Raw genomic sequence first — 144,179 nt, 5'->3', positions numbered from 1 at the left:
TCCATGAGAGGTAGGGAACCTGTATAGATTTGTAGATAATTGCAAATGGAACTTTAACACTGTGATAGGAAATAGCCAATATACATTGTATCTGGTTTCTAACCTTAGAATCTGCTGAAAGAATTGCAAGATTGAACAAAAAGGAAACTATTTTCTCGAACAGTGACTGAAAGATTGCTCCTGAGGAAGGGACTAGAATTCCCGTAACACGTAGAGCTCACCATTAGATTTGGGAATATTGTGGAATTTTGATCTACGTCAAATATACAATATGAATTGAATTTTGATTGACAAATTGAATTACTTTGTATATGAGTTTTTTAAAAATATATACTTCTTTAAGAAAAAAGATTATCTACTATATTGAATAATTCGAGTATGAATGTTACAAGTGGTCCCTCTGTTTTCAAGAATCTACATAAAGGAACGGACACTGGTCCAGATGAACTTATGCTTACTTATTATTGAACAGTAAACAAAACCCAGAGCATGCAGGGAACGCGAGTGTTCCACAGACCGTGGATACAGTTTCTCTGTTTTCGACTAATGCAACCTAGTGTCAGGGTTCTTTACAGTCCCCTGCATCTCACTATCTACCCTAAACTTATTATATCGATTCATACAATTTGGTGTGCCACTGTATTACTTTCCTATTGTTCTTAAGGCAACCAGTTAAATTAACCTTAGAATTGGGACCACTTTTTTCAATATTGCACATCCCCATGTAATTTAGCAACTAGTCCTTTGGCAACCACAAACTGACAGTCACTTGTTAGGTGGCACATGGGGGACCGCCAGTCACTATCTTTTTTTGTTTGTTGCAGGACTATATATTGCAATTGAACCAACTCCACAGGGAAAACTGACAACAGTCCTGGCACACCAAGGACCTATTGGTGAGCGCGGGGACATATGATCCCCATCCAATTAACAGGGACACTCCAATATTAACCCTAACAGTAGGCATACAGGTATCTTTTCCAGGCAGAGACGACTAGCTCTGCTAAACCAGTGAGAGAGAGCTTATCTAATGAACAATCAGGCACGGCGCATGGGTAAGTGCCACATTTAGTAAACGTTGATATTACAATGATGCACTCTTAAATTAAATAGTCAGACTTATCCGATCCAGGATATTCCCATCTATCCAACAGACTAACAACAATAAACTCCTATGGTGAGTGTTCAACCGTACTTTAAAGCACCAATCTTAGTATTAATGCACATGGCAAATCATGTTACACCTGCTCGTACACTAAGAATTTTTCAAACAACAAGCTAGCTCACGCCCCGCAAGCTACAATTAATTCAGCACAGTTACTGATGGGATTCGCAAACCATTATTTCGCATGACACCATTTTGGGTGCTTCACCTAATCAGTGAGAGTAATACAATAATTCAATTGCAAGTGCGTCTGATCATGAGGACGCAGCTCAACAGTGATTCTATGATTCTCACTTAGTTCATTTGTTAATTCATTTAGAGAGTATTTAATTCTGCTGACCTTTCTTAGTTTGGTTTGGTCTACCCCTTTCTCACTATGTTGTCTTGCTGCACCAAATACTGAATTTGGTACACATGTTCCATTTTGGCATTAATATTGGTAATTGATACAACTGGTATGATAATGGCTTGATAACAGCCTTGATAAAGACCCAATGTTGAAACACGTGTTGGATGGCTGCTCACAACGTGCTTTAGCACGTTTATTAAGTCCCCGGACCACAATACACATTTTGGACTGATATATTTGTTGTAGCGCGAATAACAAGTATAATTGTTTAAACTGTTCACTACATGGAGGTCAAGAGCATAACCTCACTATACCAGTCACGCAGCACGCTTTTTAATACCCAACAGGACCAGAGCGCACCCAGATCCAGTCGTCATCAAATGTGTTACCTGGCTACATAGATAGACCTGTACTGTTTTCCTTGTACATAATTGCCAATTAGCCACCTTGTGACGGATGACTAATATAGCATCACCCAAGTGGTAGAAGATGGACAGACATCCCCTATAGAGGTGGTGACCTGTTTATAGGGTCTCACCAACCAGCCGCACAGGTTTCTACTGTATGTAATGAAGTCGCCGATGACACAATGTACCCTCTTAAAGTGCTGCTCCTGCACATTTTGGCAGAGTGCTCTGCGTCGGCAGAGTTATTTGTTGGTGCTTTCCATGTATGTCTGGAAATAAACTTGGTTATCCTTGCAAGAGGTGAATTGGGCCTTTTAGTGGGTTGCATCATTTTTTCTGGTGTAGGCATCTAAGGGCTTTCCTACAAGGGCAAGACCTGAGGGAGAACTCTTCTGATCGTCGCAGTACAAACCAACAATTCATTATTTGGTTGGTAGGCGCGACGATGCTGCTTTTACCAAAACCTCCTCAGTTCGGAGATGAGACTTGCTTCTGCCGACTGATTCCAAACTTATGAGGCCTTAATGGGCAAGGTTTCTGCCAAAACTCCTGCCTCGGATGGCAGTGATTTGTAAATGAAGGATGAGGTCTATCAAACGCTCTTGCAGACGAAGGGCTCTCAATCTTCTGCCTCCAGCGTAGCCTTGGCATCAGGACCCATATGGTCCCCTGAGGGATACTTTGGATCTAGCTTTTAGTCTGTATGTGCAGTGGTAGCCTCTGGAGTCTTTGGTGCCAAAGGGCGTTCTTTATCGGTTCCCGTAGTGAGAGAATCAATTCCCAGAACAGGTACCTTACGTAATCTTTCATGACTGGGCCACCAGAGCTGAAAATTAAGTTGGTTTATTACTTCATCACACTCCGATTCCACGGTTCCATGTAATAATGTCGCCACAAAAATCTCGCCATGCAAAAATATCGCCGAAAAATGCCCCTGTCCCCATATATATGGTCACCCATATAATATCACTGCAGCCTTTTCACGGCGATATTATTTACGGCGACCATATATATGGGGATAATATTACCTGATACCGATTCCACCAAGACGTATTTGTCAGAAAAAAGGGTGCACACATCCAGGATCATATTAGTGAATGGTTATACATTATCCATTCCGTCGGCTCCAGCTTATTGTAATTGAATTAGTGTCAGAGGCAGCCACAGGGTAGCTGCGGCACGGCTTGACAAGCCCTTAGGTCCTTTCCTCTATTCTCTGGCTTTCAAGCTCATCACTCTGTTCTGCTCCTTGCAGTCTTCGTGGTTGAGTCACTCTGTGCCTGTGGAGACGTGGCAAGACATCCCCCTCTGTGCCAGTGGAGACATGGACCGAGACCAGTTAGTCTTTGCCACCTAGAGGGTGAGTGGAGAGTAGAGAAGCACGAGCAAGCAAGCAAGGCGTTTGGGAGCAAAAGACCCGCCTGCCTGTCTCCTCACAAGCCTTAAGGCCTTGGGTTGTTTTTTCTGCTTCCACTGCTCAATTTGATCCCCACTCTCCCCACTGTCTCCCCGTGCAGCCAGTGGCAAAACACTGAGTGCACACCACACCCTGTAGTTGACTGCAGGAGGCAGATTTTTTTTTATGGAAAACATCTGTGAGGGACTAAGGGAGCTCGAGCCCGTATGAGACCAGTATTGCACGCTGCATCTTGCAATTGGGTTGTGCCCGCGTTTGGATTCATCTCGACATATTACACAGTCGTCGGACCAGGGAAGGGTCTTCCTTTAATCCTCTCGCTTTACATATTTCTCCCCTGGTAAGGGTAAGCACAGTGGTGGAAGGGCTCTGCTGTTAGGAGGGCTCTGCTGTTAGGAGCTGTCTGGAGGGCTCTGGGGCAAGGGGACCCGACTGGAAAACCAATGGAGCACCTAGATTGTGCCTTTTCCGAAGGAGGAACGGAGGCCGGGAAATACAGCAATGCAAGTGTTGGTGCTTCTATTGGAGTCGCGAAGTGGTTGGGTTATCACAGGAGCCACACAACCCGGAGTCCTGTCCTATCCTTGACGGTTCAGCCTGCTATCCGGTTTCATGACACTATTGACATTATTGCCCCAACACCTTTGTGTGACTGCACGCCCTTGTTATCTTGAGGCCTAGTGGACTAAGGGGGGAGGAGATGGACTGACTGCCTCCCGAGCTGCACGCCGTATCCACACTGGCCATATCCGACGGGGCTATCCCGACATTCATCGACTTGAGACTTCGAGACCAAGTGGCAACAGGGCGGAGGAGATGGACTCTGGCCTCCTCCCGAGTGGTCGGGCATGCCCTGTCCACTGGAACAGTTCCTGGCGCTTTTACTTGCCCCCCACTTGCTCTTAAAGAACACTATTGTTCCATTGCTATTGCCCTACACCTCCCAGGGGCCCAGCAGTGGCTTAGCGATCTCTCTGTCCAGAGCCTACGCTGCCACCCCCGTGCAACTGATCCATTGCTATTGCCCTACACCTCCCAGGGGCCCAGCAGTGGCTTAGCGATCGCTCTGTCCAGAACCTACGCTGCCACCCCCGTGCGACTGTTCCATTGCTATTGCCCTACACCTCCCAGGGGCCCAGCAGTGGCTTAGCGATCTCTCTGTCCAGAGCCTACGCTGCCACCCCCGTGCGACTGATCCATTGCTATTGCCCTACACCTCCCAGGGGCCCAGCAGTGGCTTAGCGATCTCTCTGTCCAGAGCCTACGCTGCCAACCCCATGCGACTGTTCCATTGCTATTGCCTTACACCTCCCAGGCGCCCAGCAGTGGCTTAGCGATCTCTCTGTCCAGAGCCTACGCTGCCAACCCCATGCAACTGATCCATCGCTATTGCCCTACACCTCCCAGGGGCCCAGCAGTGGTTTAGCGATCTCTCTGTCCAGAGCCTACGCTGCCACCCCCGTGTGACTGATCAATTGCTAACAAAGTTAAATTGTGAATTATTAACTTTAACTTTTTAAGGCGATTTGGATAATTTTATATGTTCTTTTGATTTTTGTACTCCATGGCACATATTGAAAATGTTATATTATATTGTCATGTATCGTTAAACCTGTGATAAATTGTGCACACGCAATACTAGGCTATGGGACTACCATGGGTAAATGGAAAGCTGAGTGTGATACCAGGGGGAAGGGGCCAACCAAAAAATCCCAAGGCTTTTTAAACCCATAAACGAAGTTAATCTATTAATTACAGAAATTAAGGGATTTCTCGATGACATTGAGCGGCCTGAAGGAGGTCTGTGCGCTTGATTAAAAAAAAAAAAGAGGTCAGGGGCCTCTTTTAATCCAGCCTCGAATTTCATGGAGGACAATCCTGGGGATTTGATCAGTTTAGTGAAATTCCGCCAAATAAGGAGATGGGGTGGCCGGCTCCAACCTGCATATTTCAAGGTTGGACCAAATGGCATCCTTTGAAATTCCCCTTAATGCCAAACAGGAGGGCAGCCGGAAATGTGTGCTTTGTGCGAAACAATTAGGCAGGGATTTAGGGACATCTCAGTTAAAGCATTGTGCAGTCCCACCTGCCAGCCTCCATAAAAGAAGGTGTGGCTATGGTCACCCCCAGTGGAGGACCTGGAGTGAACACTGAGTGCAGAGGGTGACCGGCTCCAACCACTAGCACACCTCAGCAGGCCCTCATTGAGCTTTCCAACTAGTTTTGACGCTATTGTCCCCACAAGTTTAACGACAGAACGGGAAACATTGCTACCCCTCCCTTGAGAAATGGTCAGGAGGCTCCATGGAAAATGGTGACGCATTGTGGAAGAGGCGGGGGGGGGAGACATAGGGCAACTCTATTGGACAAAGAGTCCTTGAAAAGGGGGCAATGGCCCTCTACTCTCAGGGACATGAGTACCCAAACAGACTTCCATGACCCAGCCCCGGATTCCCCTAACCGACCCCATGTCCATAGTTTTATGGACACTTTAGTGACCAACTTGGCTAAACAGTGTGTCCCCATCCCGGAGGAAGCCCTGTCCACAACTTTCAGCAAACAACTGAACTCCATCGTAGAAGAAATAACAGTGCTTCGGGGAGTGATTGCGACCTCTGGTGACAACGTGGAGGGCACCAGGCTTACCAAGGACGACAGTCTACTTCCCACCAAGGGGTTTAACAAGAGGGGTCCTGTTGGAGGGTGCCAGGAGCAACCCAATATAGGGACCACCCCTGGTGGAGCAGGAGGAACGCTCTTTAACCGTCCCAAAGGCCCAACAAGACCTCTCGCCTTGGGCAGGGACATGGCCGTTGGTGAGCGTTGGAAACCACCCCTGGGAGAGGGAGGGTGTGTGGCGTTCGCGGGTGCCTGAGGCCCACGTTCACCACTCTAGGATGTTTCCCTTGCCTCATGAGGCTCATCCACCTAGTACCCTAACTTGTGGGCCTGATCCCTCCCACCCCTTTCTCAGGCCCGAACTTGCTTCCCCTGGGGGGCTCTGGAGGGCAGGTCCATCGTTGCCCGAATACCAGTGCGCCAAAAGGTGAGCAAATCCCCAAGGTCTAGTTGACCAATGTCCCATGGTTGACAGGTGTCAGATTCCGTATTAACAATCTGAATTTCAAACTCGTCAGTCCCACTTCCCTCCTCTGACTCCTCACCTGATAAGCTTGAGTCTGTAGAGTATTGCTGAGCCTCACGATAATGGTAGCCGGCGGAGGCGGTATCCCAACCGCGGTGGGAAGCCACAGCGGTCACTAGTGAACAGTGGCCTCTGCGGCTCCGTCACCGCAGGCGGGTGACAATAGGGGAAAAAGCCAAAGGCGTACAAAAAACCCCTCTTGATGGTCCAAGTAGTAGGCAGCGGTGGTGAAGTCGTAATCCAGGAAGCGCTGGGAGCTTGTGGTCCAATGAAGGAGGATCGCGGAAAGCAGCGGAGTCCGGAAGGGACCCAGAGAGCCGTAGCTGGGAAACAAGCGGAGAGGAAATGAGCGAGGAAGGGAAAAATGGAGGAATAGTGGAGGCAGGGAAAATGGGAAACGACAGGGGTCGTAATGAGCAGGGAGATCAGTAAGAAAACACAACACAGGGTACAGCAACCAAGAGCAAGAAAACACACAGTTGCAACGCGCCTTTTGCCAGGAAGACGCGGAGTAAGTCTTCCGGCAATGGCTACGTCACAACGTAGAGAAACGTGCAGAGTAGACCGTTACCAGAGAAAGAGAAAAAGCCCATGTATTCTCTAATGTCCACTCCATCGGAACCGCCGCCACAATCTCCATGCGGGGGATCGCATGACAGCATGTCCCCGTCTGAAAGAGACTCCCCCCGGTTTTCCGGGACGAGAGGTGTTAAATCTGCAGAGAAGTCTAGGGGCATGCACATGAGCCACCGGTTCCCATGAGTCTTCCGACCTAGGGTAACCTTTCCATCCAATTAAATATTCTAGCCGCCCTCTATGGTATCTAGAGTCAAAGATGTTGGAAACCTCATATTCTCCGTCTTCAGAAGTGGCTTCTGAGATATCCTGCAAATGGGCGTGGTTCGATATGGAGAGTCCATGAGATGAAATAAATGGTTTGAGTAGTGAAGAGTGAAACACCGGGTGGATACGTCTAAGATTGTGTGGGAGTTGAAGCTTGTAGGAGACAGGGTTCATTGTGGCAAGAATAGTAAATGGTCCCAGATATCTGGGAGAAAGCTTAGAGGGATGTGCCCAACGAGGGAGGTATTTGGTAGATAACCAAACTCTTTCTCCGGCCTTCCAATCTGGGCCCTGCTGGCGATGAGCATCCGCTTGTTTTTTATTAGCTCTGGCCGTATCCTGCAGACTGGAACAAGCTGTGGTATGAGCTTCTTGAATGGCAGAAAGAATGGTTTCTATGGCTGGAAGATGTGACTGAATGGGAGTTATTGGAAGTATGCTTCGTGGGTGTAAACCATAATTTCAATAGAATGGAGACATCTTAATGGCAGAGTGTTTGGCATTATTATAAGCGAATTCTGCAGTGGGTATAAGCTCTACCCAGTTGTCTTGTTGTTGGTTACAGAAACATCTTAGGTATTGTTCTAGGGTGGCATTTGTCCTCTCAGTCTGGCCATTTGTCTGAGGATGAAACCCCGACGAGAGAGCTCTTTCAATACCAAAGTGTTGGCATATGGCCTTACAGAATTTTGAGACGTACTGGGGCCCCCTGTCTGACACAATCTTGTCAGGCAGCCCATGCAAGTGAAAACGTCTCGCAGAAATACCTAGGCCATCCCCTCTGCGGAAGGGATCTTGGATAGTGGAGAAAAATGCGCCATCTTGGAGAAAGTATCAACTGTCACCAGGATACAGATGCATGCGTCAGATGGAGGGAGATCAACTATAAAATCTGTAGTGACAACACTCCAGGGTCGCACCGGTGCTGTGGATTGTTCCAGAAGTCCTATGGGTTTGCCGGTATGATATTTGGCTTGAGCACAAATAGGACACTTCTGAACGTACCCTGTTACATCCTTACACATTTGAGACCAAAAACAGGACCGTCGAACGAGGTCTAACGTTCCTGACACTCCTCTGTGTCCAGCCGTACAAGTATCATGACAAAGAGTGATGATCTTCTTTCGGAGGTCATTGGAAGGCAGGTAGAGTTGGCGTCCCCGAAACCAGAGTCCATCCTTTAACTGGAAACCCTTGGGAATAACTGTTTGTTCCATAGCGGTAGCTTGTCGGACTTGTTTTAGGAAAGTTTAATCGTGGCTATATGGACATGATCGGGGAACATGCGTTCAGAATGTGAAAATGGGGACGTGTCTTCCTCCCTTCTAGACAAAGCATCCGCCAGAATGTTCTGACTACCCGGTACATAGGGAATGTGGAAGTCAAAGCTGAGCAAAGTAATGTGCCCACCGAGCTTGTCTGGAATTTACGCACTCCATTGATTCTAGGACCTTTAGATTTTTGTGGTCTGTGCGAATAGTAAAAGGGTGACTACCTCCTTGGAGAAGATGTCTCCAGACCTCACAAGCTTGTTTCATTGCCAATAGTTCCTTTTCTAAAACCGAGTAGTTTTTTCTGGCTTGTCGTTAAGGTTTTAGAAAGATAGGCTATGGGATGTTCTACGCCTTCGAAAGTTTGAAGAACTGCTCCAATTGCTGCTGCCGAGGCGTCTGTTTCGATGATGAAGGGTTGTGATTGGAGAGGATGACTAAGAATGGGTGCCGAACAGAAGAGAGTCTTTAGAAATGTGAAACTGTCTTCTGCCGTAGCCGACCATAGAAATGGAGATGAGCTCTTCTTTAGGAGTGAAGTAAGGGGGAAGTACCACTTCGGAGAAGTTCTGAATAAAGCGACGGTAGTAATTTGCCAATCCTAAGAATCTTTGGACTTCTTTCACGGAGTTCAGTGATGGCCATTTCAAGATTGCGGTTACTTTCCGGTCATCCATAGCTACCCCTTCACTGGAGAGGATATATCCTAAATAGGGTATGGTGTTCACTCCAAAAACGCATTTTTCCAGCTTTGCCTTTAGATGATGTTCTTGCAAACGACTCAAAACATCAGAGACATGGGTAATGTGTTGATCATAATCTTTGGAGAAGATAAGGATATCATCCAAACATATTACCACCGATACAAGAATAAGCGGTCCATGAACCTTTGGAAGATGGCTGGTGTGTTGACTAATCCAAAGGGCATGACCCGGTTTTCATACAAACCGAATGGAGTGCAAAATGCGGTCTTCCACTCATCTCCCTCACAAACTCTGAGGAGATGATATGCACTTCGCAAATCCAGTTTGGTAAAGATTTTGGCTCCTTGTACTACCTCCAAAATGTCAGAAATAAGAGGCATTGGATACCTGTCTCGTATGGTGACCTTGTCGAGACCACGAAAGTCTATACAAGGTCTTAAATCGGTAGAATCCCTTTTGGGAATGAAAAGCAATGGTGCCCCTGCGGGGGATTTAGAGGGTTGGATGAGACCATTCTGTAGATGATTGTCCAAATAAACTTGAAGTGCTTTCTTTTCAGTGTTGGAGAGAGAGAACATGCGCCCAAATGGTACCGGGGCTCCGGGGACCAGGTCAATGGGGCAGTCTTCTGGTCGATGAGGTGGAAGTTCCAATGTGGGTTGTTCTTGAAACACCTGCTGATAACAATGATATTCTGTTGGTAGGGCATGAATCCCAACGGACATTGATGCGGTTGAGTTGGTAGTTTGTATATTCACTGTACCCGTAGGTAAACCACAATGCTTTTGGCAATACTCTGACTCAAAAGCAAGATGGTTGTTGGTCCAATCTATTCTGGGGTTGTGACGGCGAAGTCAGGTTATTCCCAGAATAATCGGAAAATGGGCGGCCCGGATAATGTCAAAGGTAATTGTCTCTGTATGTTGAAAGATCTGGAGGTGTAATGCCCCTGTAGAGTGTGTAATGAGCCCCGAAGATAAAGGAGTACCATCAACACCTTCCACCTTCTGATTTTCAGGCTTCTCCAGGCGTGTGATCCCTTTGTCGGTGGCCCAATGGACATCCATAAAATTGCCGGCTGCACCGCAATCGAGTAGAGCCAAAACTTCCTCCCATCTCCCTTGAATAAGCAGTTTAACGCCTATCACCATGAGACGAGAATCTTCATCCTTGTCTTGGGTAGGTGAGGATATTGCAAGTGAAACGTAGGGACGAGTGGTTGTTTGAAAACCTCAGAAGTTGGTCCCTCTCAACTCCGAGGATGTTCGTTTCCCAACTTGCGTACTGCTAATTCTTCAGTTTGTAATCAAGTGTTTGTCGGATGCGCAATATGCACATACTCCTCTCTCTCGACGGCAACATCTTTCTTCACTGGTGAGAGGTCCTCGGGTGATTCTGATCTGCATCGGCTCCTCTTTGGGGTGAGTAGAGGAGGAGGGAAGGACATTGGGTTGGATACCCTCGAGAAATGGCAGAGATTTGTATCTTCGTCTTTCATTCTTTCTTTCCGGCAAACGGTATTCAACCTGGAGAACCGCAGAGAACAATTCCGAGAGGCTTGGGGGCCTTGACATACGAACAAGCTCATCTTTGATTTCTTCTTTCAGACCCCTTCTGAAAATTGCGTATTGAGCCTTCTCTGGCCAGTCGGCCAAGGCAGCCAACGTCTTGAAATGAGATATGTAAGTCAAAACATCCATAGAACCCTGGTGTGCATCAAGAATCTCCTCAGAAGCTGTAAACGAGATTTCTGGACGTTCAAAGGTCTGTTTGATAAGGGTGCAAAAAGCTTCATAATCCTGAAGAGCGGGTGCATCACTTATGGCTAGTGGAGTAACCCACGACAAAGCGTTACCCACCATGTTTGACACCATAAACCCTACTCTAGCCTTGCTTGTGGCAAAGAGAACGGGTCTGTATGTGAAATACAGTTTACAGGAATCGAGGAATTCACTGACCTTCCTTGAGGACCCGTCAAACTTGCCAGATGATAAAGGCATCGTGGGCAATTCGGGTATCTGTGGATTTTCTCTAGTGGTCATTAATTGTTTGAGCACTACGTTCTCAGCCTTTAGATTCTGAATGTCTTAAGAGACAAGTTGTAGAGCTTGATTCTCTGTTTTCAATGCTTGGACGTCTTGAGAAAGCTTTTGTATGGCCCCAACTAGTTCCTGGATCTGTTCGGGAGTAGCCATTGGGCGTTGCAAGCTGTCAGATTCCGTATTAACAATCTGAATTTCAAACTCGTCAGTCCCACTTCCCTCCTCTGACTCCTCACCTGATGAGCTTGAGTCTGTAGAGTATTGCTGAGCCTCACGATAATGGTAGCCGGCAGAGGCGGTATCCCAACCGCGGTGGGAAGCCACAGCGGTCACTAGTGAACAGCAACCTCTGCGGTTCCGTCACCGCAGGTGGGTGAAAGTAGGGGAAAAAGCCAAAGACATACAAAAAACCCCTCTTGATAGTCCAAGTAGTAGGCAGCGGAGGTGAAGTAATCCAGGAAGCGTCGGGAGCTTGTGGTCCAATGAAGGAGGATTGCGGAAAGCAGCGGAGTCCGGAAGGGACCCAGAGAGCTGTAGCTGGGAAACAAGCAGAGAGGAAATGAGCGAGGAAGGGGAAAATAGAGGAATAGTGGAGGCAGGGAAAATGGGAAATGACAGGGGTCGTAATGAGCAGGGAGATCAGTAAGAAAACACAACACAGCGTACAGCAACCAAGAGCGAGGAAACACAGTTGCAACGCGCCGTTTGCCAGGAAGACGCGGAGTAAGTCTTCCGGCAATGGCTATGTCACAACGTAGAGAAACGTGCAAAGACTAGACCGTTACCAGAGAAAAAGAAAAAGCCTGTGTATTCTCTAATGTCCACTCCATCGGAACCGCCGCCGCAATCTCCATGCGGGGGATCGCATGACAACAGGAGGAGCATTTGGGGATGCTGAATCACTTAGAAACAAAAGCCTATACCGGTAAAGGTAGACTAGGGGGTGTCTCTCTGCAATCATGGGGGACCTCTTAGTGGTAGGAGTTCCTTCCCAAACTTCCACATGGACATTGAGGTCCAGTTTGTGGGATCCAGCCAAGGGCATCCTAAGCATCGACTTGTGTACCATCCCTCCAAGGGGGTAAACATCTTGGTACACTCACAGCAATTCTTTGAATCCAGTCTCGGGCACAAGGGTCCTCTCTCAGAGCCCCCCCCCCCCCTCTCCACCCCCCTTGCCCCCACCCCCCACCTGCTTGGCCTGCCCGATGGGAAAAGGTGGCTGGAGTAGAAGCCATCCCCCCAGCAAAGTAGGTCCGATTTCCAATTCCACGATTGTTTCTGATTTGTTAGATGGATTACTGGTGGGCAACCCACAGGAGTTGCCAGCAACACCCCCTAAAAATCCTTTCGTGGAACATAGCTGGTCTATATCGAATGCCTATTGACCCAGCATGGTGTAACTTTATTAGAGAGCATCAGGTTATTCTGTTGCAGGAAACATGGGCATTAGAGACAGACGCCTTTGGGGGTTATGCGACTACCACAATCCCGGCTACAAACAGCCCCCGGGGTAGGCCAATGGGAGGGCTTCAGATCTGGCATGAAGTCAGGCTTTCCAGGGACGTGTTATCTATCAAAACTGTCTTTCCTGAACTACAACGGTTATCTGTGATTGTGGGGGTTGGAAGGGGGGGGGGGGCGATTCTTGCTCTAACTTATAGAATAGGCCGAATGTGAAGTCTGGCTTCGAGACCATATTAAAGCTACAAGATCTGCAACCTTGATACTCCTCTGAATTAGAAAAGCCAGTTTATACTGGTAGGAAGGGATTTCAACCTCCAGATGGAACCCCTGGTAAGAACAAAAGATATTTTGGAAGATCAGGACCTTGAATGCTCGATCCCACCATTTTCAACACCCCCCACTCCCTTAAGTCTCCGTAAAGCTGCAGAGTCAGCATGCCTAATTGCTAGTCTGAACCTTACAGCATGCAACGGCAGGCTGCCAGGTGACCAACCAGCAGCTGGGACGTTAAGTGGTCCAAAGGGAGCCTCGCCATTGACTATATATTTAGCTCGGCTAGTCATTGACCTGGAACCGGTCTATCTTTGACAAGATGGAGGGCGACCACAAACCCCTGTCCATTTCCTGTTGTATTGGGACTGGTGGAACTTGGGGGGCTGAGCTAAATCAACATCTAGTGGTCGAGGGGCATGCCAGAAAAATCGCTGGATCGAGAGAGACCTAAAGCTTGAGGTTTACGCAGCGATAGTAGTTAATTTGGGTGAAATGTGCAATCCCAGTGCCCCAGAATCAATGATAATCACCGAGACCTTGGGTAAAAACCTGGTACCCTTTGTGTCCACAATAAATACAAACACCAAACGCAGGGCTGTGAAGAAAAGAAAAACCTGATACAATGCTGAATGCGACATAGCGAAAAAAGATTTAGTGCTGTATGCCAGATCCTCAAAATCTTATGGATGAAGGGTCCCTGCAACAATTGAGGGCTAACCATGAAGCCCTCTTACGCGCATCAAGAAATGCACATGCAAAAGCTTCTTGGGCTTCTGGAGGCGATGGAAGAAGGGGCTATGGTGCGGTTTGGGAAGCTGGTCTCTCCCTGCAAGTTGGGTGGCAAACAGTCCCTGCAATGCTGCATTTCAGGCACGGCCTGGAGAAGGCCCTTTCCTAACCTCTGTTCAAGTCAGAGAAGGCAGGCTGCACAGCATTGCGTGGAGGAGCCAGCCACACAGTCTCTAGAGGCAGTTTTGGTTGTAACACACAAGGAGGTGGAAGAGGCCTTTGTTTCCCCCAAAAAAAAAAAAAAAAAAAAAAAAAAAGGAGGACAGCAGCAGGGCCTGAAAATTATCGCCCCATCTCACTACTAGATTGCACCTGGAAAAACTGTTCCTGGGAAACATTTTAAAAAATGGGTAGATGACACAGGACCTATTAGCAATGCCCAAGCTGGATTTCGAACTGGCCGGGGCACAGTGGATCATTGTTTTCTACCGTTCCTGTTAATCCAGACATATACAAAATTGCAAAACATGAAGCTGTATGTTATCTTCTTGGACATTAAAACGGCGTTCGATTCCGTGCCAAGAGCCCTATTGTAGCAAACCTTGAAAAACGTAAAATTCCAAAAGAATTGCTTGATGCTGTTGCATTATTATATGTCCACAATCAGGCTAGTGTGCAATACGGTTTGGGAGGGGACTTAACCGGTCAGTTTGATGTGTGGAAAGGAGTCCATCAGGGATGTGTCCTAGCCCCACTCATTTTCTTATTATACATCCAGGAAATCGTGGATGCATTGGAGGCAGGTGCCTTGGATGCTCCTAAAATTGGGTCAAAAAAATTGCCCACCTTATTTTATGCGGATGATGCAGCATTTCTTGCTACTAGCCCAGCTGGCCTGAAAGTGGCCCTCAACACCTTTTTGACAAAATGTAAGGAGCTTGGCTTCGAGCTCAATAGCTCTAAAACTTAAGCTATGCTTTTTAAACAGCCCTTTTCCAAGCCATGACAGGTGACCATAGAAGTCAATGGCCTTACACTAGACCAAGTTGGGTACTTCGACTACCTGGGGATTCGGTTTAACAAGGTGAAAGGGGGGTGAGGGGGATGGGGTGTTGGTCTGACCAATAGACCAAATCCAAAGTCAACCTAAGTAAATATAGTGGGGCAATTTGGTCTTTTTAAAAAATTCTAACCTTGGTAATGAGGCAATCACACAGCCCTGGCACTATTTGACACGAGCACTGCCTGTGTCTTTTTACAGCGCCGAGATTTGGGGTTTCGCCACTACAAAATCATTATCCCCAGTGGAGAATATTTTCTTAAAGAAATTGCTGCTCTTGCCTAAGACTGTCACATCTAGATTACTGTGTTATACTCCTTCTTAAGACTGTCACATCCAGCTGGAGCGCTGAAAGTTTACCGAGTTGTATTTTACCTCCTAATACTGTGTCACTTCTAGATCGTACCCTGAATGCTTACCGAGTAGTATTCTACCGCTTAGTACTGTGTCACATAGCTATAGTGCACTCAAAGTTTACTGTAAACATTAAGGATTAGTATTCTGTGACTGGGCCACATCTCGATAGTGCACTCCATGATTCCTGTGTTATACTCTGCCTCCTAAGCCTGTGCCACATCTAGGTATTGTGCCCAAGAGATAGTGTTGCATTCCACCCTCTTAGCCTATTCTCAAATCTAGATAGTGCACTAAAAGTTTACTGCGTTTCATTCTACCTAGTAAGACTGCGTCACATCTAGATGGCGACCCGGTCTTGCAAATATCCACCTCTCACACCTGTCCAGATTCCTAGAACCCTGCACCCCCTCCCTCCCATCCTCACTCAGTCAGTCAGTCAGTCCCCATCCGCACACTAGCTCTCACCTTCTCAAGCCCCCCCCACCACTCCCTCCCTGAGCACACCCGTAGAATTCCCCCCGTTCACCTCAATTCAGCATAACGCCACTCGCCCAATCTCCTACCACCAGCCCGCATCCAACTCTAAAATCAGAGCAGCACTCTGGCGTGCCAATCACCTCCCTCCTCAGAAGCCCCCTCCCCCCTCCCCTTACCACCCAAACTCATTGCTCCCCACCCTCCCACTGACCGCTTCTGTGAACTCCCCAGTACACCACAACACCCCACCCACTTTCAAACTCGAAATCAGAGCCACACTCTGCCAAGCCAACCACCTCCCTCCCCTGAACCCCATTCCCCCTCCCTTCCCACCCAAACTCATCACTCCCTCCCCTCCCCACCCTCCCGAGACCTTCCTAATACCCCTGACCATGACACCCCACCCCCTATCAAACTCCCAAGCCAGAGGAGCCCGCTGGTGCCCCAAACACCTCAAACCCTCACTTTCTTCAACCCCTACCTCCCACCCAAAAGCAATCATCCTTCCCCTCCTTTCCCCCCATATATCAGAGTCCCCATTCCTAACCCATCATAGAAATGCGCAGCCCCCCCACCCACAACCTCCTCCCCATTAACCACTCCTCAACACCCGTCAACAACCCCCCACCATATCCCTTCCCCTCTCTAAAAGCAGCACATCTGGCCCTCAAAAGAACAGTAGCTGCATCTCCTTCACCCTCCACCCCCCTACCCTCTCTCACCCCTACTGTACAGAAACCTGGTCGGCCACCATGACTGTCTACTCCTCTCCATCTCCACCCAGTCTCCCAATCTCTCCCTCCCCATCCCTGCTACACTCCCACCTGCCCTCGCCCTGCTTCCATCCACTCTCTTGACTTCCCGCTCTGCACACCGGACCCCCCAATCCTTCAAGACTCACCGAGACTCCCCCAAATCCCCCCTAACCCAATGACCATCTGTCCACTCGCACGCACCCCCTAATCTCTACCCACACCCCTCACATATCCTCCACCGCCCACTCTACCCAGCCCCCATGGACTCATCTCCACCCCTCGTCTCCCTGCCCCACTGACCTTGAGCAGCCCCCCACCACACCTCACCCCACCCCTCTCCCCTCCCCTCCCCTCCCCTCCCATCCCATACTCACACCCCAACAACCTCCATGACCACACCCCACTATAAAGTCAAGTGCATCCGTTTTAATGCCCGCTCTGTATCAAAAAACAGACAGCATCTTCAACCTCCTCTCCTCTGACAATCCTGACCTAGTCTTGATCACTGAAACCTGGTTCTCAGACAACTTTGGACCTGTTGAGCATGACGCATCACCCCCCTCCCCCCACCTCAACTACTCCCTCATCCCTCTCAACAGACTCAAGAGGCGGCGGCATGGAAATCCTTTTCAAATCTCACTTCTCTGTCTCGCTCGTTGATTCTCAGACATGCATTCCATCATGTGAATCCCCCCTTGTTAAACTCTCACTACCTCAGACTTTCTCCCACAGCTTCCCAATTATTTACAGACCTCCTGGTTATGACGGACATTTCACACCCAACCTCTGTGACTCTCTAGCCACCATTAAAGTAAAATCACCCCTCCCTGACTCTCCTAGGAGGCTTCAATATCTGGTTGGACATCCCCACCAACCCCATGACCCAGTCACTGGTCAGCAATCTTGATGCACTCAACCTCTCCCTTCACATGAACCGTCAAACTCATTCTAAAGGGCATACCCTTGATGCGAACTTCATATCCCATGCATGACCCGATACATCAAGCCCCCCCCATCCCCTTAGCATTCATCTGGTCTGACCACTTTGTTGTCCCTTTCTCCATCCTCTCCCCTGCCCCTGCCCTGCCCCTATGCCCCTGCCCCTATCCCCCCCCCCCCCCCCAACCTGCCTTCCCCTGCCCCACAAATGCTGGAACAAACTAAAGATCATCCCTGACCTAGCTGAAGCCCTGCTTCTTAGAACCCTCTCTACAATACCCCACCACCCCAACAGATCTTTAACCTTTAACTCATGGCACAATGATTCACTAATTCAGATCACCCCCTCATGCCCCTCTTCCTCACGCCTCGGACCATTTCCCAAACGGTTTACTCCTGAACTGAGGAATGCCAAAAAATGAAATTCACTGAAACGTAAATGGCAAGCAGAAAAACACACAGTCTCAGCAGATCCATTTTCGCCATGCACCATCGCAACTACAAAGCAGAAATCCAGAAAGCCAAACAAGCCCACTACAACAATCAGATTCTCAAATGTGGAAACCACAGTAAAGAACTCCACAGAATCATATCTGAATTCATCAAACCCACTTGCACCTCTTCTCAATCTACCCCATGAAAATCACTCTGCGACTCTCTCCACCCACTTCTACACCATTGCTCTTGACAGAACGACTTCCCTTAAACTGTCCCTCTCCCCGCCCCATAGACCGACCAATCAACCAACCAACCAACAAACAAACACCCCCGCTCGCCCCTGCCGTCGCAACCCCTACCTAGGACTCCTTCAATCCAATCTCCAGGGAAGAATTTGACCTATCTGCTCGCAAACCTTCTGGTTCCCCTCACCCCCGCCCCAGACCCCTGCCCCGCCTCAGTACTCAAAGAAATATTCTCGTCCTCGTGCGCAGGAGAGCATGCAAGAACCATCCTAAATGACTCTCTCAGCTCTTGAATCATTCTGGATGCCTTCAAAATTGCACATGTCAAGCCTCTTATTAAAAAACCATCCCTTAACCCAAAAGTTACTGTTCCACCCGAACACCAGATTCCTTGCAAAACACATCGCCCGAACAGCATACTCCCCAACTAAACACCTTTTTCGAATCCAACAACCTCCTTGACCCTGCCCAATCGGGCTTCAGACCGCGACATGGTACCGAAAACCACTCTGGCCTCAATCTGGGACGATCTTAAGAACACTGCAGACTCTGCAGGATGTGCTGCACGAATTCTCCTCGACCTGTCTGCAGCATTTGACACGATAAACAACTCAATCCTCCTTGACCACCTCCACTCCCTAGGAATCCGGGGAACCTCTCTCAAATGGATCGCCTCCTACCTCAACAGGAAACAAATAACCCTCCTCTCCTCTTTTGTCTCGGCTGCTCGCCCAGTTAATACTGGAGTACTGCAAGGCACATGTCTATCAGCTCTCCTATTTAACCTCTATATGTCCACCCTCCCCAGATTCATCAGCCTGCACAATATCCTGTGCAACAACTACGCCCACGATACACTCCAACTCTCAACCAAACCTCACAGCCTGCCTCCTAGATATCGACTGTTGAACGACTATAAACCACCACCACTTAAACCCCACTAAACCCGAAATCATGGTGTGCAGCACCCCTGAGCTTCTAACCTCGTCCACTTCCTTGGCCCCCCCTTCCTTGGGACAACCCCACCCCTCCGTCATAGTAAAAAACCTTGGCTGCACTATGGACTCTGGCCTAATCCTCTCCCGACAGATCAACAACGTATCTAAATCTCGTCACTATCACCTCAAAAGTCTCAGGTGCATTTTCCCTACCTCTCCTTTCCAAACAGACTTGCCGCTGTTATGTCTATTGTAATATCGAGACTGGACTATGCCAACTCTCTTTATCTAGGAGTTCCAGAATACCACCTTAATAAACTCCAAAGAGTTCAAAATTGCCGCCAGCACAGAGTAGACGTGCCGACAATTCTCCTCCGATCCTAAGCTGAAGAAGACATCCCACCACCCCGCCAGCACCCCATCACCCCGTATCCGTTCAAAAAGAAGCCCCGGGGACAGTGACAGCTGAGGAACCATTGCGGGCAGCACAGAATACAATGTGCGTCTCCCCCCCCACCTCCCCGAGGGTTTTCCAGCCCACAGCGCTGCCCTAGTCATGAGCGCAAGCCTGATTTAAGGGAGAGAGAGAAGGAGACCGCCGGCACACACCAGGCAGAAGAGGAAAGCACCCACCCGGCATCGGCAGAGAGGATCCCAATCGGTGAGTGTACAGGCTGCTGCGGACCAGTGGCGGAGGTGTCATCAGCATTGGGAACCCCACAGGCGCTGGTGGCGGGGAGCAGCGGGGCAAGCCCCACGGCCCACAAAACGAGAGGAGGAGCACACGCGGAGTGGAGCTGCGCATAACAGGCCAGTGGCAGAGAGCAGCAGTCCGGGCACACAGCAGCCAGGAGAGGTGCAGCCCATAAAGAGGACGGAGGGGGGGCCACAGCGGAAAGCGTGCCCCGCAGGTGCAGATCCCGGGACCGGCGGTAGAAAGGTAAAGGGCAAGCCTTTAGCCACAAGAGGGAGCGGGCCTCCTCCCACTCATCCCCCGGAGAGGGGTGAAGAAGCAGTAGGGCCGGGGGGGCCTTGGGAGAAAGGAGTGCAGGACCCCCAGGGGGGGGGTCACAAAGAGAACACCCAGCAAGTGAGGGGGTGGCACCGGGGGGGGGGGGGCAGGAGAAGTGACTGCCCCTGCCAAAGAGGGGCTTTTGATGAATGCCCCTTCTGGATGCAACGGCCTGTGCCTTTTTCAACAGATCTCCACTGCTGAAAGACCGGAGACACGGTTGTGTTTGACTGCAGTAACAAACATTTCTGTTATTGATCCCCTGAACAGTGAGTGCCTTGTCCATATTTGCACGCATGCTGAGCCCTGTGCTGTTGGGTTTGTCCATTCTTGAAGTGGCCTGAATGATTTCAGCAGAGTCCGACCCGATGTCTCCATACAGCAAGCATTTATTCGCATTGGATTTATATTTCTTCCCAGTCTCTGTTGGGATCCATTCTTCTGTTAGCTCCTCCGGGACCACTCTACCCTGCCCCTAATTCTTGCTTAAATTAATCCTTCCCATGTGCAGAGGAGACGGCGGCTCCGGTTAAGGGGGAAGACAGAGCCGGTTGGAGGCATATAGCGGACTGGAGGGGGCAGCTCAGGAGACCCGGATGGAGTAGCCGAAACAGGAGAGAGGCGACAGGGCAGCAAAAGATAGATAAACTGAGGTGGACGGTAGGAAGAACCCTCCAGTGAAGGGGAGGACCGGAGGAAGGCGAGAAAGCCTCAGACATCCAGTGGCGTGGCAAGGGAATAGCCGGGTACGGAGGCCGGGGGGACCATGACCACGAAGGCCAAAAGGAAGAGAGGGGGGGGGGGGGGGGGAGGGGCCGCTCAAGTGACACCCCAGGCACCCTCCACACCATGTTGCCCATACAAGACACCAGGGATGGGGCCAGGTGCAGCCAGGAAGGGGAGGTGGAAGGCAGCACCACAGGGGGCACGGAAGGTTTGGCCCCGATGACAAGGCAGGACTTCCTGGGCAAAATGCACGCCTTACAGAATAGCTTGGCAAAGACGTTCCAAGACCAATTTCAACTTATGCAATCCGACCTGAACGAGGCCCTAGTGGGAAATCAGACGGGAGATGCGACAGCTGGGGGAGAGGACAGATCTCCTAGAAAAGGGCCTTCAAGAAGTGGACAAGGAAAGGACTACCAACAGTGAAGCTATAGAGACTCGATGTGGCTACATAGAACTTGGAAATTCAGATGGAGGATATGGAGAACAGATCCTGAAGGATTAACATAAGGGTGAAAATGCTGCTGGAATCGGTATCAGATAAAGAATTGAAATCTGCAATTCAGATGGTCTTTGCAGAAATCCTGGAAGAAGGGGCCGCAGACAAGTTCGAACTGGACTGAGTGCACAGGGTAGGGAGAATGGTCAAAGGCCAGGCAGCAAGACCGAGAGACATATTGCCTGCCTTCACTAGATACGCTCAAAATGAAGCCGTCCTCCAAGAGGCAAGAAAGCAGGAACCCATTATGTACAAAGGCCAACAGATAGCACTGCACCAAGACTTAGCGAGCAGCACGCTTATAAAGATAAGACAAATGGGTGCAGTGCTAAAGGTCCTAAATGAGCGAGCTATCCGATACAAATGGACCTTCCCGTTTGGTATTTGAATGGGAAGTGAGCCAGAAAAGCATCACCTCAGTGCAGGAAGGAGTGGATATCCTACAAATATATCTTGAAAAGACTCCTGCAGGGACTGGAGCACAACCAACAGGCAGTCAGCCCAGGCCAAGACCCTGGGAGGGGACAACGGTCGGGGAGAAAAGAAGAAGGGGAGCGAAGGGGAGCAGATTACCACAAAGAGAACAGGGAAGAGGAGACAGGAGTACAAGAAAAACCCCTACACTAAAATGGCGGTAAAGGGGTGGTGGGCCTCTAAAGGGAACAATGAAGCTTAGGGGGCATGGGGGAATGCCCGAGAAAGGAGTTGAAGGGAAGCAGGAAGGGCAAGCTCTTCTTGGGGGGGGGGGGAGACAAGGCAACTCACAAAGGGGAGAGTGAAAGGGGGTCACCTACAACAAGCATGTGACATGACTTGACGCATAACCATTCAAGTGGCTAACAATGTTACAGGGCTTAATACCCCACTTAGGATGTTTTGGGGCTACAGAAAATGCACCTCTTGCACAAGGATCAGGGGGCGGTTAAAATTGCAGGGGTTCGATCAAATCTTGCACGCCTCCAGCCAGAGCAAAGTAGGGGGGAGTGGCTTTAGCTATTAAAAATACAGTTGACTTTAGAGTCAGTGAAGTCATACGAGACAAGGAGGGGAGGTACATTAAAGCCAGGGGGGAAAGTGGGGGGGGAGAGGGGTATCAGGATCTCCCGTACACCATGGCAGTTGTGTATGCTACACACTCTGGCCAGGAGCAGTTTCTGCAGTGTGTCTTGGGTGTACTAGAAGAAAAAGCGTGGGGCCACAAAATTTTGATGGGTGACCTTAACGTCGCCTGGGCTAGGGAGCGGGAAAGGATTGGGGGCCAAGTAAGAGGGGGCGGGGCAGTGATGTCAGCAGAACTGAAGGACAAAATCGAAAGGGCAGGCCTACGGAATGCATGGCTGGTGAGGGGGGATGAGGAGGGCTACACTTTCTTATCGGGAGTCCGTGGATCAGTCGAGAAATGACTATATCTGGGTCTCAGCGGGCCTTGTTGGTGGTGATTCGGGAGGTGAACACGGGCCACATAGGGATTGCAGACCACAAGACAGTATCCATCATTCTTGAGCTGGGACACAAGGAAAGGGGGGTGTGGGGATGGAAATATCCAAAGTCCCTACTTAGGGACCGAGTAATCAGAGGGGAAAAGGTCCAGAAGATCAGGAACTTCTTCGCAACCCACAAGAAAGGGGATATGAGGGAAGACATAAGATGGGACGCGTTCAAGGCCACGCTCAGTGGGGGGGGGTGGGGGGAGGGAATTGATAGCAGCATCCGGTCAGAGGGCAAAGCAATTTAAGGCGTTGGAAGTGCAACTCGAGGCAGCAAGGCAAAAGGCGGGAACAACCCCAACTAGGTCCTCCATGAGGGAGTACAGAAGGGCACTAGGGCTAGAAGTCCACCTCACTAAAAAGGCTGAAGGGGCTCTGCTCACTGTTCGCCAAAAGTACTATACCATAGCAAACAAAGCAGATGGACTGTTAGCGCGCCTACTGAGGAGGGGGGGGGGGGGCGAGATCAAAGAATGCGATTACAGCCCTGAAAACAGAAACAGGGGAGTGGGCCACACGCTCAGGGGATAGCCAGGAAACATGGCCGAGTACTAGGATTCACTCTATGCATCACAAAACCCCCAGGCACATCTACAGAAGAGTTCTTAGAAAGGGTACAGCTGCAGAGAATTGGGAGGGAGACACGAGATGCCCTTAATCAGGAAATTACTGAGGACGAAATAAGAAGATTGATCAGAACCCTACTGCCGAACAAGGCCCCGGGTCCGGATGGTTAAACCACAGCCTTCTATACAACGTTCATAACAGAGCTAATCCTGCACTAACTCTCTTTTTAACACTTTCAGGCTAACAGGCAGATTAGCTCCATCCATGGAGGAGGCCAAGTTCACTCTTATACTTAAACCCAATAAAGATCCGGAGGAGAGAACATCCTATAGGCCTATCGCGCTGATTAACCTGTTTGCCAAGATCTTTGTAAAGATCTTGGCATCAATGTTTGAGAACTACCTGCCGGATCTGATCCACCCAGATCAGGCGGGTTTTGTCAGAGGCAGACAGACGGCAGATAACATCAGGCGTGTGGCCGACCTAGTGGAAAAGGCACCGAAAATGGACACTCCCGCTGTCCTTTTAGCGTTGGATGCAGAAAAAGCATTTGACCGCGTGGAGTGGTCCTTTCTGTTCCACGTGTTGCAAAAAATTGGCTTTAGAGGGGAATTCCTGACAATGATCCAAGCCAACTACCAGGCCCAGTCAACAAGAATGGTGGTGAATGGAACAACATCGAGACCCATTAGGCTTCAAAGAGGTACAAAACAAGGTTGTCAGTTTTCTCCAATGCTTTATGCGATTTATTTGCAGCCCCTCCTCCAAGGCATACGGGAGGCAAATGGGATACAGGGCATTCCTTCCAGGGATGGCAGGGGGGGGGGGGGGGGAGAGAACAGAAGGTGGCAGCGTTTGCCGATGATATGCTGCTCACCCTAGCAGCACCAACCGAATCCATCCAGGTGAGTACAACCCTGTTAGAGGAGTTTGGGGAGGTCTCGGCCCTAAAGGTCAACATCAGCAAATCCGAAATCTTGAACCTAACGCTCAAGGCAGGGGAACACAACAACCTGAAGGCAAGCACCCCCTTCCTTTGGAGCCCGGGGGGTTATCAGGAACCTGGGGATCACGGCGACCCTCCCGGGCTGGTACGCGGCCAACTAAACTACAGCCCCCCACACCCCCATTTCTGAGGGATATCAAACGAGACTTCCAGAGATGGCGAAATCTCAGGGTTTTGTGGCTTGGACGGGTTGCAGCGATCAAGATGGTTGCGCTCCCACGATTCCTCAGGCAATACCATCAGGCTTTTTTTTAGGGAACTGGGAGCAATGACCAATGAGTTCCTATGGGAAGGGAAGAGAGCGAGGGTCAGTAGGTATCTGTTAAATGGCGCCCAGACAGGAGGGAGGACTAATGCTACCGAACTACCGGCAGTATTACGAGGCTACGCAGTTACGTGTAATTAGAGAATGGCTGCAGGGAGGGGAAGGCACGCAAGATAAGCAATGGGTGAAGATGGACAGAGCAGTAGCACACCATAATTTGGGAGACGTCCTATGGTTACCGAAACAATACAGGCCAAAGTATCTGTATGAGAGTATCATAACAAAACTTACGGCGGATAAATTGGTGGGATCCAAGGGGATAACAACATTCCCATCACCTTTCATGCCTATCTTTAACAATAGGGATTTCACACCGGGATGGAAAAGGAGGCATTTAAGCAATGGCAGGACAGGGTTAGTAGGAGGTTGAGTGTCATGTTCCGAGGGGAGGAAATACTTTTCTTTGAGGATTGCAAAAGGGAACTCACGGTGCAGGAAAGGGAAAGACTAAGGTACGTGCAAATAAGGCATTGGGTGCTACACATCGGGAACAGGGAAGCAGCGACCAGGGAAACAACGAAATTTGAAAAATTTCTCATATCTAATGACTGGGCTAATATCCAATTTTTACAAGATACTGGACAACGCAAATGCCAGACAACAGTATATGTGGAGGTGGGAGCGGGTCCTGGGGAGGGAAATCGGAAGGGAAGAATGGGAGGTTGTGGAGGATTCCCAGGTTGGCAAAAGCTTCCCAATTACAAGAAGCATGGCACAAGATCTTACTCGGCTGGCACTACACACCGCCCCGCCTACACAGAATATATCCGGGAACCTCTGTGAACTGCAGGAGGGGTTGTGGGATGGTGGGCACAGCGGAACATATCTGGTGGAAATGTCCGAAAATTGAACCATTCTGGAGGGAGGTGCAGAGGGCGCAGGAGCAGGCCTACGGGCCAGGGGACAGCAGACCACCAGAACAGATCCTCTTGGGAATTAGAGGGGGCACGGGTGTGGGGGAACCTAGAACAAGGGGAAAAGCAAGAGTAATCTTAACGCTAGCGGCTATGATGTTAATAGCACAAAAGGTGGAAACGACCAGAGGTTCCCATGATGCAGGACTGGCTTTGAAAGATTTGGGAAATAGTAGCCCTCGAGTGGGCAACATATGCCATGGACAACAATGTGCAAAACTTTGCAAAGGACTGGGGGGGGGGGGGGGGGAACGCTGGCCTTCCTTAAAGATGACTTTAGGGTGATATGGTTACTGCAGCGTTTAAGGCTGTTAGATCTACAATGAACTTCAGTGATCGGTCCATGAGAGCGGAAGTTGCCTCAGGGGGGAGTGGGGAAGGATCGTGGGGGGGGGGGGGGGGGGGGGAATTGGTTAAACATGTAAGAGTTAAAAAAATAAAAAAAAAATACAAAGTGCAAAACGTTGCCGCTAAAATGCTCCTCGCCCTGTGTCCGAGAAAGCACACCTCTCCAGCTCTCAGAACCATCCACTGGCTCGCAGTGGGACGAAGGGCCCCTTTCAAGACCCTGTGCATCACTCATCATGCAGTGCACAAGACCAGCCCTCTATACCTGCAAAAACCTTACATCCAACCCCGCACCCCAAGATCAAGCTCTGCCCTCCTTCTAGTGATCCCAACCACTAACTCCATCAAGATCGGTGGATCCTCTTTCTCAGCACTGGCACCGACTCTGTGGAACTCCCTTCCACTACACATCCGACTCCCCCAAGACTATTTGACATTCCGCAAATTACTAAAAACATGGCCCTTTCCATAACACCAACAACATCCCTTAAGATATGTCTGAACTCACAACAACCCAATGACTAAATACACAATGGGACTCTCTACCATGTCTTCAATGAACACACCCTCCGACTCTGCTATAGATAACTGCTTATGAACACTGAAAAATGACCTCTAATCCTACGCACAGAATGGGATGGATGGAATGATTGAGGGAGTGGATGGGTGGAGTGGATGGAGGGGATGGGATGAATGGAACGGATGGACGCATGTGAAATGAATGGAAGGTATCTATATGGAATGGATGAAACGGAGTGAATGGATGAAATTAATAGAACAGATGGGTGGATGGATGAGTGAGGTGGATGAATGAGTGGGGTGGATGGGAGGGAAGGATGTTTGTTTTATTACTTGTATTGCGCTCCAGACCCTCAGGTATCCGGGCGCACAGCAAAAGATAACTCACAGCTTGGGTACACGTCAGTTCACATACATCATATGTTCACAACAAAGCATCTTATTACAACTACATCTAACAATTTAAAAACACAACATTTAGATACAGATTATGTTATAGGTACTTGTATAGCGCACCGACACCAACAGAATTGGTCCCCAGGCGCTCTGGCGGATCTGTAAACCGGAAAGACGGGAGCAGGAGAGTGGGAGAAGTGATGTGCTGTTGGCAGCTTCAGCTCGGTATACGCCAAGTGCTGGGCTTTGGTGCTAGTATCGGATTGGGCGAGACTGCGAGTGCTGTAGGTGATGTTTATGTGTTGATGCAGTGTGGTAAAGTGTGTGCGGATGGCTGTGAGAGATATGGTTGTGTGGTTTAAGTATGCAGAAGATTGAGGTTTGGGTTAGTGGGGTCTGTGTCCTGATTCAGGTACTTCTGATTCCGTTAGAGTGTAGCCCTGTGGGTTGGGTTGATGCGGTTCCTCATGAGCCGATCGCTTTGTTGGTGCTGCCCTGACCCCACTGCATCACAGTGAGTATTGTTTGGATTGATAGGTGCGTCTGAACCTTTCTTTGGATGTGGGACTGGGTTGGTAATATCCCTATTATCTTGTTATCTAGCGCGACACTAGTTGAGGTTTTGAATGGTTCTGGGTCGGAGTGGTGTTGATGAGGCGTTCTAGTACTTTCGTCTTGGTGAGTCTGTGTATTCAGTCGTTCGTTTCCTTCTGTCATGACTGTCTTTCCGTTGGTTCTTTGGATTCTGTGGGGTGAGCATCCTTGGTATCCTATAGTATATGTAGAGAAGTTCCAACTTTACTTATTTTGGTGATTGTTCAAAAGGAAGATCTTCAACAATGATGCAAGATGCAGCCCCTGGTAATTGAGAAATGCAAGACTCTTCAGGACAGGGTGGAAGGAGAGTTCCACAAACAGCCGCCACACACAGACGGCAGGCATACTTACATAATTATACAGGCAAGGGCAGTGTAGGGTGCGTCAGTAATTGGAAGGTCAGTTTGAGGGCAGCTCAGTTGTCAGCGTCTTTGAGCCAGGTTATAAAGTTTTGACATATCTGGTAAGATTGATCCAAGCACAGGAGAGGAGCTAATGAATTCCGTAGTAAAGACGCTTTAACCTGAAAGCTACGTCCCCAGACTCTAGAAAGTTCAAATCTTGGGACTACTAGGCTATTGGTACTAGATCTGGTTTGTCTGGAAAGAAAAAATGAATTTGATGAGTCTCTAAGAGATAACAAGGTGCAGTGTTTAGGCATTTGTAAGTGAATGAAGACACTTTTAACCAAATTTTGTTCATGAGTTGAAAGCCAATTGTTGGATTTTCTAATTTCAGAGATGTGGTCTCTCCTAGAAATACCAAGTGCTGCTCCAAGAGCATTATTCTGGAGAAGTGGATTCTCTTGATAGTTGCCTTACTGGCAACAAAGTAAAGAGCATTGCAATAATCCAACTTCGACAGAATAAGTGCTCTGGCCATTATTAGATAGGAAAGGTTTACCTGCTCTGATTAGTTTAAAGGTTTATGCAGTGGCAAATGCCATCGCGTTAACCTGCTTGTTGAAGGTAAGGGTAGAATCCAGATAGACACCCAAAGTCTTCACCTCATTGGCAGAGACAATGTTATTATCAATGTTGAAACTGGAGTAGTTATGTCCCAAGTAGTAGGGCATGCCCAGGATGATAATCTCCGTCTTATCATCATTCAGGCATAGTCCATGGGTGGCCATCCATGCCTGGATGATGAGATACACACTATTCACCAAGGCCAAATACTTGTCATAATCTCCAGTAAGTGGTAAGAGAATCGGAGTATCATCTGCATAGTTAGTGTAGGTGATACCAAGAAGGTCCAGATCATTGAAAAGGGGCTTCGTGAAAATGTTGTATAGCGTAGGAGAAACAAAGGAACCTTGGGGTACTCCACAGGTGATAGGTATAGGGTCTGTGGCTGCTGTAGGGGAGAAGACTCATCGTCCTGTTAAGAAAGGATTGGATCCATTTTATAGCTTCTTCGGAGAAATGAGCAGCCAAGTCCAGGTGTCTGCATAGGGGTTTATGGTCCACAAGGTCAAATGCAGCCGGTAAGTCCTTTAGGTCAATTAAGGTAGTTTCAGTTCCTTGCGGAGGTCGAAAGCCAGATTAGCGAGTTCCTAGCACGTGGTGGAGTTCCAAATATTTTTGAATTTGGGAGTAGGCCATCTTGTCTATAATCTTCAGGAGAAAAGGGACAGTTGTAATTGGGCGGTAGTTAGTGGATATGGCAGGGTAGAGAGTATTTTTTTATTTTAAGCAAATGTAGCACCCAGGATTCTTTCAGGTTGCTTGGTAAAGAACCTGTGGAAAAAGCATTAATAAGTTTGAGATAAAGGGAGCCAGGTCTCTTGCTGCATCCTTTATCAATTGGGCTGGGCATTGGTCTCCCTTGCAGTAAGATGGTTTGAGCGATAGGATAGATTTTTCAGTCTCGATGGAGACTTTAGAACATTTAAATGGGGCAGGGCTTGTATTGTTGGCGGGTATAGGCTTTTGTGGGATAGATTAGTTGTGACACTTTTCGTTTTAGCAATTTTAGTTTGTAGCATCAAAACTTTGTTAGTAAGCGCATGTTGAATGTTGGAACACCAAGATTTATCTTTTACGCAGTTATCTATTATTGGGATAGGGGCTTCTAATTCTTTCAAGACGATGAATAACTCTTTAGTGCTGGAATTAGCTTGAGTTATTCTAGTGTTGTAATTTTCCCATTTGGCCAGTAATATTTCACTTTTGTAGAGAGCGGTTATGTTAGAGGTTAGTTTTGTGCTCTTCCGATGGCCGTAATATCCAGGCTACCTCACATTGTCTTTTTTCTAAACGAAGTGTTTTTATGTGTGGTGTGTACCATGAGTTAAGGTGGGCTTTAGGATTGCCTTGTCTCATTTTAAGAGGTGCAATTATGTCAAGAGAGTATGACCTAATTTTATTGTACTTGTTCACCAGGGCATCCGGCCCATGGTGTATCGCGAGTTGAGTTTAGGGAGAATCAAAGGGCGGTGGTTATCTGGCGTAGTTATTTTTTAGTTCTTGTTAATGTGGACAAAGCCAATTGGGAAGGAATGGTGGTCGGTCTTTCTGTTACAAGTGAGAAAGCCACGAGGTAGTGGCCAGTCCAAATTTGGGGAGAGACCGACAAGATGGGGGCATAACAATTATAATCTGCCACCCAATCCAGAATTTTTCCTTTGTTTGTAGAGTGGGTCACTCTTTGGGTCAGGCCAAGGTCAGTCAGGATGTTGGCTACGCTATTTGCCTATGAGTCTTTAGGGTCATTAAAGCCTCAGTTGAAATCCCCTATTAAAATAACTTGAGAAGAATTCTTTTGGATGGAATGGAATAGATGCAATGGAATGGAATAGATGGAAACAGACGGGATGGAATGAATGGACACATATGGAACGAAGGGATGGAATGGATGGCGGGGAATGATTGGAGGGTATGTATAGGGAATAGATGAAGGCAACAGATGGAATGGATGGAACATATGTACATGGAATATATAGATGGAATGTATTGTGTGGATGGGTGGGTGTAATGGAAGAAATGGATGAAATGCTATGTACATGGGGTCAATGGATGAACGGATGGAATAGATGGATGAAACGGATGGAATGGACGAAATGGATAGAGGGGATGGAATGGATGAAATCAGATGAGGTGGATGTGATGGAGGGGGTGGATGTGATGGAGGGGATGGATAAGATGGATGAATGGAGTCAACGGCATGGACGCATGTGGAATAAATGGATGGAGGGCATGGATGCATGCAGAATTATTGGAATGTTTGTATATGGAACTGACGGATGGGATGGAATGAATGGATGAAAATAACCAGGTTACTCACCGTAGTGACCACCTTACTCCTAAGTCCCCTTTCCTCCATACTTATGGACATCTCCCCGTCCTGTGGGACGGGAATGGAGCACTTTGTAAAAAGCATCAATGTGTCCTTCCTCTCTTTCTTGCGCAGGTCCCGGCACGCTGCCATAACCCCGCCCACCTTGGCTCCGCCCCGCGCATCCACCATCAGTCCTTTTCTATCGCCAGGTCAAAGACCTATTAGCAATAACAGAGGAACCTTATTAGAGGGGACGGTGGGCGGGCGTATGGAGGAAAGGAGACTATGGACTAGGAGTAAGGTGGTCACTACGGAGAGTAACCTGGTTATACTCCTACGTCCCGTCCCCTTTCCTCCATACTTATGGGAGATTCCCAAGCACTCCTAACAGGAACTACGGGCGGATGGAAAAAGGTTCTTCAGCACAGCCTGACCAAACTGAGCATCAGCTCTTGAGCTCATGTCAAGACAATAATGCTTACAAAAAGCAGATGGAGGGGCCCAAGTAGTTGCCCCAGCAATGGACTCCCAGGGGACATATCTGAAAAGCAATCGTGGCTGCTTTGCCCCACACCAGGTGTGCATGAATACCTTTAGGAGGTTTCAGCCCTTGGACGGTGAAAGACTCTGTAATGCAGGTGGCGATCCACCGGGAAATAGTTGCCTTAGGCGCCTGCTTACCCTGAGGGTTACCAAAAGGCACAAATAGTTGAGAACTCCTAAGCTCGGATGTTCTGTCCAGATAGAACTTAAGAGCCCTTCTGACATCGAGACAATGCAGAACCCTTTCTGCCTCTGAGGTAGGGTTCGGAAAAAGGACCGGAAGGGAGATAGACTGGTTCAGATGGAATTCAGTTACCACCTTCGGCAGGAAAGCAGGATTCGTCCGTAGGACTTCCTTATCCTTGTGAAGAACCAAGAAGGGATGCTCCACCGACAAGGCCTGGAGCTCACTCACCCGCCTTGCTGATGTAACGGCGACCAAAAAGGACACTTTCCAGAATAGGTACTTGAGGTCCACCGTGGCCATGGGTTCAAAAGGCTTATGGCACAACGCCGTGAGAACTACATTTAGATCCCACGGCGGGTGCGGAGTACAAACTGGAGGGTAGAGGCGTGTCAAGCCTGCAAAATGCCTCTTAAGCACTGGATTACACAGAGAGTAAGAACATTGGTCCGTAGAAAGATAAGCAGAGACCGCTGAAAGCCAAGTTCTGCATGACTGAACGTGAACACCCGACTCTGCTAGGAAGGATATGAAGGACAGCACCGTGTCAACCGTAGCCTCCCTTGGGTCCAACCGCTTTCCCAAACACCCATGACAGAACCTGAGCCATTTACTTCTGTAATGGGATCTAGTCGAGGGTTTCCTGGCTGCCTGGATAATACGCATGTTATCCGCAGGCTAGTTAAGATGTTCTAAAGACTTTAACTCAGGCACCATGCCGCCAAGCTGAGCGATTGTGGGGAGGGGTGCCACAGCGGCTGTTCCCCTTGATGAAGATCGGGGGTCACTGGTAACCTGATTGGTGGACACATTGACAGGTGTTGAAGTTCTAAGAACCAAAACCTGGCCGGCCACCACTGGGCTATGAGTAGAAGGGAACAATTCACTGAGTTCTTCAGCTTCCAAATTGCCCGATGGACTAGAAGCAGAGACGGGAAGGCGTGAACTCTTACGTTGTGCCATGGAATCTCGAGAGCATCCACCAGAGAGGAGGCTCCCAGCCCCCCTCTGGAGGCATACTGAGGAAGCTTCTTGTTTGCCGCCGTAGCAAAGAGGTCCACCTCCAGTGTGCCCCAACGCAAAAAAATCCATGAGAGGACCTCTGCCTTCAACTCCCACTCGTAGCCGACTACTGTCGCCAGCTGAGGGCATCCTGACATTCAGCTGGCCTGGGATGTGCACTGCAAGCAGCTAAACACCATGAAGCACGGCCCACTCCCAAATCTGGATGGACAGGTCCACGTGGTGGTGGTGGTGGGGGGGGTGGGGGGGTTCGGGAGACTTGGTTCCCCCCTGTTTGTTGATGTAATACATCGACACCACATTGTCCGTGCGTATGCGGACCACCTTGTTGGCAATGATCGGTCTGAACGCCCTGAGCGCTAGAAAGATCACCAGAAGCTCTAGATGATATGTGGAGGAGCTTGTCCTGAGGCGACCAAAGATCCGAGACCTGAAGAAGATCAAACGTCGCACACAACCCCAGGAGGGAGGAGTCCGTCGTGATAGTCACCGTAGGGGCAGGGTCCTGAAACCCTGCACCCGACAGGTTGCTGAGAGATGACCACCACTCCAGGTCCCCTCTCATGGAAGCCAGAATCATCAGCTTGGAATCCGGGTCCACAGCCTGACGCCAAGAACTCCGAAGAGCCATTTGGGTCCGCCTCATTTCGAGACGAGCAAGAGGAAGAGCCAACACGGACGAGGCCATGAGGCCCAGAAGACTCTGGAACCACCAGGCCGACATGCTCTCCGACTGCGCAAACATCTGACACGTGGCTAACAGATCCGCCATCCTGTCCCCGGTCAGGTACACTGTGCAGTCGATCGTGTTCCAGCGAAAACCCAGGAAAATCAAGTCCTGCGAGACCGTCATGAAAGATTTCCGCCAGTTCACCGACAGCCCAAGATGGAACAGGAGCTGAAGGCGAGACTGAAGATTGCCCGCTGCTGTCAACAGACAAGGGCTGCGTAAGAGCCAGTCGTCCAAATATGGATACACATGGATACCCTGCAGACGAAGATAGTCCGCACCCACCATCATCATCATCTTCGTGAAGACACGCGGCGCCGAGCTGAGGCCAAAAGGAAGCACTCGAAACTGAAAGTGCTCCTCTCCCAAAGAGAAACAGAGATATCTCCTGTGTGGATTCCAAATCAGGATATGCATGTACGCATCCTGAAGAGCCACCACACTGAGCCAATCGCCCATCTGCAAGGAGGACCGTATCTGGCTGGGCATGATCATCTTGAATTTCTCTTGGGGTAGGAAAAGATTGAACTGGGAAAGGTCTAGGATGGTGCGCAGGCCAGCATGGTTGGGTTTGGGCACCATAAACACCCAGGAGCAGAAGCCCTCCACTCGCTTCCCGAGGGGAACAGGTTCCACAGCTCTGAGGTCCAGAAGTTTCTGAACCTCAGCTTTGAGGGAGGGTGAGCCCGACAGCTGAAAAGGAGGGTTGAGGGGTAGGGTGGGGTAGGGGGGTAGGGATAAGCGGAAGCCCGCCCGAGCGACTGACAAGACCCATCTGTCTTCGGTGATGGTCTGCCACGCCTCCCAATGAGACAATGCGTCCTCCCACCCGGGTCTCGTGCGAGCGCAGAGAACCCTCATTTAGTAGGTTTTTCGGTGGTGTTACCACCTGAACCTGAGGAGGAGACTGAGGAGCGGGAGAAAAACCGAGTCCGTTGTTGCCTACGGCGGTTATTCCCCAAAGGGGTATCTATCCACTGTGCGAGATTTCCGGTCGAGGAAGCCCCTAAAGCCAGAGGAGGGTCGGCTTTGGGACAACGGTCTCTGGGTTTTGAAAGAGGTCTTAACAAGGACCGACAAGGACTTAGCTGTCTGAGTGCTATCCTTCATCTTGGTGAGCTCTACATCTGTTGTAGAATGAAAGAGCCAAAAACACAAAAAGGAGGTAGAAGGGAAAGGAAACCCGTAATTGACCACCCTCATACAGGTCAACAACCTTTAATACTTAACAGCGAGATCAAACAGGCATCTTGTTTGTTTTCCACATAGGTAAACATAGGATCAACCACTTGGTTGTAAACAACCAAATTCCATTAAATTAGCAGGCAGTTTTTAGAAAAAATATAAATACTTTTTATTGATAAGAGGAAAGTCAATCATAAAAATATATATGCAAAGACAATCAACAATGATAAAAATAGAGGAAAAATATATCAGTGCAACAACATGAAAGAGCGCCTTACCATCGAACGGAAGGCCCAACACCTTGTCCTGGACTTCTTTTGAGAATTTAGTGGCATGCAGCCACACCTGCCGTGAAGTATCAACCCCCAGCATAAGGCCCCGAGCCGAAGTGTCTATGTGATGAGCCGCAGCCTCCAGGAGATCCTGGGCCAAGACCCTGGCGTCAGATAAACCACCTTTAAAGTCCTCCAACTTCTCGACCGGGATGAATTCCTCAAACTGCGACAGACCTTTCCACATCCGCATATTCGCCCCCGTTAACAGCAGTTCGGCATTGCCCTGCCTGAGCTGCAAGGCCGAGGCAGCAAAGAATTTTCTCCCAAGGGAGTCAAGGAGCTTGTCCTTTCCCAGAACCTGAGTAGCCGTCGTGGAAGAGGATGCTGCAGGCCTGGACTGCAAAGTGGCCGCAGCCACCACTGTGGAGGAGAGGGAGGGAGGGGCCAGGGGGGTGGGGGGGTGGGGGGGTGGGGGGGTGGTGGGCAGGTGGCAGACAAGATGACGACAGGGCCACCTCTTCCGAAGAATGCAGCCTGTATCTCATGTCAATTTTCTTATTGATGAAAAGTCCAGATTGTGGCTTTTCCCATACCCTGCGGACCTCAGCCAGAACGTCCTTCTGCAAGAACAGGCCGGTACGCTCCAAAAGGAGACAGGGTGAACGCCCCAGAAAGCATGCCCTCCTGCGGAGCGGGTGCCTCGGGCACCGGAACATCTAAGAAGCACATCATGTCCAGTACCCGGTCATGAAAAGCTCTAATAGAGCAGGGCAGGTCCTCGTTGTCCTGATCGCCTTGCGTGTCATCCGACAGGTCAGGATCCTGCTGAGCCGCGTCGGGCGCTGCCTTGTCCACGGGGGACAATGGGGGCAAAGGCAGAAGAGTCGGGGAAGGCACCGTAGGCAAGGGAGGCGCCGGTGGAACCACCGGAGGAACGGGTGGGGCCGGAGGCGCAGGCGGACATATCTCCCTAAAAAGCCCTTTGAAATATTCCCTCATGGGGTCGGTACGTATGAGCGTTTGAAATCTACCGAAAAAGGCATCCTCCGGGGACTGCTTTGGAACCTGAGGAGGCCTCTCATGAGGTGGACAAGTCCAGGGACGTAACAGGGACGGGTCCACATAAATCAAAGGCGCCGACCTCGCAGGCAATTAAACATTGTGCGGAAGAGGCATCCGGGCGTTCAAATTGGCCGATAAGGATGTGCACAAGGGACTATGTTCACCCAAGGAACCAAGCCCTACACCTGAGGCCGATGGCGTAGTTGTAGGATAGCACCCAAAACGGCCGCCGAAGTCATTGCGGAAACAGGCGCCATTTTGTCATCGTCTAAGGGGAACTGCGGCACGCGAGGACGTGAGGCAGGGGTCCCCGTCGATGGATCAGGGGTCTTAATTTTAGCCTCAACATAAGGAACCTCGGCAAAGCCGGTACTATGAGACCTGGAATGTTTCTGCGACACACCAACCGCCAAATTAGCCTTCCCAGGAAGGACCTCAGCACTACCGGTAAAAGAAGAACTTTCCTTCTTTGCACCCTCAACAGATCTGGTGTCGCTGCAAGAGCGGGAATGGTGAGAAACAGCCTTCACCGGCAAGGCTTGTCAGGCCTCTCAGAAATGTTGGTAGCTTTAGCCTCTGAAAGGGGGACCTCGAACATCCATTCAGTGACAGCAAGCCCCACCAAGGCCTCCGGGTGCACCCCGGTCTTACTCTTGAGGGAAGCCGACAGGCCTCAGAGCAAGCTCTGGTATCCCACGACTCAATAGAACTGGGGCTACAAACAGCCCCCACAGGAGGGGCCTCGGAGTGTACTCTGGTGTTCACAGGCCCCTTATGGAGACCCTCGGAGAAAACTTCGGTAGAATTATTAGGCCCGACAGGCACCTCAGGGCGAACCCCGGTAACAGAGCGATCCACGCCCCTCCCGGCTCGAGAGGAACCCAGAAAGGTATTCCCCGGCCGGGGTGCTCTGAAAATTAAAGAACTTACCGGGCGTTTTTTCTTCCCGTCGATGAACACCTGAAAATGCGAAGGAGGAGTCCGTCCGAACACCTCCTCCCACCGCTCCAACCGACGTTGAAGTGCCTGGACCGAAAGGGAGTCACAGTAAAAACAGGAGTCCCAACGGTGTTCCGGACCCAAACACTCTAAACAAAGAGGATGGGGATCCGCCCTCACGAAGCGACAGTGACACGATGAACAGTCTGGAAAATCCAGTTTAAAAGACAGACAGACTAGTAAACGAACGCTAGCGAGAGCCAGAGAGGGCAAAAGGGAAGAAAATCTTCCAAGGATGCAAGTGCGTCCGGCCCCGATCGTGCGGAGAAAAGGACTGATGGTCGATACGCAGGGCGGGGCCAAGGTGGTCAGGGTTACGGCCGCGTGCTGATCCCCGTGCAGTAAAGAGAGGAGGGACACATTTTTGAAAAAAATGTGGATGCTTTTTACAAAGTGCTCCGGTCCCGTCCCACAGGACGGAGAGATGTCCCGTAAGTATAGAGGAAAGGGGACGGGACGTAGGAGTACACCTACCCTCCATCTTCTGTGTGCCCCCCCCCCCCCATGCACGTGTCTGTGTACCTTGTTTTCCTATTCCCGATGCGGTTGTTGTACATCCCTACGTCCTACCCGGTCGCTGTAATCCCAGGCCCCTGCTATCCTCTCCCGTGATGTCCCTATGTATCCCAATGTATCACCCCAACCCTCTTGTCATATGTGCCCACCGTGCATATGTGTCACTGTTGTACTCTTGCTTTTTTATCCCCACGCCGTTATATATCTGCATGCCCCCATCCTGTCACCATAAGACCAACCCACTGTCCGTGTGGTGTTCCCTGCCATCCTGTCCACGTGCCTGGTCTTGGGCGCTTTAAGATGAACCATCACTCTTATCACATCACTATGCCTACTCTCTTCTATACACCATCACACAACTAGAACACATCTATACCACCGATTAATTGGGCCTAGCTGTTCACATATGAACACTACCGCATGAACACCTCATCACCCTAACAAAACGCAACTATCCCATGACACTCCGGCCTATCTGCTCACAGAAGCGTCCTTCAGGCCTAATGCAGCCAAACCCAGTCTGGATGTCCAAACACCAGACTGCAAACAAATTCAACTATTATCCTTAACACCACACCTAACGCTAGGATGCAGCTACCATACGACAATTAAACCAGCTGCACACATATCTGGTGCACCCACGCACGCTAGGACACCATCCATCTCTACTGACCTGAACTGCGGTTCCTGAGGGTGTTCAACCTACCAGCGCTTTGAGGTCATACCAATGATTATAGAGTGCTATACAAATGCCAAGTAACATAACATAACACTGGCTTTTGTCATAACCCATTATCAGTGAATGAATAAACCACTTGTGTATAGTCTAGTAGCAAAAGGCTTCTCCCTTTCTTTTTCGAGCACTGTCAGTATATTGAAGGTCCTTAAAACACACTGTGCTCACGTTTGAATACCAATGCTAAGGATTTGCTGGTTTTGGTGCTACCCAGCGTGAAATCCATGCAGATGCATGCAACCACTACAAGCCACCCTTTCCTTCATGAACTATGAACAATCAAATACAGTGGGGACCATTTTGTTGAACAGGTCTGAGAACCAGGATCACGTGGCAACCTTCCATCCTCAAGTATTTGGAGCACCTTAGTTACAAGCGGAAGGGGTGGAAAGGTGTAAAAGGTTTGTCCAACCCACAGAAGCAGAAAATGATCTGAGGGTTTCCAGGCCTTTCCCACTTCAATGATGCACACAAGGGACATTTCTTGTTTATTTCTCAAAGAGGTCTGTCAGCAGTGAGCCCCATTTGTGGAATATTGGAACTAAGGCCTTCACTTTCAACTCCTGTTCATGTGTGGGGGATAGGGGGTACGTGCAAGACGACTCAGTGTGTCTGCCCTGATATTTTCTTCCCCACGAAGATGAACAGGCTATTGGTGAAATGACATGATTCAGATACCAAGGAAAGAGATCAGAGTGCAGGGTCTTTTTCCCCTTGCCTGTTCAGGTAGAACACTGTGGTAGTGTGGTCTGTGTAAATAAAAAGACATGCAGGAATATCTTCGTGGCCAGAAAATGCGCCTTTAGCTCTTGAATGTTTGTGATGGTCTTAAATTCCACCCCCACAAACTTGTGTACCTCCCAGCTGTTCCAGCATCACCCCCCTACCCCTATCTTGCTAGGGATCTTGGATGGAACTGGAGGCAAAAATGGAACCCCTGGGTGAGGTTCATTTCTTGCATCCACCATTGCAGCTCGCTGTGTAGGCCCTGTGGAACGGTCATGAGGTGCGATTGAGTTTCCTGGAACCATGGCGAGCCCAGATGTAGATGAATTGTTGGAGTTGGCAATTACCAGTATGCATGATGCAGGGAGTCCCAATAGCCTCTGGAATTTGACTGCTGGCTGCACCGAGCTTCTGTAGAACTCCAGGCAAAGTGACGTTATGCTGTGCAGTTTGTCGGTTGGGAATACCAGGCTTACTGCACAGTCCCATATAATTCCAATTAACTGCAGACATCTGGTCAGTGTTGACTTGTCCATGTTTATAGTCGGGCCCAGTGCAAAAGCCTGTTGCACCACCAGCGCAACAGACTTGCACCCGAGAAGGTGTGCAACATTGCATTATTAGCCAGTCGTCCAGATAGGAGGTGGATTATGCACCCTCTGCATACGAGGATGCAACATAAAAGCATCCATCACCTTTGTAAAGACCCTTGGGACAGCACTTAGACCGAAGGGAAGCACTTTGTACTGGAAATGCAGAGTCAGAATGGAGAATGATGTGGAGGCCAGAACGTTATGTGCATATACGCATCCTGCAGATCTAGAGTGCATATCCAATCCCCTCCCACCAGGGTCAAGAGCATATAATTTGGCATGACCATCTTGAATCTTTAGTTCAGGAGACGAACGTTTAAGCTCGACAGGTCAAGAATGGTTTTCCAACCCACTTTGTCCTTTGGAAGGGCAAAGGAACAAGAGCATCCTTGTACAGGGCTCTCCAGATGGATCTTCTCTATGAATCCAGTTTTTGCTATTGCCGCACCAAATTTGATGCAAATTGTTGGGGAGGGAACAGGGAGTCAGTAGCCACATCTCACCACTCAGAGGTCCACTGGGCCTGGGGGCGGAGATTGATTGCCTTCAATGACGTTAGGAGTCGTATTCTCCCCTGATCCCCTTTACTAGGGTTATTACTAGGGTTATTTAATGCTGGGCCGTCTGCACATCAATCCTTTTGTCAGGTTGTGCAGAATCTGTACCTAGAAAGGGTTTTCCTGTCCTGGCCCTCTTAGGCGGTGCACCACCTGTGTCCTGCGGTCTCTGCTCTGGTTTTGTGCAAGGAAACCACTGCGTCCTCTGCTGTAAAGACTATGCGCTTGTTCTCGCCACCGGTCTCAAATGGTAGAAAGACGCTTCGCAGTTATGGAGTGCACTTGTTCCTTTGCTAATATTTGTTGAAGGATGAAAAAGGTTGATCCAATCAAATGGAAGAGCTTATACTTTTTCCTGCACATCTGGCATCAATTTTGTGCTTGAGCCAAGCACCCCTCCTGAGGTTCACCCCATGGCACATACCCTGCTGCAGCAGGGTCAACGTGTCCCGCAACTGCCTCCAGCAGATAATGCCACCATTTTTGCTTCCTTCAGACCGGTTAGGAATTCTTTCCCGTTCCCAGTCAGACCCTCTGCAAACTCCTCCATGTCACACCAAAGTGTATAATTACAGGCCACCAGTATTTGGTCTGCGCTTGCTTATTGTAAATGCAAGGAGCTATTCGATCTTTTTGCCTATTGCATCAATAGCCTACTCTTCCTTTCCCGCCAGTGTGAGCAAGGCAACTGCTGTGGATGTTGGCGCCTTTCCTTGTGTCAGTGCTTATGCAAACTACAGCAGTGTGCGCCATGGGGTTTGTCGACAGTGACTCACTTGGCATCTGAGGTAACGCAAGTCTTCTCTTGCTTACTTGCCTGATGTTGCAGCATTTTTCCCAAATCATCTTTGCCTCATTTGAAATATCCTGTTGTAAATGCATCCCAATGTGCTCTGCTTTTTTCGGTAGGACCTCCGAGAGCACACCAGTTTCTCTTGATGTGGTAAATTCAGAAACTCTACAATGTCCCAGAATCTGTCTTGAAGCATCCTATTTGAAGAGTGTAGTCTTTCTTGGTTGTCTTCATCAGTGTCCTCACGAGACACCAGGTTAGTATGCGTCCCACTTTGCCCCACCCGTATCTGAGAAGGTGGTGATGTAGACAGTTGCTCTGCTCCATTTGCGCTGGCCTTGGCCAACAGCATTACCGAGATTAGGTCCTTCAAAAGTTCCTGCATGGCCCTGATGTGTGGCTTTTTTTAAGTGTGCCATTAAGGGCTTCAGAGTGGACGAGGAGGTTCATTTGCATGACGCCAGTAAAACAAAAAGGGTGTTGCAGCAATGTTTGGGTTGTAAATCTCCCCCTCTCTCCCCCCCACGTGGATTCTGTAGGGGGGGGGGGGGTGCTGGATGCCAATATGTTGAGCCCATGTACACCTTCCTAATTGGGGCTGTACACATCACATGTGATTTGAAGGAATGGGTCTGTGGAACGTGCGTCCCTCTGCTCTCCACTCGAGTGGTGAACATGGAGGTTAGTACCAGTAGCAGCAGGGTCCTGTGCTTGCGTTGCTGTATAAATTCCCTTTAAGCGCTCATCCTTCAGGGTTTTCCCCAGCGAGGCAGACATGCCTTTTTCAGGATTCTCCCTACCACCATCTTTATTCTGATATGGAGGCCCTTCTCACCTGGAGGTTGTGGGTGATCACGTGTCCGGTCGACCACTCTTGGTAGGACCGTACCGCAACTGGCGTTAGACCTTTTCCTTCACGTGCTGCGTCAGTGTGGGCTTGAGGTACCCTCACGGTGCTTTTCCGTGTTCAGCAGTGCACTTGTTACCGTAACGGGGTGCCATCTGCGACTACGTGTCTGCAGGGATCTCCTGAACATTGTGCAGGGTAAGGCGAAAGCTCCTTCTGTGGCCTCAGCCTGGTCCCGGTGTGGGACGCTATAGGGCGAGGGTATGTACCCATTTTCTTCTTTCAAAGTCCTACTCCTCGCTGTCCAGTTAGTGTTTCTCCCACCGTGCACGGATTGGCAGCTGCACCGGCAGAATCTGTTGGGAATGTGCCGTGGAGGCAAAGAAATGTTTTGTAGTGCAATCAGCACAGCTGCTCAGTGAATGCTCCAAACCCATCCGACGTGGTGAAAGGATGGCCACTGGGGAGGGGCACACGGAGGGGCTACGGTACAGGGATGGCAGTGCGTGACAAATGATTCCAAGGCTGCTTCACAACACGCTCTGGTCCCCATCGCCAATGACGTCCCACAAGTCTGGAGGAAAGGGGCTAGGACACAAGAGTACTGTAATATTCATGCAATAGAGCAGGGAACAGGGGGCGTCTCCTAGGACCTATGAGATTAGGTGGGTTCAATCAGATTACGATTATCCCATTTTAAAAAAAAATATTAAAAAAATATCACAACAGAAGAATTGTGGCTACTTTTTTAATGTTTTACTATTGACGCGTAAAATGGTTTACGGTTTTCAAATATACATTTCTCTAGATTTACTAGCGACATTCATTAGAATATGTTTTAAATTTTACTCTGGGGTCATTACACAAAACCACTAACAAACTCCAGCAAGTGGGCACGCAACCCTTATTAAGGGGTGTTTCTGAGACGTACTGCCTAAAAATAGGCAAATACACCCATAAAGTAAAAAAAAAAAAAGGGAGTAAAGATACTCCCAACACAAAATAGGACACACACAAGATAGTCCACCCCGCTTTCACCACAACAGTTCCATGGATAGGGTTGTTTCCAGTAGAAAATCTAGTGCCACTGGAAGAAACTACTATTGTTATGGCCTGAGCTAAAGATACATACATGTATAAACATTTTTATTCTTATAAAAAAACTCCCGTTAGGTACAGGACTTTTTGTATTACCTAAACAATTATTTCATTCCAACCTATAAAAAAAAATAAAGTAAGAAAGAAAAATCCTGAGTAAAATACACCCACACCAGAATCATCTGGAGCAAGTGCGGACAAGCTTCTGCATCAAATTCAAAAAAGTGAGACAATTGTTGATAAATACCTTATTTTTATTAATATACACAGTATATTTTAATAGATTAAGATACCCTCCACATAAAACACTATTTCACAGGACAGCAGTGCTCTCGAAACTCAAGATTTCAAGCTAAAAGCGAATGCTTCAACATTTTGTGCAGTCTGAATCAGATGTTGCATACAAGAGTGCATTATAAAGGTTTCACCTCCAAACGATATGCAATGCATTACATTACAGAACTGTATGGCATCTTGTAAGGCTCTGAGCGTTTACAAAACAATGCTCCAGTCCTGTCCAATCCCTTGCACAGGTAAGACATCCCATACGATTGGGAGCTGAGGGGATGGGACCTTGGAGTAATGGCACATTATCTGCTGGTGTTATTAGGTAAAAGGTGACTTAATTAGGGCATGGAAAGATGGTTCTTCCTTAAAATGCATAAATCATTTGCGATACATACTCATTCACAGCCACACACGCACAGAACAAATGAAACTTGTTTAAAGCGACTCCTAACCCTGCATCGCATACAAACATAAGACTCGTACAAACTTGGCAGACCACTTTTGAAATGTAATAAACTTGCATGTTAAGATTTCTGGTTCGAATTAAATTCAGTAAAGGCCACAAGGAAGTTTTATTGCCGATGCCATACTTTCAATATTGAAGAGACTCACTTTCAAATCAAGACCAACAACATAACATGCATAGCAATAATGCAGTATGGAGCTACTGGACGACCGCTTCTAGTTTAGAGCAGCCTGGCTGGTTTAAACGACTACGATCATGAGAAGCTTGATCGTAAGACAACCGGTGCAATACAAATGCAAACCACCGATATTACACCTGTGATGGCCCCACGTGTCAAATTGTGAAATGTGTTTTTCTTTTTAAAATTATGCAGTATGCACAAGTCATTACATGCCTTTTTAGAAACAGGTGAAAGATCTGCGTTGATCATCGGAATAATACTGAACAAATACTCAATCGTTTTGGGTTGGGAACAGACGTTGAAGGGTTTCCCCATCATTTTGACATTATTATAGTTGGTGGCGACACTCAAAAACATAGGTCACACATAGATTTGTCACACAGACACACACATCACAATCAACTCCTGCTGATTGAATGATTTCCTACACACAGTAATTAGGTCTAGCCCTCAACTATTGCAGCCCCTACATTATTTGGTATTTTGATAGTCATCTGTTTTTCAGCTGTGGTTAATGGGCACTTAGTGTTTACTATGTCCAAAATAATACATTTTAAGCAAATAATGATGTATAACCGGTTTGACCAATTGACCAGAGCATATTCATGAGGAAATAACATAAGCGGTAGCACACTAATTAGAACCAACTGGAGACCATCACGGCAGCTGTGCATCAGAAAAGACCAGATCAGACAAAACTAGACCAACTTTAATACTGCGTCTGTCCTCTACTAGGTTGTTTGACCATAAATGCTGCTCAAGGAGTCCATGCTAGAAAAAACAGCATCTCCACTGCACCGGCCACCCAAAAAGGTGATAAGGTGACTTTGCAGAACAGAATGAGCGAGAGCCAATTGTAGCTCCAGGTTACCATACAATGACTTCATCTAACAGTTTGAATAGAAATGCACAGTATGAGACACTGCTATATGGGCAGACCGTACTGAAAAGCAAGAAACGATACTGCCCAGGCGCAACAGGCTGGTGCCTGGAGCCATGCCTTTTATGATCTAACTAGACAATACACTACCCAATGTATGCAGACTTGTGCATTGTTGTATGAAGATTCTGCAGGCCAAAGTGTGAGGAAGGAAGATAAACTAGTCCATTGTGGATATTTAGGCCACAAACTGAATTTACCCAACTAGGAGATGTTAAAATCACATATGTTTGAACCAAACGATGTGTGAAGATATAGACTTCAATACTACTTTTGGCCTAAAAGCAAAGCATAACTGGAGAGAGAGACAATATTGCAATGAACGTGACCAGGGAGGCAGACTGAAGCCTTCACAGCTCAGATGTGCACCCAGTCAGCTGTCCTCCTAGGAGGCCAGGACATCTACAGATCATTATTCTACCCAAGGGGCTAAAACATTTCCACAAAAAAAGAGAAGCAACTCTATGGCAAACGAGGACAAAGTCGAAAAAGGCATCTCTGTTGTACCAAAGAAACTCTTGAAGACTTGTCAGAATGCTTGATTAGACAAGCTTTCTTAAGGCTCTCAATGAGGGCAGATGCACCAAAGCAATGATTGCACACACTGCCCGAGATCTATGCTAGAGATGTCAATTAACATTCTATGTACCACGAGAGGGCTAGACAATTTACAATATTGTGTTCATCAAACAGTAAAAGCTAAAAAGGGCAATGCAATGAAGCACACAAATTCCATATTTGCCAATGATACAAAAGTGGACATAGCACAAGGAAACCTGGAGACCCAGCAGTGAAAACAGGTCAAGTAGAGGCAGCTGAAGGTGGCTGTGGATAAGTGGATCCCGAGGTAAGAACGCCAGAGGAATGTAAATAAAATGTACAAACTGAAAAAAAATATCTTTTGCAAGGTAAGTACAATCTGTGCTGGTTCTTAAAAGGAAAAAAAAAAGATTGCAAAAAAATATATTATTTGGCGATATCGGAGTCATAGTCCAAATTAGAGACTCCTTCCCTAATCTCCAATACATAAAACAAATAGCTTGTTCCCTTTCAAGATTGCTACACTTGCCTCATCTGCCAGTGCGTGTTTCGAGAAACAGGCTCTTCTTCAGGGTATACTTTTATGAGCTGTTGGCAAAGGTGAACACCATAAATTAACAGGTTTGAGGTCATTCGCATCAATTCACTACAAGTACGTAAATCTAGCAGTTATATTACACAATATAAGTATTATCAGTTGGGACATGTTTGCAGCCCATTTATCTTTTGATTTTTTTGTTTTGTATCTAATAATTATGCCATGTTAAATGTACATTTTAAGAGCGCAATTTTGTTTATATACTAAATGATAGTGAATTAATTCCAATTAGCTCAAATTGGTTTATTTACGGTGTTGACCTTTATTAAAAGAGGAAATGCTATTTTGATGATAATACTCAGTTGACTGGGCGCAGTTCAAGCTGTTCAAAGGTTTTTTTTGTCTTGCAAATTAAACTGGCCACTCCCATCCTTAACAAATGAGGAAATAGATCTGGGGCGGGCACAGACAAACATCAATACAAGTACACAATGTCTTGCCATGGCCTGAAAAACAAAGGCACACAGCAACAAATAAAGCATGACCAGAGAAGTCATTGCCCATGCTATTAACATTAAGACACAAAGTTAGATGGGGCTCATACTAGAACGTACATTCTTTTTTAAAACGTGACCCAAAAAAAAAAAAAAGAATAAATATGCCCACCAAAGAACGAAATGGTGGTTTTTCTAAGTCTCAAACGTGCGTTTCCTTTTTCTTCGGGCTTAACACTGGGAAATTGAGAAGATTCGGACCACTATAAAAACGAGTAGGTCCAGGAATCCGTTCCCATCTCTGCCCTGCAGTGCTCAATGCCTGATCGTTGAGGTTTTCTTGTAGACACTAAACCAGGTTTATGATGGGAGAAGCCACTTTTTAGTGAGATGATTGTAGTGAATATAAGGCACACCTAAGCATATTAAGGATGGGTACATTTAAAATAAAAATCTAACAGACAAGCTCACATTGTATACATACTATTGGAACCGCAGAAAGTACTGCATCGGGATTAAACAAACCAAGTAGGACTGCCTCCTTATCAATGCATTTCGGGGACTAAGTGCTTGAGAAAAGACAGCAGGCTTATGTTCATCTTGCAAAAGAGATGCAATACATCGCAATTAAGGTCATTCAATGCTCTTCCAAGGCTCGAATGGAAAGCCAGTTCATTTTGCTCGAGGTGCTGGTTCATTGTGCAGGCTGCAGCTCTCGAGAAGCAAAAGACTAAACCACCGCTGCCCACCACTCTTGCTAAAATGGGACCCACATCGGCCAATCACATTTTAATGAATGCAGCAAGAGGAGGCCGGTGTGTCCACTGTTTACCACCACGCGGCTTATTGCAAATCCCATAAACACAAAAGAATAAATGAAGGAAAGGCAGCCATGATCCAACTAAAAAGAAAAGGAGGTCCCATTCCCCTTTGGATCGGTTTTTTCAAAGGCAATAAGCTGACTTGGCAAAAAGCAAAAGCGGCCATCAGAGCCTCGTGTGGAACATATAGCAAGGGTTTCCCCATGTCCCCCTCAAGCAAACATGTCCAGCTTCCTCACTACAACAGGTCATCCTTGTAACATGACTTGAGGCTGAGCAAAAGAGGCCAGTGAAGATTTGTACAACTAGACTATGTTTGATCTTTCAAAGGAAAATAAATATATAAGATTTGTGGTCTGAGACATTTTCTTTTTTGTGAGCCCATCCACTTTAATTGTTCACAAAAATAAAAGTTATTTTCTGTTGGCTTCCACGCACTTCTATTGTTGCGGCCAGTTCTGTTCCCCAGCAGTTCTACACAAATCAAAACAAGAGGGAAATCTGCTCTTTTTGCGCATTTACCCACTGCTTCAGTGTTTGTAGCTCATGCTAGGGTCTTGCTTTTCAACAGTGCTCCACAATTGCTGTATTGCCGGATGGTTGTCCATCTCTTTCGCCAATTTATTTTACCCTAGGAGAACCTTCTGCATACGGCGTGCCGCCGCGCTGGCCTCGTCCTCCGAATCAGACTCACTCTGGGAGGTGTAGCTGGAGCTGCAAGGGGAGGAGCACTCAGGAGAGCACAAGTAATGCATCAAAGGGAGGCGGTACTTCCCGCAGAAATCCACAAACTTGATCTGTCTGACGCAACTGTCGAAGTAGACTCCTGCGGGAAAGGAAGGGAGAGGAACATTAGAAGAATTTCCATTTAATTTACACATTGTGTCTGCATTCCCTTGCTCATGTTGTAGAGCTAGTGAGGGCATTTGTACAGGATACAATTACAAAACATGTGGTACTCGCCCACCTTCACATCAGCATCCATTTTCTAAGCTTCTCCATAAAAGTTGGCATATGGTGACTCAAGACATTTTAGAAGAATCAGAAAAAACATTTAACTCATTCAAGCCGCAGGCAGCTTTGAGCGTTGTGGGTTCTTCTCACCTCCCTCAAAACATCCCACTCCTCCCGCAGAAAAGAAATATACTCAAGTCAGCAATATAACATGCACTGCTCCCTAAGCAGCCAAAGGGTCACTGCCACAAACCTTGTTGTCCATCCTGCAATGGTTATGCCAGCCACAGTAGCAAGTGTAGGTATCCCTATTAACTCCACAGGACCAGTTCCTAAACACAATAGACTTCGAGCATTCATTCTTAATTCAGCTGTCTTGCTCCCCCCTCAATGAAACATTTATAATACACCCCCCCCCCCCCCCCACACCATTCAAAATGGTCTAAATGTAATGGGCAACATAGCTCTAACCCTTTAAACCAAACAATGTGGCTTTTACATTCAGAAGGCGCAGTCACAAAGAATACTGAACTAAAACCGCAACAAGTTAACAGATTTCAAATGATCAGTGCATAAAATAAAACTAGCAACCCATGGTAAGTAAAACAGTCAAAGGACCATAATCCAGGTTTATGTTGAGACAGAGCCAATTAGCAGCTAGTCTTCCAGAGACGTCTTATATTCAATAGGTGAATGATGAACATCTTAATACACAAAGGTACACCATGAAAAAGACCTAAATCACTGGCTGCCGATCAGACGACAAAGAGCAGGTTTATGTTCACACACCATGCAATGTTTTATTCTGTATGAAATTCATGCGCAGCAGATGTTCTTGCGATCAAAACATTTCTAGTCTTGCTAGTGGTATTTAACCACTCTGCACATAGCAACATACCTGTACTACAGATTGGTTACTCTTGGAGATACAATGCCCAACAAAAGCTTACAAATGATTGACGCACTGAGCATGGTTTCTAATCTATCACACAGCTGCCCCAGGATTTACAGCAAAAATATACACTGTAGAAAAAAATAAAGCATTCCACATTGGACTGCATCCTCAAAGCACTAGGTTATTCCCGCCCACCACACACTTCCCCCCTTCCCTTAACAATACCAACCTTTAAATGATTACCCTTATAAAACCATAAAATAAATTATATGGAAGCCCCAAAGCTCTCCTGTAAAAATCAAATATTTCTTTCCATGAACATTAAGTCACAATTCAGTCTAAAATTGACAGCGGGCATGCCCAACACACCTGCCTTCTAGACTATCCTTTTACAGCCCTGAAAACAGTTTTTAGCATAGCAAACTGGTTGTATCAGTGAGTATACAAATCTGATCGCATAACCCTATCCTGGTAGACAAACCACCAGAGCTGAAACCGAGCTTACCCCCAGCCAATTTCATGTATATTGGTTATCACTGGCTGTAAAAAGGTTTAGCAGACCAGTGGATGAGCATGAGTTGGGAAGGTCAAAAATCTCTGGGAGGAATTGGGATACCAACCGATCAACGAAGTATCAAGGATCAGGCTCAAAATATTCATTTTGCAACAGGGTGAAGGACAACTGAACATTTCCTTAGTCATGGGCAAGTACACAACAGCTTTCAGATCCACTGATCGAGGAGGGCCTAAAGATCTGCCCCTTCATAATGATCATCATTTTCCTGAGGTGCAGGACCAGAGATAGCACATCCTGCATCATCAGTAAGGGGGCAGAGGTTGGTAGGGCTAGAAAGCCAATATTCATGATAACAGAACCACTTGCACAGGCAAGACGTGGGTTAGTCCTGAATGTAGCCTTAAACAGCATGAAATCGCCTCCTCATGTTCTGAAATCAGGAGCAAGATCAGCCCAGTAATCAATCCAGACTAGCATTCACAGATGTCCAGAGGCAGTTTTCAGATTGGGAAACATACTTTTGCTTAGCAGTAGGGTACTCGCCAATCATCAGCATGGTTAAGCTACCAAAACTCCAGGAGAGAGCCCTCATTTTTAAAATTGCAGTAAACCATTTAGCCCATACACAGAGGTTAAGAAATAAAGTAGGCAGAAACATGTCCTGGTTAAAATGAAAGTGCTCACTTTCCACGAAAACCCAGAGAATGTCGTCAATGTTTCACATAGGTCCCACTTGACAAAAGTTTGACTCATGTGGCCAATTTGTAAGTAAACTACAACTTCCCATTACGGTAGAATGCAAAATGTGAATACAAGGGACGTCTACAAACACTGAGCACCCATGTTGGTTCAGAGTGACTCAGGGGTGGTGGAATTTAAATAATTAGATTTGTGCATGGACCTAGCTTTGGGAAGCAACATAGTGCTAGACAAGTCATGGGGGGGGGGGGGGGGGGGAACAAAGTGAGGGAAGCAGATACAAAGTATCAGGGATTTTCCAGGAGACAAATCCAAAATCTTTTTTGTTATCAGTGAGTAACAAGAGCAGATAATCAGACTGGGTTTTCGTGGAAAGTGAGTCCAGTTTTTGGTAGCTGTTTTGGGACAGTACCTGAATTTAACAGAGCTGCTGTTAAGAAAGCACGAACATGTGTGAATTTTCTGCATCGAGCTAAAGTACAGAGCAAGACCAGTGACTGAGCTCTTCCCACCAACCTCCGACACTGTGAGAAAGCATTGCTGTCATATACTTCACTCCCTTCTACTTGGGTCTTGTGCTTTTCAAAACGTCATCTTCTCCCATGTCCAATTACTGAGTCCCACTGCCAAAACTGTAGCACATTTCAAAGCCTCATTATGAATCTCCTGACTAATGTAGTATAGTCCAAACAGGCTTAGAGCTTTTGTCAAGCAATGTATTTCAGGCAAGCCTCGCATGGAACTGCCAGTGTCCTAACCCTATTTGCCTTTCATTGTCAATAACCTGTGGGGAAAGGCAACTCAGTGGGGTCAATAAGCCAGCTGCAAAGATAGTGTAACCTGTTAGTTCAGATCCTGTTGCTATGCGAGTTAATGAGATATGCATGCATTTAAGATGCAGGAAACATTCAATTGTAACAGAGTTTACTTAACTATCAACTTATCAAAAGAACTACTAAAGGTTCAGTGATTTAGAACACACATTTCATCCGGGATGCTTTACTTGTAATGGCTGATGCAACTCATTAGGGTTGATATACCTGCGATTGCTCAGAACACAACTGTTCAGGGTGGCTATGCTTGTAATGGCACTGAACACACCAATCATCAGGACTGCTATACCCGTGATGGCTCAGAACAGACATCTCATTTATGCTGCTGTACTTGTAATGGCTCAGAAAAAGCACATCCAAGGAGGACTGCTGTACTTGTAATGGCTCAGAAAAAGCACATCCAAGGAGGACTGCTGTATGTGTAATGGCTCAGAACACAACTCATCAGGGCTGCTATACCTGCGATGGCTCAAAAGTAGAACACACATCCCATGAGGACCACTATACTTGTAATGGCTTAGCAAAAGCACGTCCCATGAAGACCGCTAAACCTGTAATAGCACAGAACACATATATAATATGGGCTCTTGTACTTGTAATGGCATACATTGTTTGTATTCAAGCAAGTGCTGCATCTGGTCAGACAAACCTGCAACTCTAGAATTCCCAGCCTAATGGCCAAAAGGTGGTGTGCAAACATCTAAAAAGGAGCACCCAATGGTATAGCTGCACTAGATGTTTAGATATTTATTGCTACTATGTTATGTTAACGGTACTTATACAGCGCACCGTCACCAACGGAATTGGTCCCTGGGCGCTCGAGGATCTGTAAATGAGAAGGTGGGATGGGTTAGTAAGGTGAAGAGGGTGTAGGATAGTCGGTGGAGTGGTGTTCTGTTGGCAGCTTCAACTCGGTAGACACCGGGTGCTGAGCTTTGGATCGGTGTCGGTCCGCGTGTGCCGTTGGTGCGGCTTGTGTTGTTGCAGTGTGGTGAGGTGTGTGCAGCTGGCTGTGCGAGAGATGGTTGTGTGTCTAAGTTTGGCACTTGCTGCCCTACACAATTCAGTCTGAGTGTGGCACTCACCAACCCTAACAGTACCATCCAGATACCACACAGGCCAATGTTCATAATTCTATCAAATTGCAGGACATGCCAACATTCTCAATTCCTTTTAAGTGTAGTACTTGGCAATCTTCATAATTCTGTGCAGGTGTGGCACATGCCAACATTCACAATCCCGTCTAGATAAGGCGCAGGCCAAAGTAGGGAATTATGTCCGAGTATGGTGCATGCTAATCTTCACAATCCTGTCTAGATACGGTGCAGGCTAATGTTCTCAACTTTATGCAGATGGATGAAATTGGTTAGTTTGCATAGCTGTCCTTGCAAGTATGGGATTCCATCTAGGTGTGGTACATGCTGACATTCACATTTCTGTCTAGATGTGGCACAAGTAAAAGTTAAGAATCCTGAGTGTGGCACATGCTAACAATCACACTTCTATCTAGATGCGGCGCATGCTAAACCCTACAGGTGTGGTACTAGCTAAAGTTGGCAATTAAGTCAATATACATCACAAGGCAACATTTACAATCCATTTACAGTGGTCACAAGTCTTCCTAAGTATGTATTGTCTAAGTCTATGGCAGTCCACGCTATTGAATGTAAGGTAGAGTGACAGGGGCTTTCTGGAGTAAAGTAATTGCTCTACACCCCACCCATGCCACAATCAGTTTTGTTGGTGTCTGCTGGCTTCCTTGGCTTCCCCGGCTGACACCTGCAGACATATTGGAGTCGACAATGTAGGCGCTGCCCTTTGCCTCGGGCCCTTAGCCGCAGGGGCTGCTCGGCAGAGGGCTGCCCAGGTCAATTCCAGTATAAGGAGGGGTTAGCCAATGGGAGTCTGGGGGTGGGCGCGGGAGGCGATGCTAGAGGGAAAAGTTGGGAAGGAGCCTTGCGGACATCACGGGCCGCACAGTGAAAAACAAAACAAAAAAAAATCAAAATCGGCAAATTTGAAATGCATGGGCAGCCGGGGCGCAGTGCTTACCCGAGGGCCATGGTGGAAAATGTTTTACTGTGTTAAAAGACGAAGAGAAAAACAGTAGAGGAAGAGCAACTCTGAACATAAGCAATACAGAAGAACAAAGGGGTGGTGGAGGAGGGGGCCGAAGGGACAGAGAACATACTAGACAATCCAACAAAGGAATTCGAGCAACAAGAAGAGTGATCAATGAGCTACATGTTAGGGCAACAAAGAAAGTCAGAAGGCAAACAGAAATAAGAGGACAAACACACAATAGGAGTGAAGGAAAAGAAGCAGAGCAAAAGACATTTGAGAGAAAAATAAAACACGTATCAACAGCAGGTGGGGAGAGATGGAAATAGAAAAGCAAGACTAGAGATGAACAGGCCAATAACAGACAGTGCAAGAAAGATAATCAAAAAGGAGTAGCAACCACAACCGAGAAAATGAAAAACAGATATTTTGCATTTTTTAAAGCACTCACACAGCCTGCGGGCATCGAGGCGCTGTTACAGGAATTGTTTGTTTAAGTTGCGTAATTGTTTTTTTTGTCTTGGTTGCGTATTTATAACGCGCTTAAACACCCAGAGGTTTCTAAGCACGGGCCCGGGAATCGAACCTGTGTTGCTTCGTGTTGTCTTGCTTCCAAGGCGCGCACGTTGCCGCTGAGCTATCCTACCGGGACATAGCCAGATATAGCCAGAGTAATGACACGAAAGAGGAAGGGGAGTTATATCAGCCGATACAGCAAGATATAGAAGGGGAAAAAGCAACAATAGAACACAGAGATGGAAGATCTACAGTGACAGAGAAACAGACTGCAAAATGTGGCATCGCAACACAAGGGTGAGAGGCAGAGCGTCAGAAAGTGAGAGGCAGGGTAAACTAAGTAGCAAAGAGAAGGCGAGATGAATCAAAAACATGGAGTGGCTGTCAAGCAGATAGTGCCAGGCAGCAACAGTAGGCCCAAGAGGCAGAGCAGTAATGCTGGTAAAGTGAGGAAATCACACAATGTGACTAGCTGGCATCTATAGTAACTCTTAACAGAGTTTGTGCCCAAGTATCATGAAGATGAAACTGGGTAGTATGCATCTACAAGGTTCTTGTGTGGGGGAAATGTTTTCCACAGGTGCAATAAATTATTTAGAACCACTTTGAAATACAGCCGTTTTCAAACAAAGTTTTAATTTTACACAAATTGGATAGTTGTCAGACATTTTTTTTACTCTTGTGAAGGAGGAAAATCACTTAACTCTTGAAAATGGATTTACTCCAATTCTAAAAAATTGGGAGTAAAATACCCACTCCAAAATCCTATCTGGAGCACTGCGTGAGGTTCTTGATGCTGAACCAGAGTCAACCACTGGAAGAAACATTCCGAAGAAGCAAATCTGCAGCTACCTCAAGCAACAGCCAAGCCGACAATGACCATTGCAGCTCCAGCCCTTTCTTCTGTGCAGCAGGGAAGATCCAGACCAGACATCCTCCCTTGGACTGGTGGGCCCAACCAGTCTCGAGACCAGCTACAGTTTGAGCCATCACACGAAGTGCTGAGACCTTCCAGGCCTGCAATACCCAAATACCCTGGGACCTCTGGCACTGCTGCGATGCATAATTTAGTCTAGCGCGGCTCCTGCTGCAAACTTGTGTGCATTTGTCTGGGCCTACAGAGACTCTATCCTGATTGTAGCAGTCCCCTCAGAAGTCAAGGACCGAAAGAAGAAAATCTGCTGGGTGACAACTGTCACTGCTACAAAGCCTGTGTCGAGCCTCCACATCCAAATGCCTGGAAGATAGTCTGCTGGGCATCCCTGTGACCAGAGTCCGATAGTCTGCTTGCACCAAATGGACATCAGGCCAGCAAGGCCAGATGCTCAAACCAGAGCTGCTGAGGTCTTACCTGGGGGACCAGCCGGCGACATTGATGCTCTTCATCGTGGAAAGTACTGTCCAACTCCTGGGTACTTAACTAGTCAGTGTTTGTGTTGCTAGTCGCTCCTGCTGAACTTGTGTTACGTTGGGATGTATGGCCCAACCACATTCTCCCAGGCCCGGACATACAAAGGCTGAAATCCTTCAGGTCGCTTTGATATCCCTCCCCCCCCCACCCCCACAACTTGGATGAGCTCCTCTTCAGAGGTCGTGTCCATATCCACGATGGCCACCAGCCCCTCCCCCACCCTTTCCAACAAGGACTTCGTGGGGTTCTTCTCGATGGGCCTGAAAGACGACTCCCTCCGCGGTGGCAGTGAGACTGGTACCTGAGGGCGCCTCCACTGGTGTAGCCTCCACAGGCTGAGCCAGGGGCGCGGTGACATCCTCAATCGAGGTCCTAGCAGGGTGAATTAAGGCCAAAGTCACCTTCTGTACGCCTGGGGCCTTCACCTTGGGGGGGGTCCGAGCCTCGCTCCCCCTCTGCTGGAATCTTCGAGATCGACCAGGGCCTCTCCAGACGCTTCGCCGGGTTCTCGGACTTCCTCTTACCCGAGCCAGAGCGTTGGCTCGTGGTCGATGGCGCTGGGGAGGATGCGCCCTGCCTGGCAGCCAAGGAGCCAGACCGTTCGGCGCTCCCGGTGCCCGCAGACTCGCAGTGCTTAGCCTTTTGTTGGGCCCCAGTCACCGGGGCACCCTCTGGCGGGCTCTTACCTTCCAGCCAGTTGGCGAGACGGAGGTAGCGATCCTTCATGGTCCGCTCCGACATGTTCCCACAAAACGCCAGGCCTTTTCCTTGTGCGTCTTGTCCTCATGGAGACAGTAGAGGCATAACGAATGCTCGTCCTCCTTGAAAACGTTCTGAAGCTGGCATCCAGGGCAGGTCCTGAACAGCTTCCCGGGCGTCGAGCTCCCTTTCTCCTGGGCCATGGTAGGCCTCGGAACTTCTGGAATCCTCCAAAAGCGTAACTCGACGAAATCTTCACCCTTGAGGGGTGTAGAAACTCCGAAACGGATCCCCGTTGATCGGAAGTAAAAACGGTGGAGCTTGAGGCTCTACTTAACCGAAAAAATGAGAAAAATCTGAAAAAAAGCGCGAAAACGCAGCAAAAGCTTGAGAGCTACAGCACGAGGACTCCCAACACTTGAACGTGCGGTAAAAATCTGAGGATGGCTGCCAGGGGCGGGGCTTAGGGAGAGGGCAGTCATTGGCTGGGGGCAGTATGATCCAGAGACCAGTGATTGGTTACTACTGAGAAAGACAGATCAGAAACGAAACTGATACTGATTTTTTCTATACCGAGGATTCCCGGCCTGACGACGGGGAATATTCATGAGCATGTGAATCCATGCCAGACCCCATGCTGGAGAAAACAGATAGTTTGCATTGGGACCCCTGCTCCTGCTTTCCCACTTTCACTCTGGCCGGCCTCCCTTGAGCTCACGCCTGTTATGTCTTTAAGTAAAGGCACGCATGCGCGAGCCTCGTTCCCGGGCGCGCATGCGAGGTATGAATAAAGATGGTCCGTGCAGCAGTTGCCGCCGGGACCTCATGAGCAGTAGACGTGCGTCAGTGTATCTTTGTGCGATTGCCTGCATGTGTGCGAGTGAGGCGGCACGGGCTTAGCCACCACATTGGCGACGAGGGCGGCTGCAACGAAGGGGGCACTTGATACGCGCGAGCGTGTCAATCACGCATCTTCTCTTCCTACGCAGTCCGGACCCAACACGAGTGATGGTGGCCATCTTTGATTTTCGGCGCGTGGCGCAGTAGCAGCCTGAGAGGGTGCTCGTGCGCTGCCCACGTGCTAGGGAAGTCATTATCTTCAATTTTTGGAACCTTTGTGGTCCTCCAATCAGGAGGGCCGCATTCCTGTTCGTGGGGACGAATCCTTCACGGCATGGTGTTAAAGAGGCTGCCCAGACCGTAACATACAGCCAGTGGCCAGTACTGGGGCTGACACTCACCACTTTGTCGCAATTTACGCGCCCAGGTATGTCTGCATCTGTGAAGTCAGGTTTGCGGCCTCCATTGTAAAGGGAGGTGCCTGTCCGACCTGTGAAGATGGCCGACAGCGACGGCGAAGCGCCTACACCGACTAGAGTGTCATGACAACATGGATCACTACCGCCCATGCAGGAGTTTGACACCTCCGGCCCACCCTCCAAACTAGGCCCCAAATGGCTCCTATGGATAAAGAATTTTTTTAGAGCAACAGGGGAGGACGATGATGACGCGAAAGTTGCGACGTTGCTGTATTCGGCAGGTACGGACATTCTGCGGATATATGAATCCTTGAACCTGCAAGTAGTGACTTATGCAGCTGTCAAAACTGTGCTCCACTCGGTAGGGTAGACTGGGACTTCCTGATGGGAGTTATTCGCAAGACTGGTATGGGCCCTAAACTTAGGAAAGGAATCCAGGCAGTTTACTCGAGGCCCACAGCTTCGGTATTTGTAAATGGGACATGTTCTAGGTGGTTCCGATTGAAGCGAGGAACTAGACAGGGATGTCCATCATCGGCCATCTTGTTTGCCCTATCACCTGGCGCATAAAATACGATCAGACCCCAGCATAGAAGGGATGCACCTATGTAACACTGAACACAAACTGGCACTATATGCCGACGACACACTCCTTCATGTGGTCAATCCTTCCAGATCCATCCCACGAGATATCTCTCCTTGAGGAATATGGCCAGTTATCAGGGTTTAAGGTCAATCGATATAAATCCATACTCTTCCCCCTCCAGGGCACACCAGAGGCGAATGAAACGAAATATTCCTCCCTTGGATTGACGTTAGAACATGACGCTATGCAATATTTGGGGATTCAAATTACAAAACGAATAGACACCCTATACGAGGCAAATTTCCCAAAACTCCTTGCGAGATTCCATGCAGACCTAGCCAGGTGGGACAAACTAACCATCTCGTGGCTTGGCAGACTTAAAGCTATAAAAATGACATGTCTCCCGAGGTTCCTCTATCCCTTTCAGATGCTCCCCATTAAAATTCCGGAACGATACTTCGCAGAGGTTCGAAAAGCAACCCTAAAGTTTTTGTGGCAGGGGAAGAAAGCCAGAATCGCCTACCGCATATTGACATTGCCCAAAGACAAAGGAGGGGTAGGCCTTCCAGACCTTAAGAAGTACTATGTTGCGGCTCAACTCGGAGTGCTCATCCCTCACTTACGCAACCATAAAGAGCCTCAGTGGATAGCGATGGACAACCACTATCTAGACCATGGGTGCACAACATACGGCCCGCGGGCCAGTTGCGGCCCACCATGCTCTTTTGTCCGGCCCGCGAGGCACAAACACTTTCCTAATGGAGGGCGGCCGGCAAGCAGCATCGGCCGCCCTCCATTAGGAAAGCCTTTGTTGTCTTCCGGGCCGGACAAAATACTGGCCCTCATTGGCTCAGCACACGCACCACGTCGCTCCTACGAGCCACGTAGTGCGTGTGTGCTGCACCAATGGAGTGCCAGCACTACGGCTGGCATGGTCCATAAGGCTTGATGGCGGTAGGCATTTCAGCCTTGGACCACGCCAGCCGTAGTATGATTCCAGCGACTTCCAGTTTACCTGCCTTCCAGCACGTCTCCGGTAAGTGGTCCGTTTGTGTTTGGGGTCTGTTTTGCTGTACGTTTGTGTGTATGTTGAGATGAGGGGGGGAGGGGGGTGTCGGATGTGTACGAATGTTTGGATTTGAATGTTTTTGTGTGTATGTTGAGATGCGGGTGTGGGGTGGTGTCGGATGTGTACGAGTGTTTGGATTTGAATGTTTTTTGTGTGTATGTTGAGATGCGGGGGTGGAGGGGGTGGAGGGTGTGCTTGAATGTTTGTTTTGGAGTGTAAGTGCGGTGTATGTTGAGATGCAGGGTCTGCATGTGTGCATGCTTGCTAGTTTGTATGCTGATTTGGGGGGTGGGGGTGCTGTCTGTATGGGTGCATGTTTGTGTGCTCAGTTGGGGGGTTCGGGTCTGTATGGGTGCATGTTTTTGTGTGTGCTGAGTTGGGGGGTGGGGGTGTGTATAGGTGCATGTTTGTGTGTGCTGAGTTGGGGGGTTCGGGTCTGTATGGGTGTGGGGGGTGCCATGGGGCATAGTGTTTGGTTGGGGGTGGGGGCCCTGGGGTCTAGTGTTTGGTTGGGGCCAGGGGGCCATGGGGCATAGTGTTTGGTTGGGGGTGGGGGCCCTGGGGTCTAGTGTTTGGTTGGGGGCCATGGGGCATAGTGTTTGGTTGGGGGTGGGGGCCCTGGGGTCTAGTGTTTGGTTGGGGGTCAGGGGGCCATGGGGCATAGTGTTTGGTTGGGGGTGGGAGCCATGGGGCATAGTATCGGACCCCAAGCGAGAACTCAATAATAAAGCTAAAAACAGGCACAGTTAGGAGATGTACATCCTTTGCTTTTTGAGGAAACCTGACTCAACGAAGGCCATACTCCTCTTGGGCAACCCAAACAGCAAAATATAGCACTCCAAAATAGCGGAATGTCCAATCTAGGGTCAATAAAATATATATAAGTTAAACAGACGAGATACAATAATAGAAATAAATTATAACAATGGAAAATGTGTAGTACAAAATGTAAGTTTGAAATGCAAATAAAAATCGTTACCCCTCAAAAACATTTTTTCCATGTGTTTAATACAAATTGTGGGTTTAAAAAGCCTCCTGCCACGCCCCGCCTACCGCCCAGCCCACATTTACTTTTCGGCCCACTATAGTCCTCATGTAAGGTACTTTCGGCCCTCTGTCAAAATCAATTGTGCACCCCTGATCTGGGCTCAGCGACATTCTCGGAGTGGCTATGGTCCCCAAGAAAAAGTCTTGAGGAAGACAAGGGGGTATCTGCTTTTTGCCACCTTATGGGAAATATGGAGAGAGGGTCCAGAGATGAGAGAAATCACGACGTGGCCATCCCCCTTGAGTCACCTGTGGTCCCCAGGCATTAATAACTACATCCCCAATGTTGAAAGATTCCAGGCGTGGTATGAGGCGGGGCTAGAGAGGGTAGGACAGCTCCTCCGATGTGATTCCTTCATCACTCTCCCGGAACTAACAGAGGCCCTTAATATAGGCGTGCTATCCACCTTCCATTACCTACAGATCAAAGGGGTCCTAACAAAGGCGGCATCGAAGGCAAAACCAAGTAGAGAACTCGCCCCCTTCGAAAAGCTCTTGGACTCCAAAACCGACAGGAAAGGCCCGATTTCCGCCATGTATAAATTAAAAGCGGGTGGAGGGAACACACTTAATCTCAGGACGCGTTGGGAGAAAGACATGGGGCTAGAAATCGATGACATGTGGGAGAATATGTGCCGCATGGCAACGGGCACATCCATATCGTGCCAATACAAGCTCCATTCCATTAAACTTTTGCATCGCTGGCATTATGACCCCTATAGACTATCCAAAATGTACCAGTCACTCCCCCCCCACACCCCTCTGTTGGCGTGAATGTGGACAAGTTGCGGACTATTGGCACATGTGGTGGGGATGTCCTAAGATTAAGATCTATTGGGATGAGGTCTTGGGGTGGATTACACACCTGGACGGGATTCAGAGGACAGCGGACCCTCATCTAGTCCTTTTCGGTCTAGAGAAAATAAACGATGAGTGGAAGAGAGTACAAGGTTTGGCCCCCCCCATCTCTTGCAGCCCGAGCCTTAATAGCCACCAAGTGGAAATCAGCTATGACCCCAACCGAGACTGAATGGATAAACATTGTAATGAACATATGCACCATGGAAAAGATCACAGCCTCACTCCACGGCAGAGCAACACAGTGTGAGACCCTGTGGTCCGATTTTTTTATCCAAACACACATCAGACATCCACCCTAGTGGAGACAAGGTCCAGTGTCCGTGTGGCTCAAATGGGTACCTCCCCTCCTGATGCTGCCCCCCTCCGCCCTCCGCCTTGATCCTGTTCCCATACTGCCGAACAGACATCCAAATCAACATTAGGATAAGAAGCTCTCCCTATGGAGAGCCCCAGCACACATGACATCGAAAAAGTTTAAGCTGTGAAAAAGACCATGACCATACAAGCACGACTCCTTGGTAACACGACTTCCTAGTCCATGGGGGGTGGGGGATGGGGGGGAACGTGTAAGAGAATGAAGAAAACGAGGAATCCAAGTAAAACATTTTCACTGTTATTCAGTTTGGTTCATGGTTACGAAATTGTGCAATGTACTTTGGTTTTATTTCCACCTGTTTAATGCCTATGTATCCATATGTAACTTTCTTTTGTTTCTTTCCCATCGAGAGAATTGTGTTAAAACCCAAATAAAATAAAAAAATTAAAAAAAACTGCGCTCCACAACCATTTCATTCCGCTGCCAAACGTCGAATTCAAAAGATTTATCAGGTGTGGGGAGAAACAGCACGACTAATCCCTGGACCAGTTTTGCGCACGTCTGCGTCTACTAGTGAGCACCTGCAGGTGGGACAATGAGGAGGTAATGATTCGTAACCAAGTGATTCAGGGTTGTAGCTCCAGCAAATTACAAAGGCAGATTCTACGGGAGCCAGGCATGACGTTGACACAGATACTGGACAATGGCAGGGTGTATGAGCTTGCAGAGAGCAGAGGTGCGAAAATGGACGCTGCGGTACGCCTGGGTAAAAATGAAGAAGCGTTTGCGGTGGGGAGACAGACCCCGTCCAAAACACGCTGGAGCCAGAAGCGTCAAGAAGCAACACCCGCGCCGGGTGGCCCAGCAGTGTGCCAATCCTGTGGGTATGATGTGCCACACACAGAGGACTGTCCAGCGAAGACCAGAGTCTGCGGGAGATGCAACACACCGGGACACTACGCGAGGATGTCCAGTGACAACGCACAGAGGACCCGCAAGTGGAGGTGGTTTCAGGAGACAACGAAGCATCGCCACGCTAGTACAGGACGTTCAGAAGCTAAATATGGCAGAAGAGGAGGAGGAGATCTCGAACCTGGCCACGGGAACCAACCCACGTGTGGCATTGACATTAAAGGTGCCCGCTGTGGGGGGTGGGGGGGGGGGGGGGGGGGGGGGTGTGTGTGTGTGTGTGTGTGTGTGTGTGTGTGTGTGTGTGTGTGTGTGTGTGTGTGTGTGTGTGTGTGTGTGTGTGTGTGTCAGCACTACAAAGCCATCCCGGGCCCGCCGCCACTAGACTAATCAAAAGCCAAAATATTCACTTTTGGGGCCAACACAACCCTGCCAATAAAGGTGTGTTCGTGGCGCCTGTGACACATGGGATCAAGGCACATTTCTTTGTCGCCGACGTCAGCCCACACTCATTGCCTTGTACATTTTGCACTGGTAGTATACCAGGTAGACGTTGACCAACTTAACAGGTTCTCAAGCAGCATTTTCCAGGGAGTGGGCAAACTAAAGGCGGCCCCAGCGCGCCTGCATATTGATGAAACAATATGACCCACGGCACTCACACACCGGAGAATACCTTTCCACCTCAGGTCACAAGTTGAGAAGGAACTCCAATCGCTCATCGAGATGGACATTATCGAGAGAGTGGAAGGGCCAACTCCCTGGGTCTCGCCTATTGTCGTAGCGCTAAAACCGAAACAGCTAGGTGCCGTCCGCATCTGTGTGGACATGCGAATCCCGAACGCTACCATCAAACGGGAACGCCATATCACGCCGACACTGGACTACATTGTGGGCGAACTGCAGGGGGCCAAAGTCTTCTCAAAGCTTGATCTGTGGTCTGGGTATCAACAGCTAGAACTTCACCCGGACTCAGGGTATAACAACATTTACTACTCATGAAGGACTCTACCAGTTCAAACGTCTCAGCTTCGGGGTGTCCTCCGCTGCAGAAGTTTTCCAGAATGCCATAAGAGGGGCGCTAGCAGGACTGAAAGGCGTGCTCAACATGAGTGATGACATTTTAGTATTTGCAGCATCCCAGGCAGAACACATGAAGCGTTTGGAGTTGACTCTGCAGAGGTTGAAAGAGCTGGGCCTCACCCTGCACCGTGGGAAGTGCGAGTTCTTTAGGGATCGCATCGGATTCTTCGGGTTCATGTTTCACGCGAATGGAGGGTCACCTGACCCAGAGAAGATCAGAGACATCCGAGAGGCTGCGGCGTCCCAATCCCCCACTGAGGTACGCAGTTTCCTCAGGGTGGTCAATTACTGTGGACGGTTCATAAAAGGCCTTGCATCCCTATCTGAGCCACTCCGTGCCCTGACCAAGAACGATGTACCATGGACTTGGGAAAAGAAAGAACAAGAGGCATTTCAGGACATGAAGAAAGCACTCTCTGACCAAGACACTATAGCCTATTTCGAACCCACTGCAAAGTCGGAGATAGTTGTGGATGCCAGCCCAGTAGGGCTGGGAGATGTACTCATGCAAGCAGATGCCAGAGGACACATGCGCCCCATTGCCTATGCGAGCAAAGCCCTAACAGACACCGAAAGACGCTATTCACAAATCGAGAGGGAGGCGCTAACCATCTTGTGGGGATGCCGGCATTTTCACCTCTATATTCTGGGGAAACCTGCAAAAGTGGCGACAGACCATAAACCACTGATAATTTTGGCAGGAGTGTTGAAGCCCCCACCCCGTATCGAACGATGGAGGCTTGCTCTCATTGAGTATGGGGTCAAACTGGTGTACAGGCCAGGTGCAAACAACCCAGCCGACTAGCTGCTCCGCCATCCGAACTGTGAAAGGGGACATGGTCCAGGTGAGCTGGTGGAGTGTCAGGAGTTTGTCCACAATATTGGCGAAGGAGCAATGCCGGTAGCGCTGTCGAGGGAGGTTGTGGCCAGAGAATAGACAACCGACGAAATATTCAAGATCATACAGGCAGCCATACGTAGCAGAGAATGGAAGGAGGTGCTCAATAACAACACCAGGCGAGAGGACAGAGCACAGAGAGATCTCCAAGCCCTGTGGAAGATACGAGATGAACTTTCAATCTCGGATGATGGACTACTACTGCGAGGGCGACAGATTGTTATCCCACAATCGTTGATAGCCCGGGTCCTAGAGGTAGCACACACGGTCACCAGGGTGTTGCCAAGACGAAGGCGTGGCTGAGACCAAAAGTGTGTTTTCCGGACCTAGAAAGCCTGGTGGAGGGACACGTGCGGAGGTGCCTACCATGTCAAGCCGCGAACCCAGTGGAGAGAGCTCTGCCGATTAACTCCATGGAAAGGAGTGAAAGTCCTTGGGGCACAGTCCATGCCAACTTCAGGTCGACCGGGAGGGGCATGTATTTCTTGGCCGTAGTGGACCAGTGGTCAAGGTACCCGGAAGTGGAGCTGGTGGACGCACAGCAAGTGACCACACCATCTTGGCACTTGAAAAGATGTTCGCAACTCATGGTTTCCCAAAGGTCCTGTGCTCTGACAATGGGCCACCATTCACGGGGAATCAATTTGCACAATACATGAATGAGGGGGATTCAGCACAGAAAGGTATCGCCACTCTGGCCCCGGGCCAACGGGGAAGCGGAAAGACACATGAGAACATTGAATAAAGTTTTCCGAATCTCAGCTAAAGGAGGAGGCGAGCTGAAGAAGAACCTGTTTGAGTTCCTACGGGAATACAGAACGACACCTCACCAGTCGAAAGGGGTCGCCCCGGCTGAGGCCTTGTTTGGACGATGCCCTAGGGGGCTCATTCCGGAAGTAGAAGGCCACGAGCCAGGGGTGATTGACGACAAGGTTCGACAGGCGAGAGCAGCCCGCAACGAGGAGAGCGTGAGGAGAGGCCTACAGGAGAAGGAGGTAGCCGTAGGAGATTCAGTACTCGTCAGGAATCGCCGACCGGAGGGCAAATTGTCAGTCACGTATGAGCCACAACCCTGGACAGTCACCCACGTAAAATGGACTATGGTAACAGCTGCCAGCGAAAGAGGGACAGTCACCCGCAACAAGTCCTTTTTCAAGAAGGTAGAGGTACGCCACCGGGAAGGAGAGCGCATGCGCAGTATGAATAAAGTGCAGCAGTTGCCGCCGGGACCTCATGCGCAGTAGACGTGTGTCAGTGCGATTGCCTGCATGCGTGCGAGTGAGGCGGTCCAAGGCACGGGCTTTGCCACCACAACACCCACCCACAAGGCCAAAAACCTGACTCAACTCTCTTTCTCCTCTCAAATTTCTGACATCTAACTTCACCTCCTCAGGGGCACTACCTTTTCTCACTGTCCTCCAATCTCTCACTGTCTCCTAAGCCCTGCTTCTTTCTTGGCTGGACTACCGCAACAGCCTCTTCCTCAACCTCCCTGCTACTCATTCAGAACAGAACTGCAAGTTATCCTTGGCCTCAAGCCCAGGGACTGCATCTCTCCAGCGCTGAAATCCCTTCACAGGCTCACGTGGCAGCAAGGATCACATTCATGACCCTCTGCATTGTCCACAAGGCTTTCTGGTGCCTGGGACCTACTTACCTGCAATGTTGCCTACCTAAATACTGTCCCTCTCGAGCCCTATACTCATCTATCACCAACCTTCTGCAAGTGAGCCGGTTCTCCAAGCAGAGATTTGGAGGAAGATACTTATCTTCAGCAGGCGCCTCCCTATGGAATAGCCTCCCTGCCACCCTCTGTCTTGAGCCCGATTATCTTAAGTTCCGGAAACTCCTCAAGACCTTCCTCTTCTCCTCCTTCTGCTCTACCCCCCCCCCCACTACCCTGCTAACCTAGCCCTCTGCTCCTTCCATCTCTCCCTCCTCTTCCATACAGCTTGCTGACTGGCCACCTAGTGTACGTCAGAGTCTCAGAGGTCCCTGGCACCCCACCAGTCTTATTTGCACTTGCCTCAGGGCCCTGCATCCTATCCCCCTCACTGCACTGCTGAATAAATCCAAGAGCTTCGCTCCCTCAGCACTTTAACCATTCTTTACCGAATGGGTGCACTTGGACTCTCTGCCCCCTCCCCAGACCATCTTGCACTTACACAATCTGAATGCATCTCTGCCTGAAGATCATTTGTATGTTCTCCTCTGTCTTCACCCCTTAATTGTGCACTTGAAAAAAAATGCATTTCGTGGGCTAACTTTATGCTGTTTAATAGATTTGCCATGGATTAAGTGAAAGTGAAAGTGATCTAGCTTGAAATCATTTTCCACAAATGACGACCCGTTTGTTAAACTAGCTCACCTAGATATGATTGGATAAGGCCATTGTGGTAAGAGAATGACCATATGCCTCTCTGCGCACTGTTACAAGTAGCTCAAGAGGGGCATGATGTGATGGAGGTGGGAGAATTAAGTGTGAATGGTGGTCCTAATAGGATGCGATTGAGCTTCAATAAACTGGAGAGGGCTAAAGAAATTTTGCAGGAAGAGCTCAATGGTCATTGCATCAGCGTGGAATTTAGGGTCATCGACAAAGTGCCTTAGAATGATATACAGGGACAGTATTTATCAACTTCTTAAAAGGCAGTGGCTTGAAACACTAAATAAGCTTTTATGCTGTTGCTTTCTATTCCCGATGCCACAAGTGCTTTTAAACGGGCATGCTACATGGAAACAGACTATTCAGTTCTATGCGACTTTCATTTTAATGGTTTTTTATCCTTCCGGATTTACGTGTTCCAGGTATAGTACAGGTCTGTATTTATGATGCTGTGTTATGATGTTTATGGATTCTTTGCTAATCCAAATAAACTAATCGGACACTTCAAGTGTGAGAGGAGACGGTTGCAGTAAAATGCATCACTGAATGCACAGTTGGGACAGACATGATCAGGCCTTAAAACCACTAAGCACCACTAAGGTATGAGGTTCTGGGGGTGCGGTCAGCAGTACGTCGCCTGGTCAAATCACTACCCTGAAGAATAGCTTAAAGGTGTATGACAAATGTTATTTAATATGCAGTCGCCTCCTGCAGTAAAGACTTCTAATTATGGATGGATGTGTAACTAACGTGTACATTAACTGTAAAGATTGCAATTACCCGATTGTCTGCAACTACGCCTTGATACCTCAGCGTCTGAGCGTATAACAAAAGTAATAAATAAATAAAATTGATACTTTAAAAAAAAAACTATTTGCTTGACAACTATACAGATTGCAACTTTTCCATTGTTACTGTATTATCACAAGTGCTTAAGCTATTCCCGGTCTGGGTACATTTCATGATCGACATCAGGAGCTATGTGCCTCACCCACCTTTTCCCACCATATTCGTTTCCTCCATAACCCCGATGCCCTAGCTAGGCAGGGGAGGTTAATTCTGGTTCTCTGTTCTCAGCAGGTAGCTTTTAAAGTCTCCGCAAAGGGCCCTTGGTCTTGACGTCACTGGCAGCAACATGACAAACAAATCTTCATTGCCATTTGCCCATATAACAACCTTTTTCCTTTCTTCCAATGTTGAAGCTGTGTGTCCAATCAAGTTCCTCAAGGCAGCCCAAGTTAAGAAAATGGCTCTATATTTGGGTACACTTCCCCACAATCCAAACAAACATCCCTTAGGGGGTAACATACACTGGGGTCTATGATATGAGAACCTACATAATGTGCGGCAGTCCCATAACATGTGTACATAGCCCGCATCTGGGGCGTAGGACTGTATTAATGTTAAGAGGTGTTGCAGGCATACAGTGTAGTCCGATTCATATTTTCAATTGCATTTAAGACCTGGCTAGTGAGACTACACATCTTGGTCCTCTCATTATCAGCGATTACAGTGTCAGTCTAAATGATCTCTCCCTTTGGCCGCTGCGTCATGTTGCTACAATTCTATGACATTGCTACGAGTTTGCTATATATGCTACACATGTATGATCTACTGGTTGAAGGAGTCAAGTGTGCCACTTCCTCTTAAACGCCCCCCTCAATCTGGAATACTGCAGTATTTCGATGGTCATACCCCTAGGTTTGCTCTTCCAGTTCTGCATTAGCAGAAAACGCCCATCCAGGCACATATCCCTGCAATGGTGTTGTATAGCCTAGTCCGTTCCAGTGGGTCTGTACCGCTATGTCCCATGTGGGTCAGAGGTCGGGGAACTTCCACAATGGCTGGTGTTTATACTATACTAGGGAGTCAATGTGCCAGTCTTGGTGTACATTTTACCCCACGATAGTAGTGTTATTTAAACAGGGTCCAATTATATGTTCCTCCTGTCAGCGTTTTCAAATCAGTCCTTGAGGCTGCAATTTGATCCAGGGCAGCGAATCCCCTCCCATTCCAAACGTGTGCCTGTGCTGCTATCAAATACATCTAAAAGGGACGGACACACACACACACACGGACACCCCCCCCCCCCCCGTTATATGGTTACGCAGTTTTCCTTACATTATATGAATACGGTGCAAGAGTGCTGAGACAAGTCCGTATGCAATGTGGTGAAAAAGGTCTGACCCAGCCATAATGGCATATTTAAAAATAGATTTGGTAATTTGGGCAAAATCATCTTGGCCATTCTTGCTGCCAGTGACAATGGCATGTACTTGCATTTTCTTGGTTTAGCCTCAAGGTGTCACGCATATGCCCCGTAGTTATGTTCATAGGGGAGTTCCTTGTTCCTGGAAATAGTAACTCCCAGGTATTTCACGCTGTCATGCACCCACTTTAGCTCGTATTTATACTGGTGCTTAGTAGCGTTTCCCCTCAAGGTAAACATCTCGGACTTCATGTAGTTTACCTTAAATCTTGAAAACTCGACGAATTTGGCAACATCCATAATCGGGTCTAGTTTATCTTGTGGGTTTCTTATAAAGAGAAGTGTCTCGTCCACCTACAGCGAGACAATTTCCGAGTGCCAGCTTTATGTTTCACAAGGCATGTGTGTCGCGTTCTATTCAGATCAGCTGGAGGTTCTATTGCTATTGCACAAAAAAGGGGGTTTGGGGGGGATGAGAAGCAGCCTTGGCGTGTTCCCCTCCCCAGTGCAATGGGCTCAGACAATGTCCCGTTTACTACTACTCTGGCAGTACATTCTGTGTACAATACTTTTACAAATGGTATGATCCGTGTGCCAAAACCACCCATGGCCAAAACTTAACAAAAAGATCCAGAAGACCATGTCAAATTGCTTTTGGGCATTTAGTGAGACCACCATTGTGGTCACTTCCAGGGAGATCTGTGACATAGCGCTGTTGACCATCCGGGATTGAAGCATGCTTTGTGGTGGTATACTATATGGGGCATCAAGGGGCGTAACCAACTGTTGGCTATAAACTTGGCATATATTTTGGTGTCAAAATTGATTAGGAGAGCGGCCTATAGGATCTGCAGCTTTCCCAGGTTTGAGGTGCAGCATTATACTTGCTTCTTAGAGCGAGGCTGGGAGTTTTGTAGACTGCAAAGACTCATCCTAAGCCTTCAGCAAGTAAAGGGCTAGGATGGCGTCATATGCCCTATACAATTCTGCACTGAAGCAGTCAGGCCCAAGGGCCTTGTTTCTGGGCAAAGCTTCGATTGATTTTTGGATTTACTCAATAGCAATAGGGAGGATGATCTGGTCTCTGGATATCCCAGATAAGCTACTAAATGAGTTTCCAATAACCAGGTTATTTACTTAGTCTATGCTCTCGTTGACCTGTGCTTGGTATAGGTTGCTGTTAAGTCTCTAAATATGGCGATAATCTTTGTCAGTGTGGCGTATATTCCCTGCCTCATCCTGAATGATGGTATAAAGTTTCTCTGCCCTTTCTAGTGGCATCAGTCTAGACAGTCCCCAGCCCGGTTGATCCCCCCTCACCATATTTCCTGGCAGCCATTGGCCTAGAAAAATATTAAATTTCCCAGTCAGTCAAGAGTTTTCCCAAAACGAGTGTAGTGCCGTTGTAAAGTCTGCTAATCTGCTTTTACTTGGGGGCATGGCATATTTGTTTTCTAATGTTCCAAGTTTGGTTTTGCATGCCGTAATGTTTCACCTCATGGTTTCCAGCACTCCCATTTCTGTGGAGATCGGTATGTCTCGGATGTAAGCCTTAAAGGCTTGCTAGACGGTCCCTACTGATGCAACCCGGTTGTCGTGTGTGAAATAATTGTGGCACCTGATGTCTGCTATGAATACAGTATCTTGCAACGCTACTCAGTTGAATCTCCACATTACATGGTTTCCACAGGATGTGGAATCCATTCTGGCTTTCCACATTGTGAAAAATCTGGAGATAAATCCCATTGAGCACATGTTCATCAAAGAGTTCAGAAGATGCTTAAAAAGACTCTTGGCACCACACTGACAGTGTGCCAAAAAAGCATACAACATTTTACCTTCAAGAAAGGTAAGCACTTCCATCTGTAACACTGTTCATGAGCAAAGTAGCAGTGAGCTGAATAACACCGTTACAGTGAGCTTAACAAGAGCATGTTGTGATGATTGAGCAGGATATGATCAAGGTGGGGAAGCGGAAAAGAAGTGAAAAGATTGACAAGCAGAAGATGCTGATGTGCATACTCAGTAGGTCTACCGCGTGCCAGGAAAGTACGTGGAACAAGTTACTTACCTGTAACTGTTGTTCTCCAGCATGGGTCTGGCATGGATTCACATGCTCATGAATATTCCCCGTCGTCAGGCTGGGAATCCTCGGTAAAGAAAAAACCAGTATCAGTTTCGTTTCTGATCTGTCTTTCGTAGCAATAACCAATCACTGGTCTCTGCGTCATACTGACCACAGCCAATGACTGCCCTCTACCTAAGCACCGCCTCTGGCAGCCATCTTCAGATTTGGAAGCACGTGAAGTGGCAGTATGACCAAGTGAAGAGCCGCAGAGGGGTAGGCGGGAGGGTTCGCATGTGAATCCATGCCAGACCCATGCTGGAGAACAACAGTTACAGGTAAGTAACTTGATCCTTCTCCAGCATGGGGTCTGGCATGGATTCACATGCTCATGAATAAAGAATACATAGCAGTACACACATGCACAACCACGGGAGGTGGCAAAGGCTCAACATTAAGCATCACATCAACTCAACATTAAGCATCTTACCTCCTCACCAGGCTCACCTTAGGCGAACAGGTTGCGCAGCACTGCTTGGCCGACCCTGGACTCCTCCCTGGAATCCCGGTCGACGCAGTAGAATTTCGTGAAGGTGTGCGTCGACCTCCACGTAGCAGCCCTGCATATGTCCAGCAGGGGCACACCAGATAGGAACGCCGTGGTAGCTGCGATCGCTCTGGTGGAATGGGCTCTCGGACGGCTAGGCAGCGGTCGGTTTGCCAACCGGTGACAGCACATGATACAGCCGGAGAGCCATCTGGAGATGGAAGCCTTTGAGAGAGCCTTCCCCTGATTGACAGGTCCAAAGTTCACAAAGAGTTGTGACGTCTTCCGAAAACCCTTCGTGCGGTCCACGTAGAACTTCAGCGCTCTAGCTACATCCAGCGAGTGCAAAGTCCTCTCAGCCGGCGACGAAGGCGACGGGAAAAACACAGGTAACACCAAGGGTTCGTTGAGATGGAAGTCCGACGGTACCTTGGGCATGAAGGAGGGGTGCGTCCTGAGCACTACCCTCGTGTCGTGGAAAGTCAAGTACGGGGCCTTGCAGGAAAGGGCCTGGATCTCTCCCACTCGTCGTGCGGAGGTGATGGCCACAAGAAAAGCTGTTTTCCACGATAGAAACTTCAACGGGGCCGAGTGCAGAGGCTCGAACGGAGGTCCCATGAGCCTGGTCAGCACCACGTTGAGCTCCCACGCCGGGGCCGGAGCCTTCACCGGCGGGAACGATCTGAACAGTCCCTTCATGAACTCTTTCACCAGACGATGAGACCACAAGGACGTCCGGCCCGTGGTTCTGGTGTATCGGGAGATCGCAGCAAGATGAATCTTGATGGACGCGTGTGCCAGACCAGCTTTGGCCAGCGTCAGCAGGTACGGCAGTACTTGGGGAGCCGTAATCCGTAGAGGGTTAATCTTCTGTGCGTGGCACCAGACAGAGAACCTCTTCCATTTGTGTCCGTAGCATTTAAGAGTCGAGGACGCCCTGGCCTTTGCAAGAACCTCTCTGCAATCGGCCGGTATGTCGTATCCTCCAAACTCTAGCGCTGCAGGAGCCAGGCCTGCAAGTTCAGCGACTTCGGGTCGTGGTGGAGGATGGCGCCTCCTTCCCTGGAGAGTAGATCCGCGTCCGCCGGCAGCTTGATCGGCGGGGACGCTGACAAGTCCAGAAGGTCCGGGAACCATATCTGCCTCGGCCACGCAGGTGCGACGAGGATCATCCTGCACCGTGACCTCTTGAGCTGGTTGATGAGCCGGATTAGCAGAGGCAAGGGAGGGAACGCGTAGAGGAACAGGCCCTCCCAGGGGAACGAGAAAGCATCGCCCATGCTCCTCGTCTGGGGAAACCTGCTGGCGAACCTCCGGCACTTGGTGTTCGTCGCCGTCGCGAACAGGTCGATCTGGGGTGTGCCCCACCGTCGGAAGAGGCGATCCACCAGATCCTGCCGTAGCTCCCACTCGTGGCACGAGCGCAGCTCCCTGCTGAGTGAGTCGGCGATGGTGTTTTTTTATCCCTGCCAGATGAAACGGCACCAGAAAAATCCCTTGGGCGACGGCCCAATGCCACAGGTCCTGCGCCTCCTTGGACAGCACTGGGGACCTGGTTCCGCCCTGTTTCCTGATGTAAAACATGGTGGTGGTGTTGTCGGTGAAGATCCTCACCACCTTGCCCTTGAGGGACGGAAGGAAGGACCTGAGGGCCCAAAACACTGCACGGAGCTCCAGGACGTTGATATGTAGGGACTTCTCCGTCGGGAGCCAGAGTCCCCTTGCGTGCAGATTTTCGGTGTGCGCTCCCCACCCTTCCAGGGAGGCATCCGTGGTCACAGTCTCCTGGTGGGCTGGGGTCTGGAAGTCCATGCCCGCCGTCAGATGCGCGCGGGTGCCCCACCACCGTATCGCTCGTCGGAAACTCTCGTCGAGCTTGATCCTTTCCTCGAAGCTGCCCGTCGTCTGGATCCAGCGCGCATCCAGGAATTCTTGCAACGGGCGCATCCGGAGCCTGCACATGGGAATGAGGTAGATGCAGGAAGACATCATCGAGAGGAGGGACTTGATGGACCTCACTTTGGCCGCGTCGGCCACCAACATCCGTTGCACCTTGCCCAAGATGGTCCTGGTCCTCTCCTCCGACGGGGAGGCCAGAAGGGACACTGTGTCGAGCCTCGCTCCCAGAAACAGTGCGACTTGCGCGGGCACCAGGTGGGATTTGGCGTAGTTCACGGAGAATCCCAGGTCCGTGAGGAGTTGGACGGTCCTTGCCGTGTGGACCACGGCGAGCTCCCTCGTCTTGGCGCGGATGAGCCAGTCGTCCAGGTAGGGGTAGACGTGAATCCCCTCGCGGCGCAGCTGCGCCGCCACCGGTGCAAGGCACTTGGTGAATACCCTGGGTGCCGACCGTAGTCCGAAGGGAAGGGCTTTGAACTGGTAATGACGCCCTTGGACCACGAATCTGAGGAATTTGCGGTGCCCCTTTAGGATGGGAATGTGGAAGTAGGCATCCTCCAAATCCAACGACGATAGGAAGTCTCCTTCCTCCAGCTGACCCAGGACGTGCTGGAGGGTGACCATCCGGAACTTCTGCGCCTTGATGAACTTGTTCAGACGTCGCAGGTCTAGGATGGGGCGCCATCCTCCCGTCTTCTTCTTCACGAGGAAGTATCTCGAGTAGACTCCGGAGCCCCGAAGCCTCTTTGGGACGAGTTCGATGGCACCCTTTCTGAGCATCGCCTTTACCTCCAGGAGAAGTTGAGGGACGTGAAGTTCTTTCCTGGCCACGGGGGGGGACGCGCGGGCACCTTCTTTGAAACTCTAGCGCGTGGCCCCGGGCCAGGGCGTCCAGCACCCAACGGTCGGTGGAGATGGACTCCCACACGCTGACGAAGCCCGCCAGCCGGCCTCCCACCGGGGTGCTTCGGTGGGGGCCCGACCCCACGGCCGGTTCAATCCTGCTTGGACGCGGCCTTGCCGCCTTGACCTCCTTGGCGACGACGGCGGGGTCCGCTAGACTTGCCTCGTCCTCTGTAGGCCTCTTGCGACGACGAGCGGGCCGCTTGACGGTAGGAAGCGAAACCGCCGCCGGAACCTTTGGAGGCGCCCTTGCCTCCGCCGCTCCGAAAGGGCGTCCGTCGTTGCAGGACTCCAAGGGCCCGGGCCGTCTCCGTATCCGCCTTGATGGCCTGAAGGGAATCGTCCACTGTCTTCCCAAACAGGTTGTTCCCGTCGAAGGGCATGTCCAGGACTCTGGTCTGGACGTCCTGCCGGAAGTCCGTAGCTTTGAGCCATCCACGACGTCGAAGGCAAACGCCGTTGCCCAGCTGGCGGAACCCAGTGTCGGCGATGTCTGTCGCCACGGTGATGGCGTGGTCCGAGGCCACCTCACCTTCCTGCAGGATCTCAAGGGCCTCCGCCCTCTTGTCGTCCGGCAGAAAATCCAGCAGGGGAGCCATCTTGTACCAGAGCTCCCTGTCGTAGCGGGCCACGATAGCCAAGGCGTTGGCCGCTTTAATCGTCGTCGCTGCCGACGAGATGACTCTACGCCCCATAGTATCCAATTTCTTTCCCTCGCCGTCCGGCGGGGAAGTCGATGTGGAGGCCGCACCCCCCCCGCTTTCTTCCTGGCTGCCGCGGAGACGACGGAGTCCGGGGTAGGCTGCGCCCGGAGGCATAGGGGGGCCGTGTCCGGGACCCGGTACTTTTTCTCGTACCGGTCTCTTCTAGCTGGCGTCGTGGAAGGGTTCTTGAGGAGGGAAAGGCCCTCATCCCAAATGTCGTCCAACAGAGGCACTGCGAGGACCGTCTTCCTTTTGGCCTCGCGCCGCTGATAAAGGAAGCCTTCCTTTTTCTTCTCCTCAGGGCAGAGTTGGAAAAGCTCGGAAGCCCTGGAGATCATGGAGTGGAAAGATCCGATCTCGTCGGGCGGAGAGGCCCTGGTGGGAGGCGACGACGGAAAATCCTCGTCGTCCGTACCCGTCGCTGCCGTGTCAGTCCCCGTATCATCCCCTCGGGTGGACGGGGAGGAGGGCTGGAAGGGGCGCGACGGTTGAAAAGGAGGTGGTGGATGGATCCTTCTTTTCTTGGTAGGGGGAACACCAGAAGGTCCCGGTTCTGGATCCCCCGACGGGAGAGGTTCCTCCGTCGGTAACGGTAGCCTCGTCCTTATCTCGGAGCATAAGGACTGTATGGCCAACAAAATGGCTGCCGAGTTGTCTTGCGGCGCTGGCAGAGGGGAATCCGACGGGCGAGCAGGGGCCCCGTCGGTATCCTCGACGATGTCGTCGTCGTCACATGCGTCGGGGTCCATTCCGACGGGCTGGCCTTCTTCCACGCCTAGGCCGTGGCTTAAGACCTCGATCAGCTCCTCTTCTGAGGTTGAGGCCAACTCTACGACGACGCCCTGCCCCCCCTTCTTCTTCCCCACGGAGGGTTTCACGGGGGTCCTATCGATGGGCACAAAGGAAGACTCCCTCCGAGGAGGCAGGGAGATTCTGGGCCCTGAGGTCGCCACCACTGGTGCAGCCACCACAGGCTGAGCCAGGGCCGCCGCGACCGTTTCGATAGAGGGCTTGGTCGGATGGATCAAGGCCTTCACCACCTTAGGTGCGCTCACCGCCTTATCCTTGAGGGAGGGGGCACTGCCACGCTCCTCCTCTGCCTTAGAGCTCGACCGGGGCCTCTCCAGGAGCTTCGCCGGGTGCTCGGCCTTCCTCTTACCCGACCCAGAGCGTTGGCTCGTGGTTGATGGTGCCGGGGAGGGTGCGCCCTGCCTGGCGCCCGTAGAGCCCGACCGTTCGGCGCTCCCGGTGCCAGCGGACTCGCGGTGCTTGGCCTTATGTTGGGCCCCCGTCGCCGGGGCGCCCTCAAAGGTCTTAGAAGACCGCTCTGATTTCTTCTTCTTCTCGCCAGACGGGCTCTTACCCTCCAGCCAGTTGGCGAGACGTTGATGGCGGTCCTTCATGGTCCGTTCCGACATGTTGCCGCAAAACGCACAGTCCTTCTCCACGTGCGTCTTGTCCTCATGAAGGCAGTAAAGGCAGAAAGAGTGCTCGTCCTCCTTGAAGACGTTCTGCAGCTGGCATCCAGGGCAGACCCTGAACAGCTTTCCGGGCGTCGAGCTTCCCTTCTCCTGGGCCATCTCCGAGACCGGGCCTGAGAAGCTTCTGGAGTCCTCCGAAGTGTAGCTCGACGAAATCTTCACCCTTGAGGGGCACAGATGAATCCGACACGGGTCCCCGTTGATCGGATGTAGAATCGGTGGAGCTTGAGGCTCTTTTGACCGAAAGAATCGAAGTTTTTTGTAAAAAGCGCGAAAAAATAGCACTAACGCTCGAGAGCAATAGCACGAGGATCCCAACACATGAACGTGCGGTAAAAATCTGAAGATGGCTGCCAGAGGCGGTGCTTAGGTAGAGGGCAGTCATTGGCTGTGGTCAGTATGACGCAGAGACCAGTGATTGGTTATTGCTACGAAAGACAGATCAGAAACGAAACTGATACTGGTTTTTTCTTTACCGAGGATTCCCAGCCTGACGACGGGGAATATTCATGAGCATGTGAATCCATGCCAGACCCCATGCTGGAGAATTAGATGCATACCAAAGCGCAGAGTAATGTGCCATGATCAGCACTGCTTGTGTGTGCTGGAGTGAGCTCCTTAAAAATAGGCACAAGCAGGATGGAGCTACACACAAGCAATGCAGTAGGGGAAAAGACCTCCAACCAAATTCTTTTCTTTTTCTCATTTGGTGTGCGGGAATCCCTTACTCTGAACCCCCAAACACCACCCCACCTCCTGCCCCCCCCCCCCACCACCGGGGTTATCTTCTGCACTGCCTAATTGCTATTTTCCATGTTAACATGGTCTGAAAATAGTGCAGACAGCTGAAATGAGACGTTTATATGGCAGGAAGGAAGGAGTCAGTCAAACACAATGTGAGCTACTGGGCGAGGGACAGCTCCCAACAGTTGGGTGCAGGAGTGCCCCAATAGGACAATAGCATATTCAGTGAGGTAGCAGTTATGGCTCCAGAAGGAGCTTTGACCTAGAAGTAAGACGTGTGGGTTCAAAAGTATCAATACATGTGATGTTTGGACAGAAGATTGATTTGGGTTTAAAGTTACTGGGGCACGCAAGATCGGTTGATATCCTAAATTGTTCTTCAAATGTCACATCGTCCAAGGTAGACACCCTCTCCCGTTCTGATTCAGTTTGCTGTTCCATACTCGCAAGACACATAAGACTGATCATGTCTTTGTAAGGGGAGATATTGCTCTGGGCGATTTCTCTTTATTCCTAGGTCCTTCATTGACCTCGGTCGCATAGAATTTGGTTCATTTTAACTTTCTCAGGAATTTAAAGAGGTTAACCCTGATTGATGTGTAGCCGTAAAGATGAGTAGGGCTAAAGGATAGACCTAACCATAGTACCAAGATTGTGAGTACCCTGGTGCAAATGTTAAAAATAATTAGTTGTAGGTCTTCCTGCCTCTCGGAAACCAATGTGTTATACTAGTCCATGTTACGCAAGTGGTGCGATTTGGAACCGATTGATGAAGAATATTGGTGCCTAAAGAACCCATTCCCAGTCACACCTTTAATCTATTTCAATCCCAAAATACACAAAAGCCTTGTTGACCCTCCAGGTCGTCCAATAGTCTCTTCTATGGGGAGTCTTCTTGAAAATACCTCCAAATTCCTGGATCATTTCCTACAACCATTTATCACTAGTCTCAGCTCAGATATACGAGACACTTTATATTTGCTTACTAAATTGAATAATATCAATTGGGAACCTGAATACATTCTAGTCTCTTTAGATGTAGTTCGTTATACACTTCAATCAAACAGAGCTGGGATTAAAGCGTGCACATTCTTTTTAGAATCCAGATCCATTGTCATCGACAGCGTAACGAAATGCTGCTCAAATGCTCCAGTTCTGTCTAGAACATAACTATTTTTTACACAAGGCCTCCATATATAAACAAATTCAAGGGACGGTGATGGGGTCTTGTATGGCCCCAACGTATGCCAATCTTTATATGGGGTGGTGGGAGACACAAGTAGCGTGGCAAGAGGAAATGGAAGAGTTTACAAAACACAGTTGTGTGGCACCGTTTTAGAGATGACCTTTTTATAATATGGGATGATACTGCTGCACAACTATGTTAAGATTCTGAACGCCAATGATTTAAACCTAGAATTAACATCTGTGCTGAATAGAAAAGAATGTTTTTTTTGGATGTTCGGTTTATAGTTGAACATAACATACTCATATCCAAGTTATTTAGGAAGAAAACCAGTTCAAATTCCACGTTACACACCAGGAGCCACCACCCCACCTCGTCGAAAAATGCGATTCCCTATGGAGAGTTCCTGAGAGCTAAAAGAGCTTGCGGTAATGAATCAAGACTACCAGGCAGAAGCCAATCACATAGGCCTTAGATTTGTTGAAAGACTATAATAAGAAGGTGGTGGCAGGCTGTTTTGATAAAGCCGAAACATTAAAAGACCTGAACTATTCAAAGCTTGTAAAATCAAAAAGATAAGAATTATCACTGGTTATAACCATCAAGCCAATATCATGAGAAAGCACTGGAATTTTCTCTTAACAGATCCCGATCTAAAGCAGGTGTTGGCAAAAGCCCCTAATGTCACATATCGTAGGGCCCCCACCTTAAAAACCATACTTTCTCTGAGTATGGTGGTTACTGAAACCAAGTCTTCTAGCCAATTCATGAAACAAGGTCTTGCAGGTTTCCGCAAATGTGCGGACTGTAAAAAGTGTGATTTTGTATCTAAAAAGCATTTTCTTTGCTCCAATATTATGAGCTGGAGATACAACCACAAAATGACATGCATCATAAAATTTGTGGTGTATGCCATTACATGTATGTGTGACCTCCATTATATTGGTTCAACCATAGGAGCATTGAAGTTACGTAACCTGCAGCACTATAGAGCAATACAAAATGGTGATATTACTAAACCACTGACAGGACATTTTCTGGAAAAACATGGAGGAAATGGCATTTATGGGTCTTCCACATGTCCCGTTACATAAGAGACTGGGAAATAGAGAACTGAAGCTAAGACAACTTGAGGCGTCTCTAATCTGCACATTTGACACACTGAGACCCCATGGGCTCAATATTGATCCTGAACTATTTGTATTTTTACAGTGAACTCCATGTATGATACGTTAGGGGTGACTCTATGGACCATCTAAGTAACAACTATTAGTTTGCCTGCTCAATTAGTAGAACAGTTTCTGGTGCACTGGCACTTTCATGTTGTTAGATGATTATGGTGCTGTGAATTAGATTAACATCATTTCACAGTTGTCGTTCAGTGTGATAACTAGTAATGATGCACTAGCACTTCATCATTAGTTCATGTATACAGAATGCCTACTGTTACTTTTATGCCTTTTTTGCACATCATCATTGCATTGACCATAGAGGCGATGCAGCGATATATTTGATAATTAATGCATGAGTTTATGTTAATGACTTTTTTCCTCTGGTATACAACTGGGCTCGGATGCATTTTTTGCCAGCTATACGTGAGGCCATGATTGCACTAGCACTTATGATATTGACCATGCTGCTTTGATGAATATGCTGATGTTAGTTGTTGTATTAATCAATCACATTGCACTTGTACATCAGAAGGTTATGAAACTCAGGAAAATAACGTAGACGGTTGTTCTAATTACACTTTGGTTTTTTGCTATTGTCTAAACTGGGTAAAATTGTGGAAAAGAACAGAATTCTGCTTCTATGCCCAGTAATATAGCCAATAGTCACAGCACACGGCCATTCAGTGCAGCATTAGGTTACACGGAAATGCTTGTTAATTCGTGATTGTGAGTTGTTTGCAACGCGTTACGTCTCACGGCTTCATAAACACTCCAAGCCTTGGGGCACAATGGTTAGAACATGTTCATCATGTATGAGGAGTTTTAACCAGGTTACAACATGGCGCATTAGCGCTGATAACGAATACATTTTTTACAAACGTCTTTTTAAAGGTAAGACAATACGACATTGAGCAGAACGCTCATCTCCTAGCCATTTATGGGTACTTTATTAACATGGTGGTCTAATTCACATTAATATGAATATGACCTAATGTGGTCACATGACCGGTAACAAAGAGGAAGGGGGGAACCTAATGCTCGAGCCGTTTCTCTTCTGGTTTTATTTAAAATGGTGTTTTACGAACGTGGATTCAAATCAGCCTGAGGAAGCTTGGTGTTTACAAGCGGAAAGCGTGGCGAATTTCCACCATAAACGGGCGAGTATTCTTTAGACCTGTATGCCACAAGGGGAGGCCTATTATTCAGCGTCTACCCTCATTATGCTAAAAATGCATTTTCTTTGGTTGCATGTCTTTTGATGACTAAATAGACCATTTTTTCTAGAAGCTGGTATGGTCGTGTGCGCAAGGGATACTCTGACATGTTGATGGGCATGGGGGCGGCGGGGTTTAGTGCTACAACCCTCCAACTTGCTTTTCTGCAAGGTCCCTCCCAAGACCAACATAAAAAAGTGCTACTGGCACCCTAAACATGCTGGAATGCCAACAGCTACAGTGCCCTTCCTTTCACAGGCAGAAACCTCGTTAAATCCCCTTCCTTCCTTCGTTCTGCTTTTAACTTGGTTTTCCAGGCTATTACTACCTGGGAAAGCTTGCTAAATTGCAGGTCGGATATGCGACAGGGATACTAGGTAGGTAGCTATTCATACACAGTTTAATTCATTGAGCAAGCTAGGAATTCAGGGAAACATGCAGATGACCACGTTGTTTGTGAGGGTAGGATGCCAATTGAAACTGGCACTTTACTTCCTCCAAAACAAGTGAAAGCAAAATCATTGTTATTCTGTGCCCTAGTTTCAGGGACCTCTTCACTGCAGTGGACACAGACCCCCAACAGGGTAGAACATTAAAGATGGATCACAATAGTTCTGACTAATTAACAATGCCAAGACCACAAAGTACACTCCAGTAAAGCTTTACAGAAGCAAAGCCTGCTAAGCAAATGCTGATTCGGCAGGAGACGGCCACCTCCGCAGCAGAAGCATTTCAGTATTCTGAAAGATACGAATGCTTCAGTTATCTGTGTACGTAAAGAGGAATTAGTAAAAAAGGAAGTCTTGCTATCTGTTGGTCGGTTTTTGGAATTTTACGGTGGGATGGAGATTTGTAGTAGTTTATTAAGGACTTGCTTTTATGGATCTCAATAGGATTATATTTGATTGTTTGATTCATTTGTGCATCTTGTAATCTGATTTGCAAATCCCTGAAGTTATGGATAAATTTGTCACCTTTTTTATTTGTATGGCTTATTCTAAAATTATAGATAAAATGATCCCAAAAAACAAACAAACAAACAAAAAAAAAAACACAAAGGAAGACTTGCCAATGTTATTCTCTTGTCCAGTGAGAAAGCATCAAGAGAAGCTTCCATAAAATGCCGGAGCATGCAACACTCGCCAAAAACGTCACTGGAAAATAAGTCATGCTTGTGCCAGGGGAGCTGAGTCTGCAGGGGGGTTCTCAGTTCCCTCATTAACAGATACTAACAAGAGAGCCGAGCTAACCATGAATGACTGCTGACATTTAAGAGACCCACTTTACAATGAAAATCAATGGTGCTATCGACAGTGAATATATCCCAATGGTTAAGAATAAAGGTGCATGGATTGGCGGTTTCCCTCACCTCAATGCATTGTAAATTCACAGAGGAGTTCTGTTGATGGCTACAAGTCACCTCATACCCACTTCAGGATGATCATTGCTCCTCTAGTCAGTAAGCTGATGCGATGGTCTGATCAAACATGGGTTATATCGAATCTGTGTGATCACTGCGCCGCCCACGCATCTGTGCTGAAGAAAATGTCGACACCAATTACGGCGCGGCGATCAAATAGCACTTTACCCCCATACCCCTAGACCCACATCCCACTTACCTTTACGGCAGCACACACTTGTGCGCCGACTCCCCGCTATCCCTGCAACGTCGGTTCCTCCCACTTACGTGGGTTGCAGTTGACACTGCAGGGTGTTTTTATTTTTAACTTAAATTTCTTGTCCCCCACTTAGCATTGTAAGCGGGGGACACCCCTGCAACCCTCGACTTTCGTTACTGCCCCCGCCCCCCCCCCCCCCCCAAGGAGAGCAGGAGACACCCCCACAACCCCTGCTCGGGCATAGTAATGAGTCGTTTTTTATGCGCCACTTAAGTCGCAGTGACGGCGGGGGCGCACAAATGAGGGCGACATTTTTGCATATTCCAGTTATATCAACACACAAATCGGACCAAACAGCACAGTTCCCACCATGGCAGCAGTCCCACTTGGAGCAGAGGGTAAGCCCTGTTTAAACCTGCATTATTAATTTTTTTTTTTAACTCTTCCAAAAGCACATGAGTTATTTGTTGGCTTTGCCTCAATTTCTTTATATATGAAGCCTGGCAGCCCTCAGGGTGGCTAAGCGACAGTGTACTTGCCAAATAAACCAAAATGTCTAGGTCCAGAGCCCTTAAAAGCAGCTGCATAACTTTCCAGCTGCTGTGTGCAATGTTTCTAGCGAGCAAATAAAGAATTCCATTAAGGTTCATTTTTGTAAGGCAAAGAATATTTTTTGGGATGGGTTTCTATTGACGTCTATTGCCTTGCTTCTAGATTGAAGACAAACCCCAGGGTGCCCAGAAGGCGGGCATGGAGGAGCGGAAAGCAAAGGAGAAGGGTGTGCAGCAACATAAATACCGTATACTCCAGAAACTTTAAAGGCAACCAGACCTGGATCAAAATGGATGGTTAGAAGGAGGTTACGTTTTTAATCAGGAATTAGCAGAATATGGACTAGAGACTGCCAGGTGCTATAATGAGACACGGTTTTAATTTAGTTATTTTTCTCTGAAACCGGTTGATCTACCATGACCCATTAAAATTGTTATTTATAAGTAAATGTTTACTTTCTGCTGCACTGGACAGCACTCTTGGATCTTTGGAGTATGGTTTTAGCTCGAGATCCAGGGAATTATTTACCATTGGATAGAGAAAATAGGAAAGCCGCCTCTGTGTGCCTTCGGCATAACCTGATTAAGCCTATACTGATACCAGACCAGTAGTTTAAAGGTCATGAATAGCAGTCATATGCATTCATGCTTAGTCAATACAAAAGCACACATTCTAGTCGGATTATTTTATTTCATTTTAGTTTTCTGTACATGCTACAACTGTCCAGATTGCTAAAACACAGTCCGTAACCATACCCTTTTGACATAGCAGCAGGCTGGCCCACATTCTGGCCTACGAGCTGCACGTGTCTAGTGGAAATTCATAAATGTTTTAATGGTAGTGACATGTGAACTCCAATGTCGATCAACATCGTGAATGAACTTCCCCGTTTCAGCTTGCTGCAGAAGGAAAATGGTTATCCTGGCAGCAACGACCAATGCAAGACTAGATGAGCACGCACCTCCTAACTCCGCTTGTATAAGCAGGAATGGGGTGCTTTACTATTGATCAGTTTGTTAAGAATAATCAAAATGGAAGGTTTTATTTTCACTACACAATATTTCTTTAAAATTATCTCTTACCCCAATGCACAAGGGAAACAGACAACAGTGAATATTGCGGTAAGACAGGACCAAAACCACTAGAACACTTACTCAGTGACAGGAACTTAGTTACTCACCTGCACACTTAGGGTTTGGACATTTACTGGCTAGGTTCAGGTAATGCAGAAGGTTGTCCGGGAGATCATGCGGTGCATAGGAAATGTTGCGGCTCTTGATTGTGCGTCCAGCCAATTCTAAGAGACTGGGCGGAGCATATATTAGGTCTCTTACAAAACGTACTACCAGGGGGTTTCCACGAAGACTTAGCTCTTGCAAGTGCACCAAACTGAGGATCTCCCGGGGCAAGTAGGTCAGCAAGTTATTGTGCAGACTTAGGGATCGGAGGGAATGCACCCTGAGAAGAAAGAAGAGTACAACATGAATTAAACAGAAGGAAAAAGGCAACAAAAACACAAGAATAGCATTACAAGCCAGAAAGTGTCAAACGTTTCGATGGGCTTGGAATATAATTGCTCCATTAAAAACAATGCATCTTCTTCAGCAAACACTGAGGTATTAAAGACCAAATGCTCTGCAGGGAATACATGTTAATAGGCATTGCATTTTCAAGAAAACAATCCCATGCCACTCACTACATGCTGTCCACACCCCATGCCTCCAGTATAAAGTTTGTCAAGCAATCATTCACCATTAACTCTCCCACACAACCCTTCGCGTGCCACTGCCACAAAGAGCAACGATAAACCACATCAAGAATAGGTTTATAGGAAATGAATATACACTCTTAAAAAAGGTTTCAGGACAACCATTATCCTAGACAGTCCCCACTCTATTCTCGGAGTTGTACATGGTTCACAAAGGGCATCCATTTTATCTCATAGCGTGATAGCCGGGACATGTTGAATCGGTCAACCACTAGCATTGCTTTGGGCAACCTTCCAAACCATCGTCTTTCAGCCTGCCATGCCATTACAAAAGACAATATGCAACCCTAGCCTTGCCAGACAACAAAAATGTTAGTCCAGCCCAAATTTCACTACTTGCAATGTTGGACCTCTCTGCGGCTTTCAACACTGTTGACTATTCTATACTGCTCAACCGCTTGAAGGAAATTGGCAATGTTTCCGATCACACCTTGAAATGGTTTGCCTCTTTCCGGTCTTATCGCTAGCAGCAGCTGAAAATTGGGGGGGGGGTGGCTTTCCTTCAGATCCCACCTACATTGGATTTGGGGTACCTCAGGGTTCCTCCCTTTCGCCTTTACTTTACTTACGGCCGTTTATGAATATTCTGAGAAAGCCTCAGATCAATTTTCATTCATACGTCGATGATACCCAGGTCTTCATCAAAATGGGGGATGTAGAACAGACATTTCTTAGGATTAATCGCTGTTTAGAGGAGGTTAGCCAATGGCTGTCACCAAACCAGATGCAATTAAATCCAGCCAAGACTGAGGTTGCCTTGTTTGGACCGCAGCACCTTCTCAGGGTAGGAAATTGCCCCCAGGATTTCCACTGCTTGGGGGCTGATCTTAAATTTGCCCCCAAGATAAAACATCTTGGTTGCATTTGGCAAAATAACCTTGGAAGTGAAAGCCATGTTAGTGCCAAGGTTCAGGCAGTCTTCTACTCCTTACGTATGCTACGACAGGTCTTGCCATATGTTCCGAGCAGTGACCATGCCATGGAGTTGGGGTCACTAGTAAACTCATATCTGGAATGTTGCAAGTCTTCTTGCTGGAATTCCTGCTAACAACTCCAGAGACTGCAAAGGGCACAGAATGCAGCTGTTAGATTAACTTGTGGCCTGAAAAAAATACGATCATGTCTCTGGTGCACGCTGCTCTCTTCACTGGTTGGCAGTGGAAGACAGGATTACATTTAAGATTGTCTGCCTCATATATAAGAGCCATAAGGGGCTTACCCCAGCCTATTTTGGCAAATAAACTTAGTCAACATCAACCATCCAGGCCTCTGCATTCAGGGGCTGAACTGTTGCATATTACCAGTTGTCGATGTGTGAAGATGGGTGATGGCATCCCCCCCCCCGAGAAATCAAGCCCCTAGAATCGGTCCAAGTTCCGTAGAGCTCTGAAAACCTTCCTTTTTAAATGTGACCCAAAAACTCCAATTTCTGCGCAAATATTTTAGAATAGTCTGCTTTGCCCAGAGCCTGGATCTTTTCCCTGGTCTTGGAATTCTGAAAGGCATTTGTGAGAACTCACTTCTTGTTGGAACTTTAATAAGGAAGGGTGCAGTTCATAACTTTGTCACACTACAGCAGAGATGCTTGCCAAATAAAGCAGAGCGGGTTTTGACGGAACAGAGCTGAAGATCAGGCTGGGGGGATCATCAATGCTGTACCTCCACAAAACACACTAAGGCTAGGCCAAGTTAAGAGAATAAAGTGTTGCAAAAAGGGGGGGGGCTTGCAGCAAACGTTACACTGGAAAGTGTTCAAATATCTTTTTTCAGTCTAAAAAGAAACGGACCCATAGAGCAGCCTCATATTATAGATCAGAAACAGCGGTCACATTGTCGCATCCTCCCCCAAATCCTTGGATAGTATGGAAAGCAACACACATGCGAGTTCTGCATTACTTTGTGTTGGGAAAAGAGGGTCTGCTTTTATTCCCAATGGTTAAAAAAGTAAGAAGTGTCCAGAGATCCAGCAAAAAAAGGCAATTCTAAAGTATCTTGCCACTGAAGAGATCAGAAGACAAGCCAAGAGTTAGTCATTATTTACGACTATTTCAGGATGGAGAAGACTGGGAACAAAACAAACTTTTTTTTTTTTTTTTATATAAAAGCATTCATGGTCCTTGTCCCCATCCATTAAACAAGAGTATAGTTCTGACGGGACAGACACTAGATTAATTACACCACACACAAACACGCACATCTCCTTCTCAGTCCTAGCCATTCGCCTCTGGCACGCTATCCCATTACACTGTCCCATGGCCACGTAGCCTTCGCCATCGTTGTTCAGATTGTTTTTCCCTCACTACAAGCCCTCTTAACACCACCCATAATCATATCCAAGCATTTAAGAACAAACTTTGAGTGTACTCCACTCCAAAATAAATTCATTTTTCTTTTTTAACAAAATGGTGTGTATACCGTTGAAGGAGAATAGCTCTTTTCATTCAGGCAAATACAAGTTTAAAGCAAACATGGGCTTTGGAAGAGGACAATGGCCGGATGGGAAATCAACCTTGCATGGCGCAGACACATGGGGAAGGGCAGAGCAAGGAACCCATGCCAGGGAGGAAGACAATGACTTACTGCGCCAGTTGTGGGGGGACACTCTGAATCTTGTTATCGCACAGTACAAGGTAGCTCAGATGTGAGAGGTTAGCCAGCTCAGGTGGGATGGACGAGATGAAATTGCCTCCGAGGTAGAGAAATTCCAAACTGTAATAGAGAAACGCATTCAGTAGTGAAACAAAACAAAAAACAAACAAAAAAAAGATGGTCGGTCCCAAAGTTTCTCTAGAAACGCATGCATCTTATGTACCTCCTCCTTACTAAAATATCAGAATTACAGCCATCAGTGAAGTTTTGTACTGCCCATTGTGGCTAGATGACTGATGGATTCTCTCACTTTGGCAAATCGATTTCATCTGCATATAAATTCATAGATGTATAAAAAAAGCGCACAGGTGTGCTCCAGTAATCCCAATGGGAACCAGGGAGAAAAACCAATCCAGAAATACACGCAACCAAGGGACATCCAAATTGCTAAAGTCAAACATTCAGCCTAGATCATTAAACGACTGCTTGCGCTGAAGCAGTAAACCAAATTAAAAAAAAAAAAAAATATATATATATATATACACATATATATATATATATTTTTTTTTAAATTCGTACTAAACAAGTGGAGAACTCGCACGCCAATTATGTGCCTACTTCGTAAACATGAGGCCATAGAACCAGATTACCTTTTAATCTGCTTCTGCATTTTATTAATATTTGTCTCACATGATGTGAAATATGTAGCATTAGATACCACTTGGCCATCACATCTTCCCAATTTGAATATGCCACTATTCAACAACTCCTTCCTACTCCGCTCACTGTTCTGGCTCTCCAAAAACACCCTGGTCCTCAACTCCTTCCCCGAAGAGTCACCATGAGTCACTTCCTACCGACATGGTCATGTTGGGGGACTTTAGCCTTGCTAAACCCTCCGCAGCCACCCGCATTGGATTGCACTGCCTCCTAGACCACACCCACAACAACTTGCCTACTCACTGATGAACTCTTGAGCTGGTCCGTCCCTCCTCCTCAGACCTCTCCATTGGGTGCTTTCCCTCGGATTACTCCAGTTCTCTTTAACCTGGGTCCCCTCAACCCTCTATTCCTCCACTCACCTCTTCAACAACCAAACAAGATTCCTGCGCCCTTCCCTTGATACGAGCTACCTCTCCAGTTTCTCCCCTATTCATGCCTCCTGCATGGACTGCTTTTTCACCATGCTCTTATGGCATCTTGGACCAATATTCTATCCAGCCTGCACATTCACACCTTCCCATTCCGGCCCTCCACCATAGATCACTTCTGAGACCCAGACGCCCCTCCCCCTAACACATTTGCCATGGCCTGCGAAACTGGGGCAAATCATTGAATCCACATGCTCCCAACCTATAAAAATGCCTTTGCTGCCCTCCACCATGAACTGGACTGCCAAATCATCATACTTCACCAACCAGATATCCTCCCTTTGCAGTCACCCCTGTAACTTGCATCTACCCTCCAGGCTTTGCTAACAACTCCCAAGCCAATATCCATCACCTCCACCCTTGCTGCAAATTACTTTGCTTGCTACTTTTCCTCTTAAATTCCTGACATTTAGCAATTCTCCCTCCCTGACCCTTCTGTTCACCACCTTCTCCCACCTACCCCTTCTACTCTAAACTACTTCTCAGTTACCAAATTAACACCCATCCAGCAACAGCAATCAATCTTGCACCCTCATTGACCAGTTTGCTCCTGCAAGCGGTCACATCACCTACTCCTAGCTCTCAGAGCCCTTTAACCTTTCTCCCAGAGCTGCTCTCTTCTCTCTGCCACCTTCAATTCTAAAGATATCCTGCCCCTCTTAAAGAAAGCCTCTAACCCAAACATCCCCAGCGAACTACCACCAAGTTTCCATCTTTACCCATTATTTAGGTCTTTGAATAGGTTGATCACCAAGTACCTTGACGAGAATGGCTATGTAGCGCCACTACAATCGGTCTTCTGCAGTAAATACTCAACTAGACAGAACTCATGTAGGTCTCCAACTATCTTTCTGATGCTCACCACTCGAAACTATTCTATACTCCTTTGTTTGGACTTATCTGCTACTTTTGACCATACAGCCACGTGCATACCATTGAAAGAGGACCACCATGAAAAAGGGAAGGCAGCGCCCCTCTTCCCTTTCCATGTCTGCCAGATGGAGCCAGGAAGAAGGAGCAGCTGCGGCACCCCTCGCTGCAGCCGAAATAAGGTGAGTGAGGGTGGAAAGATTATTCTTATTTTTTTTTTATTTTTTTTTTAAAGGTGGTACAGTGAGTGGGAAGATGGAAGCGGGGAGCCGGCCGTTAGGCGGGCTGGAATGCGGGCTTTCTTCGGCAGTTCAAGCCCGCATTCCTAGCCACCTGATTGGCTGGCTTCCCCTGCCTGGGTGCTAATACGCGTTAGTGCCTGACCGATTTTGATGCAGTAGCAGTGAGAATAAGCGAGGCCACATCACAGCAACGGACATAGAGGCAGTTATGATGTAGCAGCAAAGACAGATAAAAACTAAAAGTAGCAGCAAGATGGAAGAATTGACAGAAAAGCAATGTAATAGAAATAAAAAGGAAAGCAATTTAAAGAGAATGTAAAAGGTGAAGTCCTTTAAAGGAAATTAGCAAAACAGGATGCAACAGAAACAGTCAGCAATAGAGTACAAAACAGAGCAACAAAGCAATAAAAAGGGATTCAACATGTGCATTTTTGAGTGCATTCCCCAGTTTGGAAGAAAAAAAGTTCTGCAAATTTTCAGTAACTCCATTCATGAGACTGGACTTGGATAGCTCCTGGATCATGAGTAACTCCAAGTCATAGGAAAAACCCGACGCCCAGGGGATACTTTCAGCTCCTGCTCTATGAATACCAATTTCGAAGCATGGAAATGTGCTGTTCGCAAAGTTGCGGAGTGTGCAGCAGAGTGTGGTCGGCTGTGCCCGAGGTGAGAATTTGAGGCGCTACATATTTTCATCTTATTGGAATAATGAAGGTTAATGTTGTTAAATATTGTTATGGTGGACTAGAACAATTTCGTGAAATAACTCCTGAAGCATAATAATATGTATCCACCTGTATGTTCACATCCAATGCCAAAATTAATAAGTCAAGTTTAAAAAAATAAAAAGTGAACCTACATCAAGTGCAAGTGATGGCGTAAATGCCTGGGAAAGTAGCCCGAGACAAAAACTCTGAACTAAGGAAATAAAACCTTACTTTAAAATCCCTGAAACAAAATCAGAGACACACACTGAAGTAAATGCTGCTGTACAGTGTAATGAAAGGGATGTTGAAATAAGAGGTGGCGAGATTAAAGCAACAGCCATAAGCATGGGCACGGGAGGGGGGAAAAAAATGTTTCCACTAGAGGAAAATGTGGTATGCCGAGATTTGGGGAGGGTTGGAAGAGTCAGAGATACAGCAGCGAAAGCATCAGAAAAAGACCAGGACCCCATTGAAAAGGCTATTCGTTCTAGCGCAGTGTTTGATAATATAGACAGCAACTCCCTCTTCAATCTCTGCTACTCCATCCAAAGTACATTACAGTCCTGCCCATTGCAAGAGTATCTCATGTGGAGCTAGAAACTATATCAATGCCAATTGCCACGCCTTGTTCTCACCCCTTCACTACCGATTATTCAAGTGCAGTCACAAAGAATGTCGGCAACACCAGTGTTAGATCCAGATTCAGACAAGGGAGGAAAACTGGGGCAATCGGGCAATTAAATGTGTAAATTACACAATAGTAAATGGAGCACCTCAGGCTAGAAAGTTTAGGGGTTCTCAAATTTGCAGTAAAAATACTTTAGAAACTATGTGGCACACTACACGAGGATGTGAAACAGCAAGGAGCAACTATTGCACATCTCACCTGCCTCCTGAAAGCAAATAAAGAAACAAGAGATGGCACATTGTTGAGCAACGTGGGTGCTGGGGAAGTGGATGAGAAAAGGACTCCCAGTATTCCTACAACATTGGCAGAAGCTGGGAGGGAAGTCTGAGAAGTTAGACTCTTCCGCATTTTCAGCCACCTCTATAGACGCATCGAAAGGAAGCACAGCGAGAAGGGCAGCTAAAGCTAGTGCTCCCAATTCCAATCCATCGCAATTCACAAGGTGAGCTGTTAAATTCGACAATTAAACACCTCTGCGTGGCCAAAGTCAAGAAAGACGGGGAGGAGAGAGTCCAGGCAGAAAAGAAAGATTCAGTAAAGTCCAGGGATGCTTACAAGTTGGCTCGTAAAATAAAAAAAATACAGCGCCAATAGAAAGATTTGGGCACAGATGCAAATTCGATCTCCAGACTCACTGTTGAACAGCATGAATGGGTCATACCCATGGCAAATATGGCTAAACGACAATCAAAGGCAGTTTTGAAGGTTTTCAGAGGACGCAGTACAGAAGGATGAAGCTAAGTCACTAGATCCCAAGATATTTACGTTTGGAATAGATCCAACCAAACAGGATCTATCGCAATGAACTGCTACGCATTTTGCATAAAATCCGCTCGTTAAGAGTCCTCAATTCTAGTGATTTTATGAAACCAATGGACCTAAAATATGCTACCATCCCCCCACCCCCCAATTCATTGTGCTCTACCTGAAATTGCCTACTTGATACAGGCACATGTTCCCACATTGACTAACCTGGGGTATGCACTAGATAAGGACGTGCTTAATACCCCCGAGGTATTAAGACAAGGGTAAACGAAGGAGAAACCAAAAGATTGGAAAGGTAACAAGCCTTTCCTTCCGTTGAGCACAACTGAAGATGAAATGGGATGGGAATGGTTGAAGTGTTTCCTGCCCATGAAATGCATGGAGACAAAATGAACCCTTAAGATAGCATTTTGGAATACCAGGGTCCACACGCACATCTTGTCGAATACTGGATCCCTGGGTACTCTGCTTAACCACAATGCCCTTCTATGACAAGAAACGTGGTTGGTCTCACTTGGATGGCTATAAACTAGATAACCTTTTTTTTGCTTGAACTTGAACGTGAACAGCCCTATGGGGCGCGGTTATAGGGGTTAGCCATGATAAAAATCACAAATAACTTGAGAAATTTCGCAGCAGCGATTCAACTGAATGAAAGAATCGTGCATGAAGCTACTTTTTTATAAATGTGCATGTCCATCCAGGCAGAGTAAAAATTGAGGAAGTATTCACCACTATTGATGCGAACTGTACCGAATGGGTGGGTACATCAGAGCATGATGAAATTTGAGTTGGTGGTGATCTAAATGCTCAACGTAAAGATGAGAAAGGGTGCCCTGTGTATACAAATGTATACAGTAGTGTTCTGCTGCAAAAAAAAAAATCTGGTAACGCACAGGAAAGCAGTGGTATAATTGTTCCTATATACAAGAAGGGCGACAGGCCTATAGTTGTTCGGAATAAACCCATCGCCCTACTTGATGTAGTGGGTAAGAATTTTGGAGCATTGATAGATCACTCAGAGGGGAGCCAGGAGTCTGATCATTTTGACAAAAGCGGGCTGGGTTTGATAAGGGTACGAGAACTGCCTTACATTTATTTCTGATCAATATCTTAAAATCTAAAGCAAAGAGGAAGAACAATTCAGAAACATATCTTGCATAAATCAATCTAGCCCAGGCATTTGAAACCATCAACAGACAGGCGCTCCGGACAAAACTAAAGGCCGGTGTGCGTCCCCAGGACACACGAAATGCCCTGAAGGCACTCTATACTGATACATCTTTGCGGGTGAGATTGGACAATAGAGGAAACCTGTTGGATACTATTCAAACATCAAAGGTGAAGCAAGGCTGCACCTTGGCACCGGCAATGTTCCATTTATTTATATCAGATATATAGAGAAAGCATTTGGCGATACCAGATGTTTCCCTCCACGTATGGTAGGAGAAGTAATCAACCGTCTTTTATATGCGGATGACCTAATCTTATTAGATCACACACAGGTGGGCCTGCAAAGACAGCTGGATGCATTGGCCGCCTACATGGATTCGAACGGACTAAAAATCAACGTGCAGAAATCAAGAATATGGTCCCTTGGTGGTAAAGGAGGGAAGCAAAGGGGAAAGCAGAAAGCATGGTTCCTAAATGGCGAGAAGATTTTGGAAGTTAAGCCGCTGACATACCTGGGCATGTGCCTAAACGACAGCGTAGTCGCTGCCCAAAGAGAAGCTTCGCTGCAAAGCAAGGCAAGGAACCTGGCGGCACAGGCATGCCCGATACAGGCGAGGCACTGTAAATTCTCTTTAAAATCTCTAATAGAATTTTACAGAATGAAAGTTGCCCCAATTTTGACCTACGGTGCAGTGTTCATTGGCCTTATCGGTAGCAGCTTGGCCTAAACTAGAAGGAATATTTTGGCAGAGAGTTCTCTACCAAAAGGCATGGCAATTCAGGTTGTAAGGCAGGAGTTGGGCCTTACCTCACTACATCATGTGGAAAATGCTGTTATACCAAAAATGTATCACAGCAAATAAGGATGCAGGCTTCAAAGTCTTAAAACATTACAACTCAATACAGAACATTTACTGAGGGCATGGAAGGAAACATGCACGGCGGCATTACATAAATTGAATATGTCTGAAGATAACTTGCAGAGGAATCCAGCGTTGGTAAAACTAAAATTATTCGACCTGGATTGGATCGAGACAACAGAGAGCAAGACAAACCTGAAATTATATGGAAAGCACATCACTAACTTAAGATCGAGGGGTATTCTACCAACTTATCGAGATTTCCATGTCGCTTGCGGCGTCAGTTTATGCGTTTCCGTTTAAACTTGATGTCGACAAGAGAAGTAACAGAAGTGAGAAAAAGGAAACCATTGCAAAACAATGTCTGCAGATTGCGTAAAGCCAGTACGGAGACATTATACCACTTCACTAACTTTGACCTGTCCGTTCTTGAAAGGAATAAGATCTAGAGGGATGGGAAGATTTATTTACTTGTTCCCAACAAATTCGGCTGAAAATTGGTGGAGAACCCCATTACAAGGGGATCAGGTCACTAACTCTTGCATTATTGGGTTACCTGAAGGCAGTATTCTCAGCAATTGAGGAAAAGTTAGAAAATAACCCATCCTAGTGAGACAAATTGGTGGAATGGAATGCGACATTGACCAGGTTATGGTGGCAAAGCTGGGATACATGGCCCTTGTTAAGTATTTTCTTTGCTTGTTCTCCATTTTTGGATTCTAAATATTAAATGTGGACATTTGTGTACTTTTTCTTTTGATTTAAATACTGAAATGTAGCAAAAAGGTTCATTTTCAAACCACATGCTAAAAAAACAACAACAACAACAAAAAACAAACCTGTGGTTGTCTTTTCTGAAAGATTGGGATTTGACCCTTATAAATGGCAGTCAAAGGAGAATGGCTAGGTAAAGAAACATGGAGAAACTGGCCAAATTGGGCGTTATTTGGTAGTAATGTTGTCTTGGAAAGGTTAATGGAATTAGTTATTGTGCCAAACACCAATATTGATCATGCGATTCTCTCCTTAAATGTGAACAGCATGTTAAATTTGGGGGGGTACATTTCAGATCCCATCCTGATGGGGTGTGGAGTTCCGCACAGATTGTCATTATCACCCCTACTCTTTAACATATATATGCAGCCTTTGAGATTATATGAGCCATGGGGTGGTCATCATTCCTACCCCAATGACACCCAGATACACATCAAAATTGGAAACATTGAGGAGACTTTCTCCAAAATCGAACAGTGCTTGGGGGACATAAGTGGATGGCTAAAAACCAGCTCCAGTTGAATGCTTCAAAGACGGAGCTTACACTGTTGTGGCCGAAACACCTTACCACCACTGTTACAGAGACTTTTACCCAAGTATTCTGGGCAAACAATTAACTTCTCCCTGAATATAAAAAAAATGTGGGTTGTTATTGGCAAGGCAATCTTGGGAATGAGGCGCACTTTAGCGCCAAGGTCCAGGCAGTTTTCTTTTCATTGCGAATGCTCCGACAAGTTCTACTGTTTGGTTGCGACAAGGACCATGCAATGGTGGTGGGTGCTTCAAATACCCACATGAACTACTCGAATAGTCTCTTGTCGAGCATCCCTGTTACACAAATGTACGGGCTTCATAAAGCCCAGAATGCGGCCGTCAGGCTGGTCGGATGTTTAAGTAAATCAGCCCATGTATTCCCCCCCTTTCGGAGACCAGATCAAAAACTTAAAGGGACGTGCCTACATTTTAAATGTTGTAATGGGCTTGCCCCCGATTATCTGAGAGTAAAAATATCTATCAACCGGATATGAGGCTTCGGTCTAAACACCAGCAGCTGTTGATTATTCCTCGGTCGAAATGTGCGTCCACGGGAGATAGAAAGTTTGCAGTCTTCGGCCCCAGACTTTGGAATAGCCTTCCTAAAGAGATCAGGGACTGAGACGCTCCTTCAGTTTCAGAAACCCTCAAAACCTTCCTCTTTAAATAGAGATTGTGGGTCGCCATTTTTACCTTGTATCATTTCATCTGTGTGTGCACTGCTTTTTATTCCACTTGGTCCGAGTAATTGATAACTGCACCTTTATTACGATCAAGGTCATTCGGTGGGATCAGAATAGCAAGTATGTTATATGTAATGACTTCGTGATACAGGGGTATGAAAAGAAGGTTTGAATTGCAAGCTCTGGAGAATAAACTCGCAATAAATTTAAGCAAGACAAAGATCATTCTGGTAGTGGGGGAAAAAGGTCCAGGTTAGAATTGACCATAGACCAGGAAAGTATTGATTATGTCAATAGCTATACCCATCTGGGACTCGAAATCAGTAACAAGGGCAGATAAACATACAATAGAGGCCAAAGACAGAAAAGCATGTCAGTTTACCCATCTCGTCAGTAGATTTGTCAGACAGGTGGCAGGATTTACTGTGGAGGGTATCCTTACATTATACAAACAGTGCCATTGGGCGTCTGTGCTTTATGGATTAGAGGCACTATGAGTGATGTTGTTTGATGAATCGTTTGGAAGGATTTTTTGGGCGCAGAGTACTAAAATTGCCTCCCTCTGTGCCCATGGAGTTCGAGGTTAGCGTTAGGCCTGATCTCCTTAAGTACACAGCTGTTAAAAAAATAATGATGTTAAAAGAGGGTGCTAGATATATATCTCAAGTCAATGACTGCCCCAATATGCCCTCCGCGTAAAGCAATGGGGGGGGGGGGGGGCAGTTACGAAACAATATAGAAATCGAGACAGACTTTAAAGACTTGAACATGGAATTCTTCAGGTGCATAGAGTGGGCACCACATTTTGAATATGGTTATGTGGTTATGATATGATAGGTTATTTATAACCCGTTTAATACCCAGAGGTTTCTAAGCAAGGACCCGGGGATCGAACCTGTGGGTGCTCCGTGTCGTCTTGCTTCCAAGGCGAGCACGTTGCCCCGGAGCTATCCTCCAGAGATCAACTTGACGCACTAAAGAAATCCTTCCAGAGAAAGACCAACCTGAGGTACTGGAACAACAATGATACACACTTGTCAAATCTGAAGAGTTACAAAAGTGCGTCAATAGTAACCCACAGGCATTTGAAAACTCAAATGTACCTACTGCAGTGCCATAGAGCAGAGGTTTTAAATCTGATGCTTCCATTAGGTATTAATGAGTTTCCCTGCCATCTATGCAGGGTTCACAGTTAAACAGACCCTGGGAGTTGAGGCTCTGTCGTATCTGAAAGTCCCCAAACAAGTAAACCGCTAAACACGTCTTCACCCAATGCAAACAGTTAGCATCGGTGTATATGTGCATCTATGAAAAATGTGTACGCACATAGGAGTCGATAAAGACAGTGGACTTCTGGAACTATTGCCTAAGCTCCGAGTGTCGTTTCCGTGCATGTTGCACACTATCGCATCTGGATGTAGGCAGTAAAATAGCTCATCTAGGAATTTTATAATGATGAATTGGACTGGAATTGTAATGAAAAGAAGCTGGAATTATGATGGAAATAAAATGTGCAATAAAGTTTAAATTGAATGTAGAATGTTACGAACTAAAAAATCAATAAATAAAAAATAAAACTATGCTTTACCTTTAGCATGGCGTTTTGTCATAAATTCCGTTCTTGATCACTGATCAAATAAAAGATGTTTATGCAACCATTTAATTATCTAGGTTGAAATCTTTTGAGTTTAGCTAACGGGATCTCCAATGGACACAAGCATTACATAGCAAGTCTTTTATGGGCATTCTCATGAAAGGTTGCCAGTCAATTCGTCGAAAAAAATTGGTCGACCAGACAAATGGTCGAAGCAAATTGGGCGAAAACCATTTCGTCGAAATGTTTTTTTTTTCTATGTTAACCCTTTTTTTTTTTTTTTGGGGGGGTCCCCCCCAACCCCCTTTTTTTCTCTAAAAACCCCTTTTTTAACTAAACGAAAACCCAAAAAATAAATATATAAATAAAAAAAAATTGACGGAATTGCGTCAACCAAATTGCAGTCGACCAGTTTTTTTTCGACGAGTTGACTGGACACCCTCATGAAATGGCTCTTATGCAACAGTTGCAATGGTAATAAAAGCTGCACGTCTAAAAGTGTTTTAGGCTAGAAGGTTACATAACGAGAGTCCACCACACGCTACCGACAAGTGAAGGTGTGCACTTTCGTGAAATAGCCTAAAATCAGAAGCTCCCCAACTGCTTAGTCACACACAGAGATGGCGTTTTGCTATTGCAACCAAAAAGTCGAAGCCAACTCTACATTCCTGTGTGTGCTGGGGAGCTAACATTTCCAACTTCACATATGAATAGGCCACTTGGCTGAAGGGAGATTTTTCGGCACATGTACATGCACTACCAAGAGGAAGACCCGACCACCAAAACCTGGTTGGAAAATTCCTGGCTAAGCAACGGGGGCTATTCTGTATAATCCATCTAGGCCTGCTCAGTTGCCATGCACGTATGCATGCATTTATGAATTCGGTTTTCTATTGCGCAACCCTAGCTGGGATGCTGTGAAACCAGGAGATATTAACAATATGATCAAATAATATAGATACGAATAGACGATTAAGGGTAAATCCAGCAACTAGGATGTGGGCAGAGGATACAGGATGGCCTGCCATTGAAGGTACATTTTGGTGGGTTCCCAACAGTCTGACATTCCGGACTGCATTCATAACTCCTGTGGTTTGCATTAGCGATTCCTTCCATAACCCATTTTATATGACAGAGGGAGCAATTGTGTTCCCTTTTAGACACTGAGAAGACCCTGAAAGGTTCAATAAGTAATCAGTGCACATCAACTGCTAGCCAATAGGGTGCCTTAACTGTAGACCGCTTTGAAGTGCCCCAATAGGGCAGAACATTCATAGCTTTCCATAGAGCGGTTTTAGTGGCAGTTACTTAGCAAGCCTTTAAGACAATAAGTCTCGCCAGTGCTTCCCAGGAGACCCCACAAACTGTGTTAGAGGGACAGTAAAGCCACTGCTGCTAATTTGTCACCAGCGTTGTCAGAAAAGAACCAGGCTTTGCCTTGTCGTGCACTCACTTTGCCCCTCTACTGCGCATACCTTTTTGTGCAGTTCGTTGTGAAAGGGAAAGTAGGCACCATCGCAGGTCAGAACTTGTAAAAGGGACTTAGGCAAAGGTGGGTTGGTGCAGTTTTCTGCTACTTGCACAACATTTTACTGGTTTCCTTTGAAACTCGCTACTCAAGTGGGGCGTGTGACTGGGCGCCTTATTTGTAACTTGCTTTTAACCGAAAAAAAGCAAGTTCACGTATATTTTAATTCATCGTTTTCTATTTTATACTTTCCTTGTAGCTGGATTCACCAGCCGGAGGGTGCCCGGCTTACTCCCATAGCCACCAGGGTCTTGTGCCTGGTTGGAGGAAGTCTTTTCTTACCTCCATACATCGAGCACCAGGGAGTCCTTCACCGTTTACACAGTGGGAGGCACCCGGCTGACACCATATGATACTACACTTCCCCAGAAGTGCAGCGTGTAGTTGCCATAATCTTAAAAGCCACCCCCCGAACTCCGCACCCCGCCAGACAAATCTCTCCTGCTAAATCATAACACTAATTCTGTAATCCATGGCTGCATTAGGATCTCCAATCAGTTATCTATTCACATTCTTACAGCCCATCGCCTTCCTGGGTCACATGGTTTATTCTGCAAACAGTTCCTTGAACTGGCTGCTAATTTAGATCTGAAATTCCCACATCTCGTAGTTTGGGGGGGGGGGGGATTTCAATTTCAGCTCTATTGGTACACTGCATATTGCAGAACAGAAATTTCTGGATTCCATGAACGATCTGAATTTGAACAGCTAGTTCTTGGGCCAACACATACTCACGGCAACACCGTGGACCCAATTTTCTCCTCCCTCTTTTGGTTACCGCATTTGGACAGTTTACCATTCTCTGGTCTGACCATTAAGCAGTGCCTTTTCTGCTGCCGACTCCTACCCCCTGAGCACATCCTATCCACCAACAGCTACTTAAGCGCCGTTGGCATCAAGTAACACACAAAAGATCTCGAAAATACAAAATAATGGGGTTAAGATGTAGATCTGGCAAATGTTGCACAGACGTTCAGGGCTCAATTACAGATGTGCAGGGGTAAACCCTGCACTTCAGAACCATGGTTCGATGACGCCAAAAACCCTACACCAAAACAAATGCCAGTCAGAAAGCAGATGGTTAGCCTCCTACTCACTGTCGGACAGACTCCTGTTCACACCGAGTTCCAAAGCCCATCAAGCAATTTGTCTGGCTAAAACTAAATACTACACTAGTCAAGTGGAAGGGGTACTAAACAAACCAAAATAACTTCCTGTTGGTGTGCTCCCTGCCACTAATAGGAGATTCTAGGGACGTTATCATTCTGTCGCAACCAATGTGTGATGCCTTAGCTGACTTCTTTATTACCACAGTCGGCAATATGCAAGCATCCATTGCCACAACCAGGCTGCCACAGACCGAGACCAACAGTCCACTACTGTCAACAGCACAGAGAACGGGTCAGTCTTTCAGTATTTACGCCACCAATGATCATTAGGGCCACAAAGGGTCTTAAATCTGCTTCCCCATCTGATGCGATGCCACTAGCTACTTTGCAGGGGGGGGGGGGGGGGAAATCATCGATCACTCTGCCCCTTGGCCAGATCTTGTTCGACTGGTCACTTACCAGCTGACCTTAAGCAATCTCAGGTAATACCATCGCTTAAGAAACCCTCCCTTGACCCAGCAATCCTGGCCAATTTCTGTCCAATCTTACAGCTTCCTTTTCTGATTAAACTTCTGGAATCCCTAATCCCCTAATCTCTCCACTTCTTACAGGGTTCTTAGAGAAGTCCCATTTCTTAGACCGGTTTCAATTGGAATTTCGTCCAGGCCGGGGCATGGAAAGTGTACTGGTTTCTGTTATGATTGACCTGACCATATAAGTCAGCCAGCGGGGTGGGGTGGAGGAGGAGTAGGGGTGCGGGGATCTGATTCCATTAGGCCAATCAGCAGCGTTCGATACTGTGCATCGTCCCACTCTGCTGCTCCGCCTCGCTCAGGCGGGCCTTTATGGTCAGGTGCTTGCCTGGTTTTCATCTGCTAGGTCCCAGGTTCTTTCTTTGGGGTCTTTTCTTTCCTGTGCTCAAACTTGTGGCATCCCCCAAGGCTCTAACCTGGCCCCTTCACTTTTTAATATCTACATTCGGCCTCTTTTGCTCCTCGTCCGTTCACACAGCTTCCGATCATGCTTAGGACACCCACATCATAGTTGGCTGGATTTGGACAAGCCAAACACGGCATCTCAGCTACGGGTGTCTGGCGGCAGTGAGCAACTGGATGGGGAGCAACTGGCTGACGCTGAACAGGGGGGGGGGGGGGGGGGGGGGGCGGTGGGGGTAAACAGGTTTTGGTGATGGGCCCTTCTACCTTCGCGCAGGGTATCTGTTCCTCATCATCTTCCACCTCCTGGCCCTCCGAGCTTGGCTCCTGCCCTACACCTGTCCCGATAGTCAGGAACCTGGGGATCCTATTCGCAGAGTCCCTGCCACAGCTCAAGTTAGCTCGACATGCAAATCAGGCCAATTCCATCGAAGAGTATTAAAGAAGGTTTTGCCCTTCCTTCCAGCAAACCATCTCCCTTTGGTGGTGTTGTCGCTAGTATTGAGCAAGCTAGACTATTGCAACTCGTTTCTAGCCCAGCCAGCCTAGATCGTCCATCAGCTCCAGAATTCAGCAGCTTGTGTGGCCACTACGCTGCTTATGGGATGCATAGATCCCCAGGCTTGCAGGCATTTCACTGGCTACCGATTCAGAAACAGATGTTTAAATCCCTTTGTATTGTCCAGCGTGCCCTTTATGGTGTGGGACCGGAATTTCTCCAGGAGAAGTTTCAACACTACCTGCCGGGCCACTCACTAAGATCTGAAAAAGCCTGACTGTTGATCATCCCTCGGTTTCGCCTTGCCCGTATGGGCGGCCTCTCAGTCGCAGCGGCTAAGCTGTGGAACGCCTTATCCTTCCCGAGTCAGCCTACTCCAGACCATTTTGGTTTTCACCCATCTGCTAAAAATGTACCTGTTCCAAGTCATCTATCCCTGATGCCCTTGAGCGCCACGATGCAAGAGAGTGGGCAGAAGGGTGGGTGGGGGGCAGGAACAAACGGATGGGCAACAAAGGTAAAGATGTATCCATACTTCAGTGGCCTAGGGACAAGGGCAGCGAGTATCTTCACAAGGGAATCCTGCAGAAAAGCAAGGGTATATGTGGTGCAGACACTTCAAATGGGCACCAACAGGAAAGAGCCACGGCGGGGTCCAAAAGGAGCTCAGAGCAAAGAGGAGCGCAGGAGCCATATATCCACTGCGTTGGATTTTCCCACATCTGTAAGAGCGCATTCCAAGCACACTGCACCCCTGCATAGTTTGTCATATGGTGCAAGAGTTGCTGCATCATCGCCATTGCAGTAAATGGAGCAGACTGTAAAATATAATAAAATTGTACTACATTGCACTGGGAGTGGTCATAGTGCACAACTGACCCTGATCAGCACATGTTCACGATAGCTGCTGTTGTACTGAGGTTTCTTAGAGGTCCTTAGCCATAGGCCAGTGACAGACTCCTGGTAAGTAAGAAATGGTGCCTGGTTAGACTGCCAGTCTACTAAATCGGGGTGGAGTAGCTGGAGCCATTTTTCACAGATTAGGGGAAATCAGTATGTCCAGTCTGTACAAATTCTTACAATACAACTGAAAACATAAATGTGCGAGTTCAATTGCGGTTTTAGATAAACAAGCACTGCAAATGTTGATACATGATGGAAATGAGCCCCAGGCGAAAAATGTATGTTCAAATAATACAGCTGATGCACTGCAAAGAAATAAATATTGGATAAGCAGGAGCTAAAGCAGGTCCTGGCTGCATCCAGCACATCCCCGCGCCACTCTCACCCGTCACACCCGATGAGGTCGCCAGACAAGTCTGGTCTAGGATGGCCTCACCCAAACAAGAGGATTCTTGCGCCTCCAAAACCATCAAGGACAACATTGACTCCCTCACCCTAACCTTGGCTGACTTTTGTAACGTCTCCTTTTCCACTGGAGTTTCCCAGCTGCTCTCAAGCAATCCCTTGTGCACCCTCTGCTCAAGAAACGTTCTGCTGACCACTCCATTCCGTCAAACTACCGCCCGATCTCCATCACTCCTTTCCTGGGCAAACTCCTGCAGAAGTTGGTCATCTCTCAGCTAAACCTCCACACTGAATCAATCGGTTGTTTCCACGACCATCAGTCTGGCTTTAGAGCATCCAGGGGCACAGAAACTGCTCTTCTGGCCACCTGTGAAGACCTGCTCTCAAATCTTGAAACCAACACTCCCTCTGTCCTCATTCCACTAAATCGCTCCTTTGCCTTTGACACGGTTAACCACAACATCCTGATCCCACGTCTTGGGGAAATCACAGGGCTGGCATAATAGGTAAGAAGGCAAGAAATCATAAGATGCCCATGCCAATATAAACATCCCTTTCCACGCTGTTATGCCACTTGGAGGAATAGAACGAAGGAAGGTCCCTTTAAACGAAACGAAGCAAAATGAAGACTGCAGAACACTATGTAGCAAAGGCAGCAGACGTCAATCAAAAAGAACGATTAGGAAATAGTTCCTAATCGCGGTTCAGCGTTGGCAGAGCAAAGGTTACAACTGTACTATTGCTGCACTCGATACCCCCGAACTTTGCATCAGGAAAAGACACCAATACCAACATGCGAGTATCTCATTACTACATCAACTGTTGGCACGCTTTCTAATTCATAAAATTGTACATCTCACTGCCGAATGGTTTGGAAAATAAATGTTAAATTGAAGCAGGTGCGGTGCAAATTCCTCCGAGAAGGACGCTTCTCTCCAGGTCCTATTTCCCACTACAACCCACCAGCCAAATGCTTTGCACCCCAGACCAACGAAAGCCGCATGCATAGGGCTGCAAGAGAACGCATAGTTGCACCCAGCCCACTCCCGCCGCCCCCCGTCCCACTACAAAGCAGGCCTTAATATCGAAGCTGCAAGAAAAAAAGATGCCAACATCCATTTCAAAGCGTGGAAAGAACTTCAGAGAAAGGTTCTTATCTTGGCGAGTGTGGTAGTGGACAGGGCACGCTAAAGAGAAAGAAAGGAACCCACCCCACACCCTCCCACCCCCCTGTGCCTGCCATTTCGTGGACACGCCATGGCCAGACGCGCATGGATAGTGCCAGGCAAGACAATATCCATTGGCACGGCTCTTTTGGCAGTGTAAGGACCGCTGCCCTTCCTGCAGGCAGGGCTCTCTCGCTCCCAGATTCCCAGCAGTGGGTGGACTGGGACGCCTGCCATGCAATTTATAACTGTGCTCAGTGTTTTAATCTTCCTTCCAAAATCTTGCGTTCGGCTCTTCAGCAGCACAGCGGAGGGGGCAATTATTGACCATCTCATGCTGCTATGGAAAATAAAGTACGACTCCCCCCACAAGCCCTCCCACACTGCACCAACACAAACGTTTCTGTAGCTGGAGGAAAGTGAGCATTCATCTACCCAGATCAAGCATCCTGAACACAAGCGATTCATTATTCAAACAAAACATTATCGGACCACTTATCAATAGGCCGCAGACACCTACAAACACGCGGCTAGCTAAGCAGAGAAAATAAGTATGGTGAAACGAGGCGCGCCAATAAACGGGCCTAGCTTCCTTGCCCAGGCCCAGAGTGCTGGGCAGGACTCCTTTAACAGTTCCTGGATGCAAGAATCAGAAGATCGAACAGGAGGCCTGGACTGAGACACGTCGAGGGGATTTGCCCTAGTCTCGGAGAGCGTCCCAGTGGGTCACTACCGTTCATAGAAGTATTCATAGTGGTAGGATAGCGTCTGGGGCGGGAATGATGGGAAACAGCATACAAAATGTACCGTTAAGGCTCCGATTCGCCTCTACACTCTCAGACAAAACTGTAATGTTTTATAGAACAATGTAATTTTGAAAGACCAGTCAAATGCCCAAACCCCACGAACGATTCTTTCAGTCGTTAGCCATTTTCTGCTAATGAGATCTTTTCATGCTAGTAAGTGATGCCTTAGCTCAGGAGAACCGGTCCCACACGTCCCTCCCTACCCATCCCATCAATTTTCCTCGTTTCAGGATCTGCTGAGCATTTGTATATATTACAGAACGCAGAAGGTTTCAATGTGTAGCTTCTCAGAGACTAATCCTCCAATATTCTTCATGGACAGATTATCCCAAACAGGAAGGAGCATGGCTTGCACAAAGGTCAGCTCCTTCTGGGGGGCAACCACAAGGTACTGGCGCAATGGGAGTCCAACGAAGTGCACATATGTCCACAGTAAGGGCGATTTGGGGTGGGGGTAATCTAGCGGACAGTATTTAACATTACAGCATTTGCCCAAAGAGCTCATTACCAAAACAGGACATGGACCACAGATTCAAAGCAGCAAAGCCAGACCGCACAACTCAGCTGCAGGGAAATATGGTAAACAAGCAATACAGCCCAGGTTAATTGGCTTGAGCAGGAAACCGAGGGGAGCATTAGTCCCTGGAAGACTTACACAGGGATTAATTGTCAAGAATAAGGACAGGTCCAAGCAAGACAAAATGGCGGGAAACAGTTCCTGTACAAACAGACCTGCACAAGGTACAAGTCAGCAATGGAGTCACTGCAGCTTGCCCCATAGAAGCCCACCACCAATTCTCATATTCATGAATATATTATTGGCAGGCAGTAGCCCAATAGTTGAGGTGAAACCTATTTGCGAACCTTTGATTACTAGTAATTTTTCGCACCGACATATGTGGCTGAAAATGTTAATTAAAAAACAAAACAAAAAAATACCTGGCAGGCCGTTCATCCTTCCTTACAGCACTCCAAACCCCCACTCGATGGATTTACACCAAATACAAAACAATGTGGGCACAAAGCTGTGCAGATATGCCTTTAGGCGGTTTGGTGTAAACAAGTCTGGTAGTTTAATGCGATAGTGACGGGGTTTCGAAAACGAAAAGCAGCCTTTTTTTGACATTCGATACAAGCTGTTCCCACGATGTTTGGAGGGGAAGTGGAAGTTTGAAATCCGGGAAGGTGTGGGGAGGGTGAAAGAGGACCCAATTGGGGAGTAGGATACTTTGGGGAGGGCTAGAGAGGCGTTTTTCAACAGGTTTGTCTTACTGTGTGAATCGCGTGGGATTACAAGACAAAGATCGATTCAAGGTGGACTTCAATTGCATCATGGGAAGAAACATGCAAAAAATGATTAGGATGAGATGGTCACAGGGCACCGTTAGGACTGATTTCCTACACTCTGGCCTGTCGGACTGATGAATAGTATGCCAACCTAGCTTAGTGACAAGGACAACCTTGGGAGCTGTTGCCAAACCAATTGGTCAAGGGTTGATCCTGGTAAGTGCGAGTACACACAGTAAAGAGTCAAGGAACACACTTAGACAAGCAGTTATATGGCCATAACCACATATTTGTATAACACTGAGAAAAATTACTGCTAGTATGAAATATCACAAGAGACTACATAAAAGATACTTATGTACAATCACTGGAGTAGGGGAAAATACATAACAAATCCCTGCAAAGGAAGTGAAGTATTAGTATGCATCACTACAGGTCCACAGAGATGCAGCACTAAGTCCATCCCTAGGATGATTGTGGCCATGTGGCCAAAGTACCACACAGTTTTGTGAGGCGGAGAAAAAAGTTAGTGGAGGGCGTCTGGGGTCCAATGAAGAGTTCCATGGGGTAGGTTGTTCTAGTGAATAAAAGTGTCCCCAATTTTTGGGCGATTGCGAACAATCAATGGCAAAGCCAAACTGTTACGAAAGTTTTGAGAAGTTACCAAACTTTTAAAAGGGAGAGCGGTTCAAGTAAGTACTGTTAGAACTCATCCCCTACTACAATTCATCTTAGGACCTGGCAGGTTTCCAAAAGAGTCCAAGTTCGCTTCTCCCTCCATCAGCTCTGGTCCATGATGCCCTGGGGTTGCAGGTTTGAGCACTTCTCCAGTCGGAAACAAATGCTGGTGCAAGGTCATCAGGATGGAAAATGCAGAAGAAGTTGATGCAGGGCCTCTCTCAGCACAGTACTGGATGTAAAAAAACTATATTAGACAACTGCCATCGATGCACCGGGGGTGGGTCGGGGGGGGGGGTGTGGGGGTTTGGCACTTGTCGCAGTTGGACTTACTATCCCGGGTCCCCTTGATGCTAGAACCACAAAATATGTCAGGGTAGCAAAAGCTGTAAATCCCCAATGGTCCAGCATTCAACGTGGAACGGCGACGCCTGCAGCATGGTAGGCCAAACTCTGAGCTGGGCAGCCTCTGGGTGATCCAACGGCACTTCAGAGGGGTCTTCGCAAGACTCCGAGTCAACATTGAGAATGGATGTTCCCTCCACTCCAAGGGTCGAAGCGACTTTTGAAGATCACCTACAAGACAGCAGCCGAAGTTGGGCACCAGCTCCACGGTCTCCTTACACATCTTGCCACTGAACAGGATACTAGGCTCCCTCCAGGATCTCTCTGGAATGGGTGATGGGGTCCTCTTATCCAGAAGGCCGGTAAGAGTCGAAACGCCCACAAACCAAAGATCTGGCTCACACACACACCCCAGCAGTGGTCCCATCAGGACCACTGGTGGCAGAGCTCATGCATACCATTCAGACACACTGAAACCAGTTTGTGGATTGCGACCAGACAGTCCCAACCCACTATCTGGCAGCTAATACATATGGCCCTGCAGTAGCGCGGAAAAAAGCCTCAGCTTTCCCGGCCACCGAAAGTCAATGTAAGGATTTTCCTGACCTCACAGGTCAGGAAGAAGGGTTAGTGACAAGATGGCCAAGGGACAAACGAAAATCATCATGGTACAGCCATGTCTGGATACTAGCCACAGTAGATGGCCAAAGGTGGTAAAGGCTAAAACAAAATACACACACAAAATAAATTATGAATAGCAAAAAGTAGCTGCTGTTTGTGTGTCAGGTTTGTTTTGCTTAATGTTTGTGTGTATGTTGAGATGCGGGGGTGCGGGGGGGGGGGGGTGTCGGATGTGTATGAATGTATTTGAATGTATTGTGTGTATGTTGAGATGCGGGGTTGGGGGGGTGTCGGATGTGTATGAATGTTTGTATTTGAATGTATTTTGTGTGTATGTTGAGATGCGGGGGTGGGGGGGTGTCGGATGTGTATGAATGTTTGTATTTGAATGTATTTTGTGTGTATGTTGAGATGCGGGGGTGGGGGGGTGTCGGATGTGTATGAATGTTTGTATTTGAATGTATTTTGTGTGTATGTTGAGATGCGGGGGTGGGGGGGGTTGTCGGATGTGTATGAATGTTTTGATTTGAATGTTTTTTGTGTGCCGAGTTGGGGGGTGGGGGTTCGGGTCTGTATGGGTGCATGCTTGAGAGTGTGTGTGCTGAGTTGGGGGGTGGGGGGTTTGGAGTTGGGGGGGTGGGGGGTTTGGGTCGCTATGGGTGCTTGTTTGTGTGTGTGCTGAGTTGCGGGGGTTCGGGTCTGTATTGGTGCTGGTTTTTGTGTGCTGATTTGGGGGGTGGGGGTTTGGTTGGGGGTGAGGGGGCCATGGGGCATAGTGTTTGGTTGGGGGCGAGGAGGCCATGGGGCATAGTGTTTGGTTGGGGGTGAGGGGGCCATGGGGCATAGTGTTTGGTTGGGGGTGAGGGGGCCATGGGGCCTAGTGTTTGGTTGGGGGTGAGGGGGCCATGACGCATAGTGTTTGGTTGGGAGTGAGGGGCCCATGGGGCATAGTGTTTGGTTGGGTGAAAGGGGGCCATGGGGCATAGTGTTTGGTTGGGGGTGAGGGGGACATGGGGCATAGTGTTTGGTTGGGGGAGAGGGGGCCATGGGGCATAGCGTTTGGTTTGGGTGTAAGGGGGCCCTGGGGCATAGTGTTTGGTTGGGGGTGAGGGACATGGGGCATAGTGTTTGGTTGGGGGTGAGGGACATGGGGCATAGTGTTTGGTTGGGGGTGAGGGGCCCATGGGGCATAGTGTTTGGTTTGGGTGTAAGGGGGCCATAGTGTTTGGTTGGGGGTGAGGGACATGGGGCATTGTGTTGGTTGGGGGTGAGGGACATGGGGCATAGTGTTTGGTTGGGGGTGAGGGGCCCATGGGGCATAGTGTTTGGTTTGGGTGTAAGGGGGCCATAGTGTTTGGTTGGGGGTGAGGGACATGGGGCATTGTGTTGGTTGGGGGTGAGGGGGGACATGGGGCATAGTGTTTGGTTGGGGGTTAGTGACATGGGGCATAGTGTTGGTTGGGGGTAAGGGGGCCCTGGGGCATAGTGTTTGGTTGGGGGTGAGGGGGCCATGGGGCATAGTGTTGCACTCCAAGAGTGAACCCAATAATAAAGCTAAAACAGGCACAGTTAGGAGATGTTCATCTTTGGCTTTTTGAGGAAACCTGACTCAACGAAGGCCATACTCCTTTTGGGCAACCCAAAGAGCAAACTGTAGCAGTCCAAAATAACGGCATGTCCAATCTAGGGTCAATAAAATATATAAGTTAATTGAACAGGCGAGATACAATAACTAAATAGAAATAAAATTATAACAATGGAAAATGTGTAGTACAAAATGTAAGTTTGAAATGCAAATAAAAATCGTTACCCCTCAAAAACATTCCTTTTCCATGTGTTTAGTACAACTTGGGGATTTAAAAAGCCTCCTGCCACGCCCCGCCTACCGCCCCCATTTACTTTTCGGCCCACTATAGCCCTCATGTAAGGTACTTTCGGCCCTCTTGTCAAAATCAGTTGTGCACCCCTGGTCTAGGGCAAAACAAAAAAAAAAAGTGTACAGCATTGTACAATGAAAAAAAAGTTACCAAAAGTGCCAACAAAGTAACAAGACTAAGGGAAACATTTCCCCATGTCTGACAGCCTCGAGGACAGGTTTGTCCCGATGACAAATGAGCAAGCGCCAGAGTAAAAAGTTCAGGTCAGATTAAAAAAAAATAAAAGCAAAACGTTTGGGGGGTCCATAAAAATGAAAGGAAAGGTGCTGTAAAGGAAAAGCTTTCCCCAAAAGGCAATGACTGTAGGAAGATGTTGGGGAAGTAAATGAGGAGGAGGGGGCCCTTTTAGAAATATAGTGGGGATTTGGAAGATATTTTACGCATTTTCATCTTACAGCAGTAATCAAAAGACCATGCGTTCCAACAAGAACTACCCTGCCCACCCCGATGAGCAATTCCTAGGGGGAAAATATCATTGGAATAAAAAGAGTGGCAAATAAAAAAAATAAAAAAAACACTGGCTAGAGGGCCACAGTGTTCACCCAACTTGGTGCAAAGTGGAAGGGTACACGGTCAAAGGTACAAAAGGAGATACTGACCAAAGCCTATGGGTCATCGTTTTTCACCCTAATAGGTGCAAAGTGGCAAGGGACATGGCAAGTGGGACATGGTTAATTACTACTGCAGGTGGAGTAAGATATAGCACAGGGATAACTAACCATTTACAGTTCCAAGCTACAAGCTAGGCATAAATCAATTGAACCCCAGTTCTCCACATACACAAAGCACGTTATTTATTATTCACCAGAAGGGTGGGCATGTTGAGTCCTGATGTAGCACAACAAAACCCTTGATATTCAGTGAAAAATTACAACAAAGATCATGAAACTGTGTATATGTTGGATCGGAGATCAATCTTAACAACAAGTGTCCTTCTTCCCCCCCCCCAGTTGCTTAGGCCAAATGTATACATGGGGATCTCACAGATGAGATCAGCAATGACAAAAGTGACATAAAGGATGACATCAACGTGGGGGGAGGAAAGGTTGCAGTCACTTCAAATAACTGCGTAATTTCATGGGTTTTGTTGGGATAAGTTGTTCATCCAGTCTCTTCACAGGACCCACTGAGCAACTCCACTGACGTTTAACAGTCAAATGAGTGTCCACAGGTATAAAAAAGGTATGAGATGACATTTATTCTACCCTGCACATAGCCTGGTTGTTAGGACTATAAACAGGCCTCCAGATAAGGTGGGTAGCAGGCCTTTTGAAGCATGAAAATCTTGTAAATACGACAGCATTATTATGTCCCTGGATACATTTACACACAGGTTTAGAGCAGAGGGTAGTGCAAAGGTCAGGTTACTTGACAAAAACCAGAAGGCGTCTTTTTATGTTTACCTGCATGGATGTAATTGCAAGCCACCTCTGAGACAGAATGTATTTCTCAGAAGCCTTTCACACTGATAAAAGGAATGGTTTCAACATTTAAATATATACAGGAGAGATTAAATGGCCATAAATAATGAAAGGTGTATTCCGTCACAATGCAGAAAGCTGCCGCATAATGATTTCCATACAGTTTTTGCACACGTCGGCTGGATGTCGCATACATTTTACTCTGTTGCAAAGGAGAAAAGTCATTTTTACTCTTAGAATCACATTTACTCTCAAAGTTTAAAAATAGAGAGAGTAAAATACTCCCACCTCCAAAATCTTATCTGGAGCACTCACTATAAAGGCAGATTGGCACTGCTGAAAAGATTTAACTCTTGCAAGCAGAGGTGGAAATCCTTATGGAAGCTGGCAAGAGACTCACTAACCCCTTAATGCTCCCTAGAATTGGTGAGGCAGTGCGGATGTCCAGCAAAGATTGATTTGCTATTTACAGTACAAGAGATGGCCCGGGGTAGGTCATCTGAGCAGACATTTGGAGCCCTACCGTTCCGAATCATAAGTTTAAAAAAAGAAAACCTACTGGCCATCCATTACCCGATACCCCCAATGTGGTTTCGCAATTATTCCAACACCACCAATGTCATAATCTACTTCTCTGCTGTGTTGGGAGGGCCTCTCAGTGCTCCAGATACATTTTTTAAGTGGCAGTATTTTACTTCCTGTTTTTTGAAGACGCAAGTAACATTTTTAGGGAGTAAAAGTCCAATTCCAAATTAGAGTATTTTAAAAGCTATGTTTTTTGTAACCATTTCTTTGCACCTAGTTATTCATACACATTAAAAGAAACAGGCAGTTTCTACAGATTAGGCAGTAATAATAGTAGTTTCTTCCAGTGATACTATGTGCACTACTGAGCCAAACATATCCATGGAGCTGCGTCGGTAAAAGCAGGGGCACAGGGTGGTGTTTGCTTCATATTTTTTGCTGGGAATATTTTTACTCTGCATTTGTATTTTTGGGAGTAAAAGTGGCCGATACTATCAATAAGGATGGCTATGTCCCCTGGGAGGTTTAGTAAGCAAGGACTCTTCCTCCAGACTAATGGAGGAAGACTGTACCATCAAGGATACCAAGATAATCAAACAGTGCTCGAACCCCACACCATACCCAGTACAAGTGTGAGGCTATCAAAAGGTTCTCCATCAACATGATTCATGACATCTCCACATATCCCCATCGTTCAGCCCTGGACTAACGTCTCGCCCTCTTCACCAGAGAACCTCCATTGCATGCTTGCACCCTGAAAACGGACCCCTCACAGACTACATCTGCCTGGCTACCATCCTAAAAAGCACAAACACCCACTATCGGCTCTGCTCTTCTTCAGATAGTCAACATCTCCTTCAGTGAGGTTAAGTCCCCAGAGGCCTTTAAAAGAGGGCTTATATGCCCACTCCTGAACAATAATCACCCCGACCCAGGAGACCTAGCAAGCAATCGGCCAATCACAGCCTTCACATTTATCGGAAGTCATGGAGAAGAAAATAGTTGCCAACTGCTTACAAAAACAAAAAAAGCAACGTCTGCTCTGGTATTACCAATCTTGGATCAGCCCCAAAAGCAGCACAAAAACACCAGGCTGTCCAGGGCTCCCTTTGGTGTGAACACTGCCCCGGTAGTCACATCTGCCAACGCTCTTTAACTTCTATATGGGAACTAGTGGGCTCATTCCCACTCTAACATCACGATTAGACCAGTGTACAGATGCACATTTGTACCTAAAGGTCAAGGGTCCACAATATATTGCTCGCCTTCACCAATGCCTCGCAACCATTCCAATATGAATGACAAATGACCATTTCACTCTTAATTCCAGAGACCCAATTCATACTCCTGGGCCACCCCTCCAAGAAGGAACTCACTCATGGTGGCTGGCAAATGCACAAAATGCACAAAATGCATCCAACCCTCACCTCACCCACTCAGCATAATCCATAGGCTTAATTGTATATAGGAATCTAGCCTTCAAACACCACATCTTCAAAAAGGTTCAAAGTTTGGTATCAGATCTCTACTCTGCAAGATCAAGCCCTTCCTTGCACCTGAAAACGTCCAAATGGTGGTGCAGGTTCTAGTGATCTTGGACATCAATGGGGGGGGGGTGTAATACCCTTCTTGCAGAGCTCCCCAGCTGTTCCCTGGGCCCCCCCATCCCCCTCACACCCACCCACCAGCTCGCTTTATCACCAGCTCTACGAAACGTGACCCCATCACCCCCAACCTGCACGAATTACAGTGGCTCCCCATGCCGGCTAGGATCTGGTTCAAAACTATACACCTCCCCTACTATGCAGCCAATGTCTGTAGGAGGAGGAAGTAGTTTCTGAAGATTATGTAGAGAAGCTCAAGGGGGGCTTTCTCGCTGAGTGTGGGAAAGAATTTTTTTAGATGCCTCTCTTGCTGGACTAGGACTGAAGAATCCTCCAGCTCCAAATATCGTTTTGTTCTTATGTTTTACCATCTTGGCTAGGAAGCGGATGCATCCTCCACAACTCTGTGGTTTTGTCAGTATTATAATCTGAATCCCACAGAGACGCAGCAACTGGTATCCATAAAAACCATGAAGCTCCTCCTAAATACCCCTACGCCCCATAATCCTTACTGTGTAACCTTCTCTTTGATGGACATATTGGGAAGAAACAAGGTGGGATGTGCAACTCAGGAAAGCTTTTGCAGCCCTAGCACTGCCACCACTTTTGATTTCCCCGGCGAGTAGTTGTAGCCAAGTCACCTGCATGCACCTGATAATAAAGTTGCCTCAACTACCAACTTGAGAGATAGATCAGGATAGATAGCATCAGCGTGGGAGTGGCAAGCCAGACCATATGAGGAGATGGATCTGTGGGTGGGTTGGGGGGGGGGGGGGGGGCGGCAGGAAATGACTAAATGTTAGAGAACCAATGATAAAAAGGGAATCCTGAAAATACCCCGTGGGGGGCTTAAACTGACAATACTAACGAAATAAGTAACACGAGAGAAGAGCAGTTAAACTTACTCCTGTGACCACCCAAAAGAGGCATAAAGTATAGAACGGGGGAAACATACCCCATCAATCCCATGGCCAGCAGATCTCCTCTACACATTCCAGTCACCATGATCCACTAATCCTACGTTTGGTGGCAAGTACAAGGAATGCAGGACCTGCTCGAGTCTGGGAGCTGCTTACAGGCCATGCCAGACACGGTTCCCACAGATGGATCAGCATGTGGTAGCCCCAGCATGCGCCTACCTCCCGTCCCCTCAAGGTCCATCAAGGTGGAGGGGTGCAGAAGGACACAGAACTCAGAGGTTTTTGAATTGGCTGCAAACGCTTATGTCTCTTGTTACAAGGTACATCTAGTGAGCTGGCAAGTTGGGTTCAACAATCGAGATGTGTCACAGAAATGCATGCCTTTCTTTATCCTCCTTTGCCCCATTGATGCTAGAGCCTGAACAGCACAGATTTTCCCCCCAAGATTGTCAGGGTCTACACTTCCACAACCAACAGGGAGCGATTAAAGCTTTCAATGATCCTTGTTTGGACAGTAGGTTGGCCTGTCGGGCAGGTATCAGGCTTGTTAATAAAAGTCTCTAGTCAGTCCTGATGAATTGTAATGGTCTAGTGGTTTAGATCAGTTAAAAACTGTTTTTTTTAATTTTTTTAAAAAAGGTCATGAGGTAAATGTCCTTCGACACTGTGGGCCACGCAGACTGACATAAATCGGTCTTTCGATCAGTAACCTATTTACAGGCCTTGCCACGGGTATGTTTTCTAGCTCGGCAATATTGTTCGATAGTATATGGCCAGTAACATTTTGGAGTTTTTCAGGGCGGATATTTAGGCTGACCCAGATAAGCGTCATTGAAATAGTATAGCTGGTATCGCAAAAGCACCAGAGTGGCCAGTCCGTTTGCTTGGGCTAAAAAGGAGGAGCGTATTAAAAAAAGAAATGTTGTTCAGGTGGAAGAAGCTCCATTTCATCACATCCAATTTGAAAGACAAAATTATAGCTCCTCAGCTAACCATGTGGATCCCCGTCTTGGTAGATTTGGCCCCATCTAATTATGTGGAGCAAGCATTAGGTCTCTTCAGCAGGAGGGTGGGGCAGATCATCGTGTCCATGTAGTATGGCAGAGTTGAAGAAACAAGCGCCAAACACGCAAAGGAGACAGGCTTGTTGGCAGAGATGAATGCTAAATAATAACGTGGATAATGTGGAGTTCTGAGGACCTCTGCACCTTACCTCCAATGGGTCAGAATAGTTTGCGGGAGTTGGGGGGACACAGCAGTACGCCTTTGACGACAGCCAGAGAGTTATTCAGCAAATTCCCTCAGAAGCGATAGATCCAGCAGCACCAGCACACCCAACTCCTCCCTTACAATCAGAGAAGGCCAACTTTCCAACAGCGAGGAGGAGGAATGAGAGGGCATCTCTGCTGGAGACCGACAGATTAAAGAGTGCCAAGAAGGTTAGATTGTTGAACATTCACAGGAATACAGCTTCCAACTGTACCACAGGGTGGAACCTCCCCAACCCAGACTGGATCTGCATGTTGTCCCTCCTGACGGTACACCCCTATAAATCCACACCCTTCCCACTGCATGCTTCCAACTGCACTTCATATATTCTAACGTCATTGCACCACTGAAATACCGTGTTATCGAGCACTTGTCACTTCATAGTTGCATTCGTGTTTTAGAAAATCCACCACAAACCGTGTGAAACGCGAGCTATTGTTTAAAACGTTTAGCTCCAACATAACTGAAAAAGAACTCCAATGCTACCCATTTTGGGGTTGCAAAGAGCTAACAGTGCACCAAGAACCACAGTGCACCAAGAACCAAACGCTGTTTTCATGGAAGTTGGAAGTCTCATAAAAGCATTTTTTCTAAAAAATACACTCAACAATTGTTCTGGGATTTTCTCTAGTGCTGGGGAATTATTCTTACATTAAGCATGTGGAGATATGTCCTACAGAAAATCTGCAGCACAGACAAAACCATTAAAAGGTCTCGAGCATGAAACAGTTTAGAAGAGCCTAAAGTCTGCCATGCATCACCCGATACAAATACATTACTAGACAACATGATAAATATTTGATTTACTTACATATAAAGCTTTGGAAATTAGTGTGTGTTCTCTCTCTCTCTCTCTCCTGTACTTACTACACGTTGCGTCCCAAGAAAGACTCGAAAATAGTATGCAAGATCAACATGCATGAGTGAACAGCAGAGAGGCACGTCACTTAACTTTCTCAAAGAGTCAGTCACAGGACCAAAGAACATGTTGCCCCCACAGACTCTGCAGTTAGAAAGATAGCCGGAAGAACCCTTCTGATGCAGCCCATACCTCATTGATCTGAATTTCGGACGTTGAAGCACAGAGCATGCACTCATTACTCAGCCTGGTCTCTGTTGGGTAAACTGATGGGGTATGGCTACTGGATATCCAACTACAGAATGCAGGCGCTTCCGTTAGAATCACATGGACTGATCAGTGCAGATAGCCAATTACCTCACCCAACTGGGGCACGGCATCCTTTTTTTTAACACTTCCCATGAAATCATGCGACGTTGGATGACCTGCGTGGAGACATAACAAAATAGAACTCTGTTTTTCAACAAGATACCCGAACTAAACAGTTCTGAAGATACTGCGGCAGTTGTAGACACTCCCTTCTCGGGTAGCTTCAGGCTGCAGCTCCTCACAATCAATGCATTCAGTCTTCCGTACAAATTTCAGGTATTTTATCAGTTTCTTCTCCTTCGGGTGCCTGTTCATAACATCCATGTGGTGATATTACTCACCTGCGGTATCTGTATGGTGTACATCGGAGTTGACCTTCCTGACTATGGTTAGTCTGCAGGATCCTCTATGGGTTGTAACCAAGGGCCCACTTATTGCTGCAACAGTCCAGGGCATTGTGTTGTATGGGAGACACAGCTTGTGTACCGGATATCTATTCCTGAGCAGTACTGGGTCTCACAAAGTGGCAGGGTTGTCTTGAAGTCTTCTCATCATCTCCTTGTTGCCTTACACTTGTGGCTTGCCCGCATATTAAGCATAGATCACAGATGCTGTCCAGGACATGTTTTCTGCAATAAAAGATCTCACTATTCTGCCAAGAAAGGCTCCCTCTTGGGGTACTCTGGAGAACAATGTGGGTGTTGTGCAATGGATAATTAAATGACGGGACACATTTTAGACCTCCAGATATCTGAAGAGCTCATCCAGGACCATCACCTGCTGCGCATTTTTAAAAAGTGCGTGTGGCTTCAGGATCACTTTGTTTCTGGTAAGTGAATGGCAGCTGTACGGTGCCCGAGGAATTACACAATGTGCGTTGTGCTAGGACTTCGGTCTACTTTCTTCTCCAGATATGAAAACCAGAACTTTTACCCACGTCTGGTTTTGGTCTCACTGAATCCCTGGTGTCATGTGTGCTCCAATTCCTAACTTAAGATATTAGTCCTAGAGCCATGATGCTTCTCATTAAAACAACCTCTTAAGCAGTTGAGAGTTCCGTTCAGAATTTCCAAGGCTCTTACAGGTATGCCTGCATTGCATCAGTGCGATGCCCTTCTACAGCCAGGAAGTCTTTCCACTATCCCCTTCAAAAGTGATCCATGACCATTTAGAGGTCTGTGTGCCATGCTGATGCCACTGCAAAGACTTGCACCAGGGGTCATACATGCCAGCTATTCTGCTCCTAATCTACATTGGTTATCTGCACCTGGCCCAGCAAGTAAATGGCCAGGTTTTCTGTATCGGCTCTAAACAGCAATGTCAGGATGTAATCTTTTAACTATAGGAGCCATCTTTCCAAGCAAATTGGGAGTATATGAGCAGAAACCAACAGGGGCTTGTAGTCAGTGACCAAAAACAGATGAAAGTGGCAGCCTCCCCACAGAATACCACGGTCTTGTAATTAAATTTGTAAGTAGAACTATTCTGTGGGTTCAAGGCCCTTGCTTGCATATCCAATTGTCCACCAGAACCATTGAGATCAACGTGCACCAGAACGGCACCCAGGCCAACTGTGATCCATCCGCCAGAATCTCTCAACAATTTGCTAGATCAAAGAACGCCATCATATCATCTGCAGCCAGGGCGCATTTCGTGCCCCTGGGAGCCGTATGACCACAAATGACTTTTTGGGGGGCTACCTAGATGTACTCCGGGTTGAAACACCCTGGATACATTTCGCAAATGTATACAAAGAAAGCACAAAACCTTGATGAAGACATAGTATGGGGTGCTACCTTAATGTCCAAGCCTTTCTGGAGGAAGGTGTGTGGTGGGGGGTGCTTTCCTGTAATACATATTCAAAACAATTCACTTTCTTCTGAAGGGGGCAACACTACTTTTAGTTTATGTTTAAGGTTAATCCATTCTGAGGCACTGAAAGATCACTGCCAGCCAGAACAAGTGCTATTTTTCCAACGATGCATAAATTAGCTTATCGTTCATGTTTAGCACACATGCAGTCCCGCCAGCACACAACGTTATTTATTTGGATTTATAAAGCGCCAGCGGCCCAAAGGCATCGTGGTGCTGTTACATGGATACTTGGCTTGTGCAGAGGATACAATTTATATTTACAGTGATGTGTACATTAAAGCATTAGCATACAAACACAGCGTAGGTATTGGCCTTTGCAGGGGATACTTTTACATAGATGGTTTTGAATACATTACAGCATGGCTATGTGGCTTGTGTAGAGGGTACTATTTACATTTACAGTGATATGTACATTACAGCATCCGTCTATAAGCACAGCCTAGGGGTAGTGGCCTCTGTAGAGGCTACTTTTACATAGGTGGTTTTATATACATTACAGCATGGATAGGTAAAGAGCATACCTAGTGGCAGGATGAGTCTATGCGGCAAGTTTGCTATGGGGTCTAGTCACGTTATGTGATTCGCAATACACCAGCACCTGACAAGAAGCAAAGGCGCTGCTATCCAAAAAGTGCCAAAGCAAGATTGGAATGTTGCGATGAATCTAGACACTTTATCAAGCAAGGTTTAGTGGTATCCTGCATTGAGATCAACTGTTGACCCAAACAAGTCAGCAATGAGGTCCAGAGTGGCGTGGGGGAAATCAGGTGCAATTCTCGATGTACGATATGGCGCTTATAACGCGCCTGTACACAAGTGTTTGTAGACGCTACAAGACAAGGGAGGGAAGACGTCGAGAGGACAAGACAAACAATCCTACTAGGCCTCATGTCATTCGGATCGTGCAAGTGCGACAGCGAGAAGTGCAAGGGAGAGGATAAGAGCAGCATGGCTCAGGGGTTACAGTTAAAGCCCCTAAGTGCGCGGAAGGCCAGGAGTCAGTGCAAAGGAAGACTGGTCATGGAGGAGCCTGGCACCCAGTGAGACCGAGGGAACCAAGCAACCAGTCGGCGCAGCAGACAGGCAAGTTAGCCAGGGAGCGGGAGAGAAAAGGAGGGTGTTGAGCTGCTTCCAGAACTTATGGTGGTCCAGCTCAAATATGAGAGGGGCAAGGAGACTGGCCCAGAGGGAGGCACCTACAGAGGAGAGAGATCTACCCCCACTCTCTGCCTAGAGAAGCACCTGGCCCTCAGAGTTGTAGGTAGCCGAGATAAGGGCTATAGAAGGAAGGTATTTCGGAAGAGAGTTTTGGAAAGGGCGGCCGTGCCCCAGCCCCACAAAGCTTTGTGCACCATGCAGAGGGTCTTAACTTGATCCTTTCGGCCACTGGGAACTAGTGGAGAGATTTAAGGGCTGGAGAGATATAGTACTAGGATAAGTCTCCCCGTCCTGTTCTGGATAGTTGCAGGGGGTGAAGAGTAGAGGTAGGCAGATTGAGAAAGAGGCTGTTGCAGTAGTGCAGCCTGGAGAGAACCAGGGCTCTGGTGACACTGAGCTTCTGGGGGGAAAGGGAGGATGGGTAGAGTGAAGCTGGAAGTGGGCCTTTTTTGGCAAGGTCTGTGATGCGAGGAGAGAAGGAGAGAGGAGTCGAAGATGACACCTTCCTGCGAGGCAAAAAACCTTGGTAAGGGTAGAGGGCCCAAGTGAGAGAGGGGAAGCAGGGGTCCCACTTAGAAGAATCTCAGTCTAACTGGCATTAAGGCAAAGATCGTTGGCGGTGCAAACAATTCTGAATCGCGGACGGTCAGGAATGTGCGAGGGAGGAGGCTGAGAGAAGCCTGAAAGAGAGCGGAGTGTCATCCGCATAACACTGAAGGTTAGAAGAGAAGGTAGAGATCAGGTGGGCCAAAGGGGCCAGATAGGCATTGAAGAGCACAGGTGAGAGGATAGCGCCCTGGGGGACACCACATGTGGAGAGAGAGGTGGTAGAGAGAACGGACCCAAGTTGCACCTAGGAGGGATGGTCCAGAAGGAAGGTCAGCCACGCCAGGGCCCGATACGTGATGCCCAGGTTCACACACTGTCAGTCGATCAAGGTGGTGTGATTAACCATGTCGAAAGCAGAGGAAAGGTCAAAGAGGATGAGGACAGAAGGGGAGCTTGAAGTCGAGATTAGAGAGAAGACGTTCATGGGCATTCATTAGAGCAGTTTCCGTGCCTCTGGCTGTTCTGAAGCCAGACTGATGGTCATGGAGACACCCAACAGATTCAGTGTGGAGAGTAAGCTGGAAGATGGCCAGCTTTCCCAGGAGTTTGCCCAGAAAAGGAGTGATAGAAATCAAGCGATAGTTTGCCGGATATGTAGGATCGACAGAAGACTTTTAGGAGGGGGTGCACAAGGAAGTGTTTGACGAGACAGGGGAACGATCCAGTGGAGAAAGAAGAGCAAGGGTGGCAATGTGGTCCTTGATGGTTCTGGAAGAGCAGGGGAGCACCTGTTTGGACGTCAGAGAAAGAGGAAAGTGACGATATGATGTCCCGAGTTTTAGTGGTGAAATGAGAGGCCAGAGCCATACAGAGAGCCTGGGAGGGAAGAGGAGAGGGAGACTAGGATTGGCAGGCTCCTTGCAGATTTTAAAAAGTTCGGACGTGCTGTTAGAGGCCAAGGAGACGCAGGCTTGGATGTGGGCCTCTTCTTGGAGAGGACAGAGTCTTTAATGCCTTTGGAGCAGGCTGCAAGCCAGTTTGTCAGAGGAAGCGTTCAAAGCCCCCTACTTCCTCTCAGCCACCCTGCACTTGTGTTTCAGGGCAGCGAGGTCAGAGTTGTACCAGGAGTTGCACTGGGAGGTAGGCTCCAGACAGATTCTCATGACAGGGAGGATGTCCAGAGTGTGGGAGATAGAAAGACGCAAGTTATAGTGGACAATGTGCGAGTCAGGCACAGGGGTAAGGAGGAGCAGAGAATGTAGAGGCAAAAGGTGTCCACCGACACTCGCTTCATGGGCAGAATGACCGAGAAGGAAGATGGCAGTACTGGGGCAGGCTTTGCTTGGGGGCAAGACGTTTCAGGCGAGAGGAGAGCAGAAAGTGGTCAGTCCAAGAGAGGAGTGGTGCAAGGGTTAGAGAGGGGGATGTGAGGAGATGAGAACATCCAATGTCTGTCCGGCAGAGTGTGTCAGACCAGAGGGTAGAATGGAAAGAGTCGCAAATGCTGTGGAAGAGCCCTGATGAGGGATTAGAAGCACCCAGGTGGATGTTGAGGGCTCAGAGGAGGAGACGTCGAGAGGGCGAGGCAAGGAGAGAAGATGGGAGGTCAGCCTAATCTGAGAAGAGGGTGACCTGGCCAGGTGGTCGGTAAATTGTGGCCACAGTCCGGGAGAGGCCATGAGAGAGAGATCCTGCAGACTAGGCATTCAAAGGAGGAGTAGGTCTGTGTAGGAATGACAGAAGCAGGGAAACACTCCAGTAAGACCAGGGCCACTCCACCTCGGGGCCTGTTGGTTCTGGGCTCAGAGAGGATCTTGAAGGCCTCAGGGAGGAGTGTGTCAAACGTGACACCTGGGTGTGTGAGAGCAGGGACATCCAGGTCATGGTAGATTTAAGAGTGTTTTGACAGCAGAGCGAGAATTGAGAGTAGCTACGTGGAGCAGGTTGCCACATTTGAAAGACTTACAGGGTCGGGTGAAGGAGTGAGGTACACCCAGCAGAGGGAGAAAAAGGGCCAGAGAGTGGGCAAAGGCAATAGACGGAGGTGGCATAGGGGCTACAGAGGTGTTAGGAGTGGCAGGAGAAGGGAGAACGTTGATAAGATGCAGGAGACGCCCATCAAGAAGGAGGAGGAGATTGGGCTGAGAGCCCTGGACCATGACGGTACCATTTAGATAGACATTGATGATGGTCTTGGAGGATTGGAAGGAGGCCAAGTGGACCTCCCAACAGGTGCCACCATTAGCAGGAGGGGAAGAGAAAACAGAGACCAAATGAAGGGTCCATAGATCTGGAGAGGGAACAACAAAGAGGATGTTGGCGAGAGTCTGCCTGGAGAAGTGCTGTAGTGGGTATCATCGATAGGGAAGCGTGGGTTGGAGACCAGGATATCCCTCTTGAACTTTTTCCTTCCAAACTTAGTGAGAGGGATAGGAGCTAGAGTACAGTTTGAGAAGATGGGCAAAATTGACAATATTGAGAGCACCATAGAGGGTGTGAGGAGGTAAGAGGGTAGAGTGGGGGGAGGAGAAGAGGCACAGCCCAGAGCTGTACACCACAGGAAGTACCAGAGGGGGAGGGTTCACATAGAAGAAGCACAAGCAGGTAAGACCACAGGGGAAAGCAAGAACAGCGTCGACGTAAGACAGGTGATTGGGGCAGGGTGACAGTGGCCAGCGAAAAACATCTAGTATTCCCTTTCCTAAAACGAGGGGGAAAATGTTAGCTTCATGTCTACGTGTATCTGGTTGTTAATGCGTTGTTGGACAATCAGGGATACCGTGGTATGGGGCCCATCACCTTTAGATGGATACCATTTCATTGTAATATATGTAGCTCCGCATCCACTTTCTGCCTCATTTGATACGGTATCCTTTGATGCTGTAAGGCAACGGGCTGCAGTGTTGGGTCTGCGTAGGCAGATATGTCACTGGAGGAAACCAATGCCTTCAAATTCTTTACAGTCATTAACACACTGAACACAAAGCGAACCAAGTGTAGTTACTCCATGGTATTGCAGCTCTGTAGGGTGTCCTTGGCTTCTGGCTCGACAGAGGTCAACAGGGGTCATATGCCGTCCTTCTCTAGTACGGTGGGTTAAGTGGACTTATACCCTCCCCCCCCACTTAATATTTGTGTGGTCTCCAGCCACTCACGTGGCTCTGTAAGAAAAAGGGAGGGCTGGGTTGTGCTCTTATGCCGATGCTTGCAGAAACAGTGTGCGACATGGTAAGCGGTCTCAGTCACACATGGACTAAATGGAGTGGCTCCTGTATGCATGAAATCATTCCTAGCAGACAGAACAGAAACTGTATGGATTAAACCCTTCAAATCCACTCCTTGAGTTAACGACTGGAGTGCCACAAGGATCCTCACTATATTTCAACATCTACCAGTCTCCGGTCATCAGAATCTTCAAAAAATACAACATTACATGCTACAACTACGCAGATGACACTCAAATCGTCTACAAAAATCAAAGACACCGAAGCTGATCATTCAACCCTAATCGACTGTCTGAAAGAAGTCTTCAACCGGATGAATGCCAACAACCTGAAAATCAACCCAGGAAAGACAGAAATCATGATCCTATCCAATGACCAAGAGAACGAAACCGCCATCCCGTGGCCAACGGAAATGTGAATCACAGCAACACCATCTAAGGTAGTAAGAAATCTGGGAGTCCTAATGGACAACACCCTAACCTTAGAACCACAAATAAATGCAACAGTGAAGAAATGTTTCTTCCTCCTCCACATGGCAAGAAGAATCCTACCTTTCCCCTCCTTCACGCACAAAACACTCACTATCGTCGCCCTCATGTCAAGAATCGACTATGCAAACAGCCTCTACCTCGGAATACCAGAATACCTCCTTAAGAAACTACAACGGATCCGAAATGCAGCAGCCATACTACTCATCAAACTATCCAGAAGAGACCACATCACTCCTGCCCTAAAAACACTACACTGGCTCCCAGTAAAACATTACATCACCTTCAAAACCATGTGCATAACGCACAAGGCAATAAGTCGACAAGGAGCATAATTCCTACAAAAGAAAATAATCTACAAATCAACGAGACCCCTCCGATCGAACAACGAAATCCGCCTGGAACTAAAACCAAACCTTAAGAAAAAACTTGGGAGGCACCTCCTTCTACCACTTAGCCGCAAAAACCTGGAACATCCAAGATCACCACCAATCCAGGAAATTGCTAAAAACCTGGCTCTTCCATCACAGACTCAAACTAAAAACCGAAACAGAGGAAAGGATGACTAAACTGGAAAGGACACTGACAGCCCCAGAACCGACAGGGAAGCTCCCACGACACCTGGAGGGGTGACACTGGATAGACTGGAACACAGCTGACATGGAGAGTCAACTACCCCAGCCAATCCCACCCAACATTTTCACCCGCCCCTTTGTGGTACACAGTCTTGTGGAATTGTCATTCACCACACTAGCTGAGTTGTGGACAATGGAAGGTGCACTGACCGCAGGAGTATGAAGGGAGGACAGGAGGGGTTGTGAGGGAGGCTGGTCGAGGTGGAGGCCAGATGTGAAAGAAACCCGAATGCCAGATGGGCCCAGATCAGGGCACAGATCAGGACAGAAGCGAATCAGGAGAGACTACGCAAGCCCAGCGCCTCAATTCAAGCTAGAGATGCCAACTATCCAATTCCACTAACAATTTCCCCCTCTGCATACATCCCTCAAACTCCAAACCAAACAACCACAAACCGCACAAACGTCACTACATTGCAACAACAAAACAAAATCACACAGACTTGCACAACAGTACATGACGACTACTGGCCGCAAAGACCCCAGGCCCAGCCAACTGACCCACCGGGCTGAGGCCACCAATAGCACATCACTCCTCTCTTGCACTTTTCATGCTTCCTCACCCTACCTTCCTTTTTTGGAACCACCAGGGGACCACTCCGGTGGTGATAGTGTGCGGTACAAATGTCCTTTAACATTAACCTGCCTTGAATTGCTCAAAGTCAAAAACCTCTTGCAATCATCACTCACGAGGAAGCTGAAAGAGTTCCTCATAGGGCGTTATGAAGAGCTGCCTCCTAACGACAGGGTTTTAAAAATTGTATACACAGCTACCCCAGCAAAGAAGAGCAGTGTAGAATTCTTTGCCGTGTCAATTTGTTTGTGTGTTGCCTCAAAAAACAGTCTTTCCGGTGAGAAGTCCCACCTAGGGCCTGGATCAGCTGGCTTGCCAGAAAAATGGAAGTAGTATCCGTGATGGACTGTGTGGGCCCAGTGATTTGGAGCTCTTGATGACCGGCAGCCTTCACTACGCACCTAGTTGAAGGGAAAGGAGCAGACAAAGACACTAGTTTCGCCCTCTTCACCATCACTATCTAATCCTTAACAGACACAACCCTAATGGAAATGGTGCCAGTAATCGTCTTTAAAAACAGGGAGTAGGGTTCTATCAGTCTGGTAGCAAGAACAGCACCATGCACAGATGGTGCATAGTGGAGGGGCAGTGAAAACTAATGTTGGAGGCTGCCTGTTACCGCGCACAGTAGTAGATGGGTGTCAGGAATTAGATACAGCTCCACCCAGTGAGCCTCCAGAGTGCACATGAGCGGCCAAAAAGGGCCACTAGCAGAGAGGACAGGAGTATGATGCTGGTGTGACGAAGGGAATACTGCTCTGCCGGAGTACAGGGATGAGTACTGAATAAACAGCCTCCTTAGACCCACATCACTACTAAACCAGCACGGACAATTGTAAAGGTGTAAGAGGCACGGCGGTAAAAAGGTATACCTCTTTCGCCTCTTTTAGTAGCGCAGACAATACCATGAGGAGGGATGTGATTGATAAATGTAGCAACCCACCCAAACAGCTTAAACACCATTTTTTAAAGACTTGACAAAATGCAAACAAATCAGAAACTCCTAAGAAAGCCTACCTATGTAAACAAACACAGAATGCAGACTTATGTCGGGGGACTCTGGGTAAATGAGCAGTGGTTTTCAGGCACAAGAATGGTGCAATGTCCCTGATCAAAAGGATGTTTCTTGAAGAAAATGATGGAGAAGTCAATATGGTCCCAAATGTGGACCAGGAAAGTGGGGCCTTTCCAAAGTACCCAATGTTCTTGATGGGGCTCAACAGCGGTGAGCCGGGAGTCTGGTACTTTTGGCATCAGTCCCAATCATGCAGTGCTGTTCAGCAGCACCAACAGCTTGAAGATGAATAAGGATGGTTGAAAATGTCGGGTCAGCAGAGCTGGAAGACTCAGCGTCCTATGGTGCTACTACTACTACTACTGTGTGCGGTAACATGGTGCTGCGAAGTTGAGACTGTAAATCGACAGCAAGCAAGCGCAACATGGCATTGGGGTACAGCAGCAGTGTCGGCTTTGAGAAGCTGGGGGCAGTGTCCACGTGGGCGGGGGGGGGGGGTGAACGGGACACGAAGACTCAGCAGGTCTCAGATGCGAAGACGGCAGAGCTTCAGCATGGGGCAAAAAGCAGATGCAGAGGTGTTTCGGCATCAAGACCGGAGAGGGCTCCAGTGCAGCTTGGACAGCGTTGAAGGTGCCCAGACTGGCCTTGGAGGTGGGTCAGAGATGGAGGGAGAGCCAGGGGTCACAACCGTGAACCTGAAGGTGCTGTGAACACCAATACAGGGGCTCCATGACATGGGGTGGAGGGCATGGGGTTCCTTCACACGTTCTTGGACCTTTCACCTCCAGCGAACAGGAGCATTGTTCCAGTGAAGTCAGTTTAGAAGCCTTGGTCCAACAGCATTCACCCCCACTGTTCCCAGGGGAGGATTCGAGGATAGAGCTCTATTCTTCCTTGGATGTCTTGTGCCTTCACCTCCCCGGCAGAGGTCTCCGGGATAGACATTTTGTTTTCGTTTTATGGTTGAAAACTTTCAGACAATTCACAATATTACATTTTAAATAGAGCATTAAAATTACCCCACTTTAACCAATCACTAGATTATTTGCAGAATTATATATTATGTAAACATATGAACCAAATAACAGCACATCTAGAAGTAGTTCTAAATCATCAATAAATACACTGAATGCCAACATGAAAACTTCAGCCATGATTTAATGGGTTGAAATGTAGAAACCCAACCCACCGCCAATACAATTGTGGTCATGCGTCCCAGAATGGTTCCCATTTGCACAAAGTAAATAAATCCTGAAATATGTCAACCGCGTACCTTGTACGGAATAACAAAAGACCAGTAAATACTTCAAGTTCTCATGTTTACCCTGCTAGTTACAAAACCTACAACTTTCAGAATATGTGCATGTCATACAATATCTAATCAGATTTCCTTTGTGAAAAATAAGCTTCACGAAATCCTATGAGCACCTAATTTGGCTATCAGGATAAAACGAAAGATAGGGAGCCTAAACACCAGCTTGCTAATGCTCCAGATATAAATGACATGTGAAACGCATCAATAGTTGCAATCCGATCAAATAATAGTTTCACTTTTTCAGGTTTCACATCATGCCTAGACAAATTAATGTTCCAGAGCAGTTTCAAGCAAAACACTGCAAATTCTCCTAAAAAATGTGTCAGCATTCAAACCGAGAATGATTTTCAAATCCTAAAATAAAGAGTCTTTCAAAGGTATAAGAATCTTACTATAAAAAGATAAAAATGTTCCAATGAGCTCTACTAGTAAGTGAATAAATACGGAACTCGTATATAATAGCTACCAAGAGGATTGAATTGGGGGGGGGGGGGTCCTCAAGGCCCACTTCCAAATCAGACCTAGCACTGATATAACTAAAACAACCACATCTCCCTCTGTTTTGTGTCCTGCATGCACTGTACACAGCCTAGTCTTGGGGATTCTCCATTTGCTTGGTTTTGCCAGGTGGTCATGTCTAGGAAGAGGCCTAGCTGTTTTGGGGATGTATTTGAGCGCATGTCAGGCCCGTGGCACAGCCAGTGTGTGGCTGGCTCCTGTGGCACGTGTGCAATGTGTTGGGAAAGCATTTAATTAAAGCTTGGTTGCAATCAATTGCTCTGAGAAGAGTAAACTATCTGCCCAGACTATTTGCATCGAGTATCCAGGCATATTACTGGCTCCACGATGCATGCCTTTTATGTAACACTGGGGATTCCATTATAGCAGGATATAAACATGGAAGAAATATGTATTAACCCCTCACTAATAAGGTGACAGGTTGTCAAACATTAAATCCCTACCTTTTTGGTTATACAACAGCATTCACCAACTCTCGACATGGCCGCTCTCTGCACTCAGGCTTCACAGTACAGGAAATAACATTTTGAAGCTTGCCTGCTGTCAAATTTAAACGTATGCCAGGGCAACAAACTCAGAATTTCTAGGACTGCCCAAGCACGTCCTAGAAGCCATCATGCAGCCAAAAATAATACTGTATACAAATTTCCAAATCTGCCTTGAAAGCCCAATACAATCAGAGCACATTAACATTCTTTCAAAATGTTAGAACTATGGTCCACCTAACATGACTGATATGCATCCATGTTGTCACAAAACGATGCTTTCCCTGCTACATACCTCCTATATTTGAGGCTCCTATTCCCCGCCCTCTTATCTTCTCCCTACTAATTGTTCCCGTTGCATGATACCCTTGGAGAAGGCACAACACCACTCTACGGGGAGTCAAGGTGCTGTAAGACATCTATGGTGGCGATGTGGCACTGGGCTGTGATGGCCAAGTCTCGCACAGTCTTTTGTAACATCCGCCTGTTGCGGCAAGCACTCCCCTATGTACCAGAGACTGACCGTGCTCTGGTCGTGGGAGACTTAGACAATTCCAAACTAGACTACTGCAACGGACTACTTGCAAAATGCATGAGTTTGTTATTTGGCGTACCTAAAAACACCTCAACCTCAGGCCTCCACCGCTACCTTCAATGGTTAGCAGTAGAGGACTTCATTAAATTCAAGATCGGTTGTCTGGTGTATAAAAGCATCAATGGTCTGGCACCAAGCTATTTAATGAACAAACTGAGCCTGTACTATCCTGCTCGGGTCCCAAGGTCGGAAGATAAACATCTGCTTACCATCCCAAGGACAAACTGTGTTTCAAGAGGAGACTGCAGATTTTCAGTTGCCGGGCCTTGATTGTTGAACAGCCTCCTGTTGAATTTAAGGAGGGTCAAACTCCCTCTTGGTCTTTCGAGCAGGCTTAAAGACCCACCTTTTCAAATAAAAGCTTTATTCTTTTCCTGTGAATTTAATTGGTACCAATGTCAATGACTAAATTGCTAATTAGTCTTTCTGTTCCACCTGCACATGGATTCGACTTAGTTCCTTGTGTCCGCACTTACAAATTATTCAAATCAAATAAGAGTGTAAAGCAAGTCATTGAAAAATCGCTGTTCTCCTGACATAGGAGAAGCCCGGCAACCCTATATAAAAGGCCTCCAATATCCACACATAAATAGAGCCTTGCAACACACCTTAATTCCTACACGTACCAGCCATGTAAAAGTGATCAAAACCCAAACACAGACTACAGTTATATATATATATACACACACACACACACACAGGGGCAGGTGGGGGATTCCCCCGCACCCCAAGAAAATAAAGGGTTTGGGGGTTGCCCCCCACATGTTCCATGTAATAATGTCCCCACAAAAAACAGCAATTTTTCTCAGGACATTATTACATGGAACCCAGGTGCATGGGTCTCCTGGCAGTTTAGAAAAGGTGTTGGGGCGGTCCAGTCCTCACACCCATCCAGGCACTTCCCGCTCGCCTCCAGTACCTGCGCAGAGACCCTAAATCTCGTTCTGAGCCCGTGTTTGCCACTCGACCCCCCACCTGCTGAGAAGCTTGGCCCAGTGCGTGTAGGCACGTACCTGCCGAGGCCCTCGATCTCCGCCGGGATGCTCTTCAGTCGGTTCCCACCCAGGCTGAGAGAACGCAGCCCCTTCAGCTGCAGCAGGGCCCCCGGGATGCAGGTGAAGCGATTGCCGCTCAGGTTCAGCACCTCCAGGCGGCGCAGCAGGCCCAGCTCCTTGGGCAGCGAGTCCTCGTGCAGCCGGTTGTTCTTGGCCAGCAGAGTGCGGAGCTGGGGCAGGCCCAGGAGCTCGGGGCCCAGCTCCGCCAGCGCGTTGCCACTCACGTCCAGCAATCGCAGCTCCCGCAGGCCACCGACCGCCTGCGGCAGCGCCGGGAGCCGGTTATAAGGCAGCAGCAGCCGGCGCAGCGCCTTCCGCCGCTCGGCAGGGCCCAGAAGTTCAGGAGACAGGGAGTGGAGTCCCAGGCGAGACAAGTCCAGCGCCGGCCCCTCGGAGGACTCCGAGCCGTCCCCAGGGGCTCCCGGGTCCTCGGAGGTTCTGGGGGTCTCTTCTTCCATGACGCCCGCCCACTCCTGCGCGCCTTCCGCCGGGGTCTCGTCAGGGTCCTGCCCCGGCTCGCCCCCCGGGGTTTCAGTCCCCCGAACCTCCATGGATGCTGGTGAAGCTACCTACCTACCGTGTGAGTCTGTCTTCTATGTCTACGCCTCCTCTCCCTGCCACTGCCAGGCACTCTCTACCTGTCTGTGTTGTGGTACCTTTGGATGACGTAGCGCTTCGTCTCTGTCTCTGCTCTTCACCTATTGGTCGGCTCGTCTATCCTACGTGCCTAACTCGCTTTGCCCAAATCATAGCTGCCTTTCATTGGCTGGTCTGTCTGTCTTCTGCGGCGGGTGAACTTGCCGTCTTTTCTCTATTTCCACACCTCCTGAAAATCTTATGCAAGCCACCCCAGCACTTGCATTGGGTCTTGCGCAACCGGAAGGCGAGGGCGGTGCAGGGCATGTCTTCAGACTCCCCCCGTCATGGGATGTGTGGGACGTCACTCTCGCAGGGTCAATGCGAGGAGACTTGTTTTTGCTGAGTCATTGCAGCTTCTTGTTGCTTTTTGGCACAATAAGGCGGACGGGTTGTACTGTACAAGTTATACAGACAGTAGTTGCACATTGCATGTGACTCATACAAAAATCACAATTCGCTCTGATTTACCTTTTTGTAATAGTGTACAAAATGTATTTGCCACATGTTTGACAAAAACGCTGAACAATGATTTCTGTCCAGCAATAAACGTGCACATACAATTAGAGTTGTGATTATTTTATTAATAAAGGCATATTAAAAACTTTTGAGAAAAGTATTAGATTACACAATGGTCACTTGTAAAATGTTGACAGCGTTGGCTTTCAAAATTATCGTGAAGGGTTAGCCCGTCTTTCTGCAGGCAGCCTATCAACATTTGGTTTGTTTTCTTCTAATTGAAGTCTTGAACAGTACATATCTTCTTATCCCACAACCGATCAGTTAACCATGTCCAACCAAGAATCATGGGCCCTTCCTTCCCACAGATGGTTGAAAAGATGGGTCGTGCATATTGGGAGGAGGAACAGTAGGACTAAGAGTAATGAGCAGAGCCAGCTCAAGGTACATCATGTGGTGCGGTGGCACAGGGGCGTGTCAAATAAAGGGCACCGCCAGCTCATACAATGTAAATTAACAGTCAATTACTTTTTCCATTAGCCGACTGCAAGCTCCAGTCTCGCGTGGCCCCAGATCCTATTCAGGAAACACACCACACCCTAACCACACTATCAAGAACAGCAAAGAGCTCACGCAAATTCTGTTGTACTTGATTGATTGAACAGCTGGGGGCTGCAGCAGGGGCGTTGCTAGGGGGGGGCTAAGGGGGCTATAGCCCCTGATCTTTTGGTTGTAGCCCCATATAGAATCTCAGGAGCTACAGCCAAAAGACTAGCTAGCCCCCAGTCCCAACAGTTCTGCCATCAGCGTAGCCCCGGGTCCTTTCCAGACCTAGCAACTCCCCTGGGCTGCAGTCCTTGACCGGGTCGAAACCTTTGTTTTGTGCTTTCTTGCATCCAAGACAAGTGTGTTGCACCTAAGCTATCCTCCCAGCCGCCCATTAAGTTAATTTGTTAAGCCTATTGGCTGTCGCCTGCCAGGAAAATGCACCAGTGTTGTTAGAACGTTGGTGTGGTGGGGTGGGGGAGGCACCCAAAAATCACACTCAGGGTGCTGGTAGACCTGGGGCCGGCACTGGTAATGAGTATTGCCGGCAGGTGATCAAGACATTACTTCAATGCCCCTCTTTCACATCCCAGTACTTACTTTGGGGGAATCCAAAGCTAGAGATGATAGTGCCTATGAAACACCACACAACACACATGTATCCTGTAACAACCCCGCCACCTTTTTATTGAAGTAGAACAGGCCACACTTCCTTCAGTGCGTGCCAGCACCGGACACACAAGTCACAAAATGCACAGGCTTCTTGACTTGCAACATTCAACCGGTAAGGGAAAGAATGTGTTAGGGTCAGCCCAGGTAGCCTACCTACTCCAGGGAGACTCCCTGGGCATCTGACCAGGACGTTGCCATGCCTCTGATCGACCAACCCAGGATCAATAGAGGCAGCAGTATCCCCGCCGCCTCATAGGCCATGCAAATGAGTGTTTGAATCCCCCTCACTGATAGAAACCACAGAGGTTTTTGTTCCTGCCCCTGAGGCCCCATAAGTAAAAAAAAAACACATTCTTTTTCAGAATTAGAGCACTCCTGGCAATATATATACAAGCACCGCCCTGCAGACATCCATGGAATACCATCTCTCGTCCTCTGATGAAGATGGATTTAGATGGAATGCAGGAAGCACAATGTCCTGAGACCCGTGAAAATTCGAAGCCACTTTCAATAGAAGCCCATGATCACTGCGCAGCACCCATGCCTAAGGGAGCACTCTTAGAAACAGCTCCTTACAGAGCAGATCTGCGGGTAAAGGATTTACCACTAGACACACAGTCTTGAGAGTCAATAGTCTCAAATCAATGTCCTCCACTGGTTCAAAGAGGGAATTCTGAAGTAACTTCAGCACCAGCTCAAGATCCCAAGGGGGGGGGTGCCTGAATAATTGTTAAGACTGGAGGGGGTTTCTGTACTCCTGCCCTCTATATGGCAGAGTAAAAGCACAGAACACCACAGCCAAGATTCTCTATATGGTAACGAAGGTCAAGCAATCAAGGCTTAAGCTCTCATGAGGTGATGCAGGCTGGTTCTTAAGTACAGTATAGTCCCCAACAACCCACAAAGGAATGTCCACACACTGTGTTATGTGATAACACCGTTCTTTATATAAATAAGGTTCAATAGATACACAATCAATAATACACTTTGTGCTTTGGCAATACTAATATAGAAACAATTTACAATGTCTATGGGGCACCACAATCAACTCTTGACTCCTTTAAAATGCACCAACTGCTGACAGTTTCCAATGGCATACAAATCAATTAGTAAAGTGAATCAACAATAGACATAGGAAGGAAGACAAGTTGGGTTTAACAATGGCAGAATACTTTGTCCCTACCCAAGACACAGTTCTGTGTGAGGATCCCCCCACCTGGGCAACCTGTAAATAAAGTGTATCAACAATCCCAGTCCATGTATTGTTTAAGATAGTCTTGGTTCCTTCTAAAAAGGCTCTACTACCCCAATGTATCTGAGTTTAGCAGAGTTCTTCGATGGCTCATCGATGGATCCCTATTGAGTGGACTCCCTTTGTGGGATATATTGACCCACTCTGCTGTGCTTTACCACATCAATGAGCTGCATTTGCACAAGAAACAGCAAAATGTCTGCGCTGGCTCCTGTGCGAGCCAGTACCTCAAAACGTGCGCTTTTGCATTAACCAAAAAGATGGCTGCCACACACACTTCCGGCAGGATGAAACAGGGGACACGCTGTAGGAGCGTGCCAGTGTGCTCTGCAACATATAAATGGAATTAAGTGAAAAGGTAGCATTGCTTTGCTCAACACCCAATATTCCTCTTCAAAATTAACCTTTTTCACCCTTTAAAAATGCTGCTTTGTCGCTAAATCCACCCATTCATTCTGAAACCACTGTGATGGAAAAGGCCCTGCCAGGACCCGGATAATTCATTGTGCCTCAGAAAAAACGGGCATAATTCCTGAATGACAGGTCCTGTCAAAGTAGACTTGAAAGAAATCAACCAAAAACTTTACTTTCACTCAAACGGAAACGCGCATTAATTTTCTTTAAAATGTAGCAAACACCAGCTGTCTTCAAAAAAACTGCAACTATCTGAGCCTGGTCAGTTTCCTATATCAGTGTTCAGATAAAACCCATGCTTACAACAAAATGACTTTAGCTGCAAAGACATTGTGGAAATCTAATGAAGCTGCCAAACCGAATTAAAGAAAGAAATGTCAGCTTTTCACATGTGTAAAAAAAATAGGCTTTTGCAAAATAAAGAAAAAAACAATGTCTCTGTTTTTAAACAGTTCACTGGTAAATAAAAGCTTCACAGTCTTGAGTAATATGAAGGGGTTTGTTACTGGTGAGACTGTATCACATGTGTTATTTGATGCAACAGGCTTATTTATTTCTGGATTTAAGATCAAAAAGTGAAGGATTTTAAAACCAGGGTGGCTGGAGTTATAAAGTTGAAAAACAGGTTTCTGCCAAAAGGGAGGGTTATCTCTCTCAGCAGATCCTGGCAACCCCCTGATACTTATAGGGCGGAAAAGGTCTCTGCTGGGACCCAGGACAATGATGTTCCCAGGAAAGGAAACTGGAGGTGTAAGAAACAATAAAACCTTCAATTAAGATGGGAAACCCCCTTGCCTTGCAGGAAATGACATTTGCTTGCAGTTGAAGTTAAAAGAAAATGACCCAACAAAGGAATTGCATTTTGGTTACAAAGACTATTTTATAAAGAAACTTTAAAGACTTTTTATCTCTGCAGCAAGAATTAGTAAAATGTAAAAAGTTCGCGATTTCAAATCTAAGTTTATGGGCTGTGTTTTAAAACTTGGTAGAACTCATAGCCGCATGGGGAACAGAAGTTACAGACTATGACAGATTCCAAGGAAAGTATTAATGTTGAAAACATAACATTTTGTACATACATAATGCGGATCTGTGTATAAAATTGTGGAATTTTAGGCTGAATCTTTAATGTTTGAAATTACCAAAATACATTCGAAGGGCGAAACCAGGCCTCACGGAATGGAGGTTTGGACTGAAATGTGATGCACAAAATATATAACCTGTGCATCTGATTTGCTAAGAGGTTGCAATTGTGTAAACATATGTTTGTGGCAAAATTAGATTTTAGTTCTAGTAACTATGGGAGGTTTCTGGACACTGTAAAACTCACCCCATAAACCTGACATCATTTTTCTGAAATCCAACCAGCAAAAAGCTAGGTGGAGACTATTACCCCTGCCCAATCCGGTTGATAGAGGCGGGTGTAGTAAAGCCTGCCCCAGTCATATACTGTGATGATGTCACCAGGCATTATAAATAAGAGCCCCTGAAAACACACAGGGAGACACTAATTCCTGATTTCCTACGCCGGCGTCCTGTTCCCGTCTGTTCCTGTCTTCATCTTACATTTAGACTCCAGATCCCAACCACAAGGCCAAGCATTGCTGATCCTGCTTCAGCTAGGCCTTAATTCTAAAGCAATCCCAATAACCAAGGGAAAAACTGTGGTGTTTTGGGAAGCATCCTGAATAAACCTGGCTTGCTGCTCACTAAATGCATGCTTGCTGCAAACCTACCATCCAGTTGATCTTTAGTATCCAGTGACCAGTCCAGTGCCATCCGGTGACCACAACTGCCCAGCTGTCTTGCCAAGCGCCTTATCGTGTATTGACCAGAATCCGTGACTTTCCAAAATCCAAAAATTAAAAAGTGGACTGTGAGTATCAATAGGAACCATAGAAGACCATAGTATACCTTGTCTTGCTTTGTTCTATCCCAGTCTCTAAGCTATCCTATTCTGACCCCGATATCGTTAATATTGTCAGCATTATCTGTGAAACCCTGCTTTTGAGTCCTAGTGTCAGCGCCGATTTAACTCTTTATTTTTGTTTCACATAGAACATAAGCCATTAGCGATTTTGATTAAATAAATTAATTCATTATAAAGGAAACGGGGTACACCACGTGAAGGGTTACAACGGCCGCGTAACTGTGGAGATTCACTGGTGACATTCTCTTTTCCTTAGTCATTAAATCCAGTTTAAGTCAAGTTTGCAATCCATTTTAAATCCGCTTTTCTGTTTTTCTCTGCTCTATTTCCTAAAAACGAACCTCACTATATCTAGCATAACTCACTCAATCTACCAGCTAGAGACTTAATTTCACCTCCAGATTGTACCTAAGCTCTATAGCTACACCACAACAAAAAACCAGGCGGGAATCTAAATATTTGCAAGTTTCCCACATGCCATTTTTATTATAAACTGTTTTCAATCTTCCATTAATTCTCGAATTGTAGGCTTTTGCTCAATCCATAGCTTGTGATTGCTAGCATTTTTCCAGTGTTGCTCCAAATCCGATTTTCACTGTCATTTGAATAGGGAAAGTTAGATTTGAAATCTGTTTCCAGATTCATATTCCTAACTGCCTGCTGCTTCCTTATATCCATTCAGAAGTGATTATTTGTGGGGTGAGGGAATATTGCAGGGGGAAATCCTAACTTGAGTACTATCTTTCCGAAATCAAAAAGTGTGTCTATTCCCTGATGTTTGCTATCTGTGTTGCTAAAGGGTTGAATTAAGTGCATTGCCTACATTCCTATTGTTATTGTCACCACATTGGTGATTACTGCCCCATATTATAAAGTGTATGATTTCTTTGAATTTTTAAATAAATAAATAAATATTACCTTTACCAACCAGCCTGGTTCCTGGTGCATCGTGATCCGGGTTATTTGAAATGGGGGGGGAGGGGTGATATGAGTGGGGTATCTCTCAAATATTGAATATATATAGAAAGAAATAAGCATTTCAGATGTGCTCTACATACGAGGCTGAGACCAGGGTGTTTCACCTGATTGAAATCCTTAACAAACCTGGGGCTCGTGCCAGGATTTTGAGTTTGGTTACCACCCGTGACCATCTAGCACAGCAGACTAATCTGCAGGGTAGTGATACTTTGCGGGGTGGGAATACTGTGTTACACTGTACAAGCGCCCCCCAAAACAAATACTCCAAGACCAGGCCTGTCTGTAAAAGTAAAATTAAATCAACCCTAAAATAATTAATAAAGGACATTTCCAAAATGGCTGTTCCAGTAGAAATCAGAATGGCTAGGAAGCACCCCCTGCACAAGCTTTTTGTCAGTGGTGAGTAGCCAGAACAGGATGAAAATGTCTGCCTACAGGAAATCATGCAACAGGTCATTTAGCTCCTGGAGGGCCAGCTTACTTTCCTGTAACTTGGTTTTTAACTCGCTTATTTCCTACCTATATCTCCACATGGGACTGATGTGGGAAAAGCATGTTGAAAACACAATTCTGGCACAGAATCAAATTGAATTGTTAGATAAAATCCAGACTGATCTAGATTCAGTAGAACAAAGATTATGGAAGAGCCAAGAATTGGAGGTAGAATCTAGAGGTTATGTCACAAAATGAAAAGAGGATTTGGCTCTCCAACAGCACGAAAATGCAGATCAAGAGACCAAATTACAGGCATTGAAAGAGGATTGTAAGGAAAGGGTTGACTCTCTGCGAGAGAGTCAACAGAAGCTGGCGCAACAATTACATTTTAATAGAGCCTTCGGAGAACAGGGAGTTACCCTACAAAATCAGATAGGAAATCAGATTGGAAGAGGAAAATAATAGATTAATTATGAGAGACCTCCACTTTCAAGAGGAATTTGATCAGGAGCGCCAGAAATCCAACACTATCAAAAAACAAAGAGATGACCTGGCGGAGCAGAGGGGCACCCTAAATCAAGAGAAAGACGCCCTACGCCAGGAAATAAGCGAGTTAAAAACCAAGTTACAGGAAAGTAAGCTGGCCCTCCAGGAGTTAAATGAATTAAGAACAGAGCATGGGAAGTTACTGCAGCACGCCCGACGGGTAAAAGGTGCTCTGAAAGAGAACACCCAAGCCAAAGATACACAAAACCAGGAGATGAATCTCCTGCAACAGAAAATGTTTCAATATTCCCAAAACATGCAGGAAGCGCAGAGAGACAATGAGGTCCTCTGTGAAAAAATTGATGGGCTCCACCAGCAAGTGGCAGTGCAAGAGCGGATCATTGAGGCCAGCAAAGCATTGATAAATGAACAAAAGGCTAAGATCTTTGCTTATTACCAAGAAGCAGGGGCTGAAAAAGGAAAGCTAGCAAGGTTGGAGAAAGAGGGTGCTAGACTAAATCATAACTGGAGGGACCCTGAACAGGTACAGAGGGACAGGGCAATCCCTGATCATAGCATAAGGACCTCTGTACTCAGGGACTCAAACCCATTCAATAACATGAACACTGCCAACTTCATGTTTACTGTCTCACATGACCTGGGAGCCATGGGGCTGGCAGAATTCAATACGTTTAGTAAGATGGGACTGACAGATCAGCACCGCCCAGACATTGATGGACGGGCGTCCCTGTGCAGGTACCCAAATGTTAGGTCTGATGTCTCTGACAAGGAAGACTCCTATGAGTGGAGGGTCAGGGAATTAGATCCACTGAAGTGCCGCCTTCCAAGGGACCAGTTGGTTAAATTTGATGAGAAACTAAATGAAATAAGGCCCAAAAAGAGCCTCCAGAAGACCTCTACCCCATTAGGGCAGGGGGGGTGTCCTCCACCAACCCGGTGAGCAGGGAAGAGTCAGAAGACTCTTCTGAGCACCACAGGAGTAGAGAAACTGGGCCCCCACATTCTGTGAGGCCTTCCCAAGCTCACAGAATCTGGGAGTGCCTAGAGGATCAAGAAGGGACCTCCAATAGCAGCGCCTCTGAGTCTGAGGGTGAGTGGACTCGGGTGACTAAGACAAAGAAGGCAAACAAACTTAAGAGAGCTATGAACAAAGATCCCATCAGGCAGATTAAGGCCATTAGGAGTTTCATAACTCCATATCATAAAAATGCCAAGTATTCGGTTTGGGAACACTTAGAAGTATATGAGCAAATGATGGACACTTTTCATATGAAGGACAGCCAGAATTGCATAGAGAATGTAAAATGGACCTTCTCCCCTGAATACTCCAGTTTCTTTGCGGGACTGGAGGACCAGAACCACTCAAGATGGTCCACCTACAGGGCGGCCGTCTTGACACACCATTCCACCCACAGAAACCCCCAAGAGGCCCGCAAGGTGGCCTACAATCTGCAGTGCGGGGAAGATCAGGCCCCACAAGAATTTGTGCAGGAGCTCAAATGCGCCTTTGCACAGACCACCAGGAGGGTGCGCACAGATAGTTGGGAGTTCATCACCACCTTCTTTCATGCACTCCCAAAATATATAATGACCCAGCTGGTGAGGGACTTTCAAGAGAAAAGATCGCTGGACTGGATCGCTGGACTTCTCCCATAGTACCCTGCTCCCAGGGTACTATGGGAGAAGGGATAGTTACCCTTCCCGTGACTCACCTAGGGTTGACCAGAGACATCATACTAGCCAGAATGGGTGTCACAACTGGAGCACCAGGTCTAGAACCTATCCCAGGATCTGGGTCGCATGTTGAGGGCTCAACAGAACCCTCAGATGAACATGGCGGCTCAGAACCCCACAAACCAAGGGTGTGGTACCCCGGAACAATGATGGGGAGAACACCATGACAACTCACCGGTTCCAGACGAGGAGGCATGGGTGGAAGGGAGGTGTAAAGCCCTAGAGGAAGCTTCCTTCCTCACCTGTGAAAAGCCCCTGGACACCCAGGAACCGGAACACAAATCTCCTGCCCCCGAAAGTCTGCAACCCAGGGAACAGAGGGGGGTAGGAGAAATAAAGAACCCAAAAAACCCATTTTGTGGAGGAAGTCAGTGTCCTCCAATTTGAAGGGGAAGAATCCTTAGAGGATTCTGGGAAAAAGATCTCCTTCAGGGAAGGGGGAACTCCTCCCAAAGAAAAATGGGTCCCAAGAGATCCAAATGAAGACTGGGTGAATGTGAGGACTGAGTCAGAATCGCCCATCATTGAACCCCAATATGAGCATCAAGGAAACCAGACTGTCCAAACCAAGTCTGGTGACTGCCTCCAAAAAGGGGTAGGGGGGGGAAGGTGGCCCAGAATCAGAAAAAGGGGAGCCCAAAACTCCCCAAATATCCCAATGTCGAATTCTTCTTTCGGATTCTCAAACTCCAACACAGAATCATAATTGACCACCAAACCTGCCCAGAATGCCCATTACCTTTGTCCATTGGAGGAGAATGAGGGTAGATGTTATGCCCCAGTCCAAGTGTAAGGGCAATGTACATTTTCTGGCACTGGTGGACACTGGATCCCCAGCCACTCTTCTGTCAAAGAGGGCCTTTGATCAGCTGAATTCTGGAAGGTGGGAGAGATACCAGATCCCTCTCACCCCTCTTCCTGGACAACTTCAGAACTTCGATGGGAATGAAATTCCTGTCGAAGGGACTGCAGATTTGGAAATAAAAATTGGGCGACACAAGGTAAAACACCCGGTCATAGTAGTGACACCAGAGGGCACAACCTGTCTACTGGGGAATTACATCATGCGTAGGTTGTCCCCCTAATAGACTATGTGAACAAGGTCCTCTGAATCCAGACTAACAGACCGATAAATTTAAAACGTAGTGTCAACCATGTTAGTTTAAATGGCACATGCCACATGGTTGAACAGAAACCTGATATTATTGAGTTCCATTTTCAGGACAACAAAATACCTGATGTGGCAGTAATTGCTGTAGGACAACAAACGGGTGATGGGAACTCCTCTCCATTTCTGAAAATCAACCTTCCTTCCAGTTTCAAGTGGCATTCCACACTGGAAGGACATACTTTGAAATTCTATACCAATTCACAATCTGAAAATCCCAATTCCATAGTCAAAAGTGATGAGAAACCAGCTCAAAGTTGAGCTGACATTCAGGAAATTACAGAACAGTTATTCATCCCTATTCACTTAAATGAGGGGAAGGAATCTGTTCTCGCCCGAGTGTGCGTGAACAACAGTAAGAGCTTCATCAGTGAAGCCATGTTCAGAAAACTCCCAAAAGATCCAGCCCTTCCCACATTTAAATTAATAGATAAATGGGAAATGGACCTGGAAACTCCCAATTCCAAACATTTCCTGCCAAGCAGGTGTAGGCTCAAAATTTCTATAGGCAACAAAAGCATAGTACAAAATTGTTGGGTCGTGCGAGATGTCCCTGCTGCATTCAATTTAGGCAGTGACATTCTCAATTGTTTTGCCATTAATTTGGACCTAATAAATTACAAAGCCTGATCCCGATTAGGGGGTAATTCCATGGACTTTGATGATTCTGAAAAAGTATTTCGGTCAGCCCAATTGCTGCCGTATGCAGTTGAAGTTCAAATTGGAGAGGAGGTCACCATCCCAGGACGGACACGACTATTCCCACTTGAATTAAAAATTAAACAAGGACAGAAACTGCAAAATCCTGATGCCTATGTACACCTCAATGCCCATCTCCAACAGCAAGGGTAAGGGTTAAACCCAACACCATTAGTCAATGTAGAACACAACACCATTCCAATATTGATGGATAACAGCGACCTTAGGAGCATCACTATGACATCAGGCAGGATGAGGTGATATTCCAGGTCCACAAGGACTGTCTCTCCTACCTGAAACGCTCTTTCCAGGTCAATACTCTAACCAGGGACCTCTCCACTCAGCTGGAGGAGACTGCTGAAATAGCAAAACCGGAAGTCTTTCCAGGCTTCAGGCAAATGGTTGAAGAGCGGGTCAACCTAGCTGCTGCCTGTAAGACTCTGGAGCAAAAGCAAAAGTTGAAGCAGGTGTTCTTAGAGTTTCAAGGTCTCTTTGCGGTGGACTCATATGACTGTGGTCGCACCAAAATCCATACAACAACAATTCCCACGGACCCTGGAATGACTCCAGTGTTTGTGAAGCAATATTTCTTGCCTCTCGCATCCATGGAGTCCCTAACAGAAATTATCAAAAACCTTGAGTCCCGTGGGATAATTCTTCCAATCCACAGCACCTTTAATAATCTGGTGCTGGGGATTTTAAGACCTAACAGCCAGTGGAGACTCTGTGCTGACCTGAGGGAGATGAACAAACGGGCCCACATGTCCCGATGGCCACTCCCCTATATTGACCAGGGGCTGGCCCAGATCCAGGGTCAAGGGTATATACTGCCATTGACCTGACCAATGGGTACTGGACCGTGCCTGTCAGTAGGGAGGACCAATACAAGCTGGCCTTTACCTTCTGGGGGCAGCAGCACACATGGACCCAGACTCCCTTCGGATACATCAACTCCGGCAACAAATTTAACATCTTCTTGCATAAGGCCATGCCCGACTTGGGTGAAAGGGGTAACCTGGCCTATGTAGATGATGTCCTGATCAAAAGCGCAACTGTGGAGGAACATATAGCAGAAATCTGTTATGTTCTTAACCAGTTGAGGGTTGCCGGAGCAAAACTATCCTTCCAGAAGGCACAGTGGTGCAGGCCCCGTGTCAATTTCCTGGGGCATGAGATAACTCCTGAGGGTCTTTGTCCCCAGGAAAAGAAAGTGGAAGCACTCCTAAAACTCAAAGACCCCACAACTTTGCGTGAGTTAAGGAGCCTCCTTGGACTGACTAATTACATTAGGAAGTTCATTGAGGATTACACAGAGATCACAAGACCCCTGATCCATCTGTTGAAGGGGGGGTCAAGTGGGGGTGGGGTCCGGAACAAGCCGAGGCCATAAAGCAACTCAAAAGAAGCCTCTCACAAGCGCCTTGTCTAGCTTACCCTGTCAAAAACAAGGAGTTCTTCTTGGAGAGAGGGTTCTCGAATACATGCTTGACAGCAGTGTTATATCAAAAGCATGACAAGGTCAATAAAGTCATCTCCTATGCAAGCAAGACTTTATTGTCTGTGGAGGAAAAATTCAACGATTGTGAGAAGGCACTCCTGGCAACAGTGTGGGCATTGAAAAATTACCGCCCGTTCATCCAGGGGGAACACATCATAGTGGAGACTCCACACCAGCCTTCACAATATCTCCAAAGTGACAGAATCCGGGCCGGAAATGTGAGTAATTCCAGAATTGCTTCCTGGATTCTGTCAATGCAAGGCTTTCCTGTGGAGATCAGATATGGCCAAAACAAGAAGAGTCCCCTCACGCAAGTTCTGGCTGACTTGCATGATTGTGCCAGAGAAAAGCCTTGAGGATGAAAGTCTTAAAACCCAGGACAACATGGAGGCTTACCTGAATTCCCCACACAAAGTCTATGAAGAAGACAAGTTCGAGGGAATGCTCACAGTTTATGTGGACGGGTGCTTCTACCATGCTGACAACAACGGGGAAAAGGAACTAGTGGCCGGCGTTGGGAATGCCTGGGTAAATGATGCCCTGGAACCCTCTGCCGGGTACAAAATCGGTCCCCGAAGTAGTCAGGTGGCAGAGTTGATGGCAGTTCATCAAGCCATCCTCACTTCTGTCCAACACCAACTCCACGAACTGGTCATAATCACTGATTCAGATTATGTCCGGAACGGGTTTGTGGAGCACCTGGTTAATTGGAAAACCAGAGGCATGCTATGTGCTAACAACAAACCCCTCAAACATGACAAGCTAATACAAAATATTGATGATCTGGTCACCTCTAGTGGGATGACCATCTATTGGAAGAAGATCAAGGGTCATTCCAGAATACAGAATAGAGGGACCAGATAAAACTGGAAATGACCTAGCTGATCAGTTGGCCAAAACCAGAGCCATCCGAGGGGCTCTCCTTGAGATCGAGTCACTGTTGGGAAAAATCCAGGTCACTGCAATCACTAGGTCCCAGAGAAATGCTCACAATGAACTCTCAACTGCCCAGTGGAGTAAGGAGACCCCAGATGCTGATTTAATCATGGCACAAAAAGGGGATCCAATCATTGGTAAATTTGATTAACACATTGAGGATCCTGAGAACTTCCCCCTAACGGATACCGATTGCATTGGGACAGAGGACCTCAGGGTGTTGATGAAATGTCCAAAAATGTTCTGAATCCAAGATGGTTTGTTGGTAAGGAGATCCATATCTGGCTGTGACCAGTGGGTGGTCCCTACCTCATTCCAAAGCCTGATGCTAAGTCATGCCCATGATGCGGCCACAGACGGTCATCAGGGGTTTCACACTACCTTAGAAATCTTGCGAGAGGTTGCATACTGGACACACATGGGGCAGGACCTCGATGTCATGATGCCCGCTCCCGGGGAGCCGGTTCAAGCCCTGCGTCCCTGAAAGCGGACATCCAGTCCCCAAGGAAGGACCCAGCAACCCCACATAGGGGCCCTTTGGACAGTGTCCTGGCGCCTATGGCGCCAGGCTCATAAAAGACATCAGTCCTGGCGCCATAGGCGCCAGGCTCATTATGGGAGTGCTTGGGTGCACTTACCTGATGCAGACCATGCTGCAGGATCCCGGCCTCCTTGAGGCCTGAAAGGAACTACTTTACCTGTGGGACTAATTTACCATCCGGGCGTGGTCAGGGAAGGATACATACCTGGAACTTCTTCCAAGGCTATTTAAACCCCACCCGAACAGCCACACGTGCTTCGCGTTGTTCTGCATCTAGCAGCTGGACGCTCACCATGACTGCTCCTGCATCCTGACTTCTGCCACGCCTGCCAGCATCCTGGATCACCTGCAAAGGAAGAGAAGAAGAGAACAGAAGAAGGAAAAGTCCTTACCTGCTAAATCCGCATCCCGGAGACATCTCGCCGACAATCCTGAAAAGGAAGACTTTTATTTAAAAGCTCATCGAGTCGATCGCTGCAGCTCCGCATTCCACTCACCTTTACAGGTCATGCCCCTGCGCCTAGGGAGAAAAAAAGACAAGGTGAGAGATGGAAGGGAATAAGGAAAGCTAAATCTCCATGTTAAGACTTACCTGTTGATTCATTCCCTCTTCATTTCGGGTCCGCGCCGCATCC

At 47.5% G+C, this 144,179-nt stretch overlaps 1 protein-coding gene across 1 annotated transcript; it reads right to left on the bottom strand.

The window, feature by feature from the left end:
- Positions 1 to 42,796: 42,796 nt before the first annotated feature.
- Positions 42,797 to 129,926, bottom strand: LRRC58 (leucine rich repeat containing 58). The gene is made up of 4 exons (XM_069635846.1): positions 129,098 to 129,926; positions 86,474 to 86,602; positions 83,306 to 83,583; positions 42,797 to 47,657 (listed from the first exon to the last, which is right to left on the bottom strand). Exons 1-4 carry the CDS (start codon positions 129,688 to 129,690, stop codon positions 47,458 to 47,460), a joined length of 1,200 nt encoding a protein of 399 aa, XP_069491947.1. The 5' UTR covers positions 129,691 to 129,926; the 3' UTR covers positions 42,797 to 47,457.
- Between the last annotated feature and the right edge of the window lie 14,253 nt (positions 129,927 to 144,179).

Source organism: Ambystoma mexicanum, chromosome 7p (genome assembly GCF_040938575.1).
Source record: "Ambystoma mexicanum isolate Mex_15411 chromosome 7p, UKY_AmexF1_1, whole genome shotgun sequence".
NCBI lineage: Eukaryota > Metazoa > Chordata > Amphibia > Caudata > Ambystomatidae > Ambystoma > Ambystoma mexicanum.
Note: the sequence above shows the minus strand (reverse complement) of the source record. Positions and strands in the feature narration are given on the sequence as shown.

What these genes read in the sequence shown, in the direction of transcription:
- LRRC58 (XM_069635846.1), bottom strand. Translation starts at nt 129,690, where the DNA reads ATGGAGGTTCGGGGGACTGAAACCCCGGGGGGCGAGCCGGGGCAGGAC. An exon ending in GTCCCCCCACAACTGGCGCA is followed by an intron (nt 83,584 to 86,473) that starts GTAAGTCATTGT and finishes CTTTCTTCTCAG; the next exon opens with GGTGCATTCCCTCCGATCCC. An exon ending in TCCAAACCCTAAGTGTGCAG is followed by an intron (nt 47,658 to 83,305) that starts GTGAGTAACTAA and finishes CCTTTCCCGCAG; the next exon opens with GAGTCTACTTCGACAGTTGC.